A 144,179-nucleotide genomic window follows, 5' to 3' on the forward strand; every position below is an offset into this window, starting at 1 on the left:
TGTTCTCTCAAATTTTGCAGCATAAAGCAATGTGGTTGCTTTACCACATGCCAATGCTGCAATTTTGGGAATTGCTCCATCTAGTGACCAGCACTGGGAAATGTTATAAATTAGAATCCAATTTAGAATATTTCCTGACTCGTGAAAAAATTAGAACAATGTTTAATCATTTATACACTGTTTAACAAAAAAATAAAAAATAAAAAATAAATAAACATTTCTAGCGACACATTCCCTTTAATGCTTTACAATTTGTTGACTCAAGAATCAGCCGTGTTCCAAGGAGCACAGATGGGAGAAAATGCTGTGAGGTCTCCATTCTCCATTGAACCACTAGATCAACCAAGTCATGAGTGCATGGCAGTACCACCCCAGATTTTACATGTATTTTTTAAAAAGGCCAAGCACTTTATCAGTTGTAGTGATTGAGGTCTCACTGGTGAACAGGAGGCATGGAGCAACTAACAGCAATTAATTTGCCATGATGCAAAAATTTAGAGTGACAAGAGGAGCCTGCAAAAGTAGCGCGTGACAAAAAGTCAACTTCCCAACTTGCCTGAACCAAGAGTGCTAGTTCTATTTATTAAAAGGAAGCAAAAAATCTTGATCAGATCTGGTCTGAGCTCAAAGCAGCTTTTGCGCCTCCATGTTCAGGAGTCTGATCGAGATTTTTTGGGCAAAGCCTGGGCACCATCTGCTACAGCCACCTCTACCCAGAGAATTACAATCATTCCACTGAAGAGCGCCTATTAAAAAAAACACACAAGCTTTTTTAGAACAGTTTATTTTCCTGCCTGTTTTGTACATTTAGAAAAAGAATCCCAGGATTTTGCCTCCTGTGTGTTTTCGCCTCGCTTCCTCATGGTCCATGATGCCAGCTGAAGTAGTAAGCACAATATACCTGCAAAATGAAAGTCCAAGTTTATAAGAAATCCACCAATAAATGGCAAACATCTGCATTTACATCTAAGGCGGGATTCACACGACCGGGTCGCGTCCGAGCCCGAGTGCCGGCCGGTAAAATCGGCCATTCTGCCCGGCCGGTTTGCATAAAGTTATGCATCCGTGCCGGGCCGGGCAGATCCGGACAGTGACATCAGCAGCAACTCCTGAAGGGGATACCTCCCCGCTCTGCTATAGTGGCGTCGCTACAGTAGTAGCAGCCGCAGCAGCTGCGCCATCAAAGGTGTCGCCGGGCCAGGGCGCTTTTAACAAGCAGGGGAAGGGAGCCAGCGCAGCACTCCCTCCACCTGCTGTACACCCCGGCCCTGCCACACTGTGTACAGTGATGCCATTCGTCAGAATGGCATCAACTCCTCCTCCTCACATGCACTCTGCGCTGTGAGGAGGAGGAGATAGAGCGCAAGAGCCGGAAAACCCGGCCGTCACTCGGGACACATCCCGGTGATGGCCGTGTATTACCCGGCCCCATAGACTTCTATGGGAGCCGGGCGGCCGGGTACCCGGGCGAAAATAGAGCATGTCCTATTTTTTGACGGGCGGTTTTCCCGGCCGTCAAAAAATCGGCCGTGTGAATAGCCCCATTAGGAGTCTATTATTCCTAATGCAGCCGGGTGCCGGCCGATTTATGAACGGCCGGCACCCGGCCGGGAAACCCTGCTGTGTGAATGAGGCCTTAGAAGATCTGGTTACTGACGGACTAAGGTGCAAGTAGTAATAAACATGAGGCCTCTCACTTGGCAGTACTTTGGACAGTATTTTGCTTCCGTAGCCAAAACATCGAAATACCCGCTTTCCATTATACTTTTTGTAGTTTGTTTTGGCTTGTGCCTGGTTAACATTGCATTTTAGCCCTATATTTAGCATGTAAGTCAGGAAATATCCCAACATACGAACTAAACGAGCCCAAAAAAAACAAACTCATTAGCCCAACTCATGTCAACAGTGTGTGCTTGTGGCCCCGGTCAAGCTGATATACCTTTTCTTTGCAGTATGGATTATCTTATTGGACTATGCTATTCCATCCCGAGGGATCCCACAAAAAAAAAATAATAATAATAATAATAATAATAATTATGTATACCATGCGGTACACACTTTTTTTTTTTAGTTTTTTTTTTTTAGGGCCCATGTAGCATGTTGCATCCATCTGAGGAATATATTAAACATATCGCTCTGGGAGCTTCCCTAGGGCCAAAGTCCCTGGGAAGAGAATCAGGTAGTGCACAGCCTGGAGATTCTGGCCCTGGGGAAGCCCCTGTCCATGTATGGACAGTGATGTCAGGGGCTTTCAACTATGGAGCTCCTGGTTAGAGCATCACTAGCACTTCTGATGCTCTGGCCAGTGACTCCTTACTCTAGACCCCGACATCGCTGTGCCCAGGGAGTATGGGCGACATATCACACATGTCTATACAATGAAATACATCGCTTCCTCCTGACATACCTCTGACGGAGGAACATGATGTGAACAGTGTTACAAATATTAAAGCAAAGTACTGACCGAAATAGTGGCGGTGTGAAAGTGGCCTTGGGTTGGATTCACACCCTGCAGAAATTCCTGCAACTGATAATCAATTCAATTCATCTGAATGTGGTGGTTTCTGCAGCAAGTGTAGGATTTCTGCTAATTCAATTCAGATGAATGAACCGATTTTCAAACACAAAGGTCTGCAACAACAAAATCTCCTGCATGTGAATCCACCCTCGTTTTCAGTGCTTGTTTAGCTTTTACATGTCATAGCAATCTCAGTAAGGCTTCGTTCACATCTGTGTTGGGACTCTGTTCATTGGTTCCATCTGAGCCTTCCATCAGGGGAACCCACGAACGGAATCCGAACTGAAACCTAAGATTTCCGTTTCCATCACCATTGATTTGAATGGTGACCGATTCGGTGGAAATGGTTTTCCATTTGTCACTGTTGCTCAATGGCTCAGTCGTTTTGACAGAATGAATACTCAGGGTATGTTCACACGCAGTGACTAAAAAAAAGTCTGAAAATACAGAGCTGTTTTCAGGCGAAAACAGCTTCTGATTTTCAGACTTTTTTTTTTTTTTTTTTTTTAACAACTCCTGTTTTTCGCTGCGTTTTTTTATTGCCGTTTTTCAATGGAGTCAATGAAAACGGCTCCAAAAACATCCCAAGTGTCCTGTACTTCTTTTGACAAGCCGTCATTTTACATGCCGTATTTTGACAGCGACGCGTAAATTAAAGGCTCGTGGGAACAGAACACCGTAAAACCCATTGAAATCAATGGGCAGATGTTTGTAGGCGTATTAGGGGGGTTTTTTCAGGCGTAACGCGAGGTGTAAAACGCCCGAATTACGGCTGAAAACACTGCGTGTGAACATACCCTTAAACTGTGACAAACGAAGACCATTTTTCACCAGATCGGTCACCATTTAAAATCAATGGTGATGCAAACGGAAACCTATGGTTTCAGTTCAGATGCCGTTCATGGGTTCCCCTGACTGAAAGTTCCGACGGAACCCAAGAAATGGAGTCCTGACACAGATGTGAACGAAGCCTAAAGCAGGTTTCAGATGGCTGCGTAAAATAAAAAGCAGCCGCCAGACTTGGATCTGTTTCTATTAGCAAAACCAAGAGCATAAATTGTCAGCTCCAGTCATCCAAACATTAAGTAGAAAATCTATGTATGTCCTTAATGGGCAAAAAGGTATTCAGCAGCACCCGAGCACGGCACCCTACATCACATGAGTGGGTGAGTCTTGTGCAGTTTGCCTAATGGTCTATGACTGGAAGTCCACCTCAGAGGGAAAAACTATTTTTCTCCAACTTACCCAAACTGACGTGAAGGCAGGAGGTTGTTCTGCCACTTCTCCAGATCCTTCAGCTGCACATCAAATCTGGGGCTGATGACACCACACTGCAAAGACAAGCACCAGATACATTTTAAATGTAAAGCGTATTACGATCGGAAGTTGAACTGTATTTTCCTGAAACCCTAACAATCTAACAGAATTCTAACAATCCATATGCTTCCGAGCAAAGGCAGTTCTGTAATAATGACATTAGAAGCACTGGTGTATCAACATGGCGGGCACATGCCTTTTGGCACCTTGAATTTCACGGAACTAGGGAGTAAACACTACCAAGTGTGAAATATAAAAGTGGAGACCATAGTATAATCGCTTACTCTGATTAATGCTAAAAGATTAAGATTTACAACCATCATGTTCTAGCGATCTTAGGACAACACTTCAGGGTCTATTGTGCTGAATGCAAATCTCCACATCTTAAAATGCCTATTGGCAATAGTTTAAATATGCAAAGAGATAGACTAATCTTCAAATCCCTATGTCCCTCTAACCTTTAAAAGGTTGTTTTCAACTGGAGATTTATGGCATATCTACATAATGTGCCGTAAATGTCTGATCGATGCGGGTCGCCAGCCAGCAGCCACCGATTCCAGGTGGGTACTGGTGGCAGCACACGCACGCAGCTCTCTCCATTCTATGGATTTATGCAGACAGGCAAACAAAAGCTGCTCCTGCATCACTCAATAGTTGCCCCCCCCCCCTCTGCCAGTACCTTAAGCCACCAGCTGCCTTACCAGGCGATGCAGTGGTGGATTCACCCCGTTCTCAATATAGGTGAGGTCTCAGAGCTGGGACCTGCATCCAGACTTATGGCTTATCCCATGGATATGCCATAAATGTCTAAGTTGGGAATACCTCTAAGCTGCTGTGCACATTGCAGGCTCATGTAGACACAGGAGTCATTGGCACTGATAAGCTCGTACACTTTACATCATCCATGTACACTAAAGGGTTTTCTATCTTACATCAAGAAGTCCTCGTTAAAAAAATATATATAGTATGGCCCTGTGATGCGATTCAAGGGGCATCACCACCCCCCTTCTCATTTTACTCTTGAATGCTGCGGTCAGCTTTGATCGCAGCATTCAGGGGAATAGTGGCGGAGATAAGGTTTCTCCGCCGTTAGAGAGCAGGGCTGCGGCTGTGTAATAAGCCATTGCCCTGGTCCTGACAAGTGCGCGCGCGGTCAGCATGAGGTGATGCGACTGGCGCTGCACTAACGAGCGGCGGTTCAGGCACCGAAGATAGAACATGAGGGTGTTTTGCCGTGCGCCCGCCATGTTCGGGCTTTAGCGCCGCCACTTATTAGTATCATCGCATCATCCTGACGGCTCGCACCCGTCAGGACTCAGGAGCGCGGCAATGACTCACACAGCCACAGCCCCGCTCTCATACATTCATGTGTTACTATACTTAGCTGTGCGGCCGCACATCTTAGTATCGAAATACATTAAATAAAGGTATCGAACCGTTTCGGGGTGCACTGCATCGAAACCGTATCGAGGTTTCGATGCATCGTGCATCCCTAGTCATGAGGTGGGGGTTTTCCATGCACTGGGGATCTGTAGTATTTCTGCCTGGACATGGCTGAAGTCACAACAATTTAAGTTTTAAATATATGATCTAACGCCCCAGTATCAGCCAAGGCAGAATCAGATATCATGACCCAAATAGCAAACATTTCATAGAACGTTTGTAGATGTCAGTCAACAGTAGAACCTGCACTTTCAGGCAACACAGCCAGACCTACAGCAGCCGGGGGAGGTAGAGCAGAAATATAACAGGCAGCATCATTCACAAGAGCAAACATCCAGATGTGATCATCATACATGTCAGAGCTGGGGGAGGTGACACTGTAGTTTTGGTGAATGTTTATGCAGAACAAGGCCTCTCCCTGTGGGCTCTTCCTTGCAATACAGTAAAGCACTCAAGGTGCCAAACAGTTATTTAAGAGTGGATCCACTTTGGTACTAGAGATCTAAGAAGACAGTTACTCTAACCTGACTAATACACATCCATGAGCAACAATATAGAGTAAAGGAAACCACACATGCCAGCAGATTCACCAGTAAACCTGCAGATATCCCCGATGCTGCCAGCCTAAGGGAGTAGGTAAAGTAGCCGTCTGGTGTGTGCGACCGGTCAGCTGAACAACTCCGGACTAGAAGACTGAACCCAAACACGTGAAATTTCTGAGCATTTTTCGCAACGAATACAAAGTGCAGTACAATGCAAGAACATAACAAACCCCACTAACTTACAGCATAAAATAATCCACAGCAGATTCTAGACATTCTGCAGATGGTCCGTTCAGCTGAATGCCCTCATTGCAATGCGTGAAATATGCACCTAAAGTAATGCAACGACTTACAAATGGAACATTTTATGCCTGGATACAAGGTATATAGAAAGACATGCGAGTATCTAGGCTTTAGCCACAGTAGTGGAGACTTCATTTGCTTGTCTTCTCATAAGGATACAGTCTGTAGTACTCATATATAGGGTTGCACAATGCATCGAAATTTTGATACCATGTATCCCTCAAACGGTTAATGCATGTATTTCATTACTAAGCTGCGTGGCCGCACAGCTATGTATAGTAATACAGCCATTGCCCCGATCCTGAGTCCTGACAAGCGCGCACAGTCAGCATGATGCGATCAGCGCTGCACTAATTATTGCCGGCACTGAAGACAGAACATGGCGGGCACACGACATAACACCCCCATGTTCTGTCTTCAGTGCAGTTTTCATTGGTACCATTCTAGGGTACATGCGATTTTTTTTATTCAATTTTTTGGGCATGCGAGGTGACTAAACACTAGCAATTCTGAGAACGCTTATCCTTTTTTTACGCCGTTCACCATGCGCTATAAATGACATTCACTTTATTCTGCGGGTCGATAAGATTACGGCGATACCATATGTAGATCATTTTTTTACATATATTTTACAAGGTTTGCACAATAATCACTTTTTTTAAATATTTTTTTTTTGTACCACCATAAATTTATTTTTCCCATCAAAAGAGCTGTGTAAGGGCTTGTTTCTTGCATTACTGGCTGTAATTTATTAGTACAATTTTGTGGCACATGCAACACTTGGATCACTTTATTTTGTTTTGGGAGGGCTGGTGGACAAAAAAAAATTGCTTTGATTTTTTTTACGGTTTTCACCGTGCGAGTGGGTGTGGGATAACAGGATATTGTTATAGTTTGGATTGTTACGGACGCGGCGATATAAAATGTGAACTTCTTTTATTGTTTTTTCCTATAATAAGAAACTTTTTTTTATGGTAATAAGACAGTGCTTGTTTTTTTAACTTGAAATCTTTTAACTTTTTTATTAACTTCCTTTTGTCCCACTATGGGACTTGAAAGCATGAAGCCCTGATCGCTATTCTAATACACTGCATTACCTACATAGTGCAGTGTATTAGAGCAGTCAGTTATTCACTGACAGTAAGCCCATTAGGCTTCACCTGCGAGTGGGGCCTAATAGGCTTCCGTACTAGGCAGACTAAGCCTCCGGTTGCCATAGCAACCATAGTAAACATGGGGTGCTGATGTGATCTAACCATCTAGATGCAGCAATCGCTTGATCGCTGCATCTAAGGGTTTAATCGGCAGGATCAGAGCCTAGCTCCGGTCCTGACAGATACAGCGTGATGTCAGCTGGAATATACAGCCGACACCCACTGGTGATGGCACGGGCTCAGTCTGAGCCTGCTCCATCACGTACAGTTACGTGAGAAGGCACTAACATCAGCACTGACAACGTAACTGTACGGAATTGGGCAGGAAGGGGTTAATGTGAGGCACGAGGTATTATGAATCTCCATGTGCCACATTCTGGTATTGTGATAGATATATAGATATACACACATACATACATACATACATACATAGACACTGCTTATCACATCCCAAATCAGGAAGTGCCACCGATAAGGTCTAACATTACTGAGCGATTCTCAGGTTAAAGTTGCCCAAACACTAGAAAACTTGACCAAACCCAAAATCCTATGTCTTTGGGGGTTTGCCAACTGATGTCAGCAGAAAAAAAGGATTGGGCACATTGGATTTCCACACGCCTGATTCTTTGTGCCTGTGGGAGATAGTTTGGGTTGTTGCAGCAGCAACCGGGTGACTTAAGTCCAACAGCAGCCGGCTAAATGAGCAATTGTCTGACAGCTACAGGCTGTAAATAGCCAGCTATAATCCTCACCGTTTTGTTTCATTTGGGGATGAAACAAGGAAAACTGCAATATCACAAAAAAAAAAACGCCATGAATGCTACTTAAATTGAGACTTGCAGTAATGCGAACACTTCCAACAATGTCGAATTTGGCGCAATATTGCATGTCCGCATGGCATTACAATAATCACATGCTTTTTATCACTGGAGGACAAGTTCTAGGCTCAAAGCCCTACATCTGCATGATCTCCCGATGAATACCTCAGGCTGAAGGCTGCAACGTATGCCAATGTATAGACAAAGTGGTCTACGTCACTAATGGGCTCACAGTAAAATGTTCATGTCGATGCATACTGGACACTCGGCATGTGCTGGGTGATCGGGGTTCTAGGGATATGTTCAACAAACCGTTTTCCTGGTGTAAACGCTGGATGTAGAGCTGCAACATGTGAACACAGCCTAAGGCCCCATGCACACAAACGTAAAAACGCCTGTAATTACAGCACGTTTTTACGGGCCCATGGTCTTCTATTGGCCACAGGTACCTCCCCGTATGCTTTCGGAAAGGGCCGTTGAAAAATATAGAGCATGTCCTATTTTAGGCCGTAATTACGGCATGGGCAGGCCCATAGAAGGTCTATGGGGCTCCCGTAATAACGGGTGACTACGTGTGTGCACCCGTAATTACGGGAGCGTTGCTAGGCTACGTCAGTAAATAGTCACTGTCCAGGGTGCTGAAAGAGTTAAACGATCGGCAGTAACTCTTTCAGCACCCTGGACAGAAACTTCTGATCACAATATAGATCTTGTAAAAAATAAAAGTTCATACTTACCCAGAACTCCCTGCTTCTTCCTCCAGTCCGGCCTCCCGGGATGAAGTTTCAGCCCATGTGACCGCTGCAGCCAATCACAGGCTGGAGGTGTCACATGGACTGCGCGTCATCCAGGGAGGTCGGGCTGGATGTCGAAAGAGGGACGCGTCAACAAGACAACGGCCGGGTAAGTATGAATTTCTTTTACTTTTACCTTGGAAAGGGCTGTCCCTTCTCTATCCTGCACTGATAGAGAGAAGGGGCTGCCGATTACGGCAGTGCAATTTTGCATCGAAAACGTGCCCGTAAATACGGGTGCAATATGGGTCAAATATGTGTGACGAAGGACACGTATTTACGGGAGGGAAAAAATACATTCGTGTGCATGAGGCCTTACAGTAATTTGTGTCTCACATTGTTCCTCACATTTGTAAACAAGCAGTTTCAATTAATCTTGGGGTGAATGCCACTTTCTGATTGACGCTGCTGAAACGACTGGGAGAAATTGCAACCCGTCATGCTAATACATAGCTGGCCGAGTCCAGAGATACTCTTAACAGCCTCTCCACTTTGGCTAATCGAGGAGGGTCCTGAGCAAGGACTCCGGACGTCCATATGTGTAAACAACCTCCAAAACATATGGCCAAAGACTAACCCTTTAATCCTCAAGCATAACAGATGTGATCAGTTTGTGGGGCACTTCCTGTTTGCCCACCTGCCAATTTCCCTAGATGTACTAGCTGGCTTGTAACAGTACTTCCTATCCTAAGTCCTACAGCCCATGAGATGTGATGATCTTCTGAATTCATCCATCGGCAGGCCACAAGCAGCAGTATTGTAAACCAACAATAACTGTCCATGCATGAGAAAGACAACAAGACCGACAACCATCAAAACCCTATTACTCAGCTAAACGGCACCCTATACGTTTGTCCGTACAAGTACCAGAGCTGCACAGAAGTCTGCTCACCTTGTTAAGTCTGCCTGTGAGATTGACAACTATTTTTCCAGCCCTGTGATCATCAATAATTTCAAATTCTCCAATGTAACCTGCAAAAGAAAAACAAAAAACACGTCAGTCACGAGCCTCGACAAGGCCTGGGAATACTGAGGGCAGCGCTCTGGGGGTACTCACCGTGCTTCATCATCACTGTCAGGAATCGCACAATCACTTTAGAGCACGGTCTGATGAGAACCTGGCGCTTACCACGTTTCTCTGCATTGTTGATGCTTTTAAGGGCATCGGCGAGCACGTTCATGCGCACCATGGTGCCTGGAAGAGAAGACAAGGAGCGCCCATTAGACAGGAACGAATTTATCATTAACACAGTATAGAGGGGATACCTGGGGACCACCAGCCCTCAAAACTAGAAAGCTTCCTACCAATATTTACCACCCTGCTTGTGTAAATGAACACGGAGCATGCCAACTGGAAGTAACACCACTGCTCCATGGATGGTATAATGTGCCCATACCATAAAGTTCCTGAGCATCAAGGGTTAAACCATCTACAGGGCACAGTCACCCCACAATAAAAACCTTAAAGTGGACCTCTACTGCAGTGAGGCACAGCAACTGGCAGTGTTGGACCAGCTCCTTGGACACAGTTCACACTAGTGTAAAGACAGTTTTTAAAGGATTAACAATGGATATGAAGTATCAGTTTTAATACAGACAGCATAGACTGGATCCTTGCCAGGTGGATCACCACCACAGGCTGCACTATTCTGCCCATCATGGGGCAAAGGAAACAATGACATCAGTATGAACAGTCTTACTCTGGGCATAGTACATTAGAAGCCGCCATCTATACCAGATTATAACAAGAAGCTTACACTCCAGCCATAACAAGATATTCTAGGCTTCATTCAACAGAATAGTTGCGCTCAGCAACTTCTTGTATTGTGAAACTACAAATCCCAGCATGCCTTGAACACTGCATAACGTCAGGGTATGCCGGGGCTTGTAGTTTAAAGTCCATTTTACAGCCGGGACTCCACCTCGGGCATGAAAAAGTAGCAGCGTCCTGGCAGGAGGGATAATACGCTATGAAGACTGCGGAACAGACTACATAAAGCAATGACACGCCGGTGACCCCACAGCCCAGCTCCTGCCCGCATCAACCGGCGAGCGACGTGGTAAGCCAAGGTGCTGGTTCTGTCCGGTGCCGGCATGGAGCAGGAAGCCGGGGGGGGGTTCTCGTACACTGTCCACCACACTCCATGGCTCAGTACCGCGGCGGGAGGCAACAAGGAACAATCCTAGGGTTCACGTCCAAACCCAACACCACGAAAAGGCCAAACTGCTCCCATCCCGAGCTCCTCTGAAAGCGCCGCTTCTCTACTACACCATAGGCATGCCGGTGCGGGGGCCCGGGGACGGATGGCCGAGATATTAAACAGATTTCAGTCAGGCCCGGGATAGTGACTTACTCACCGGGTCTGCAGTATGGCGGAAAGAGGGAGGAGTAAGAACTCGCGGGGAGATATGGGAAATTTTCAGCTCTCGCGAGATTGTTTCTCAATGATCTCTGTTAAGTAGGCATTACTAATCTATTGCCGAACCGATACTTCTGTACGGACTGTTATATCGTTTATGTTGATTGATTACAATAGGCTTCTCAGCTCGCTTGATGGATGAGAACTGTAGAGAGGTGTAGCGCTGAGTATGAGGACGTGAGATTTAAAATACTATGCGATTTTATACTTGCGATATCTGTGATGCAATATTGCAACGTTCCTATCGCATGCAGTTCTATTGGACACACAGGTGCTGGAATCATTAGAAGACGGAACTCTAAAAGGCTATGTTCACACAGAGTTTTTTGCAGGAGGAAAATTCCTCCTGCAAAAACTGCTCCAGACGGTTTTTGCACAGTGGTTTGACAAAAACTCGTCAAAACACTCGTCGAGGCGTTTTTTTTCCTCTTTCTGACAGATTGAAGTGGGGTTTTGGAGGCGGAAACCGCCTCAAGAAGTGGGACATTACGCTTATTTTTACCGCGACGCGTTTGTTTTACTCGCGGTAAAAAAACTCGTCCAACTCCCATTGAAATCAATGGGAGGCATTTTCGGTCGGTTTTTGACGAGTTTTGCGGCGTGGTTTCCGAGTAAAAAAACTCATTAAAAAAACTCTGTGTGAACAGGGCCTAATACACATACTGTAACTAATGAGCCGCGCACCTGTGTGTCCATCACATGACCCTGTAACGATCCTTTCACCTGTGTGTCCACCACATGATCATGGACATAATTGTATCCATTGGAAGTAAATAATGAATGTTCCTACTGAATAACAGCAAGCAGAGATCTTGAAAACCATGAGGAATTAATACAGAAAGTATCATGGAAAATTGTATACAAAAAAAATCAAACAAATTTGCTGAAACCAGTTGACCCTCCACCAACCTTGGTCTGGCCCTCATTCATATGAATGTAATAAAATGCAGAGATAAATCTAGATATAGAATATGGATTATTTTTTTTTGTCCGCATTGATTTGGTTGTCCATACATGCCAACTCTCACACACAAATCTCTCGGGTGCCCCACATTCTGACAACATACTCACCTCCCCTCTTTCCTGCAGTTTTCTTCACTCCCGAGCACCACTGTAGACAACGGATGACACTGGTGCCGGAATTAGGATGTTGTCTGCTCGACACCCGGGAGTGAAGAGGATTGAGGAGAAGTATCTGCGCGTCTGGTCTGAGGTCAGTATAACTTTAGGGGTCTGATCTGTGCTTATTTAGGGGGTCTGATCTGAGGTCTGTATTTATTTAGGGAGTCTGATCTGCAGTCTGAATTAGTTTAGGGAGTCTGATCTGCAGTCTGAATTAGTTTAGGGGGTCTGATCGGAGGTGTATTTATTTAGGGGTCTGATCTGAGGTTTGTATTAGTTTAGAGGTTCCTTTGTTAGGCCCCCGGCTGCCATGGAAACCCAACGGCAAATGTTGCACATGTTGTTATAGTGCATTTCCTTCTGAAATACTGGGGGAAATAGGGTCGTTCCAGACATTTTTCTGATGAAAAACCTACTTTGATTTAAAAGTTGATTGGAGAGGGAAAAACATATAAAGAAGTGCAGCAGATTATAGGCTGCTCAGCTAAAATTATCCCAAATGCCTTGAAGTGGCAACCAAAACCTGAAAGACGCGGAATGAAGCGGGGAACTACTGTTCGAATGGATCGAAGAATAGCCAAAATGGCAAAGATTCAGCCAATGATCCCCTCCAGAAAGATCAAAGAAGATCTGAAGTTACCAGTGAGAACTGCCACAATCAGAAGACGATGAAGTGAAGCCAAGTTACCAGTAAGAAATCCCCGCAAAGTCCCATTGTTGAAAAAAGATATTTCCTGAATAGATTAAAATTTGCCAAGGAACACATTGACTGGCCCAAAGAGAAATGGCGCAACATTTTGTGGACTGATGAAAGCTAAATTGTTCTTTTTGGGTCAGACGACCCCAGGCACTGAATTCAAGCCACGGTACGCTGTGCAGACAGTAAAGCAAGGTGCTGCAAAAATCATGATATGGGGATGTTTCTCATATCTGGTGTTGGGCCTATTTCGCATATAAGGGATCATGGACCAGTTTGAATATATCAAAATACTTGAGCTCATGTTGTCCTATGGGTGTATCAACACACCAGTAAGCGAACATCTTGGTTACAGACAGGATTGAGGTAATGGAGTGGCCAGCCCAATCCCCTGACCTCAATCCCATAGAGAACTTGTGGGGTGACATAAAAAATGTGGTTTATGAGGCAAAACCCAAAAATGCAGAACTGTGGAATGTCGTCCAATCTTCCTGGACTCTTCCTGTTCAGAGGGGCCAGAAGTTGGTCGACTCCGTTCAACACAGATGTCAAGTCGTACTGAGGAACAATGGTTATGCCACTAAATATTAGTTCAGTAAAGTGAAATCTGAAACATTTTTTCAGTTTATACATTACATTTTTGAGTTTTTAAAGAAAAATGTCGGCACTGGTATATTTTTGAACAGCCTACATAGTTACATAGGTTGAAAAAAGACACAGGTCCAACCTTTCTCAATAAATGACCCATCATTCATTGCTTAATTCTAACCCTGAATACCATTCATCAATAAATAAGAATCCAACCTTTTTCTAAATGCTGACATAGTATCTGCCATCACTAACTCTTGGGCTAGGGCATTCCATAGCTGGACCACTCTAAAGAACCCTTTCCTATATTGATGTCTGAAACGTCTTTCTTCCACATGCAATGGGTGTCTCCTGGTCCTTTGTGGAGTCCTTGGAAGGAACAGATCATGTGCCAGTTCTCTGTATTGACCACACGTATACTTATAATTACAATACGGAGCCCAAAACAGAATTCTATATGTGGCCTTACAAGGGATTTATGGAGCGGTAATATTACATTTCAATCACCGGTTTTTATCTCATTTTATATTCCTTTTTCTTTACTTTCTGTAAAGAATTAACACAAACAGGATAAATGTTGTTGCGGTTTTGATTTGGAATTTAATGTGTATTATTTCCAGGGCATTTAGGCAAATAAAAAGTTTAGAATCATTTTGCGCTTTATTTGCTTTTTTAAACTCACTGCCATTTTTCTGAACACTACTGTACTTATTAACCTGCCTCTTCATTCAAAAGGTTTCAAGCAGTGATTTACAACCTGTGGCTCTCCATCTATTGTGAAACCACAAGTCCCAGCATGCCATGAAAGCTGCATACAGGTATTCTGGGGCTAAGATAAAGTTAAGTCACATGATTATGACCACCTCCTACTTTCGACGTCAGCAGCGCGTAGCCCATGAAGGAAGTGATGTGTCGTGGGCTGGCTTGGTGGGTATATAAAGTGTGCGATAGGCTGTCGGATTACATATCACTCGGGGTCATGGGTAAAATTTATCAGAATTGCAAAACGGGATGATTAGGGTCTTTCGAGCAATGGGTGGCAGTATTCGTCAAACAGCACAGTTTGAAAAGTGTATCGTGAGTGGACAAACGGCACCATTGGGAATTACAGACATGGAAATTGCACAGCATCACGTGCCATTGACGCGAGGTGTGAATGTCGGCTACGAAGGTGCGTGGGGGCCGAACGACATGCTAGAGTGTAGCAGTTCACTGTAAAAATCAGACAGGGGGCTACCAGACGTGTGTCAACAGTACAGCGAACCCTACTGCGTATGGTGCTCCGAAGCAGACTGATGGTCACTGCTCCTATGCTAACAAAGGCGCATTGGAAAAGGCTTCAATTTGCAGGGCATCAGAATTGGACCATAGGGTTGCCTTCTCCGATGAGTCACTTTTCTGCTTCATCGAATGGATGGACGTTGGGAGTGTCAGGTGAGAAACAGAACAAATACCCCGCAAGTATTGCTGGAAAAACAAGCTGGTGGCGGCAGCGTTATGGTCGGGGGAATTTTTTCATGGCATTCTCTGGCCCGCTCATACATGTGGAAACCACTCTGAATTAAGTTGAGTATGAATCAATCATTGCAGGTCACGTCTCCTCCCCCCCCCCCCCCCATACATGCTGGTTCTCTTCCCTGGGGCAGATGGAATCTTCCAGTAAGACAATGCGACATGTCACACGGCTAGAAAAGGTCCCACAGTGGTTGGTGGAGCACGACCAAGACTTCCAAGTACTTCCCTTGGCCCCTAATTTTCCAGACTCCAACCCAATTGAGCATCTGTGGGACCTCAATCGTTTTGTTCGCTCTATGAATCTTCCCCTTCGCACTGAACTGCAGTCAGCATAGCTCCAGATGCGAGACAACCGACCAGCACCTTATTGGGTCACTCCCAGCCATTCCCGCTGGGGGGGGGTCAGAGTAAAAAACAAAAAACACAAATCTGGCAATGTAGACAAAGAAAAAAAAAAAATAGTGACAACTATTTCCATTATACTTTGTATTTGTGCGTTTGGCTGGATTCAAACATGGTGTGACTTTATGCAAAGCAAAGGGTGAAATCCACTGCACGTTAACAAAGCCGCACGCAAGATATGCAGATTGTGGCTGATTTGATGCAGCCAAATCCACACGTGTAAATCCAGCCTTCGGGCCATGTCCTGATTTTGGAGGAAACAAAAATACTGACCAAATCTGCGCAGTGTCCTCCTCAGGGTTGTTTTTTTTTTTAACCCTTGAATTATTTGTCCCTCACTACACCCATCATCTTTAAAGGGAAGGTGTCACAAATTTTTTTTTTATGTTATTGCTTTTATTGTCATTAAAATAAATTTTTTGTGTTTTTGTGTTGTACTTTTTTTTTCTTTCTGCTCTCTTACTTCTCTATGGGGGCTGCCATTTTTTTTTAATCTCTATGTGTCGATTAACGACACATACAGAGATGTAACACAGCACATACATCCCCATAGAGAATGCGAACGGGAGCCGTTCCATTCACTATAGTGTACGCCGTCTGTGTGGGACCGGCGCATGCGCCGCTCCCACAGTCCAAAAGGAAGGTCTTCGGCAGCGCGACATCCAGCGCCATTTTCATGTGGACCGGAAGCCGAAGCTGGACAGTAAGATGACTACTTCCGGTCGCGGCTTCTGTCCATATGTTCAGAAGCAAGGACAGTGAGCGGAGCAGGTAAGTTATGTTTGTGTATGTGATGTGTGGATGTATGCATGTATGTTAGTGTTATACTGTGTGATTACCACTGTATCTAATCCTCCTACACTGTGCATTCGCGCAAAAAATATGGCGGCACAGTGTAGGAGGTTTGAACATTCAACCTCCCCTTTGAATGGCACTAGCCAGGAGAAAGGATTTGGGGGGGGGGGGGGGGAGAAATTGCTTGAGCACACTAGAGCGAGTGTCTTCTCCAATTTTGCAGCATAAAGCAATGAGGTTGCTTTACCACATGCCAATGCTGCAATTTTGGGAATTGCTCCCTCTAGTGACCAGCACATGGAAATGTTCTAATTTAGAATCTAATTTATAATGTTTCCTGACTTGTGAAAAAAAGATTAGAACTATGTGTAATCATTTATATACTGTTTCACTAAAAAAAAAAAAAATTTTTTCTAGCGACACATTCCCTTTAAAGCTGCACTTTAGTGCCAACTATCAACCACAAACTATGTAAGTGCTTATAGCCAAACTGGTGGAGGAGAAAAAAAAAAAAAAAAGTGTAGTTGCCCACCAGATCACCTGATTTTTCAGTGGCCATAAAAAGCAGCTATCTAGTTGGTTGCTATGGGCAGGTACTTTTCTTTTGCACCAATCCTGCTGCGTCACCACCATTGGACCCTGTAGTGATGTAACTGGCTAATGATTCTGCATTTATTTTCTCCACTTCAAGCGGTCATGGTATACCGTGCATATTAAGTGTCTAATTATGTAGAACAGCCGTACCAAACAAACTTTTTTTCCTGTCAATATTGAAAAAGACAATAGCCGCCTTGGTTATTCTACATTTTATTACATCCATTAACAGGAAGACAACATTTTTACTTTGCAATGTATAGAAATAAAAAAACAAACAAAAAATAAAAAACAAACAACCATCATAATCACACAAGACACATGAAAATATGGAATATTTACAAGAGTGGAAAACATTTAAAGTGGTAAAACACCAGGAGACGAGGACAGCACTCTGGGGTAAAGACTCTTCATACTTGAGAGGTTTGCGTTTCAGTGCAACACAGATACAGCATTGGTAGTTATGGGGGAACAGAATGGTAACGTTAAGGTCAGATGTCTTGTGGCCCCAAAAACAAACAATAAAATGCTCCCATACTGTAGAAGGTTTAGTTGTGTATCTCGCAGAACATTATTCATTCTTCTTCTCTTTTTGCTTGAGCAGTTTGTTTACTTCACGCTTTCCCATCCCAACAAACTTTGTGATGATCCCATGTTTGTTGAGGCCGGGAAGCAACACCACAAAACTCACTGAAATAAAAAAAAAACAAATGAATTAATAGAATTTATTACATCATAGAAAAACCACACACACTTTGTGATAGCTGGGTGACAATATGGCAAACATTAACCCCTTAATGACCGACCAAGCTATTTTTTGCGTTTTTCCCTCGTCGCATTCCAAGAGCTATAACTTATTTTTGCACTGACATAGCTATATAAGGTCTTGCTTTTTGTGGCACAAGTTGTATTTTTTTTTTAAACGCCTCCATTACGTCTGAAGAGAGGTCGTGTGCACATACCCTTAGATTTACTAAGTTTACGGTGTGGTATTAACATAACTTTATTCAGTGGATCATTACGATTGTGGCGATACCAAATTTATATAGCTTTTGTATGTTTTACTACTTTTACACAGTAAAAACACTTTCCCAAAATTTGTATTGGTTTTATTTTTATGCCGATGCAGCTGTACGAGGGCTTTTTTGCAGGACGACTTAGTTTTTATTGGTACCATTTTGGAGTACATGCGACTGACCACTTATCAAATTTTTTTGAAGTAAGGATGAACAGAAAACAGCGATTCTGGCATGGTTTTTATAGCGCTCACCGTGCGGTTTAAACAACGTAATCGCTTTATAGGTGGGGTCAATACGGACGCGGCAATACCAAATGTGCAATGTTTTCATATTAAGGTATTTTATAAGTTAAAAAGTGGGTTTCACATTTGGGATTTTTTATTTATTATTAACTTTGTTAAACTATGAGAACTATTTTTAGTCCCACTAGGGGACTTCACTATGCGATCTTTGGATTGCTTTTATAATACACTGCAATACTTCGGTATTGCAGCGTATTATTGCCGGTCAGTGTAAAACGGACAGGCACCTGCTAGGTCATGCCTCAGGCATGGTTTAGCAGGCATCCACTACAGGCAGACCTGGGGCCTTTGTTAGGCCCCCGGCTGCCATTGGCACCATGCGATTATAATTGGGGTGAGAGGGAGCACCTTCCCTCCAAAACCACTTGGATGCAGTGCTCGCTATTGAGCGCTGCATCTAAGGTGTTTAACAGGCGAGATAGATGTTGAAATCGATCCTGCCCGTTAGTGCAGGTGTCCGGCTGTTTTTAGACCGCCCGGCACAGGACACCCACGCCAGGCTTATGTCAAAGCGCCACGAAAAGGTGGCGTTTGGCATAATTACCCTTAATGGCCGCCGTGAAAAGGCATATTGGCGGTCGTTAAGGAGTTAAAGTTCAAAAACGCACAGGCAAATCTCAGGTGTCACAGCACTACTGAAGTAGGCAATGTATAAACGCATAGCTGAGTAGATATACTATACAGGAAGACGTAATGACAGCCATATTGTAACCCAGCTTTCTGAGAACATTAGAGGCTCTGGACTCCTTTGACAGGTCAGTGGTTACTTTATATGGAATATAGAATCACTTCCACATTACCATATTCCTTTATAGAGGTAAGGACAGACCCATAAAGATAACGATTAGGGGAGTCCAAGTTACTTGCAATGGCCACAAGCGTGTACGCGAACATGTGCTTCATTGGAGGCGACATGTAAAGAAACTCATTGCAGCCATATGAATAGATACATTTGTTATGTACCGTGCCAGACGGAGACCAGTGCTCTTTGTGAGGAGATCAAAACGCACATTGTCAGCTCTTAAATTGACAAATTGCCAATGGACAAAGAGGTAAAGCTACAGGGCGTAAGAAGGGAAGGAGGGAACGGGTTTCACCAGTAGAAATAGAGGTGTATATAGAGATATATATATATATATCTATAGGGTATGCGGTGAGTAGAATTTTCCATCTCTTTTGTCCTCCGGGACAGACTTGATTTAATAGGAACACTTACCAATAATGTATGTGAGGAAGAGGTTATGAACCTGTTGTCCAATCCAAGCAACCATAGCAAGTGCTGTTATCATCGACATGAAATACTAGACAAAGAAATAAGAAGGTCACTGACTGGAGGGGGTAGAGCTCACATACCGCAGAAAAGGACAAGTCACAGGACATATAAAGCTTTCATATAAGGGTATGTTCACACGGCGGGGGTCCGTAACGGCTGAAATTACGGGGATGTTTCAGCCTGAAAACATCCCCGTAATTTCAGCCGTACCGGCATGTGCAGGCGCTTGAACGCCGCGTCAATTACGGACGTAATTGGCGCTCCTATTCATTGGAGTCAATGAATAGCGGCTCCAATTACGGCCAAAGTAGTGACAGGTCACTTCTTTGACGCGGGCGTCTATTTACGCGCCGTCATTTGACAGCGGCGTGTAAATATACGCCTCGTGTGAACAGACAAACGTCTGCCCATTGCTTTCAATGGGCAGATGTTTGTCAGCGCTATTTTCGGGCGTAATTCGGGGCAAAAACGCCCGAATTACGTCCGTAAATAGGCCGTGTGAACATACCCTAAATGTTCTAAAGATAGATATCAACTAGGGATAATAGTCTGAAAATCATTCCTACCATCTTAGGCTTCTCCTCTTTTAAGACAAAAAGGCGTTTCCACCAGCCAATGATCCTCCTCCGGGTCTTTACAAGGTTGCTGCAGATCTCATGCAGCCTTTGCTGCTGCTCAGTGGTCCTGCACAGGGAAAAGCAAAGGATCAGTTTATTCAAACAAAAATCTCTAACAACTTTCCCAACAACCTGGAGCACTTTATCAGAAAACGGCACAGCCATCTGCACTGGAAAGCAGTGATCATTATACCAGCAGCAGAAAATACACAGCAACAGTAGAGCAAGCATGGTAACATGTCAGGAAGCAGCGCCAAATGGAGCATGTGGGGCACATTGGCAAGTTTGTTTTTGGTTTTAAGATTGCAGTTAAACAATTAGCAACTTGACTCACTGGAGCTCTGCGATCAAACATAGATAGCCCTGCCCTGAAGGTTTTTTGTGACTTGTAAGATACTATAGTGTCCATACACCAAACCAAAATATATGAAGACCCTACAGAGACCAGGTTAAAAGTAAACCAGTTTGGACATGAGCTTTTTTTTTAAAGGGATTCCCGACTGATCGAAGGGGCCCAAGTCCACCTGATATGGTCAAGGGAATCAGCTGTTGCGCCCTCATTTCACTGCATGGGAATTGAAGCAGTACAGAGCAAACTGAACTGAAGGGGCCAGGCCTTCCAGGATAGGTGTGCTTTGTAGTGCTGCTCAACACTTAGGCCCTGTTCACACTGAGTTTTTTGGGGCAGAAACCGCGCCAAAATACTCCTCAAAAACCGCCCGAAAATGCCTCTAATTGATTTCAATGGGAGGCAGACGAGTTTTTTTACGAGTAGAAAAAACGTGTCGTGGTAAAAAGGAGCAACATGACCCATCTTGGGGCGGTTTCCGCCTCCAAAACCCCATTTCAATTAGTCAGAAAGAGGAAAAAAAAAACCGACGAGTGTTTTGACGAGTTTTGTCAAACCACTGTGCAAAAACCTACTGGAGCAGTTTTTGCAGGAGGAATTTTCCTCCTGCAAAAAACTCCGTGTGAACACAGCTGACCTCATGCACACGAACATATTTTTTTCCTACTGTAAATATGGGTCCTTTGTCACACATATTCCACCCGTATTTACGGACCTGTTTTCTCTGCACTAAATCGGCAGCCCCTTCTCTCTATCAGTGATGGAAAGAGAAGGGGCAGACCTTCCCCAGCGATTGCAAGTAAAAGAAGTTCATACGTACCGTTGTCTTGGTGACGCGTCCCTCTTTTGCCATCCAGTCCGACCTCCCTGGAGGACGCGGCAGTCCATGTGACCACTGCAGCCTGTGTTTGGCTGCAGCGGTCAGATGGGATGAAACGTCATCCCGGGAGGCCAGACTGGAGGAAGATGCAGGTAAGTTAACTTTTAATACTATTAACTCCAGCGGTAGTCACTGCTGAAAGTGTTACTGCCGATCAACTCTTTCAGCACCCTGGACAGTGACTATCTCCTGATGTCGCCTAGCAACTCTCCCGTAATTATGGGTGCACACACGTAGCCACCCGTAATTACGGGAGCCCCATAGACTTCTATGGGCCTGCCTGTGCCGTTATTACGGCCTGAAATAGGACATGTTCCATATTTTTCAACGGCACGGGCACCTTCCCGTAAGCATACGGGAAGGTACCCGTGGGCAATAGAAGTCTATGGGCCCGTAATTATGGGCGTTTTTACGTTCGTGTGCATGAGGCCTTAGGCAATGACAGGGGTCTCAAAGTGAGAACCCCCTGCAGACACTCCAGGCATTACTTTTGTCAGTCATTCATTTCTAGGTTTAGGGTTTCATAAAAAAAAAAAAAAAAAAAAAAAAAAAATTATATATATATATATATATATATACCAATGGGTCTTCACATGAAACGGAGATTGCAATGCAACGTCCCATATACCAAATATCACCTGAAAAAAACAAAACAAAAAACCTACAATAGAACGGTACAAACCATGTGTTAGAGCCAAAAATTCTGGGAGCCAATGTTGGAACAAGATAGTCAGCCAGGCACAGACACATGATGAAACAGGAAACCCCAGAAAGGACTGATGGATCCAGGTAATAGATCATCCTGCAGAAGTAAATTTTAGTAGAATTAACTTTATATTTCTAAAGGAAAGATTATCGATTCCTGACCACTTAGTAAAAGGTCAAGATAAAAAAGGTCTAACCACTTTCTGTATATCTGCATTATTTCTGGCATACGTAAGTCCATACAACTCCCACACTGCTAGAGGGAGGGGGGGGGGGCAGGGTGACAAAGCTGGAAATTGTAATGTATACTTAAAAAAAAAATTCTATTGGAAATAAGAGGTCCTGAATTTGCCCATTAAGCTCAAGCTATAGATCCAATTCGTGAGGGTCACTTTCCTTTTCACTACAACAAACAGATACACAATGGGAAAGTTATAACCATTATGGTTGAACGCTTTATATAGTTACTTACAGAAACACAAAAGACACTGTCCCCATTATAGCGACTGGAAACCAAGGCTTCTCCCAGCGAAGGGTGCGGTCAGTAAGCAGGACCACCTCACCCCATCCTTGAAAATGCTCCTCGAGGCTCGCAGTTTCTGCAGCCTGAAATTGAGAAATCATTAAATATTTGCCCTGGAGAATAAAGATAATTCATCGTAACCATCACCGGAGTCATTCACTTTCATCCGTCAGATCATCTCTCAAGCCAATTGTGGAGAAGAATGAACCGTTCTTAAATTTGTATCTCCACATGTGATATATACAGCGAGCCCTCAGATTATACCCAAGGCATTCCTATGGGCTCCAAATGTAGTTCCACAACAAAGACCAGATACATGTTAAAGGAGTTTTCCAGCCACATTAAAAGTGATGGCATATCACTCCGACCATGAATTAACAGACTCCCTTACCATTCCCCTTGTCAAAGGGGCGTGTTCCTACACATTTTCACTGTCACTGATTGGATAGGGTCAGTGTGTCAGGACACGTCCCCAACTGTTAACACCCAGTTCCAGTTGTGAATTTATTAATGGACTTCTAGGAGGAACAACTTCGAGTTTTAACAAAAGATGCTTCAGAATGGTTTCATGGGCAATAGAATTTACTTAGACATGTCAGGAGAGGCGACCGGTCCTGTAATGTCAGCTTTAAGACTCTATCATCTCCATTAGTAATTCCCCCAACACAGCAAGCGATTCTGACAAAGTTATAAATCCCCAGAAGGTTATGAGATTTATAAAATTCCAGGAGCTCTTCCAGCAGAAATGTAGGCAGAATTTAGGCCACGATTTATAGCAGCCTGTATACATTCTGTCATTGGAGTCCAAATGGTCCTAAATATCAGCCATGACCCAGTGACATATCCTGCATTTTAATAATACATTCTTGTGGCTAGGGATGCACGATGCATCGAAACTTTGATACTGTTTCGATACTCTGCATCCCCAAATGGTTTGATACCGCTATTTCCTGTATTTCAATACTTAGCTGCGCAGCCGCACAGCTCAGTATAGTAACACATGAATGTATGAGAGCGGGGCTGTGGCTGTGTAATACAGTCATTGCCCCGCTCCTGAGTCCTGATAACAAGTGCGCGCGCGGTCAGGATGATGCGATGCGGCCAGCGCTGCACTAATGAGCGGCGGCACTGAAGACAGAACATGGCGGGCGCACTACAAAACACCCATGTTCTGTATTCAGTGCCTCATTAGTACAGCGCCGGTTGCATCTCCTCATGCTGATCGCGCGCGCACTTCATGTCAGGAGCGGGGCCATGGCTGTATTACACAACCGCAGCCCTGCTCTATAACTGCGGAGATCAGAGAAACCTCTCATCTCTGCCGCTATTCCCCTGAATGCTGCGATCAAAGCGGACTGCAGCATTCAGGGAAAATGAGAAGGGGGGGGGGATGCCCCTAGATCGCGTGTCAGGGAGTTCCTGTGACGCGATCGAGGGCCATACCATATATGGCCAGACCGCCCAGGGTCTATTGACAGACCCCAGGGCTGTCTTACCATATTTCTTGTTAGGGCATTCTTGGGTATGTCCTAACAACAGCATGTGTACTATCTGTCCACAGGCTAATGTACTGGCATATAAAACTGATATATGTCAGTACATTAAAGTTTAAAAATAAAGAACAAAGTAATGTTAAGTTTAAAAAAAAATACACATGCACCTTTTTTTACAATAAACATGAAAATAAGTCTCAATACATAATATACACATTCAGTAATGGCGCGCACAACAATGTTTTTGCGTCATTTATGATGTGTACGCTGTAACAAAATAAAACAAACACGGCTTTCTTTCACTTATTGTGAGGCGAGAGGTGCGATGAATTTAACCTCCATGTGCCTCACATTAATAGTAATTAACCCCATCATGTACCTCACACATTAACCCATTATGACTGAGAAACATGATGGGATTAATTACTATTAATGTGAGGCACATTCAAAATTCATCACACCACGCGCCTCACATCAGAAAACGGAAGAACTTTTTTTTTTTTTATTACTGTTGGCAAAGTATCGAAATCGCAATACTAAACGAAGTATCGGTATCGAAGTCCAAATTCTGGTATCGTGACATCCCTACTTGTGGCTAAAAGGTCTGATAACAGGGCTTAAAGAGGCTCTGTCACCAGATTTTGCAGCCCCTGCTATTGCAGCAGATAGGCGCTGCAATGTAGATTACAGTAACGTTTTTATTTTTAAAAAAACGAGCATTTTTGGCCAAGTTATGACCATTTTTGTAATTATGCAAATGAGGCTTGCAAAAGTCCAAGTGGGTGTGTTTAAAAGTAAAAGTCCAAGTGGGCGTGTATTAGGTGCGTACATCGGGGCGTTTTTAATACTTTCACTAGCTTGGCGCTGTGAAGAGAAGTAACATCCTCTTCTCTTCAGAACGCCCAGCTTCTGACAGTGCAGATCTGTGACGTCACTCACAGGTCCTGCATCGTGACGGCCACATCGGCACCAGAGGCTACAGTTGATTCTGCAGCAGCATCAGCGTTTGCAGGTAAGTTAGCCCAGCTAGTGAAAGTATTAAAAACGCCCCGATGTACGCACATAATACACACCCACTTGGACTTTTGCAAGCCTCATTTGCATAACTACAAAAATGGTCATAACTTGGCCAAAAATGCTCGTTTTTTTAAAATAAAAACGTTACTGTAATCTACATTGCAGCGCCTATCTGCTGCAATAGCAGATAGGGGTTGCAAAATCTGGTGACAGAGCCTCTTTAATGTAGGAAACAACCACTATAAACTAGAACAGACTAGAATTTCCGGTCTCTGGTTCTAGTCACTTAACCTTCAGGTCAGTAGCGGTCAATTGATTACTGGACTAAGTATTTTTCTGTAGAAGCAGAGCTGTGGAGTAGAAGTGTACCGACTCAAACTTCAAAATAAATATTGTATTAAATTAAGTGTTACATATTTACTCACAGGAGTTTAGAAAAGTTTTTGTAAACGTGTTATTAGTAAGTATAAAATTAGCCATTTATCAAGGCTGAAGCTAGGCCTCATGCACACTTACATCACCGTTTTCATGGCTGCTTTTGACGGGTCCGTGAACCTGTTTTAGCGGCAGTGTGAACTCAGTGTGCCGAGCATGGTACTGTCCAGAGTGCTGAGAGTTAATGGGCTGCACTGATCGGCGGTAACTCTTTCAGCACCCTGGACAGTACCATGCTCGGCGCGTGGAAAATACAGTTAATGTAATAAAAAAAAATAAAAAGCTCATACTTACATTCCTCCTGTCCGGCCTCCAGCGATGACGTTCAATCCATGTCGCCGCTGCAGCCAGTCACGCACGTTAGGATGACGTCAGAAGGCCGGCCTCCAGGGATGACGCTTCATCCCACGTGACCGCCTCTGCAGCCAATGGCAGGCAGCCGCGGCCTCTGCAGCCAATGACAGGCAGCCGCGTCACAAAAGGTCGGACAGGAGGAAGAAGAGGGACTCGTCACCAAGACAACGACCGGGTACGTATGAAATGTTTATTTTATTTTTAATCAGCAGCCTCCTTTCTCTATCAGTTATTGATAGACAAGTGGCTGCCGATTAGTGTAATATTTTGCTAACGTTTTTCTGCCCGCCCGGCGGTTGCTAGACAACGGCTCCGTCACACAGGGATGGCACACGGATGCCTTCAGGTTTTTTTGACAGCCCCATTGACTTGCATGGGCCTCACGGTCACGGAATCCCGGACCAAAGTAGGACACTTTGGATCGGAACGGAGCGTCAAAAAAAAAAAACTGTAGTGTGCATGGCCCCATTGAAATGAATGGGTTCAGGGTGCTATCAGTGACAAAAACGGATAGCACCCTGAAGGAAAAAAAACTGAAGTGTGCATGAGGCCTTAAACAGTGGAAAAATTTGAGAAGTTTGGCTTACTGACTCCATAGAAGAATACATCTCACTTATATACTGTGGTCCCTGAGGTTTCAATATTTTCAACTTACAAAGCCACAAGCAGCTCTTAAAGGAACAGTGTCACCAACATTTTTTTTTTTATATCAGTTTTATTAAAAACGTTTATATTTATTTGTGTGTTACTTTTTTCTATTTTTACACTTTCTACCCTATGGGGGCTGCCATTTTTTTTCCCATTTCTGTATGTGTCGATTAACGACACATACAGACATGGAATACGGCAGCTCCAGTCCCATAGGGACTGCGAACGGGGCCCGTTCCATCCACTATTGTGTACGCCGATTTGAAATGCGCGCCGTCCCGGTCCACAGGAAAATGGCGCCGAAGTCGCGGCCGGGCAGTAAGATTACTACTTCCGGTCGCGGCTTCCGGACTTGTGCACATGGAGCAGTGGCAGCAGACGGAGCGGACGGACCGGCGGCGACTGGAGCAGGTAAGTGATTTCTATGCATGTTCGTGTTTCAGTGTGTTTTACTAGTGTATGTAAACCTTCTACACTGTGTGTTAGCTCAAAAAATGGCGACACAGTGTAGGAGGTTAGACCGTTCAAACCCCTCGTTTCTCCCGGCACTAGCCAGGATAAAGGAGGGGGGATTCTGAGAGCTCACTAGAGCGAGGGATTTTTTTCCCAATTTTGCAGCTTAAAGCAATGTGGTTGCTTTACCACATGCAATGCTGCAATTTTGGGAATTGCTCCATCTAGTGACCAGTGCTGGGAAATATTATAAATTGAATCCAATTTATAATATTTCCTGACTCGTGAAAAAAAATAAAAAAAATTAGAACAATGTTTAATCACCTACACTAATTGTTTAACTAAAAAAAAAAAAAAAAAAATATGTTTTGCTGGCAACACATTCCCTTTAACTGTGGCACATGAAATGCTCTAGAAGACCCAGCCAATCAGCACTGCACACCGACTGGTCACAGTAAGCAGCCCCATGAAGCGCATGTGCCGATTGGCTGCTACCTGTACAGTACTAACGTCTGCTAAGCCAGGACCAGTTTTTCATATGGCACCAGGTGATGGCAAATTTTATTTTTACTGTACTGTTCAAGACCCTGTAGAAACTCGTCCTCGACAGAGATTCAGCAGCTTCCAGCAGATGGCCATGGCTCATTATGGGCTATGCATAGTATTCAGTAGACTGCTTAAACTGGATTTGTCACCAGTTTATTAATGCCCCATCTCCTAACTAAACTAATAGGCGCTATGATGCGAATAACCAGTGGTTTTTTTTTAGGAGCATTAAATTGCAAAGTTAAGAGCATTTTTCTAAATATGCTAATATGGCTCTGATTGCCAAATAGGTGACTTTCTTTTCACTCTGGGCGGTGTAATGTTTTCTGTATGACATTGTCCAATCAGCATACAGCTTCTCCCACATCCCTGCCCAGCAACACAGCCCGATCATATAGTACACTGCTTCCATTCAACTGGTGATACCGCCGGTTATTTTATAGCTAGATACTGGTGAATTATAATCTTTCATACGCAACCATAACCGCTGTTCCAGGTAGTCCACAGCCCGAGATACGGCTATTTGAAGTGGTCCCCTTCTCTCCAGCCTCAGACTGTGTGAAGCAGCTTCATGCTGATAGGACAGCATCAGAGGGTGTAGTACAGACATGGGCAAACTACGGCCCGCGGGCCACATACGGCCCGTTAGGCTTTTTAATCCGGCCCGCCGAACTTGTCCAAATTATAGTAAAAACCTCCTTTTTTTTTCCCCTTTCCCTGCAATGCCCACGTTTTCAATAGATGGCGCACTCAAAACACATTGACCGTTGTTAATGTGGCACGTATTTCTCTTTAATTTTCACTTCGTTTCACGTCACCATTAAGCCCTTCTGTGAAAATGAGCGGACCAAAGAGAAGGAAAGTGGACAGCGAATGCTGAGTGTTTAATAAGGAGTGGACAACAAAATACTTCACTGAAGTCCGATCAACGGCTGTATGTCGACCTACGTGTGTGAGCAGACGTTTAGCGTCATGAAAATCAACAAAGCCCATCACAGATCCAAGTTAACTGACCAACACCTCAGATCTGTCCTGAGAATTGCCACAACAAAACTAACTCCAGACTTTGATGCACTGGCAAAAAAGGGAGACCAACAACACTGTTCCCACTGAAATGGTGAGTTTTTCTGCTGTGTTATGAAAAAATGCATATGGAAAGTTTGGAAGTGCGTCTTTTAATTAAGAGCAATGCGCATTTACGCACAGCAGCGGTACAGTAGCTTAATTAACACGCCGCACATCGCTCTTAATTTAAATTTTCAGCTGCAGGTAGGATATTTAATACAGCCTATGTCTGTGTGCTTGGCAACGATACACGTGTACTGTTTGCGCGTGAAGGCGAGGGTGTCCGTGGCGAGTTTGTAGAGCGCGCGGTCAGGACAATCCATCCATGATTTTGCGGAGTTTAACACAAGTAGATATTATTGAGCTTGAGTATTTTGTTGTGTAATAATATGTTTTGAATGTTGAAAGTGATTCCATTTTTCAATAAATGTTGATTTCTTTAACTTTGCACCTTCGATTGAAACTTATTAAAAACAGACGCAATCTTGATAAATCACAGTGCGTATGTTATTTTAATCTATTTACATTTCCTCCTCCCAGTATCTGCGAAATAGTATGTAAATGCCATATCTTGCATATTCCTTGAGACAAATTTATTAACTGATAAGGGCTATTTTTCACATTTGAAAGACAGTTAATAAATTGGGTTGTAGTGTTCTTACTGTGCTATGAGGTTTGCACACACTACATTTAATGCTTTAGTATATCCGGCCCAAACACTCCCTCCAAATGCTCCTGGCCCGGCCCCTCTGTCAAATTTTAGAACCCATTGTGGCCCGCGAGTCAAAAAGTTTGCCCACCCCTGGTGTAGTAGCTTCACCTCAGGAGAGTCTCTGCCGTTTACGCCCACTTGTCTAGTATAGCCTCATTTACATATTTAGAAAAAAAGCTCATAACTCTTAAAATAAACGTTTTGGGACACAATTTTCACTATCATTATTAGTGTGACAGCGCCTATTAGATCAGCTAGAAGATTGGGCATTACTAAACTAGTGACAGATCTAATTGGTCATGGGTTCCCATCTTTTAAAGAGGAACATATGGATGTCAAACGCCAGCCCATCCACGCATTACATGGTTGGTTATTCATTTAAATGGCTGCCAGAGACAGAAATGCTACAATACCAGCCATGCAGAGGAGATTTGAACAATTCTTACCCACGTTGCTAAACATTTTCCAGACAGAAATCAAAAGCATGCTGCGTATAGTCAAGACCACAGCATGATTATTTTGTTCTGGATGCTCACCCTTTTAAATATAAGAGGGGTGAAATCTACGGCAAAATACACACATTTAATGTGTGTATTTTGCCACGGAAATTCTGCAGCATTTTAGTCCTGTGTGAATCCAGCCTAATACCACACTGCTCCTCCATGATGCCAGAAATACAACGAACGACCACTGAGCCCTCGGATTACATTGCATGTGACTGCTGCAGCCAAACAATCACCGGAAGTGCCGCCGAACCATCAGCGCTGGATTGCCACTGTAAAGGATCGGCAAGTACTACGGCTTGTTAATTTCCTTCATTTTCAGACATTAGGGGAAAAAAAATAAAAAAAAAAAAAAAAAAGTAAACCTTAGGCCTTATTCACAAGAACATGTTATACGTCCGTGATTTTTCACACGCGTTGCACAAACCTATTTTAATGAATGGGGCCGTTCAGACGGTCAGTGAATTTCACGCAGCATACGTGCGCTGCGTGAAACTCATGACATGTCCTATATTTGCCCGTGTTTCGCGCAGCACGCACCCATTGAAGTCAATGGGTGCGTGCAAATGGCGCTCGGCACACGGAAGTACTTCCGGGTGCCGCGCGCAACAGTAGTAAAAACAATGAATGAAACCAGAAAAGTACCTCGTGCTTTTCTGTTTGTAAAATAAAACCAGAGTGTCATGATGCCGGCTGCGCGAAAATCACACAGCCGCGCACCTTATGCTGATGACACACGGACCTTTTGCATGCGCAAAACGCAGCGTTTTTTACACGCGAAAACGGACACGTCCGTGTGAATAAGTCCTTATATGAAATCAGCGTATTCAGGTGCAAATTCAGCAGGACAAGGTCATATCAGTCAGCTGGGCTTCAATGGTTCTCTTCTCAGAAAACAGAGTTCTCGCACAATACGCCCATCCTATTATAGTATTCTGCTAATGGAGACTGGTCAGAGAAAATGTACTCTGCAGTGACAGCTTCACCATCAGACCATCCCTGGAGAAATGGAGGGACATTGATCTCATGGGCTGATTGATACATTGCCCTAATATAAGCGGATGACCGTGACCTCAAGAGGGACATTACATTTTCAGAAAATAAAGTTACACAATTTTTCCAATATACTTTCTGTATCAATCCCTCATGTTCTCGGCTTGCTGTCATTCAATAGCTCAAAATTCATGATTTACCTCCAGTGTCCTATGACAGCCACCGGTGCACAGCTCATTAGTTTGGCTACATTCACACCAACATGGCCAACCTCCGACGTGGAAAAACTACTGTTCAAGTCAGAGGTTCACCTGTGCAGGACACGTTATCACACATCCCCCATAAACTAGAGTCTACGGAGAGATGCGAAGCGCAAAAGAGTAGGACATGTCCTATTTTTTCACAGACCCTTCACACGCTCTGTTAAATTAACGGTCCGGTGACCGGCTCCATTGAAATACATGAGCCCATGTGACCGCCGTTGTTTTAATGGCGGTCACACAGACATAACAGATGCTCGTCTGAACGAGGACTTATTCACACAAACGCATGTATTTCAATGGGGTTGTTCACACGGCCGTTGTTTTAACTGTCTGTTGAAAAATAGGACATCTTATTTTCTTCCGTTTTAACAGATTCCTCACAGGTGCAACTCTGATGTGAAAAAAGGCATTTTTTCATATCCGAGTCTGCGTGTGAATCCAGCCTTAAAGTACAGCTAGAGCTGCCTTGTAACAAGCCATCCACACCACATGATTGTTGTTCCCACTGGAAGTAAACAGTGAAGGTTCCAAGGGTTCTATAAAATGACAGCAAGCAGATGTGTTAAACACTGAGAAAATTAGATACAGAAAATACATTATAAAGATTAACCTTTGAACTCAACCTAAGGGTGTTAAATTTTTCAGCCTGTAAAATGTAGTGAGGAAACGTAAGGCGTTTACTAGCGCATTTGCCAGTACAGCGCTCCTCAATTTTGTGTATGTTCATTACCCTGCACATAAACCAATCACATTCTCCGAATATTCACAGCGCAACCAGTCTGAAAGTTTACAGTGCTTGGGAAGAAGTGACTGGGGCAGAAGAGGATGGGGGCACAGCCTTATTTAGTGAATCGATCGGGTTCCCCAGCAGCATTTAAAAAAAAAAAAAAACAGGATCCCGACCTGTCCACAGAGTTTAAGGCAGCACAGAGTATTTCAGGAGCCGCGTTCTGCTCCCGTAGGTAAACGGGGTAGCAGCACTGCGAAGACCGCATGGAGAATTCACCGGCGGTCAGGATAGAACGTAGCAGCTAGATGAGGGGAACACACCCAGCTGCTAAGTGAGACACAGCAGGGCGCGCTTCCAACACAACCGTGCTGTTAGCTATACAGCTGACGGCTGTCAGCCGTGCAGTAGGATCTTGTGCGGGGTGGTGACTTGCCAATCATGTGAAGGTGTTATTGAGGACAGGAGTGGAGGAGAGGTAACAGACAGAGCTACGTAATGGTAAGAGCAGAGTTCACAGCAGCACAGAATATTTCAGGAGAGGAGCGTGCAGATGTTGAGTGTATGACACTGACTGGTCAGCGTCATACACATAAACACGCCCAGTTGGACATAACGAAAAAAAAAACGCCCAGTTGTCCATTTCAAAGCCCATTTGCGTATATATATATATATATATATATATATATATATATAATTGCTCATAACTTGGCCAAAAATGATCGTTTAAAAAAAAAAAAAACAAAAAAAAAAACTTTGCTGTTATCTACATTGCAGCGCCGATCACATGCAATAGGAGATAGGGATTTGAGAATCTGGAGCCTCTTTAAGTCTGATGGGGATGGGTGTTAGCAGCATGTGGACAGAAGGCACATTCATGACTGTAAGGCCTCATTCACACGAGCGTATCAGATTCACACGCGTGAAAAACGCACATTAATCTGGTTTGTGTGTGGAGTTATGCATCAGTGTGCGGTGCGTGATTTTCACACACCCATTGACTTCAGCCGGGTTATACTGCCACATGCACATACCAATTATATAAAATTCTCAGGAGGATACTGCAAAAAAAAAAATAATAATAATTTACAGTGAAACCTTTCTAGACTACATTATTCTCACATTGTCAATTCCCTTAAACCCATTTTATATTGAGCCTGCTTTATTAAAGGACCTAGAAGAACACATTTCACTTTAATCTTGATAGTCTCTAGTACCTTATTACAGAAACACCCTGTTGCCACCAGGCTCTTCTGGTCTATAGCTAGCCACAGAACATTACTGAATTTGAAGTCTACACCTCCAGAAATGAACCAATGGGCGGATGACAGGTTGATGACGTGGACTTGATACGAACTACTTTCCTGGCATTATGGTTTTTGTTTTATTGGGAGACTTAGTCACAAACCACTGCATCAGAGAGCTCAGAGTCAGGATTAAAGAGGATCTGTCACCAGTTTATCAATTACCCATCTCCTAACTAATCGAATAGGCGCTTTGCTGCTAATACAGTGAGTTGTTTAAAAAAAACAAAAAAACGTTTATTATTGGCAAAGCCAAATAGGAGAGGACTTTATTTTCAGTCCAGGCGGTCTAATATTTTCTGTAGGACGCTGTCCAATCAGCATACAGCTTCTCCTCCTTCACTGCCCAGCAACACAGTGTGATCATATAGTACACGGCTTCCATTCCCAACTGTATATTCCACTGGCGATACAGCTAGAACTGCAATCCTGGTGCCATATGAAAGATTAGAATCTGCTGTTCTGGTTGGTCCACAGCCGAGATATGGCTATTTGAAGTGGTCCCCCTTCTCTCCAGCCTTAGTCTCTCACACTGTGTGAAGCAGCTTCATGCTGATAGGACAGTGTCAGAGGCTGTGAAGAGGCTCCACCTCAGGAGAGTCGCTGCGGTTACCTCCCAGTTGTCTAATAAAGGCTCATTTACATATTTAGAAAAAAAAGCTCAGAGGTTTTAAAATAAACGTGACACAATTTTCACCATCATTATCAGTGTGACGGCGCCCATTAGATCAGCCAGGAGATTGGGCATTACTAAACTAGTGACATCCCCTAACAGTCCATATAACAGCCAGTCACAAAGTTTCCTTACAATAGTCCGTAACCATTTGTCTCATGAAATGACCGCACAAACCATTACATGGGCATAACTTCCTTGGGGTCTGCAGTCAGAAGATATCAGACACCTCCCTTCCTCTCGCCTGTCACTGGACGTATTGGTGGAAATTGACCACAGATACAGGACAGTATACAATTCCTCCCGGTTGTAAATACGAAGCCTGGTAACACAAACAAAGCAGCAGGTTCCTCCATTGTTGTAAGACGTTGGGATATTTACCAAAACAAACATTACAGATTCAGTCTCTTAAGTTTCTGTCAATACACTCCTGCCAAGACTTAGGCCTCATTCACATGGCAGGGTTTCCCGGCCGGGTGCCGGCCGTTCATAAATCGGCCGGCACCCGGCTGCATTAGGAATGATAGACCCCTAATGGGGCTATTCACACGAGCGATTTTTTGACGGCCGTCAAAAAATAGGACATGCTCTATCTTTGCCCGGGCACCGGCTCCCATAGAAGTCTATGGGGCCGGGTATTACACGGCCATCACCGGAATGTGTTCCGAGTGATGGCCGGGTTTCCCGGCGCTTGATCTCCTCCTCCTCACAGCGCAGAGTGCATGTGAGGAGGAGGAGTTGATGCCATCGCTGTACACTGTGTGGCAGGGCCGGGGTGTACAGCAGGTGGAGGGAGCGCTGCGCTGGCTCCCTTCCCCTGCTTGTTAAAAGCACCCTGGCTCGGCAACACCTTCGATGGCGCCGCTAGTAGCAGCAGCTGCTACTACTGCAGCGACGCCACTATAGCAGAGCAGGGAGGTATCTCCCCGCTCTGCTATGTGCTAGCCGCACTTTAGCTCCTTGAAGGAGCGGAATCCCCGTGTTTTCGGGGATTCCGCTCCTGGACAGAGCGCTTGATGTCTCTGTCCATATCTGGGCAGTGACATCAGGGGAAACTCCTGAAGCGGAATCCCCGAACGCATGGGGATTCCCCTTCAGGAGCTGCCGCTGATGTCACTGTCCGGCCCGGCACGGATGCATAACTTTATGCAAACCGGCCGGGCAAAATGGCCGATTTTACCGGCCGACACTCGGGCTCGGGAACGACCCGGTCATGTGAATCCCGCCTTACGTTTTAGAAGTGGTCAATGAAGTCTGATGTTGGATTTCTAGCATGAACGGCTGTACAGATCGGCCGAGTTGTGAGGGTATGTTCACCCGCAGTGGTTTCAGACTTAATTCGAGCGTCTTACGCCTGAAAAAACGCCCCTACTACGCCTACAAACATCTGCCCATTGCTTTCAATGGGAATTACGATGTTCTGTTCCCACGAGCCTTTATTTAACGCGTCGCTGTCAAAATACGGCGCATAAAACAGCTCGTCAAAAGAACTGCGGGACACTTCTTGGGACGTTTTGGGAGCGGTTTTTCACAGACTATTGAAAAAAGCTCCAAAAACTGCCGTAAAAAACGCTGCGAAAATCAGGAGATGTTTTCGCCTGAAAACAGCTCCGTATTTTCAGACGTTTTTGGTCACTACGTGTGAACATACCCTTACTGAATACTTTATACGAGCCACCGTGAATGTCCTTGTGTTTAGTAGTCTTGTCAGATTTCTAGGAATGGAAACATAAGCGGTCAGGAGGCTATAAACCCTTTATAGAGGGGTTTGTTCTGGGAATCAGTGGTGGTCCAAGATCATAGAGTAACCCTAATGAAGTATATCACGTGTATCCACATATAGATCAGTATATGACCAGTGGGGGTCCAATACCCGTACCACGCACCTATCAGCTGTTCTGGTTCCCAGAGGCAGCTTGTAGTCACGCAGTGGCCGGTATTGGAAGCAGAAGGCTCCGTGCACTGTACAGCGGCCGCCCGAAGCTCTCCTCCTATTCAGCAGAGCTGCAGTAATCCAGCACGGCCGTTATACAGTGACCGGAGCCATCTGCTTCTGGCATGGACGTCTGATGCCTAGAGGCAGCTGATCAGCGCAGGGTCTGGGTGGGAGTCCTACCGATCATATATTAACAACCGATCCTGTGGATAGGTCATCAGTATGAAAAACCACCCCTTACAACTATCATTTATAGGCTTATTAGATCTAGTTTGCGGTTCTACTACAGCAGACCCAAACAAGATGCATCAATCGCGTATTACAGCTACGCTTTGTACAGAGAAGCATGAGGCCCACGTAGACATTAGTCGGCAGCTCATCTAACCTGCATGGCCAGGGGGCTATCCGGGTTCCAAATTTTTTTTTTGCTAATGGCAGAAAATTAGATGAACGAAAGCAGCAGCACTTACCAATCCTTTTCGCCCGGCGATCCAGCGCTGACACCCTCGCGGCACTCCCAGGGATTGGTTACATGCACAGATAATGTGACCGTAGCAGCCAATCAGAGGGCTCATCAAGACTAATCGTATTTATGGCATAATGCCAGGAATACAACACATGACCGTTGACCCCTCTGGTGCCTGAGGGGGCCCAAAGGTCTGTCACATAAGGCGGCACCAGTGGACAAACATTTACACCTAAGGCCATCTGTACAACCCAAACACGATGGGAACAGACCAGTACACCGGGCTGAGGTGGCACAGACTGCCCGAGCACCGCAGGTTACTCCTACCTGTCTCACTGCTCCGCCTGAGGGACAGGAAAATGGCTACACGCCAGTCACTGAAGCCGCTGAGCTCCATGTTTACAGCAAGAAGCTACTAGAAGGACGCCATAACCGCCACCTCCTCACCAATAAGGGAGAGTCTATGGGCGTAATATAGAGCATATTATCCCTCGAGGTGAAACGCCGCTTCTAACAGATAAGGATGAGGGACACTGAGGCAGGAATAATAACCGCAGCCATTAGAGGCCGAGCCCAGGCACTGAGCCCTCCCTCACCGCTGTAGCCCGCCCGCCCGCACTCACCAGCTGGTTAACGCTTCTGTTGTCGCCCGGCTCCGCCATTATCTTCAGTACAGCCCTGCCCCAGTCACACTGAAATCACAATATGCGGCTCTTTCGCCCGTGCCGGACATAAATAGCAGCTTCCGCCAGGCAGCTCAGGCGCATGCGTGCTGTGATTGGCCGACTCAAGCATAAACGTCGCCCTAAACGCCAATCAGCGCGCTCCGTCCAATAACATGACGGTTCGAATTTGAATACGAGGCTTGTACGGTAATAATAATGTCATCAACGTCCAGTCTGAAATGTGGTCATCGATATAAACCGCATCACATCATCGTGGCCGCATAGTAATAATAAATAGGAAGATGAAACGGTCATACAGCATTGTTTAGGTGACCCCTAATTGACATGATTCTAGAATTTTAATAAACATTACGTTAGGGAGTTGAATAATATCAATTACTCCATACGGCGTGACAGTACACACACGGGGAGATAATACACATAACAATAATATGCAAGGCAGGATCATATATGCACATACTACTTTTTTACTTTAGTGCACAGCACTAATAATGCCCCACAGTGCCCCCTGCACAGTATAATGCCCCCATAGTGCCCCCTACACAGTATAATGCCCCCATAGTGCCCTCTACACTGTATAATGCCCCCATAGTGACCCCCACACAGTATAATGCCCCCATAGTGGCCCCCACACAGTATAATGCCCCCATAGTGCCCCCTACACAGTATAATGCCCCCATAGTGGCCCCCTACACAGTATAATGCCCCCATAGTGGCCCCCACACAGTATAATGCACCCATAGTGCCCCCTACACAGTATAATGCCCCCATAGTGCGCCCTACACAGTATAATGCCCCCATAGTGGTCCACACACAGTATAATGCACCCATAGTGCCCCCTACACAGTATAATGCCCCTATAGTGCGCCCTACACAGTATAATGCCCCCATGGTGTCCCCTACACAGTATAATGCCCCCATAGTGCACCCTACACAGTATAATGCCCCCATAGTGGCCCCTACACAGTATAATGCCCCCATAGTGGCCCCCACACAGTATAATGCACCCATAGTGCCCCCTACACAGTATAATGCCCCCATAGTGCCCCCTACACAGTATAGTGCCCCCCTACACAGTATAATGCCCCTATAGTGGCCCCCACAAAGTATAATGCCCTGATAGAGGTCCCCACTCATTATAATGCTATATATTGCCCCCACACAGTATAATGCTTCCCTAGTGCCTCCCCGCACAGGATAATGCTTCCCTAGTGCCTCCCCGCACAGTATAATGCTTCCCTAGTGCCTCCCCGCACAGTATAATGCTTCCCTAGTGCCTCCCCGCACAGTATAATGCTTCCCTAGTGCCTCCCCGCACAGTATAATGCTTCCCTAGTGCCTCCTCGCACAGTATAATGCTTCCCTAGTGCCTCCCCGCACAGTATAATGCTTCCCTAGTGCCTCCTCGCACAGTATAATGCTTCCCTAGTGCCTCCCCGCACAGTATAATGCTTCCCTAGTGCCTCCCAGCACAGTATAATGCTTCCCTAGTGCCTCCCCGCACAGTATAATGCTTCGCTAGTGCCTCCCCGCACAGTATAATGCTTCGCTAGTGCCTCCCCGCACAGTATAATGCTTCCCTAGTGCCTCCCCGCACAGTATAATGCCCCCATAGTGCCCCTCCACACATTATAATGCCCCCAAAGTGGCCCCCACACAGTATAATGCCCCCTACACCTAGTATAATACCTTCATAGTGCATGAAAAAATAATAAAATAAATACTCACCTAGCCCCGATATCACAATGAGTGGAGGAGACCCGAGGGGGCAGGTCTCCTCCGTCTATGCACGGCTTGGCGCGAACAGGCATGATGACGTCACTGCATTGCGCCGGTCTGTGCCAAGCCGTTTACAGCTGGCTTTACGTAGTGAATGGTGGAGCGGGGAGCTCACAGCATATACCCTGCCCATTTATATAGGTCACACCCCAGCCTAATACATTTGAATCACTAGTAGCGCATATGACTGACTTCATCACACAAATCAATACAAACACAAGACCCCCCTAAACAAATACAGATATAGACCAGACCCTCTGAATAAATACAGACCCCAAGCCAGATCCCCCAGACGCAAACTAGACCCCCTGGGCAAATATAGACAACAGACCAGACCCCCTAAACATATACAGATATCAGACCAGACTTCAAGAGGCTCTGTCACCAGATTTTGCAACCCCTATCTGCTATTGCAGCAGATAGGCGCTGCAATGTAGATTACAGTAACGTTTTTATTTTTAAAAAACGAGCATTTTTGGCCAAGTTATGACCATTTTCGTATTTATGCAAATGAGGCTTGCAAAAGTACAAAAGGGCGTGTTGAAAAGTAAAAGTACAACTGGGCGTGTATTATGTGCGTACATCGGGGCGTTTTTACTTCTTTTACTAGCTGGGCGTTGTGTATAGAAGTATCATCCACTTCTCTTCAGAACGCCCAGCTTCTGGCAGTGCACAGACACAGCCGTGTTCTCGAGAGATCACGCTGTGTCGTCACTCACAGGTCCTGCATCGTGTCAGACGAGCGAGGACACATCGGCACCAGAGGCTACAGATGATTCTGCAGCAGCATCGGCGTTTGCAGGTAAGTCGATGTAGCTACTTACCTGCAAACGCTGATGCTGCTGCAGAATCAACTGTAGCCTCTGGTGCCGACACGATGCAGGACCTGTGAGTGACGTCACAGATCTGCACTGCCAGAAGCTGGGCGTTCTGAAGAGAAGTGGATGATACTTCTATACACAACGCCCAGCTAGTAAAAGTAGTAAACACGCCCCGATGTACGCACATAATACACGCCCACTTGGACTTTTACTTTTAAACACACCCACTTGGACTTTTGCAAGCCTCATTTGCATAAATACGAAAATGGTCATAACTTGGCCAAAAATGCTCGTTTTTTAAAAAATAAAAACGTTACTGTAATCTACATTGCAGCGCCGATCTGCTGCAATAGCAGATAGGGGCTGGAAAATCTGGTGACAGAGCCTCTTTCATACTCCCCTCTCCTTATTTCTGCGGTTTGCATTCCTCTTTACTCCAAGGCCGGCGTCAGGACGTGAGCCTGGGAGTGAAGAAGACTGTATGTAGTCAAGACGCTGCACCCAGGAGATTTGCTCAGCCGGGAGTCCAGGAGGTCTCCCCTTTTTTATGTAAAAGCTGGCAAATATGATTATACTATGGCATCAAATATTAAAGAGGTTTTCCGAGTTAAATCTTTTATGTGTCAGTGCTTTTAAACTGGAAATGTACTTACAGTTTAAAAATTGGCCCCCTTTCCCGATGCTGCCGTGGGGCACATGACTGATGACGTCACTCTCTTTGCCCGCTGTGTTTATCAGCCGTATACCTGTTACGTGGTCAACCTGTTCAACGTTTCTTCCTGGTATACGACAAGTCACCCATGACGTGCCGTGTATGGGCAGTTCTGTTATACAGCCAGTAACGGGCATGCGCGGTCCCTGCTGTTCTCTCGTTTGTCCGCTTGTTATTATTGCAAATGGTTCCTTAGTTGTATCCTGTGTTCCCATATCCTGTATCCCGTATCCAGTAATTGTGTTTGTTCCTAAGCGAAGTCTAGTGTTGGAGTCAAGTTCTTCCTCTGTGCCAAGTGTCTGCCACGCCAAGTGTCATCAGTGCCAAGTGTCTGCTATGCCGAGTGTCTGCCAAATCATCTATCCAGGTACTCTTGTCCTAGAGACGGTTATTGATTATATTTTGGGCAGCTGCTACTCCGCTACGGCGGAGCGGCCTAGTAGGTCCACATACCCCATAGCCATGATAATACGCTCAGGTCATGGATTCCGCTGGTCAACCTAAAACTGTGATCCAGATGATACAAGCGGACATGCGTGACCTCCGGGCACACCAGGATCAACTCTTACAGGCTGTGAACTCCGTCATTAACTGTTTGGATCGTCCTTCCGTTCCTCCTCTGGCTGCTATAGCTGCTCCACCACCTGCTATCCCTCCTGCCTGTCCTTGGTCTGCAATCTTGTCGCCTCTACCTCCTCGCTATGGTGGGGATCCTAAGACCTGTAGAGGTTTCATTAACCAGTGTACGATCCACTTCAAGTTACGAGCCCATCTCTTCCCCTCTGATGAGGCCAAGGTCGCTTTTGTGACTTCTCTCCTCTCTGGCAAAGCTCTGGCATGGGCAAACCCCATCTTGGAACGTGAGAGTCCGGAATTCTCTGATCTGCCACTTTTTTGAGACTTTCCATACAGTATTCGAGGAACCAGGTCGAACATTTTCAGCTGCCTGACTGCTGACTCTCTATCAAGGGGAATCAACTGTAGTGGAGTATGTTTTCACTTCGGAGGGAGGTAAATTAGTGATGAAATCCATAGACAGATGTGACCAATGTTTCTGTGGAACAGGCAATGGCAGCAATTCACCCATAGGACGAGTTCGAGGAGTCTTAGAACTCACATCACGAGACAAGGACGGCCACCAATAGAGCACGCAAAACAGAATCATGTAACACATTGAGCAAACAAAATCTGAAATGAGGAGGTACAAACAACTTCCCTGCAGGAATAGTTTGTGGAGCAAGTAGTTGACATTCTTTAATTTCAGTTGCAGAATCCACTATCCCCTTGTATAAAATATGTTCAGGATGAATGTTGGGGACCTGTGCGGAACAAAAGCTTCGGCATAATGCGTCGGCCCTGACATTTTTAGACCGGGCCTGTAGGTTACAATGAAGTCAAATTTGGTAAAAGACAAGGCCCACCTAGCCTGTCTGGGATTGAGTCTATTGGCTGATTGTAAAAAAGTAAGGTTTTTATGGTCAGTCAGTACAGTAATTTGATGTCTAGAAAGTGGCGCCATTCTTCAAAAGCCCACGTAATAGCAAGAAGCTTACGATTACCTATATCGTAGTTCTTTTCAGTTGAAGAAAATGTACGAGAAAAAAAAAGCACAGGGGTGTAAGATGAGCCTGCATATAATATATAGTATGGGGGGCGGTCTCTAGCCAGCATATAATGTATAGTAAGGGGGAGGCGGTCTCTAGCCAGCATATAATGTATAGTAAGGGGGAGGCGGTCTCTAGCCAGCATATAATGTATAGTAAGGGGGAGGCGGTCTCTAGCCAGCATATAATGTATAGTAAGGGGGAGGCGGTCTCTAGCCAGCATATAATGTATAGTAAGGGGGAGGCGGTCTCTAGCCAGCATATAATATATAGTAAGGGGGAGGCGGTCTCCAGCCTTCATATAATGTATAGTAAGGGGGGGGGGGTGGTCTCTAGCCAGCATATAATATATAGTAAGGGGGAGGCGGTCTCTAGCCAGCATATAATATATAGTAAGGGGGAGGCGTTCTCTAGCCAGCATATAATATATAGTAAGGGGGAGGCGGTCTCTAGCCAGCATATAATATATAGTAAGGGGGAGGTGGTTTCTAGTCAGCATATAATATATAGTAAGGGGGAGGCGTTCTCTAGCCTGTATATAATGTATAGTAAGGGGGATGATCTCTAGCCATAATATAATATATAGTAAGGGGGAGGTGGTCTCCAGCCTTCATATAATGTATAGTAAGGGGGGGGTGGTCTCTAGCCAGCATATAATATATAGTAAGGGGGAGGCGGTCTCTAGCCAGCATATAATATATAGTAAGGGGGAGGTGGTTTCTAGCCAGCATATAATATATAGTAAGGGGGAGGCGTTCTCTAGCCTGTATATAATGTATAGTAAGGGGGAGGTGGTCTCTAGCCAGCATATAATATATAGTAAGGGGGAGGCGGTCTCTAGCCAGCATATAATATATAGTAAGGGGGAGGTGGTTTCTAGCCAGCATATAATATATAGTAAGGGGGAGGCGTTCTCTAGCCTGTATATAATGTATAGTAAGGGGGATGATCTCTAGCCTTAATATAATATATAGTAAGGGGGAGGAGGTCTCTAGCCTTCATATAATATATAGTAAGGGGGAGGAGTTCTCTAGCCTGTATATAATATATAGTAAGGGGGAGGCAGTCTCTAGCCTGCATATAATATATAGTAAGGGGGAGGCGTTCTCTAGCCTGCATATAATGTATAGTAAGGGGGAGGCAGTCTTTAGCCTTCATATAATATATAGTAAGGGGGAGGCGGTTTCTAGCCAGCATATAATATATAATATATAGTAAGGGGGAGGCGTTCTCTAACTTGCTTATAATGTATAGTAAGGGGGAGGTGGTCCATAGCCTTTATATAATATATAGTAAGGGGGAGGCGGTCTCTAGGCTTCATATAATGTATAGTAAGGGGAAGGCGGTCTCTAGCCTTTATATAATATATAGTAAGGGGGAGGCGGTCTCTAGGCTTCATATAATGTATAGTATGGGGAAGGCGGTCTCTAGCCTTTATATAATATATAGTAAGGGGGAGGCGGTCTCTAGCCTTCATATAATGTATAGTAAGGGGGAGGCGGTCTCTAGCCTTCATATAATATATAGTAAGGGGGATGATCTCTAGTTCCCCCAACACCTGCTCCTATTGCCTCTGCTGTTCCTCATACTACACCTCCTGGAGTTGCGGACCCGCCGACTACACCTCCTGGCAGTGCTGACCCCTCACTATTCACAGTTTGCAGATGTTTTCAGCAAGAAGGAGGTGGAGATGCTGCCCCCACACAAGGTGTATGACTGCCCTATTGAACTGGTTCCTGACGCATCCCATCCCCCTGGAAGGGTATACCCTCTCTCCTTGTCAGAGACTCAGTCTATGTCCGCCTATATTAAGGAGAATTTGGAGAGGGGCTTCATACGAAAGTCCTCTTCCCTGGCAGGTGCCAGGTTCTTCTTTTTCAAAAAGAAGGACAGATCTCTTCGACCCTGAATCGACTACTGGGTTCTCAACCAGATCACGGTCAAAAATAGATATCCGTTGCCACTGATTTCTGAACTTTTTAACCGAATACGAGGAGCCAAGATTTTTTCTAAGCTAGACCTGCGTGGGGCTTACAACCTAATCCGGATTCGCCGGGGTGACTAATGGAAAACGGCATTTAACACCCGAGATGGGCACTATGAATACCTGGTGATGCCCTTCGGTCTGTGTAACGCTCCCGTGGTCTTCCAAGAGTTCGTTAATAACATCTTCCGTGACCTCCTCTATGTCTGTGTTGTGGTCTATCTAGATGACATGTTAATTTTTTCTCCAAACCCGACGACTTATCAGAGACATGTCAGTCAAATTTTGCTGTGATTAAGGGAGAATCGCCTGTATGCTAAGTTGGAGAATTGCGTGTTTGAGAGAAATGCTCTAATCTTCCTAGGCTACATCATCTTGGATCAAGGCCTCAAGATGGATCCTGAGAAGGTAAAGGCCATCCTGGAATGGCCACGTCCTCAAGGCTAAAGGTCCATACAGCGTTTCCTGGGATTTGCCAATTTCTACCGGCAGTTCATCCCAAACTTCTCCATCCTCACCAAAAAGGGCATGAATGCCAAGGTGTGGACTCCAGAAGCGAAATCCGCATTTAATAGCCTGATGAGTGCCTTCACGTCAGCCTCTACCCTCCATCATCCTGATGTATCTCGACAGTTTTCGTTGGAGGTGGACGCTTGCTCTGTTGGTGTTGGCGCACTTCTGTTCCGGAGAGTTCCCAAGGGCAAGGCAGTGGTATGTGACTATCACTAAACTTTTCTCTTCCACAGAGCGCAACTACTCAATTGGGGATCGGGAGTTACAGGCCATCAAATTGGCCCTGGAGGAGTGGAGACATCTTCTAGAGGGCGCAGTTCATCCCATCTTGATATTTATTGACCACAAGAACCTCACCTATCTCCAGACGGCCCATCTACTGAACACCCTTCAAGCCAGGTGGTCGCTGTTCTTTGCCCGATTCCAGTTTGAGCTCCACTACTGCCCTGCCGACAAGAATGTGAGGGCCGATGCCTTGTCCAGGTCGTTCGAGACAGAGGACACCATGGAGTCTCCACAAAATATCATTGATCCATCCTGCATTATCTCTGTCAACCCTCGGCAAGTAAGAGGCATCCCTCCGGGGAGAACTTTTGTGCGCTTGGCAGACAGAAGGAGAATCCTACGCTGGGGACACAGCTCCAGACTGGCATGTCACTGGTAGGTGCCTGTAAGACCCAAGACCTGATTGCCCGTCATTTCTGGTGGCCTACGCTGCCCAAAGACATCATGGACTTTGTCTAGTCCTGCACGGTGTGCACGGCTAACAAGGTTGCTGACTCCAAGCCTGCTGGCCTGCTCCATCCGCTGCCTGTGCCCAATGCTCCCTGGCTGCATATAGCAATGGACTCTCTCATGGACCTGCCTCCCTCTGCTGGATGCAGTGCGGTCTGGGTGGTGGTGGACTGATTCTCGAAGATGGCTCATTTCGTTCCGCTGACCGGTCTACCTTCTCGACTGGCCGACCTCTCTTCCAACACATCTTCCGCCTGCATGGCTTACCTCTGCATATCGTGTCAGATTGGGGGGTTCAGTTCACCTCAAAATTTTGGAGAGCCCTCTGCAAACTCCTTGATGTAAAGTTGGACTTTTCCGCAGCCTACCATCCCCAGTCCAATGGCCAAGTCGAGAGGATCAACTAAATCATGGAGAACTATCTACGACACTTCATATCCAGCCAGCATGATGAGTGGGTGCAGCTTCTTCCTTGGGCCGAGTTCTCCTATAACAAGCACACAAGTGAGTCCACTGCTTCTACACCATTCTTTATTGTCTACGGCCAACATCCACGAATTCCTCTCCCTGTGTCCACTACTTCACAGGTGCCTGCAGCTGACTCTGCATTCAGGGACTTCCTACAGATCTGGCAGTAAAGCCGATCCTGCTGGTGGTTGACCACATGAAGCGAAAGGCAGACACAAGGAGAAGAGAACCTCCTCAGTTTCTTCTGGGTACCAAGGTCTGGCTGTCCTCAAGGAATATCCTGCTGAGGGTGCCAGGTTCCTCTGACTCTCTGAGATCCTCCAGCGGATCAACCCGGTCTCTTATAAGCTTCGGCTGCCCACTACCCTCAGAAACCCCAACTCCTTTCACGTGTCTCTTCTGTAGTTTGTGGTCCTGAACCGCTATTCTAATACTCTTAGCCCTGCAGTTGCCCCCAGCGGTTCTGCTGATGTATTCGAGGTCAATGAGATCTTGGACTTCAAAAGAATAAGAGGAAAAGCCTTTTACTTGGTGGATTGGAAGGGGTTTGGTCCAGAAGAGGGGTTCTGGGAGCCAGAGGAGAATGTCAAGGCTCCTTCCCTCATTAATAAGTTCCTGTCTCATTCTGGCCCCAAGAAGAGGAGGCATAAGAGGGGGGATACTGTGTTGAAGACTGCTATCATCCTGCAGACGACTTCCTCCCCAGAGCTGCCAGCACATGCGGCCGTCCTGTCCTGCAGTGACCACTAGGGTGCGTGCTCTAGCTCATTCCCGGCCTTACTGGGCCAGAGCACACACATGTTTTAGATTGACTGATGGCTCCCATGAACACCCTGGACTATAAGAAGGGCCCTGCCCCTTCCTTCATTGCCTGAGCTTTGTTGTGTTTACTTGTGTTAGTCTTTGCAAATGGTCCCTTAGTGTTTTCCAGTTCCTAGTGTACCCGTTCCTGCTACCTGTATCCTGCATCCCGTGCTACCTTGTTCCTGTGCCGTAGAGAGTTGGAGTCGTATTGTGTCGTATACTACACCTGTTGTATTTCACCACGTCTGGCATCTGCCTGCTGCCAAGGTCCCACCCGAGCCTGCCATCGCTACTATCTGTATTGCCACAGGTACCCTTGTTCGAACTATTGACTTTGCCTTGGTATCCTGTTTGGCCAGCTGCTGTCCCGCTACAGCGGTACGGCCCAGTGGGTCCACACAACCACCGTGACAAAAGCCTTGTGCATCAAATCTCCATTCTTCCACTCCTGAGGCCCCCAACCCCCGCCAGGAGCCCAAATCCAACTGTACCATATACAGCTTATATTGTAAAACATTCCGCACCTCCACTTGTATTAATCCAACTAATTAGCCTCCAAAGACCCTTTTGTCCCACCACAGATGAACGAGTGTGACTCCTTATACACGGGCATCCCCCCAAACATTCAATCCCAATGGCGTTGAGGTGCACACTATCACTCCGCAAGTAGCTGTCTGAAACACCTTCCAACTCACGATGCCGAACCACAATACCACCATTTCTCTTGACAAAACAGTCCACCTCATTATTGATCTTCACACGTGCCACATTCAATCGTGCTACAGACCGTGCATCCCTCCACACCCTGCGATTATTGCCCGCAGCGTGAATGACTAAAACGTTGGGGGGGTCTATCCAGATAAACTTGAAAATGCAGTTCTGGATTGACCCTCACACACCAATCCAACGTAACGTGGCCGTTTGCCTATCAAGGCCCAACTGGCGACCGTCACGCCTCACATCTGCTCTAAGTGCCCCCCCAATGCACATAGGAATGGCCAATGATCCACACCAAACAAGGCTCCTGATCTGCAAAACACAAATACATCAAGGTAACAAACAAGCAATCATAAACATGACAACCTCTACATCTGCAATAAATGTGGGCGAACATACAATCTATACTGCTCAAATTCCCAATGCCCAATTTTCTTAATCTACTCGGCCCCTACCCCCATCGAGCAGCCTCCGTTGCCACACCGATGCAAAAGGAGTGAGAACTATAATCCTGCGCGCACAAACCCCTATCAGCAACACATTTCCGAAATACCGTCACAATCTGATATTGAGACAAAGACAACGTATCAGCATGAACCAATAATGGCGCTGGACATACTGATAAAAATTCACACAAACACCGAATCAGACACATCACTGCCCCAGGCAATTTGTACAACTCAATCCACACAGCTACGTGCCGGCCACCATGCTCTAAGGGGGGCGTCAGCGCGTGAATATGCCCCGCGCTGCGGCTACTGCTCGGGGTGCCAGCGGGTCAGGTGTCACTCACTGACCTCAATACTGGCTATCCCGTGCTGCGACTACCGCTCACCCGCTCGCCCTCCTCGTCTTGCGTCCTGAGTGATGATCAGACGTGATGACGCAAGACAGGGAGGAGACTATCTTATCCAGCAGCATCAGTGGACACAGGGTACTGTAAGATGCCCAGCAGTGATGGGGGTCTAAAAATGGCAAATGGGCAGAGGATTCAGTGCCACCTTGGTGCCCATTTGCCACTTATTGCCCCTTTAGGGTTCTGTTAATGCCCCTTCAATGCCCATTTGCGATTTATTGCCCATTTATTGTTCTGTGACATAGGGTGCTAAAGGGGCAGTAAATGGCAAATATGCATCAAGGGGGCACTGAACATAAGGACACTAAAGGGCAAATAAGTAGAAAATGGGCACCAAGGTGGCACTGAACGACACTGTTAATAAATGGCAGATAGGCACATTGTTCAGTTGCTCAATAGGGCACATTTACCATTTGTTGCCTTTTTACACCCTGTACACATTACGTTAAAGGGATTAAAAAGAAATTCTGTAGAAGCAGTAGAGGAGAAGTTAAAATAAAATATAACTTATACTTACCTCTCTCTTCCCAGACGTACCTGCGCTAGGGGCTCCCATCACCTCTGTTCACTATTTATGACCTCAGTGGTGTTCAGCGGAGACCAGTAAGTAATAAGCTGCAGCGGTAATGTACTGTCGACGTGATGTCACCACTGCAGCCGTTCTGTATACAAACTGAGAACAGAGGTGACAGGAGCCCCCAACCCAGGAACGTCTGGGAAGAGAGAGGTAAGTATGGGCTGCTTTCTTATTTGAACCCTTTCAGGACTGAGAGCCATATTTTTTTTTTATTTTTCCATCAGTAGAGTGGTGTGAGGGCTTATTTTTTGCAGCATGAGTTGCACCATTTAAAGTACCATATAAGGTACTGGAAAACTGAAAAAAATTCTTTGTGGGCTGAAATTGAAAAAAAACTGTGATTCCTGCATAGTTTTTTGGGTTTCGATTTTACGGCTTTCATTGTGCGGTAAAAACGACAACTCAACTTTATTCTGCGGCTCAATATGATTACGGTGATACCAAGTTTATATAGGTTTTTTTCATATTTTACTACCTTTACAAAAAAAAATATAATAATTTTATTTCACCACATTCTGAGAGACAGAACTTTTTGTGTTGGTGTGAGGGCTTATTTTTTGGCGGGACAAGCTGCAGCTTTTATTGGTACAATATTTTGGTACATGCAACTTTTTGATAATTTTTTATAATTTTTTTTTTAGAGCTGATGTGAACAAAAAACAGCGATTTTGGCTATTTACTTTTTTTTTGTTTTACGGCCTTCACAGTGTGAGTTAATTAAGAAGTAATAAAAAGTACGAACATTACCCACGTGGATAGCAGTTTTAATATTTTTATAGTAAGGGCCAGTTCACACGTTGCGTAAATACTGCAGATTTTCTGCAACGGAATACGTTACAGAAAATCCGCAGCAAATACAGTAGCAGCAAAGTGGATGTGTTAAAACAATCTCATTCACACGCTGCGTAGAATATGGGCAGAAATTGACCTGCGGTGCAGTTTTATTCCGCAGCATGTCAATTGTATTTGTTGCGTGTTTTCCCCATTGTATTCAATTGGCAGGTAAATTCCGCAACAAATAGCAGTTCTTGGGTTTTTTGCGGCGGGTTCACAGCGATCCCGCCGCAAAAAAACGCAACTCAGAAAACAAACAATATATTATACATACCTAGAAATCTGTGTTATATCCTCCTAGGATGACGCTTCATCTCATGTGACCGCTGCAGCCAATCACAGGCTGCAGCGGCGGTCACATGGATGAAAAGTCATCCCAGGAGGCTGGCCTGGATGATGTCAGAGGGCCGGCCTCCTGGGATGACGCTTCATCCCATGTGACCGCCGCTGCAGCGGTCTCCTGGAATGAGGTCATCCCAGGAGGTCGGCCTGTAAGCAGGCTGGCTAAGTGCTGCAGTTTTTCGCAGCAGACATTACAGGCGAGAAACTGCCCCACAGTTTGGTGCAGTTTTTCGCCCGAAATTCCCTGCGATGCACAGGGCGTATACACTGCGTTCTTTTACACAGCGTATCCGCCCAGTGTGAACTCAGCCTAAAGGTAATTTCACATTACATCCTGCCCACTCGTATGCACCGGGAAAGCTCCCAGAACGTGTTGTAAACAGTCCCATACACCTGATGGAGGTTAAAAAAAAGCTTCAGTTCGGGGGGTACTGCGCTATTTTATGTAGTGGCGTCCAGTAAAAAAAAATTATACTGCACGTTTTTTGTGTCCATTTAATGTATGCGCCAGTAGCTTCTCCGCCACATATGATAAATGGACAGGCAGGACGTAATATGAAAACAGCCTTAACAAAACATAGGCCTTGTCCACACTGTGCTAAAAACAACAACAACAACAACGTGTAAACGTATTAAAAACACTAGTGTTTTTGTAAAGTTCTTTTCAGACTACAGCCGCTTTTGACACGTATCTATCAAGTTTTTTTGCCATTCAATCAGAACTCCCATTCACTATAGAAATTAGGCGCATTTTTGGCGCACTTTACGTGCTAAAGAATTGACCTGACGCTTCTTTTTTTACGCCACCCATTTTTAAACAAAACGCGTCGTATGCACTAACAGCGCGCTATGTCATTGATGTCAATGGGACGCTTAAACCAAGCATTTTATACGCGTTTTTCGGCATGACAAATGCACAAATAAAAGCACCAAATGCCCACAATACATAACAATAATAAATGGAGTGGGGGACACCAAAGGGCAATTCCACACAGGGCACCCTGTAGCCTAAGGCCGACCCTGCACACACCCCTACCAGATTGATCGGTCTTAGAGCGGCGCAGCCCACACTGAGCAGAACTTTCGAACAACTGAACATCACAACGCAAAAAAAACCTTATTGCCCTCCTATTCTTAGCCACTAATTCAGAAATCCTGAACGCACCAAAAAAGGCCAATGAAAAATCTAAACAACACACTCTCATACCCAGATGAACAGACCACAAGCACACGCTCCCCCAATAATGCAACAATTGCAACAAAACTGGACGCCGGGCATCCTTCCTAACAGCACCCCTCCTATAACCTCTAAGTGCCTGACGCACCACAAAATTCTTTGTGACATCCCCCACCCCTTTGAAACTAAACCAAAAAGCCAAAGCAGACATTTTAACAGACATTCACGACACAGAAACACCCTGCTCATAGGACATACCCACAAAATACAACAACACCGTCACCCAGTCATCATTCTCTACACAGGAACCCACTCGTTCAAGCAAAGATTCCCACTCTCGTCAAACCTTGGAATATGAGACCCGTGTACCAGTATTTAATGACCGCCCGATCAATCCAGCTGCTGTCCCCATACCACGCTCCACATCCACTCTGGACAAGGGATTCCGTATTACTCCGCCTCCGGTGCCAATACGTGAAACCTGTCCAACTGTAGGTGAGATAAAGAGTCAGCAACCACATTGTAAATCCCGGGAATATGAATAGCCGTAAACATAGTATTTAAATACAAGCCCCGAAGTAAAAGATGTCTCAGCAAACGCAACTCTGGCGGGGAATTAGCCGATTGATTGTTAATTGCCACAACAACCCCCATATTGTCACAACAAAAACTGACTCATTTGTTACGCAAGCGATCCCCCAAAATTTCCGTAGCCACAACAATAGGAAACAATTCAAGGAGGGCCAGATTACCCACTAATCCAACCTCCCGCCATGAGGCCGGCCACGATCCCGCTCACCATTGACCCTGGAAAAAGCACCATAGCCACAGGAACCCGACGCATCTGTAAAAAGTTCCAAGTCAACGCTTGAAATAACCGGGTCCATCCAAACCGACCGACCGTTGTAGGAATCAAAGAACGGCTCCCACGCTCCCCGATCGTTTCCGGACAACCGCACGTAATGATGAGGAAACGGCACCCCGGCCGTGGCCATAGCCAGACGCCTGAAAAAAACGCGTGACCCTGCAGGACCAATGAACAGAAAATCATCCAAGTAATGAAGCGCAGATGACCAGCCGACCTCCTGCTTCACCACCCACTCTAGGAAAGTACTAAAAGTTTCAAAATGCGTACAAGAAATGGGGCACCCCATTGGCAAGCAGCAATCCACAAAGTTTTGCTGTTGCCAATAGATACCCAACAGCCGGAAGCTCTCTGGATGTACAGGAAGAAGCCGGAAAGCTGCTTTAATATCCGTCTTAGCGAGCAAAGCCCCCTTACCAAGCTTATGAACCCATCTTACTGCCGAGTCAAACTAAGTATATGAAACCGAACAGAGACATGGGTCTATACCGTCATTGACCAACGAACCAGCCGGATAGAACAGATGATGAATCAAACTAAATTTGAAATGCTCCTTCTTAGATACAAGACAAGGCGGGGAAACTTTCAAATTTGCAATAAGGGGACTATCAAACGGGCCTACCATCCGGCCCAGTTGTTCTTTTTTTTTTTAGCAATTTTTTGGACACAATTGTGGGATGTGCATGTGTATATGCTGAGGCCAAATTGTGCCCACTACCCCCGATGCCAACGCACAACTCGGCATACAAAAACCCATATAAAAAACCTTCCCGCAACTATTCCGCTGCCGCCCTATCTGGGTACCTCTCTAGAAACAAGAGCATCTCGCCAACCCTCACCGGAGTCGCCCTCTTGTTAGCAGGCTTCACTGTCATGCCTTTCCCTTTTTTAAAACACTGGGATAGACTATGGAATCCCCCGCAGCCAGAGCACTCGTGTTTATATTTGCAATCCGTGGTGAATTTACAAAAACCTTCGGCTGACCAATGAAAAGGCTGCCCCCCACGCAGTGCCACCATCAGTCGCATCCACAAGCTAATATTCTTGTGGTCCCAACTAATCGAAGGCCGTATCGCCTTGCGCTGTCTAAAATGCTCATCATACCAGAGTTACACAGCCCCCGCCCCCCCCCCCGTACCCCCTGTTAGCTTCCCCTATCTAATCTAAATAGCCAATTAAAGGCGTACAATGCTCAGGCCCCTTTTCCATCAAGAACGCTGGTAAAAATTGAAAAAAACCTGAATTAGCAAAAGTGCGCACAATTAAACGATACCGGCTCTTCTCCTCCTCCTCCATTTTACTCTCCTCCAGGTTTTTTCCCATCCAAATTAAATTTTTCAAGGGGCAACAAAGAAAAAATCTCCACAACTAGTCCTTCCAGATTTTTTCCCTAATCTCCGGTTTTAAATGTGCACCTAGCTGGGCCTCAAAACAAATGTACACTTAGGCTACGGACACGCCACCTCACCCGGGGAGTAACTTCTGGGCTCAAGCGCTCCGGTGGATGGGAACGCCGAGCCCGCAGCCTAGCAGGGGCTGTGGGGAAAACAATCGCAATCGTTCTGGAGCGCCACCACACGAAACTGCTCCAACAGATCATCCATCACGCCAGCAATCAGGAGAAAGGCAAGTACACAATCTTTCCTGGCACCTATCTGCACACTGCTGCCCTAACACTCACTACACTGTTAGTATATCATATAACTCCTCCCCTGACATGTGACCAGACCTCTGCTTGACCCTTTGCTTTCATTACACTGACCTTTTTCTGACTCCTCTATTCTGCACACACTTAGGCCTCATTCACACGGCAGGGTTTCCCGGCCGGGTGCCGGCCGTTCATAAATCGGCTGGCACCCGGCTGCGTTAGGAATAATAGACCCCTAATGGGGCTATTCACACGACCTATTTTTTGACGGCTGGGAAATCCGGCCGTCAAAAAATAGGACATGCTCTATCTTCGCCCGGGTACCCGGCCGCCCGGCTCCCATAGAAGTCTATGGGGCCGGGTATTACACGGCCATCACCGGAATGTGTTCTGAGTGATGGCCGGGTTTCCCGGCGCTTGCGCTCTATCTCCTCCTCACAGCGCAGAGTGCATGTGAGGAGGAGGAGTTGATGCCATTCTGACGAATGGCATCGCTGCACACTGTGTGGCAGGGCCGGGGTGTACAGCAGGTGGAGGGAGCGCTGCGCTGGCTCCCTTCCCCTGCTTGTTAAAATCACCCTGGCCCGGCGACACCTTCGATGGCGCCGCTAGCAGCTGCAGCTGCTGCGGCTGCTACTACTGTAGCGACGCCACTATAGCAGAGCGGGGAGGTATCTCCCCGCTCTGCTATGTGCTAGCCGCACTTTAGCTCCTTGAAGGAGCGGAATCCCCGTGTTTTCGGGGATTCCGCTCCTGGACAGAGCGCTTGATGTCTCTGTCCATATCTGGGCAGTGACATCAGGGGAAACTCCTGAAGCGGAATCCCCGAATGCATGGGGATTCCCCTTCAGGAGTTGCTGCTGATGTCACTGTCCGGATCTGCCCGGCCCGGCACGGATGCAAAACATTATGCAAACCGGCCGGACAAAATGGCCGATTTTACCGGCCGGCACTCGGGCTCGGGAACGACCCGTTCGTGTGAATCCCGCCTAAGGCTGCATTCACATGACAGTGAAAAACGGCTGTGTGGCGGATGTTTTTTTAATGGCCGTTTTCAGAACAATGAAGATCTATGGGTGTATTAACATGGGCGTTTATTTAACGGCCTGTGAATATTGGCCGTCAACAAATAGGACATGTCTTATTTTTGGCCGTTTTCACGGCCACACGACTCCCATAGAAGTCAATGTATCAGTTTTTACCGGCCGTTTTCAGGAAACAATCCTTGTATAGGCCGGTAAAAACCGATCATGGCCGAGGACACCCCGCACACATCGGTACTTTGAGCGCTGAGCCCAGGGAAGCCCTTGACATTACTGTCCATATAAGGACAGTGAACTCAGGGCTTTCAACAATGAAGTTCCCGGCCTGAGCATCGCAGGAACTCTGGCAGGGGACTGCAGTCTTGTAGATAGCACCCCTCCATGTAGATAGCAACCCCCAGCCTGAAGATAGCAGACCCCCCCATGCCCTCATAGATAGCGCCACTGTAGCTCCCTGTAGGAGCAGAATCCCTGGTGGCCAGACCCCGTTTTGGCAGGGGATTCCGCTCCTGGAGAAGCCCCCGGTGTCACTATCCATATTTGGACAGTGATGTCAAGGGGTTACTCCTGGAGCGGAATCCCCGGCCCGCTCTGGCATGGGATTCCGCTCCTAGAGAAGCCCCCGGCGTCATTATCAGTATATGGACAGTGACGTCAAGGGGTTCCTCCTGGAGCGGAATCCATGACTCACTCTGGCAGGGGATTCCGCTCTCCTGACGTTACTGTCTATATATGGACAGAGACTTCAGGGGCTCCGTCTATGAGCGGAATCCCAGTCCAGGGGGATTCCGCTCCTACAGTGAGCTACAGTGGCACTATCTACAGGGGAGGGGGTGGTTTATACAAGGGGGGTTCCTAACTACAAGGGGGTGTGCTATTTGCAGGGGGGATACTATATGGGGTTGTGGCACTATCTACAAGGGACACTGTGGCACTATGTGGGCTCTTTGGCACTATGTGAGCACTGGCACTTTATATGGGCACTATGTCACTTTATTTGTGGGCACTGTGGCACTATATGTAATGGGCACTGTGGCACTATATGGGCACTGGCATGTTATATGTGGTCACTGGCACTATCTACATGGGCACTATGGTATTTTCAGGGGGTTGGGACGAAAAAAACAGGCGGACTGGAAATGGATAAAAATGTGGAGATACACTAATACAAAATGGGCATGAAAAACTGACAGTTGATCAGTTTTTAATGGCCATTTTTTTTCCACTACCTTGTGAATGTAGCCTACATACAGTCCGCATGCCAGCCGCATTTCCCAGACCGAACACAGTGCAGGGAGTCAGCCTCTCCGCGGAACTACTTTCCCGTACTGAAAACATGATTACAGTACTGGACAGTTTTCCCGCAGCGAGGCCGGGACTCCTAGCGTCATAGATAACTATGATGCTAGGAGCCCGGCTCCCTGCAGTGTGTTCGGTACGGGAAATACTACCGACATATAGTCCGTATATCAAGGACCGAACACACTCTTGTGAATCCGGCCTTAAACTGCACAGGCCGGCCCCAGTAATACACATATCATTTAAACCCCTTTCACTTACCGAAACCTTACAGGTCTTCTATGCTAATACCCCCGTCAAGCCGCCTATTACGCTATGCCTGCGTCTCCGCTGCATGGCTCTCATGAGAAGTGGACTGCACTCCGCTTCATGTCAAGAGTCCGCTTTATGAAGGTGACTAATTTCTTAAAGGGACAGAGCTTTTTTTCACTATATTACGGAGGAACATTTCTGATTTGCTCTCCTATTACTTCATGGGTTTGTAACGGCTTCCGCTAATAATCACTGACACCACTTGAAGTTGTTTCTAATGTGTTTACTTAGGTGATTATGGTACGACGAGTGTAATTTCAACTTTTCTACATCACTGGATATATACAACAAAGCCTCGATACTATGGTAGCAGACGAACTTCCGGCTTTGCGGTTGGGGGGATCTCTGTAGAGTCTTTCTCCTAGTGCTGCGCCTCAACACTCCCTATACACCTGGTACGGCAGGTTACAAGGCCACCTCTGCGGGTCACGGTGGGGCTACCCACTACCCTTCGCGGACTCCCCAAGACTGAAGACTATGCCCCGTCACCCTTGGCTGCGGCGTGCGGTTGATCTTTGGATACGTTCTGCGCCTTCGTGGGTCGACGTGGGAGCTACCCACAACCCTGCGAAATGACCACTATAAGGGGAATGCGGTACTCACTGTTGGTCCGTTGCTGGGGTCTGGGGATTCGTTCTTGCTTCCGGGGTCTGTCCTTGCTTCACGTGTCACTGTTCCCTGACACGCCACTTTCCTTTTGACACAGACTTCAATAGCAAATCACTGCTGATAATCTAACATATGCCACACTTGCAAGTGATCTTCTGGTGGGACAGCACGAGGTTAATACTACTTCCAGGCTGTTCCAAGCCCTAACTTCACTTCCCAGTGACAACTTATCTCCTGCTCTTTGCCTAACGCAGGCATCAGTCCAATCACAGCGCTCTCTTTGGCTTCAGATCCCACTAATCAAGGTTCATCAGCTAACACCGTCCTCTGCAGTAATTCTCAGCAGTATCAGATCCCACACAGACGCCATTAACAGTGTGAGCATTAGGTTACACAGGTCACTTAGGAGAAGGATGCACAGGGAAGACAGTACAATTTAAAAGGGCAATATCACCCCCTTGCACGTTTTGTTTTCTGTATAGAGATTAGTCCTCTTTAAGGAAATATGGGATTTACAGCTCAGAAACGGAGCTCCAAACTACTATAAAAATGTATTATTCAATATTGAAGAAAATGAAAAAACCCTGACTAGACCAGAGTGACAATGTATACTGTTATGTGGCTGCATCTTCCAGTGGAAAAACAAAACATAAACTATTGTAATTTGGGTTGTATGGGGACCATGAAGATTCTCAATTTGCTCCTGCAGTTACAGATTCTGAGCCTGGGGACATCCCAAAACAAAAAGACAGGAAGCAAATACTGAGCCGAGATATCTTTATATATGGATTCCATGACAAAAAATTATATTGAAATGTTAACTTACAATGATTTTTTTGAGGGACTGCACAGTCATATTATTGAGTCTGGGGGAGGGGGGTTAAAGGGGTCATGGGGGCAATTGTCCATCCCTAAACAAAATCTGCAATTTATTTTTTAAATTGTCCGTTATCTATTTGATTAAAGGGGTTTTCCCATCAGGGACATTTATGGCATATTCACAGGATATGCCATAAATGTCAGATAAATGCGGGTCCCACCTCTAGGACCCGCACCTATCTCTAGAACGGAGCCCCCTAAACCCAGTTCTATTGGGGTCTGGAGTCTGAAGTATTGTAGGGCTCTGGTCTGGAGTCTATCGAAATGTAATAGTCTGAGGTCTGAAGTAATTTAGGGGTCTGGCCTGGGGTCTGAAATAATGTAGGTGTCTGTTCTGAGGACTGAATTAATTTGGGCCTCTGGTCTGGAGTCTAAAGTAATTTAGGGGTCTGGGGTCTAAAGTAGTTATGGGGTTTGGGGTTCTAAATTAATTTATGAATTTGGTGTTTGAATGCGGCCATGGACAAGTAAGTGCCGGGCGGCATCTCCCTCCTGAGAGGCGCCAGCACTCACTTCCCCGTAGAGTGCCCGTGCCAGGCCTTAAAGAGCCAGTACACACACATGAGGAAAATCTGTAATTAGCCCATGATCACGCTGGACTATAAAAAGGGCTCTGCCCTTTCATTCATTGCCTGAGCGTTGTTGTGTTTACCCATGTTAGTCTTAGCAAATGGTCCCTTAGTGTTATCCTGTTCTCGTTGTTCCCATGCCCTGCTACCTGTATCCTATAACCCGTGCTATATCTATCCTGCGCCTTAACCTGTTGGAGTCGTGTTATGCCACCGGTCACGCCTGCTGATATACACCACGTCTACAAGTTCATCCGTGCCGAGCCTCCATTACTGTCTGGACTATTAAAGGTAATCTTGTACTAGAACTGTTGTTTGGCCAGCTGCAACTCCGTTACGTTTTGTTTGTGGAACAAACACATTTTTAGACAATTTCTGCATTTCAATCCTGACTCTTCCTTTTATAGGTCTCATAACTTTCAGAAGCATTTCCCTATAGACATCTAATAATCCAGAATGTGTAATAAACCAGCAAGTAAAGACAGTATACTATAATAATGTGCTACTTATATATGCTTTTATTAAAATAGCATGATTACATTTTTTCCATAAAGTTGGTACACTTGTAAGAGTATTAAAAGCAGTCATGAACATGATGGTCTTGAAATTCATCCTTTCATCTAAAGATGGTATATAACTGCAGTCTCTTTAGTTGGTATAATGAAGATGAAGGTTATTAAAGATTGGCAAGCGTTGTTTTGGATTTATGTTGGTAGTTGCCATTGGTGGTAGGTAAAACTCATCATAGCACTGTGACTCAGCCGAGCCACAGGCAGCAACATTTGTCATTTTTTGTAAGACTATTTGACAAAGACTCCGGGTCTCGTTTAGCGACATTTGTCATTTGTTGCGATGTTATTTGACAAAGACTCCGGGTCTCGTTTGGCACTGTGACTCAGCCGAGCCACAGGCACCATCATTTGTTGCAACATAAATGCTCTGTTTGGAATACAGTCCTGCAGTCCAAAGATTTTTCAAGTCCGAGTTGGCACTGTGACTCAGCCGAGCCACAGGCAGATACATTTGTTCTTCCTTGTGAGGTTATTTCACAAGGACTCCAGGGATTTGGATCTGTAGTCCAAATATTAGTGTCAAGTCCAGGTTGGCACTGTGACTCAGCTGAGCCACAGGCACAGAAAAAATGTCCTTTGAGGAAGACCTAAGTTTGCTGGTAGTCTTTTCTCCAAAGAGATTTGTACAAATTCCTTGGGATGCTTTTCTGGGGAAGAAGTCAGTGAAAGCTCCATATAAATGAGTCTGATGTTGGTCTCGTTTTCTTCCTCAATGCAATCTTAGGAATTGCAAACACTCTAGGTCCAGTTTCCTCAATTGTCGGTGTAGTATTTATAATGTTTCAACCACTGGAATCAGTAACAGGGTAGGCAATGGCAGCTTTGTAGTCATGACTACCACTGCCAACTTGCTTGGTATCCTGCCATTTGCATACATGTGGACTTTATGTTGTCTGGTGTCCTTGATTCTGCATGCGGAGAATCCATTTTTGGTTGTTTGGAAACATTATAGTTTTGTCTTGAGCAAAGCAGAGCCCTGCTGCTCATTATGGTGAAAGTCTTTAGAGCTCCAAAATATTGATGCTTTTCTTTAGTTCATATCTGTGTTTGTGTGGTGATTTAGGCAAGGGTCATTTGTTTCCTAGAACCAGTGCAGCCATGGACAATCCAAGATGTAATGTTCTGGTCTTGAGGCATGGTATAAATAAATGTCCGAATGCTTCATCCTGTTGTGGAGATAAAACAAAATAATAAGATTGATGAGGTAGGAATACATTATCAGATCATTCACATGTAATACTGTTCTACTTTACAACACTAGATGGTTAATAACAAGAGAAGTTACAGATTGTGAACTATCAACGTCACCTATGAGCCTCATTCATCAAAACTGTCTAAGATGAAGTCTGGCCTTATTGCCCATATTACCAATCAGTGCTCAGATTTGATATCTTTAAAGCTATGTAATTTATGTATTTTATTAAATAAAACATATTTGATAGATGGAAAAAAACTTCCATCAGTCAGTAAAGACATTTTCACCCACTAACAATCACCATAATGGCTTCGTGTTCAACTACTTCCACTAAAAAACGTATTAGATTAGGTTGAGGGATTTGCGATTATTGATTAGATTCAGTGTGTGTTCACACGTGGCTGTCAATTTGTGTATGTGCCGCAAATTTTGCAAAATCGTGAAAAAATGGCGTGTTTTTGCAGCAACTTCTTTAAAATGGGGGTAAAATTGGACACACCCTTAGAGTTTGTATAGGGGAAAGAAAAATGATGTACCTATATAATTTTGTACCTATATAATCCCTAAATTAATTTTCATGAAAAAATTGGTTGGCGCATTCCTGCTGTTTTGGCGTTTCTTTAACACACGCACCTGTGGACATAGACATGTGTGGTATGTTTGAACTCACATCTTACAGTTTTTGCAGAGTACAGTACAGTGCAAAGTTAAATTTTATTGCATGCTTATAATCACTCTTTGATGCAAAGTTGCATGAAGGTGATTGGTTGTATACATTATATTTTTGTTCATGGTATGCAATGCGCTTTCAATTTTTTTTTAGATTATGGTATCATATAAGTTGCTTGCTGTGTACGGTATACATTTATAACACATATGTGGATGACAGCCAAATATTGCATAACTTCTGTTTCAGCATTTTTTAGAGCACAACCTTTTTTGAAGATAGATATGGCTGTAGACAGCACGTCAAGACAATTGCCATAGTCAGGCTATCTGCTTTCAGGCAATGTATAGGGTTTGGGGTGCATTAACTTTTCAAGGTGTTACATCCCTGTAATTTATAGGTTGTTATTTTTTTTACATTTCCAGATGAAAACCATATTGTTGGTTTCTTCAGTTCTGGTGATTTTATTAAGATATGTCCAGCTAGACATAGGCCTAAATGCTATTTTTGAACTCTGCGCATCTTGAACTCTTATTTTTAAGACGTGTGGTGCATCTAATTTTCTGTTTGGGTCACACCTTTAGCTACAAATATAAATTTTATGCATTTTTGACACAAAATTTCACGACGGTGCCTGTGTGCATAAAGTTCAGGAAAGCAGTTTGACAATGTGCCAGGTGTCCTCTTTTACAAAATATATAGGCATCAGGGTTTAGTATGAGACTTTATTTTGCAAGTTAGGTTTTATTTATACATGTCAAAAGAGTGAAAATTTTAGATTACTAGAAGCAAAATGTCCAAAAACCCGGGCTGCAGAAGGGTTAATCTTCCTGCACCCTGGACCAATAGCAGATATTCACTTGTTAATAAGCATTAGGAACTCTAGTATTAACCCCTTCCCGACATTTGATTTATCCATACGCCAATATCGGGTAGGGGAAGTATGGAGCGGTTCCACGGAATGAACCCACTCCATACGATGCCGGTGTTGGCTGTATGTTACAGCCGACACTTCAGAGTAACGAGCTGCATCGCGCTCGAGCGCGGTCCCGTTCATTTAACGCGTTAAATGGTGCGGTCAATACCAACCGCAGCATTTGAATCGTTAGAAAGAGGGAGGCGACCGCCTCTAACAGCTCATCGCGCCCCCACCCCCGCAACGCAAATGCGTAGGGGCGATGGTTGCTATGGCTGCCTGGGGGCCTAATGAAGGCCACCAGGTCTGCCATCTTTGTGCTCCTATTAAGCGCCAGAATCTCTAGTTTTTGGTCACCTCATCTCCAACAAATAATAAAATAAAAAGTGATCTAAACGTCGCATGTACACAAAAATGACAGCTTGTCGCGCAAAAAATAAGCCCTCATACCACTTAATCGACGAAAAAATAAAAAAGTTATGGCTCTCGGAATTTGGCGACACAAAATACATTTTCTTTTTTACACTTAGGTTTTTACTTGTAAAAGCAGTAAAATATAAAAAAAACTATATATATTTGGTATCGCCGTGATTGTATTGACCCACAGAATAAACTTAATATGTTGTTTTAATTTCACAGTCAATTCCGTAAAAACGACGCGCAAAAAACAATGGAGGAATCGCTATTTTTTTCATTTTCTACCCCACAAATAATTTTTTTTCAATTTCTTAGTAGATTATATGGCACAATAAATGGTGCTACGAAAAACTACAACTCGTTCCACGAATATCAAGCCCGCATAGGACTATATCGACGGAAAAAGAAAGAAGTTATGGCTTTTGGAAGGTGGGGAAGAAAAAACTAAAATGAAAATCTGAAAAAGGGCTGCGGCGGGAAGGGGTTAATGAGCTGAGACGTCCCAGGTATTTACACAAGACTAAATTGTCAGACAAATTACAATCAATCAAAAATCCCATAAAGCAGAATATACAGATTTTGATATAGTCCATATTTTACATTTTCTGACCATACTGGTGGATCTCCACTTTAATTCTGCAGGGGGCATGAGTAAACATTGAACATACACATACAGACAGGGAACATACCTTGGGACTCTATGTCTGCCCTCTTTCGATCTCTCTCAAGAAAGAGGGCAGTTGCCAAGAAGAACCCTCCTCCAATAGCGGATACGAAAACGCAGACCATGAGGGCATATTGCAGGCTGTTAAACATCAATAGGTCAGATTCCGGCTTCCCTTTGCGGATGAGGTCAGATAACTGAGGATAAGAAGACGACACATTGTTATGTAAGATGAATTATGAGAAATAACACAATAAGTGTATATATTTTTCCCAGACAGTAGATGCTGGATACTATTCGGGAAATCTGGTGTCAGCACATGGTAGGAGGTGGCAAGAGGAAACTCCTCACCATAGTTAGCAGAGGAGTTTCCGACCTTCAGCCCATGAGGAGCACTGGTTAAAACTTTCCTAGCCCCAGTTTTACTTATTGGCAAGAGTTTTGCATGTTTTTTTCTTAGGAAGATTATCATGGCAGGGTAAGAATATTTTCTGGTGTATTTGTGCTGTATGTATGTGGTATGACTGCTCTATCTCATGTCTTCGTTCTGTCTATATGCTGAGTAGGTATACTATCGGTGCTGTATTGGCATTGTATGTGTACTATATGATTTTTGGGGGCTGATAATGTTGATAATGTCTGCTTGGTGTCTGCGTACTGTATTAGTGCTGTCTGCTTCATGTGTAATGTTTGCCTGTTGTGTGTTGTTCACACTGGGGGTCAGTCAGGCTAAGACTTTTCTCATATACCCATTAGGAAGATAATGTGACTAATACTTACCACTCCGATGAGATATGGGCTCCATGCATCACCCAGCAGGTGGGACACAATGATTTGTAAGGCCTCCGCTGTGGAGCGTCTTCTGGGGGTCACAACACTCTAAAACAAGAGGACATTCTGAGTAGACAGAAGGATGTTACTGACCCTAACTCAACAATGGCAGCCAGACAAAGGGACCAAATATCTGCATTATAATATCTGCAAACAGCGCAGTCCACACTTATAATGTTCTCCGTCTCTTGTCTGGCAGTTATTGTAGAGTCAGTGGCATTTCATGGACTACGCAGGAAAACAGAGAAAAGCCTAAATAAATGTCATTTCAGCTATGATCACTCACCAGGAGGATGTCGTCCACAATGGCAAAGTTCAGCGTCAGCAACAACGCCCCAATGAAGATGAGAATCTGTAGTGAAAAGAAAACATTCAGAAAAGACTGGATGGTGAAGGGGGAAGAGTACAAGTGTTTATCCATTACCCTGAACACAAGTGCTGCACAGGGGGGCAATAAACCTGCCTATAGACCTTACACTGGATAATAATGTACAGTATATATGTATTAATATGTGTGTGTGTTTGTGTTTGTAAAGCTGTGTATTTGGATGTGTATGGTATCCAGTGGTATATACTGTATGTCAGGGGAATAGCCAGGTGGGGCATGTACCTGTGCAATTAGGACAGAAGTTGGGGGGGGGGGGCGCCAATTTGGCTGAGCAGTAACAGTCTGATTGCTGTGTCGCCCCGTACACAGAGCGCCTCTGTCAGCAGCAATTATCTGTTTTCATCAACTGAGAGAGGTTTCTTTGTGGGGACGGGGTGTAGGGGGTTTAAAGGGACTTGGAGTCTAGTCCTTAAGGTAGAACTAAGGGGGGAATTATTTTTTATTTTTTGGTATGGGCACAATTCTAACTTTTGTTTTGAGGCCCCCTGATTTATATGTACGCCCCTGCTCCTCACTGTTCCTGGACCTGACATTGTGGACCCTTATCGTGTTAGTTGAACGCAGGGCAAAGATTCAGTTTGGCACCAGGTGACGCCTAATTCTTTTTGCCGTGCCCCTCCTTCCCAACTAATGTAATATAACGTTGTTTTTTTTTTTTTATTTAACTAGAGCAACAATAAAAATAGGTATGTATGTACATATGACACAATATACTAGTATACTTGTATAGCGTCTGGTGTGTACATACCTTTATTATTGTTGTGGAAGTTAAATAAAACAGTGTTAAAAAGTAAAGGTTACAATAATTGGTACGGGAAAGGGGCGAGTCAAACAGAGTTAATCTTTGGGGACTGGGGGGGCCAAACGATATCTTTGCCATGCAGGAAAACCTGGCTACACCTCGGTTGTTTGTATGTAAAGGTATATCTTTATGTACTTGTATCTACAAGTATGTGTATGTAAAGCTGTGTATTTGGATGTGTATTTGTATCCACAGGTATATACAGTTTTAAGTATAGGTATATGTATGTGTATATGTATCTACAGGTGGTACTATATGTTTGTGTATATGTATCCACAGGTGCTATATGTTTGTGTATATGTATCTACAGGTACTATATGTTTGTGTATGTGTATCTACAGGTACTATATGTTTGTGTATATGTATCTACAGGTGCTATATGTTTGTGTATATGTATCTACAGGTGCTATATGTTTGTGTATATGTATCTACAGGTACTATATGTTTGTGTATGTGTATCTACAGGTACTATATGTTTGTGTATATGTATCTACAGGTACTATACGTTTGTGTATATGTATCTACAGGTGCTATATGTTTGTGTATATGTATCTACAGGTATTATATGTTTGTGTATATGTATCTACAGGTACTATATGTTTGTGTATGTGTATCTACAGGTACTATATGTTTGTGTATATGTATCTACAGGTACTATATGTTTGTGTATATGTATCTACAGGTATTATACGTTTGTGTATATGTATCTACAGGTACTATACGTTTGTGTATATGTATCTACAGGTACTATACGTTTGTGTATATGTATCTACAAGTACTATATGTTTGTGTATATGTATCTACAGGTACTATACGTTTGTGTATGTGTATCTACAGGTACTATACGTTTGTGTATATGTATCTACAAGTACTATATGTTTGTGTATATGTATCTACAGGTACTATACGTTTGTGTATATGAATCCACAAGTACTATATGTTTGTGTATATGTATCTACAGGTACTATACGTTTGTTTATATGTATCTACAGGTACTATACGTTTGTGTATATGTATCTACAGGTACTATATGTTTGTGTATATGTATCTACAGGTACTATATGTTTGTGTATATGTATCTACAGGTACTATACGTTTGTGTATATGTATCTACAGGTACTATACGTTTGTGAATATGTATCTACAGGTACTATTTGTTTGTGTATATGTATCTACAGGTACTATATGTTTGTGTATATGTATCTACAGGTACTATATGTTTGTGCATATGTATCTACAGGTACTATATGTTTGTGTATGTGTATCTACAGGTACTATATGTCTGTGTATATGTATCTACAGATACTATATGTCTGTGTATATGTATCTACAGGTACTATATGTTTGTGTATATGTATCTACAGGTACTATACGTTTGTATATATGTATCTACAGGTACTATATGTTTGTGTATATGTATCTACAGGTACTATATGTCTGTGTATATGTATTTACAGGTACTATATGTCTGTGTATATGTATCTACAGGTACTATATGTTTGTGTATATGTATCTACAGGTACTATATGTTTGTGTATATGTATCTACAGGTACTATAAGTTTGTATATATGTATCTACAGGTACTATATGTTTGTGTATATGTATCTACAGGTACTATATGTCTGTGTATATGTATCTACAGGTACTATATGTCTGTGTATATGTATCTACAGGTACTATATGTCTGTGTATATGTATCTACAGGTACTATATGTTTGTGTATATGTATCTACAGGTACTATATATTTGTGTATATGTATCTACAGGTACTATATGTTTGTGTATATGTATCTACAGGTACTATACGTTTGTGTATATGTATCTACAGGTACTATACGTTTGTATATATGTATCTACAGGTACTATACGTTTGTGTATATGTATCTACAGGTACTATATGTCTGTGTATATGTATCTACAGGTACTATATGTCTGTGTATATGTATCTACAGGTACTATATGTCTGTGTATATGTATCTACAGGTACTATATGTTTGTGTATATGTATCTACAGGTACTATATGTTTGTGTATATGTATCTACAGTTACTATATGTTTGTGTATATGTATCTACAGGTACTATATGTTTGTGTATATGTATCTACAGGTACTCTACGTTTGTATATATGTATCTACAGGTGTCAGGGATCATTACTATGTATATTGTCTGAAAAATATTATCCTCACATATATGTATATACATTTCAGTTCTTTGTGTAATATACTGATATATATAACAAGTTCTTTGTTCATGTCGGACACACCTATGGAAGACACCGCCCCCTGGAATGCAAAGAGGAGTGTGCAGAAGAATGTATAGCAAAAGTTACAGCAGAAGAGCCAATGGAATTCAAGCAAGTCACACATCTATAGGGAGGGGCATGTGTCTTCTCTGTGTGTGTTTCTTTGTTCTGAATAAAGGGCAGTTCTTCCTGGCTGACATTGAAGCTGTACCTCAGACATTTGTGTGGTGTACTTCTTTCCAGGCATGCCTTCAGCTTTCAATTTACAGAGGTGGTTATTCGGTGTGAAATACGGACCTGACATTTGGTGCCGAAGCCGGGACCTCACTCGAGGAAAAATCAAAATCCGGACGGTCGACAATCACAGGGTGAAACAGAGGACTCAAAGTTGCCCACTGAAGGAATTTGATCACCTCCGCAATAACACGGTAAGCGAATTGATTTTATAAATCTTCGTCTTATCTGTGTTAGTGGGCAGTCTTGTAGCGATCTGTAGAACCCTTTTGTTGATTTCCTGGATTATCTCAGGCGACAGAGGTGATATTTTCCGCTGTGAGGTTGAAAACCTGTGAGACCCTAGTCGCGCCCGACTAACCATCCTCTGGGTAATTAGGGACTGGATAAAGTTATATAACACGACCAGAGAGCTGCAGACTGTGGAATTTTTAATATTTCCAGCGAGGCCAGAGAGTCTAAATAGATAAAGTTATATAACACGACCAGAGAGCTGCAGACTGTGGAATTTTTAATATTTCCAGCGAGGCCAGAGAGTCTAATTGAATATTTTTGAGAGTCTAATTAAAGATTTTTATAATTCTAGCGAGATGTAATAATAAATACATTGCAGACTAGAGATGATACTATTTCGGCGAGACTTAGCGTTGGAGACTGTGAAATTATATTATTTCCTGCCAGACCAAGAGTTGCAGATCGAAAATTGTTATATAAGTTACGTGTATAATATAGACTGTTAGAATGGATGGTTTACGGTCCATATTCAAATCTCCAGGATCGTGCGTAAAATGAAGAAATTGATGGAAGTGTGTGGGATCCATAGAGGAGGGCGGCTCCAAGCCGCAGATTGGGCAAAAGGTATTCTGGAGAACAAAGGGAAGTTGGAAGGTAGTAAGTTGATGGAAAGTGCTTTAGAGGGATTTGCAGAAGAGGAAGTTAGGAATAAGAAAGGTATTGTATGTTGTATGTATTAGAAAACAGGACCAGCCAACGCCCGGTAATGGCGTCCGTACCTCATGTTGAGTGTGTCCTCATTGTGGGTGGGAAACCACCCCCCCCCCTTCACAGCTGCGCACTGTGTTTCCAATGGGAGAGGCTGCCCCCCCCTGCCCCTGATGTGGCCACGCCCGGCCCAACCAAATCAGTATGAAATAATCACCTTGTTAATTTTGTCATTTGTAGTGTTTTTTTTCTATTTACAGAAGTTCCAGTCTAGTTCACTGATGAAGCAACACGTCATCATAATATAGAGATGGTGGCCGACAGATTGTATGGTTAAACATTAACGTAGATAATTCCTATACAATGGTGTGATGAATGATTGCAGATACGTATGTTGTTTTGCCGGCATTGAAAGTGTTAAGATTGTGAGAAGCTGTGAGAAGTTGTGAGAAGCTTTGAGTGTGTGACCCCCCTCCCTCCCCTCTAAAGTGTGCTGTGTTTGGGAGGAGGAGGAGGGGGGCTGACTGGGTGCAGTCTGCAGGGCTGATGAGACAAAGGGATTTCAATATGCACTGCTGATATATATATATATATATATATGTAATGTGTACAAACCGAAATACATTTCTTCTCTTTTGCGCATGCGCTGTTGGTTATAAAAGTTACGATATTTATGTGTTCTGATGTGATCAGATTTCATGTGTTTTGATAATTCAGATTTATTAAACTTTAGATACTGTGAGACACGGGGTTCTGGAAATGTATGTGCCCCCACCGTTCCCTATTTTTATATACAGTTTATTGGTTTGCAGTAATTAATGTTATCAGAGATAATATTTTTTGTTTTATTGAATAACTAACTACAATTGTTTTGTTTTTGATTTCACACATGAGTTATGTCATTGTAAAGATCAAATGTATTTTCGTCAGGAAAAAGTCATTTTTGTTTCAGGCTGTTGAACATTACAGGGGGTTAAACTAGTGCCGCACAGATAGAGTGCCAGACTTTGTTATGTTGAGATGTAGTTTTGAACTCTGCTACATTACTTTCGCAGAGTCCACAAAGGGGGGAAGGGTGAAGGAACTGATCAGGTACAATTTTGGTTTGATCAGGTACAATTTTGGTTTGTTTTGAGTTAATTAATTTGGTTTCAGAAGATCTAAAAATGTGTAAGAGACCCCAATGAGTAATCCAGATTAAATGTGTATGAGAGTAACCTACATTTTGAGGTTTGTGTAGATGGTTTTGTAAGAGACCATCCCCCTCCAGCAAATTTACACAGGAGGCAGAGGTGACGTCACTCACACGAGTCTTTATGGATTAAGATGAGGGGGAAGGCAAAACAAAAATTGTCTGGACATTGTTAATTTGATGTAAAGTTTTTAGGAATGTTTTCTTTTTATTTGTTTTTGTATTAATCAAGTATTTGCAGAACCTGATAAAAGTGAGATTCTCAAAGTGCTCGTGATTATCAGATGAGTGTGGAGAAGTGTATAACATTTGGTTTTATTTTAGAGGATGAAGACGCCACCCCTTTGAGATGTTCTATCTATATGTGACATGGGTTTTTAATGTAAATTTGTAATAAAGAGATATTTTATTATACAGTATGTACAAGCCGGGATACGAGGCACTAGGTAAATTACCCAGAAACCACTCTCACCTTCTTGTTCATCTCAAGGAGCGGAGCTGGAGGTGCTCGCTGAGGCTTGTAACCTGGCAGAAGGTAAGACGGCCGACATTTACACTGACTCTAGGTACGCTTTTGGCATCGCCCACAATTATGGGCCCATTGGTAGTAGGAACTTTATTGGATCATCGGGTAAGCCAATTGAGAGAGCGAGAGAAGACAGACCTGACAACAAGGGTATATGCAGCCAGGTGTCAGTAAATTGGCTTGTCCCTGGATACAATAATGCCACCACTAGGTTTGTAGCAGCCGGCATGATGTGCGCACGGCATGACATAGGTAAAACAGCAAAGGTACCTGTGAAAAGTGCAGCCCGGCCAGATTACCCGTCCCAGCGACTGCAGAACATACAACTACCCGAGGTAGAAGTGTATGACAAAGTGCTCATGTGTGTAGACCTGTTCTCTCGGGGGGCCTGAAGCCCGGCCTGTATTTTCCCCACTACAGACGTTGTGTGTAAGTGACAGGGGAACAATGTTATCCCAAGTATTGAACTGGTGTTTGTACAATGATAAGATGTCAGCAGTTCTCTAGACATTGTCCCAAGGTTAGTTTGTTTAATAACTGTATTTAAGAAGGGTTGTGGGAATATTAAATACTGAGGTTGTTTTATGTAAAGTTCTGGACCAGCCTTAGCATTGGACTATTAGAGTCATGCGTCAGATAAAAGGTACAGAAGTGGAATATTCCCATTAGAAAACATTTTTATTTGTTTATTTTTATTTTTGTTGTGAAAGGGAAATTTTAGAGCAGAGAATTCTGTGCAGTGTATATGTGTAAGTATAGATATGTATATAAAGAAGGAGAATCAGTTTGTAAGTTTTAGTTACTGACCAGTGTGAACGTTTGATGTAAAGATGCTATTTGTTGATGTTTTTCTTCAATTGAATTATCTGATTAAGATCAATTAATGTTTATGCAATGAAAAAGCTTGTTCTCCACAGGAAGAGTCCAACTGGGAGCGGAAGGCGTGAGAACCAGATTCTGACAGAATGTGGATGGATAAAGGAAGGTAAACCGGTACCCCCCAAGGCACTCTTGATGGCTTTTGCATTGATGGTGTATGACCTCACATATGCCCCAAGACTGCAAGGATCGATTTGGTAAGATCTAATTGGTATGTCCCAGGTTTTACAGCTGTCGCTGCTAAATTCTGTTAGAGCTGTTTGATTTGCCTACAGAACAGTCCTGGCAGACCGGTGCCAACCTTATCATACCCGCCTCCCACGAAGAGAACCGACCTTGAGAGGCCTTCCCAGGTAGAACGAACCAGATTAGAGTAAGAAAAATAGGTTTAAGACGCTTGTCAGATAAACATGTGGAATCTGTGTATCTTTCTGTGAGGTGGAGATGTTCCAGGCAATCAGCTGAGATCAAGGTACAAATCCTGCTGAAAGGGTATCACCAAGTGCAAATGAAATGTACCCAATAAGTTACACATATTCTAGGTGCCCTATCCATTGTAACAGAGAAGTTTTTTCCTTATATAAAGGTGTTTGATGTCATTTAGGGGCCTGACATTATTGTATGTACTTAGAACAACGTTTATAGTGTACGCGGATGATGTTATCACCAGGTTAGTATTTATTTTAACAATTGACAAGAGTTGGGGGTCCCCAGCAAGTGCCAGTAAACATGAACTAGAAGACTTTTAATATGATGAACTCCATCACTGAGATGCGGCAGGCACAGCCTGAGCCAGTACAACGCGTTTATCATGAACTGACGGCAGTGTCACAATTCTAAGCGGCCGCCCAGACAAGTAACTTGCCAGAGGAAGAGTACAGATGCGGAGGGTTTGATAGTCACAATACAACTCCACTAATCCGCCTACGTGGGATCTCACCCCAGGCTCACAACATGAGGTGCTATGTACAGCCTGATGACGTAAACTAAAGGAGACGGTGTCGGACAGATGAGAAGGACCAAACCAAGTCCTGATGACATCAGCAAAGTAAAGACCAAAGACCTGAGTGAATCCGTCAGCAGGATCGAGTGTTTTGATAAGTAAGTGACCAGGAGGGGGTAATAATAACTCCCCCACTGGACACCAACGTAGTCTGACTCCACAATTGTGTGGGTTACCCTGAGGGTGACAGTCAGTGAAGAGCAGAAGACAGGAAAAGAAGAAGACGATGGTGTACAGGACTGGCAATGAACTGATGGGACCCGAGACCTGAGGGTGATAGCATGAGATTGGTGATAGCATTATGTTATTAGCTGAGGCCCTATTGTTTATAATGTCTGAGGTTTATAATTATAATGTGTGTAAATATGCCACGGTGCTGCAAATTACAATCTGAGGAGTTTTATGTGAAGGTCACTGTGCTGCCCATGACCTGTCATATCTGCAGGGGTAAAAGTCCCATTAGGACAGTAAGTGACAGTGCGACAATTATTACTGTTAATAAAAATGTAGACCGGATTAATATATATATATATATATATTACAACCAGCAGTGGTTTGTAGATTATATCAAGACAACCATCCTGTATCCAGAGGAGAATAGGGAAAGTTAGGACCACTCCGACACCTTGGAAGTCCAGGTACAAAGGGGGGTTACTCATCAGGAGTAGCTCGTCTCAAGCTGGTGAAGAAATCCAAAACCCCTACCCGCCTGGTTCGAGTGGTCAGTGGTAGGTTGCTAGGCAAGACTCAGGGATAGAGTAATAATATTTTTAGGGGGGACTGTCAGGGATCATTACTATGTATATTGTCTGAAAAATATTATCCTCACATATATGTATATACATTTCAGTTCTTTGTGTAATATACTGATATATATAACAAGTTCTTTGTTCATGTCGGACACACCTATGGAAGACACCGCCCCCTGGAATGCAAAGAGGAGTGTGCAGAAGAATGTATAGCAAAAGTTACAGCAGAAGAGCCAATGGAATTCAAGCAAGTCACACATCTATAGGGAGGGGCATGTGTCTTCTCTGTGTGTGTTTCTTTGTTCTGAATAAAGGGCAGTTCTTCCTGGCTGACATTGAAGCTGTACCTCAGACATTTGTGTGGTGTACTTCTTTCCAGGCATGCCTTCAGCTTTCAATTTACAGAGGTGGTTATTCGGTGTGAAATACGGACCTGACATTGGTACTATACGTTTGTATATATGTATCTACAGGTACTATATGTTTGTTTATTTGCTTTCTTCACCCTTTTTAATATTATTAACAGAAAAACATCAATCACAACAAGCTGTTCATCAGCAACTTACATAGGAGGCCACAAGACTGAATCTTGCCAAGGTCAAGGCCAAGAGCAGGAAAGGGGCGGAGCCAAGCATTCCGCAAGCACAGACTAATGCGCCTGCTCGGGGGTTGACCTTCCTGAACCTTTTACTTATTTCCACGCCAGCTCCAACTCCCACGATTCCGGTGATGATAGTGATCATTCCAAAAATTTGACTGCAAAGAAAGGGGTTAAAGAGGTCAACAAATGGGTTATACAAAATTGGATATAAATGGTGATTAAAGAATCTGAGTATGACTACTACTCCAACTATCTTCATCTTTGTAAAGATTTAGTCCCTAAAGTTTATTCAATGGCAGATGTCTTTACATGCGCTCCCTGCAGGATTGATTAATCGTGACTAACCTGTATGTATGGAATATGTACATGCGCTCCCTGCAGGATTGATTAATCATGACTAACCTGTATGTATAGAATATGTACATGCGCTCCCTGCAGGATTGATTAATCATGACTAGCCTGTATGTATGGAATATGTACATGCGCTCCCTGCAGGATTGATTAATCATGACTAACCTGTATGTATAGAATATGTACATGCGCTCCCTGCAGGATTGATTAATCGTGACTAACCTGTATGTATGGAATATGTACATGCGCTCCCTGCAGGATTGATTAATCATGACTAACCTGTATGTATAGAATATGTACATGCGCTCCCTGCAGGATTGATTAATCATGACTAGCCTGTATGTATGGAATATGTACATGCGCTCCCTGCAGGATTGATTAATCATGACTAACCTGTATGTATAGAATATGTACATGCGCTCCCTGCAGGATTGATTAATCATGACTAGCCTGTATGTATGGAATATGTAGATGCGCTCCCTGCAGGATTGATTAATCATGACTACTAGCCTGTATGTATGGAATATGTACATGCGCTCCCTGCAGGATTGATTAATCATGACTAACCTGTATGTATGGAATATTTACATGCGCTCCCTGCAGGATTGATTAATCATGACTAAAATGTATGTATGGAATATTTACATGCGCTCCCTGCAGGATTGATTAATCATGTCTAACCTGTATGTATGGAATATGTACATGCGCTCCCTGCAGGATTGATTAATCATGTCTAACCTGTATATATGGAATATGTATATGCGCTCCCTGCAGGAACAATTAGTCATATGTATGTTGTACCAACAGGATACAGACAGGGCTCTCTATGGACCTATCCTAAATATCTTGCCAGTATAGAGCAGACAGTCATGTAGCAGTCTTATATACATTATAGGGGGAGATTTCAGATTTGTTGAAGATTTGGCAAATAAATATCCGCAACACTGTATGTACTGCAATCACATGTTGGGGAAATGTTGTGGATTTTCACTGTGGATTTCACACTTAGCAATGCAAATGTTGAAATCTGAAGCAAATCCTCAGTAAAATCTGCATGTAACGCACCACGTCTGAACCCACCCTATAATAAGACTTCTACCAGGAGCCCTGACCCTTCACCGTGTAGCCTTGCCCAAAAGTCAGGTTAAGAAGAGAAGAGTATGGACATAATGGCAGAGAGCCCCCCTCACAACCTCCTGGCACACCCAGTAAATAAGCGTTTACCTGTCATCAGATTGACATATTACAGTCTGACATGGATCACCTCTGTATAGGAGGACCCGGGCCCGCTTGTAGAATGATAGAGCCCAGTGGGAGAGGGAGCCGGAAATAAATGTCACTGTTGTGAATCCCAGCATGGAAAGCATAAAGCTCGGGCTACAGAGAGAGAGAGAGAAATGTAAGTGACACAAGAGACACGGGGTAAAGCCAGCGACAACCATCACTATACAGAAAACACTCACTTTTTCAGCAAAGCTTTCACATCTGTAATCCAAGAATTGTTGTTTGTGTGTTTCTGACCATTCTGTTCCGCGGCTCCTCTGGATGGTTCCTTCATAATTAAGAGAAGCAGTAGGACGGCTATAATCCCCAGACCCGGAATGACCTGTTCAGAAGAAGGAGACATTGTATATTATATATATAAATAGAAGTGACTGAAACCAGATTTAAGAAACGAAAAATAGGAAATGACTAAAAAAACAAACACTCATATGTCAGTGTTCATAAAGGACTGTCTATAGGTTCCTGAAGGACACTCAGAGAGCTGGAACTGCAACCAAGTGCCCTACTTATTGCTCATCGATGCAGCAGATAAGGAGAGCAATTCCAATAATAAGACTTTACAGGGAAATCGTTGTTTGCCTGCAGGAATCCCGCAATTCTCTCACTTACCCGCAAAGTCCAGTGCCAGTCACCACCAATAGCACTTGTCAATTTAGCGCCCATGATGTATCCAAGGCCACTTAATAGGCAAAAAAGAAGAAGTTTTAAAGTTAAGAATGGGCCATAATCTCCACACAAATATAACTATATACAGACATATTAACAGTATAAACATATGCACACATTATATATATTAGACACTTTTTTTTATCCTTGATCTTGGTGTGATCAGGAACAATGTGAAGTGATAGCAGGAAATCACAATAGTCTTTACAGTAAGATCAATTATGCTAGTCATAGGGTTATATGTAAACTGCAGATCATGCAATTCTCCAATATACAAACTCAGTTACATCTATACTAGAAGGTCCTTTTAAATATTCAGAGGACCTCTTGTCATAAGTACTGGATTCTATGTGTTTACACAGGAGACTTACCAGCCCACGGGGATAGCAGTCCAAAAGATGGACAACATGCGGCTGCGCTGGTCTGCTATAAATAGGTCGGCGATGATGGAGGGGGTGATGGTGGAGTAACTTGCAGCGCCAATGCCAACCAATCCTCGCATAAGCAGAAACAGCCAGTAATACTGGGGAAGAGGAAAAAAAATAATCATTCAGAAAATCTTCAGTAAATCTTTAACATTGGGACTCTTATTGATGGCCTAGTCTTAGGATAAACAATGAATGTTTGGTCAGTGAGGGTCTGAACTCCAGGACCACAGACAATCACAATGAAGGGCCGTGGCACTCTTGTGAGCGATGTGTCTCTTCCATTGTTTACACAGGCACAGCGGCCTGTCCGAAAGGGTGGCTGTACCTGGTATTACATCTCGTCACATAAACGTCATTGGAAGAAGGATAGGCCATCAATGTGATAATCCCGTAAAACCCCAGTAATAATGAACTCAGGATGTTACCTCATCAGGAATAAATGAGCTGCCAAGGATGACGGCTGACCAGAGGGTGATACCAATGCATAGTAGATATTTCCTATTCCAGTGATCACCCAAATATCCAAATACTGGAGCCAGCAACATGAAGCTGCAGAGGAAGACTGAAAGAGAAGGAACAGAGAAGACGTGAAAGGAAGAGTCCCGACATTTATACATTAGGTGCATTTTTCTCCAACCTTCTTTATATTAAGACTGGAGTATGAAAATCAAAATAAAATTAATTTTTAAATGGACAAATTATATTAAATCCTGCATTTAAACCTCACTCCCCATCCCCCACTTTAGTTATTCCCCTCCCCCTCTCATTCATTAATGTAAAGCTTCACTGTGCGACACCTTTTGCCCTATAGTGAAATTGATGTAGTATATCTGGTTTCCTATTTTGCGGTTCTCAGACCCCCAGCCCATTCACAGCAGGCACCATTATGTACGTCCATCAGCTGTCCATTCCCCTGACTGAATCTTATTTCTTCACTAGAGACTGATGACATCACAACCTTGTGTCAGTAAGATCATGAGACTCCAGTGAATAGATTGGTCACCTTCTCTAGAATATTGGTTTAGCGCCTAAAATGGCGGATTCCAGGTGACTTACAGAATAAGATTTTATGTTAATATCTACCTGCTTGCAGCAAGCCAGATCCACTGTCTTTCATATTAAATGATTTTTGTAAGTATGGCAGCGTCCCTGTCAGAAAAAAAGAGAGATGTCACTATAGACAATGCATGGATTCCCATTATACACATTTATGGCTTATCCACATTGTATGTAGATGTGTTACAATAGCTCTTCTGGCACTCTCACCTATCAGAAGAATAGGGGTTCTGCAATTCACAAAGGCAGTGCTCCCCATAGACTGTAATGAAGAGCTCCATTGAAGTTTATGAGGGTTAAGGAAAGAATCAAACAAGCAGCGCTCAGCTCTTTCTCTAACTTCCGTAGACATCTCCATTGCCGTTTATAGGAAGTGCTCCCTCTGAGAATTGTGAACCTGCACCAATCCCACATTTATGATATATCTTATGAATATGCCATAAATGTATATAATCTGAGCTGCACCATCCATTAGACGAGATAAGCACCTTCCCTAAGGCGGCGCTTTGCAAGGACTGCAGGAAACGGCAATTGAGCCTCCCCCAGCTCTGCACTCGTGCACAGCCGTGCACCTCACACATTCAGGTATTATTGCAAATCTCCTTTTTTCACATAAATTATGGCTAAAACAGCAACAAAACCGTGATATGCAATGAATCCTGAAGGCACAAATGTATGCAAGAACTTGCACAGATATGGACACATGATGGTACCTTCATGTATTTTTAAGTTCCCCAGTGATGCGGCAGCTTTCCCCAGACCTTGCTTCTTCCTACTGTAGTGCAGTGGCTGATGTGCAAGGAGCAGCTAAGAGGCATGCAGTTTGCAGTCGGGAGTGGTGCCATGGCAGCGCTGCCTTACACAAGGAAGTAGAGGGAAGTGCATCTGCAGGTGTGGGGTGGGTATTATGCTGGATGCAGGCGGCAATGCTCTGGCAGGGGATTCCGCTCCAGGAGTTGACCCTGACGCCACTGTCCATATATGGACAGTGACGTCAGGGGTTCCCTCTAGGTGCGGAATCCCCAGGCAGAATCTGGGACGGTTGGGAGGTATGCATATGAGTGTTAGTGACTGTACACCTGACCCTGACTGTCCATATGAGTGTTAGTGAATGTACACCTGTCCCTGACTGTCCCTATGAGTGTTAGTGACTGTACGCCTGTCCCTGACTGTCCCTATGAGTGTTAGTGACTGTACGCCTGTCCCTATGTAAAACAGCAATGCAAAATTCATGTAAGTTACTCTATGTTTTGTGCAGTTTCCTTTAAAATAGATTTCATGTATGATATGAAGAGATTCAGGGTGCTGTTATTTTAGGTACCTCCTCAGCTACAGCACTGATAAACCCCCTTGAAAACAATGTAAGTACCCCCCCCCCCCCACTTACCAGTGATAGTGAACCGATCCATGTAGGATATAAGATTTATATAGAAGAGAATCCCTACAATAATGATGGAGCGTGTGTAGGAGATTCCAGTTCGGTCATGCACGTCCTGTGCGCTGGGGCTTTCGCCATCGTCTTCGTTTATCTCACATGGAGGAGCCAATAGGCCTTTCTCCTCATCAATGTTCTCATGGCAAGACGCCATGTTCACAGACTCTGAGACTGTAAACTCTGGAGATGGGAAAGGGACATAATATTTAATAACTTTTTATTACCATCAGGGTATATTCACATGCAACAGATTTTTTGTAAGAATTTCTCTGGCTGCCAATTAGTTCCAATTATCTGATTGTTTCTGCAGCAAGAATATGGATTTCTGCAAGACCCATTTATATGAATGGGAGAGTTGCTAAAGTTTCTACAACAACTTTGCTGCATGTAAATTCCCCCTTATACCATTAGCGTCACATTATCCGAGAAATTCTGATAGATAATATGGAATCTCACAAAACCAAAAGATTGAACAGAGAACCAATGTTGAGATTTCTGATTAAATGGGTTGTAGGTGATTAGAAAAACATGGCAGCTTTCTAAAAAGAAACAGCGCTACTCATGTCCATGGTCTTTGTCTGCTATTGCAGCTCACCCCCATTTAAGTGAATGAGGCTTAGCTGCAATACCAGAAGCAGCCAATGGACAGGAGTGGCGCTGTTTCTGGAATAAAGCAGCCATATTATCTAATCACATTAAGGCTGGGTTCAGATGGAGTTTTTTCCATGTGGAAAATCTGCCTCAAAATTCCGTTTGGAAGTTTGAGGCAGATTTTCCTCTGCCTGCACGCCGATTTTCGCGCCGTTTTTCGCCCGCGGCCATTGTGCGTCGTGGGCATAAAACGCAGCGAAATAAGCTTTTTCTGCCTGCCATTGATGACAATGGGATGTCTGAGGCGTAAACGCGTGAAGATAGAGCATGTCCCTTCTTTTTCCCGCGAGCCGGTTTCTCTTCTCGCGGGAAAAAAAGCGCCTCCGCCTCCTATTGAAATCAATGGGAAGCATTTTCGACTGTTTTTTGGAGCATTTTCTGGCGCTTTTTCCGCGTCGAAAAACTCTGTGTGAACCCAGCCCAAGGCGTCATAAACACGACCGTGGATTATTTTTTTTAAATAAAAAATACAATAATAATAATAATAATAATAATATTGAACCAATACATCATTTTATACTGATGAGGAATACAGACAAATTGATCTCTGTGTTGGTCGCTGTACTGGTTCCATACTGATTCTGATTTGCTCCATACGCCGTCTGACAGAGAAAGGCACTATGGGGGAAACGGCTTTCATATGGGATCTGATGAATTATGCTGAATTTTGTTTTTACATAGATTGTACAAAGAAACCGCACCAGCGAAATACACGTCATTGTACATAAACTCATAGACTAACATTAGCTGCGTATTTGGGGTCTCACTGCGCTGTCTTCCTGAACATTATAAAGGGGCTGTCTCATCAAAACCACTTCTATCCATATGCCCTGAGGTTCCAGCGGCGAGACCCGTGGCGATCCGCTGATCATATGGGCGACTTTTTATCGGTAAGGTTTACTTGATAAAACAATCCTTTAACTATGACCGTTCCATAATCCAGAACGTCTGATAATCTGGCAGCTGTGAGATTTTGTTAGTATCCTATTGAATGATTTTTACTGTATGATTATTGTTCAAACGATAATTCCATATCCCACGCAGATAATGGTGGGATGCGTCACACAATACCTCCTCCCCTGAATTTACAGCACCCAGGTGTCACATTGATATATATGCCTCTATTCATATGATGCCCATGACCATGCAGCAGAGCTGTGCCAATCACCTGCTGTAGAATCAGATGTGCGGCTGGGGAGTAAGGTGCATAATAATCTGCAGGAAAAGTCTTATCAGCCTTGTTGAGTGTAATAAATGGAATAAACTGGGTACTCACCAATACTTTTCTCTCCACTAGACGGCGTTCACAATCTCTCTCTTTTCTCACTCTCACTCTCATTCTATTTCTTTGTGACATCATCGCTTTGTGACATCATCGCTTTGTGACATGGGAGTTGAGGCCACTGTGATGTAAGTGTTAATAAACAATGGGGCTCAGTTAAATGACTACTGTACAATAATGTGATCTGCCCTCTTATATAACCTGTGTCACTAGTAACAAACAGCCTCTATCTGTATCAATGCTTTCTGACCTGTGGCTATCCAGCTACTATGAAACTACAACTCCCAGCATGTACTGACAGTTTGCACCACATTCCTCCATGTATATGTATGTGCTGCGCCATGTGTCCTATCTTTGTACATATAATACTATATATTATTACACATTTGTCATTCTACACCATCTCTCCTCCTTCTAGTCCAGTTATTTATACCTATACAGTAGATAAACCCAAGGCATCCACCACCTGGGGGCCTCTACCGTCACCCCCTCACACATGACATTAACCCCTTCAGGACGCAGCCTGTTTTGGCCTTCAGGGCGCAGCCAATTTTTTCAAATCTGACATGTTTCACTTTATGTGGTAATAACTTCAGAATGCTTTTACCTATCCAAGCGATTCTGAGATTGTTTTCTCGTGACACATTGGACTTTATGTTACTGGCAAAATTTGCTCGATACATTCAGTATTTAATTGTGAAAAACACCAAAATTTAGCGAAAAATTAGCATTTTTCTAAATTTATATGTATCTTCTTGTAAGACACATAGTAATACCACACAAAATTGTTACTAATTAACATCACCCATATGTCTACTTTAGATTGCCATTGTTTTTTGAACATCGTTTTATTTTTCTATGACATCACAAGGCTTAGAACTTTAGCAGCAATTTCTTACATTTTCAAGAAACTTTCAAAAGGCTATTTTTACAGGGACCAGTTCAGTCATGAAGCGGATTTTAGGGCCTTATATATTAGAAACCCTCGATAAGTCACCCCATTTTAAAAACATTACCCCTCAAAGTATTCAAAATAGCATTTAGAAAGTTTCTTAACCCTTTAGATGTTTCACAGGAATTAAGGCAAAGTAGACGTGAAATTTTCAAATTTCTTTTTTTTTTTTGCAGAAATTCATTTTTCATCAATTTTTTTTATAACACAGAAAGTTTTACCAGACAAACGCAACTCAATATCTATTGCCCAGATTCTGCCGTTTTTAGAAATACCCCACATGTGGCCCTATTGTGGTTATTGACTGAAGCACAGGCCTCAGAAACAAAGGAACACCTAGAGGATTTTGGGGCCTCCTTTTTATTAGAAAATATTTTAGGCACCATGTCAGGTTTGAAAGGCTCTTGCTGTGCCAAAACAGTGGAAATCCCCCAAAAGTGACCCCATTTTGGAAACTATACCCCTTATCTAGGGGTATAGTGAGCATTTTGACCCCACAGGTTTGCAGAAATTATTGGAAGTAGGCCGTGAAAATGAAAATCTACATTCTTTCAAAGAAAATGTAGGTTTAGCTAATTTTTTCTAATTTCCACAAGGACTAAAAGGAGAAAATGCACCACTACATTTGTAAAGCAATTTCTCCCGAGTAAAACAATACCCCACATGTGGTAATAAACGGCTGTTTGGACAAACGGCACGGCTTAGAAGGGAAAGAGCGCCATTTGGCTTTTGGAGCTCAAATTTAGCAGCAACAATAAAGGAATAAAAGAACCCCAACATTCGTAAAGCAACTTCTCTGGGGTACGGCAATACCCCATTTGTGGTCATAAACTACTGTTTGGGCACACGGCAAGGATCAGAAGAGAAGGAGCGCCATTTGGCTTTTGGAACAAAGATTTTGCTGGATTGGTTTCTTGACACCATGTCACTTTTGCAAAGCTCCTAAGGTACCAGTACAGTGGAAACTCCCCAAAAGTGACTCGATTCACGAAACTACACCCCTTGAGGAATTCATCTAGGGGTGTAGTAAGCATTTTGACCCCACAGGTGTTTCATAGATTTTTTTTAGAATTGGGCAGTGAAAATAAAAAAAAGACGTAGTTTTAGCTGGAAATTTTTCATTTTCTCAACAAATAAATGAAAAAAAGCACCCCAACACTTGTAAAGCAACTTCTCCTGTGTACGGCAATACCACATATGTGATCATAAACTGCTGTTTGTGTAAAGGATTTGCCTGACACAGCTTCTGTGTCAACGCCCGTGGTTAATCAGCCTGCAGCTGTTTCTAGGTCTGCTAGAGTGACTCGATCTGCTACCACTCAGGCTGGTAGGCTGAGGAGTGGGAGAGCCTATCGCAGCCTGGCCAGATGGTTCTAGCTCCCACCCTTGGTCTACTTATACCTTCATTTGGTGCTTGTCCTTTGCCTGTGAATCCCTTGTCTCCTGGCTCTGCTGTTCCTGCTGTTACCATTGACCTCTGCTTCATTTTGACCCCGGCTTGACGGACTATTCTCCTGCTCTGCATTTGTTACCACATACACTCCTGGTTTGACTCGGCTCGTCCACTACTCTGTTGCTCACGGTGTTGCCGTGGGCAACTGCTCCACTTCTCCTTGCTTCTGTGTACCCTTGTCTTGTTTGTCTGTCGTGCACATATTGAGCGTAGGGACCGTCGCCCAGTTGTACGCCGTCGCCTAGGACGGGCTGTGCAAGTAGGCAGGGACTGAGTGGCGGGTAGATTAGGGCTCACCTGTCTGTCTCCCTATCCGGACATTACAGTTTGGGCACAGAGTAGGGCTCAGAAGGGAAGGAGCGCCATTTGGCTTTTGGAGTACAGATTTTGCTGGATTGGTTTCTGGGCGCTATGTGGCATTTGCAAAGTCCCTGTGGGACCAAAACAGTGGATCCCCCCAGAAGTGACCCCATTTTGGAAATTACACCCCTCAAGGTATTCACCTAGGGGTGTAGTGAGCATATTAACCCCACAGGTGATTGGCAGAAATTGGTGTGCACTATGTTGCAGAGTGAAAATTGGATTTTTTCCATAGATATGCCAATATGTGGTGCCCAGCTTGTGCCACCATAACAAGACAGCTCTCTAATTATTATGCTGTGTTTCCCAGTTTTAGAAACACCCTACGCGTTGCCCTAATCTGTTGCCTGGACATTCGACCAGGCTCAGGAGTGAAAGTATACCATGTAAAATTAAGGCCTAATTTGGCAATTTACAAAGTATTGGATCACAATTGCAGAGGCTCTGATGTGAAATAATAAAAGAAACTGCTGAGAAGTGACCCCATTTTGGAAACTGCACCCCTCAATGCATTTATTAAGGGGTGCAGTGAGCATTTTCACCCCACAGGCCTTTTCCATAAATGAATGCGCTGCAGAAGGTGCAAAGTAAAAATGTAAATTTTTCCCTAGATATGCCATTTTAGTGGGAAATATGTCGTGCCCAGCTTATGCCACTGGAGACACACACCCCAAAAATTGTTAAAAGGGTTCTCCCGGGTATGGCGATGCCATTTATGTGGAAGTAAACTGCTGTTTGGGCAGACTATAGGGTTCAGAAGGGAGGTAGCGCCATTTGGCTTTTGGAGCGTGGAGTTTGCTTGGTAGTAGTTTTGTTTAGAGTCTTACTGGTGTTTCTGTTTATAATGTGGGGGTACATGTAAGCCGGGCGGAGTATATAAGGGGCATAGTCAGGTGGTATAATAATGGGGTAAAAAATAAAAAAATCCATAGATGTGTGTTACGCTGTGACACAATCCTTTCTGCACAGGCCGGTGTCGCACTAATAAATGGTCCTTACTTATCCCCCTTTTGGTCCACAAACGGCATCTTTGCAGTTTGAGGAATTTTGCTGGGAAGTGTTGTCCTGGTATAATACGGGCACCCTCACTTCCAGTAGATATGATTGGGCCCTCCCCTTCCTGGTTCCCTAATTTTAGGGGCCTTGATAATTCACCACTTGAAACAGAAGAAATGTTCCCCTCGGGTCGGCACAACTGCATATTTTTTCTTTCCTGACTTATTGGAGCCTTAACTAATTTTATTTTTTCATAGATGTAGTGGTATGAGGGCTGTTTTTTTTTGCGGAATGAGCTGTAGTTTTTATTGATACCATTTTGGGGCACATACGACTTTTTGATCAATTGTTTTCCTTTTTTTTTTGGGAGGCAAGGTGACCAAAAAACAGCAATTCTGGCATATGTTTTTAGTTCTTTTTATACAGCGTTCACCACGCGTTATAAATGACATGTTACCTTTATTCTGCGGGTCAGTCCGATTCCGGTGATACCTAATTTATAGGACTTTCTTATGTTTTACAACTTTTTGCACAATAAAATAACTTTTGTAAAGAGGATGGATTTTTTCTGTCGCCAAGTTGTTAGAGCCATAATTTTTTCGTAGACGGAGCTGTATGAGGGCTTGTTTTTAGCGAGACGAGTTATAGTTTTTATAGGTTCCATTTTTGGGTACATGCGACTTTTTGATCACCTTTTATTTCAATTTTTGGAAGACAAAGTGACCAAAAAATAGCAATTATGTCAGTATTTTTTAGGGTTTTTTTTACGCCGTTTACTGTGCGGAATAAATAACTTAATATTTTTATAGTTAAATATGTATGGCTTTATTATTTTTTTCAATAATAAATGACTTATAAGTTAAAAAGGGCGATTTGTGTTTTATTTTATTACTTGAAACTTTTATCGTATTTTTTACAACTTTTATTTTTACACTTTTTTTTTACACTATGCTTTAGTCCCACTAGAGGACTTGAAGGTCCAACTGTTTGTTTGATGTTCTAATACATTGCACTACCTATGTAGTGCAATGTATTAGAACTGTCAGTTGTTCACTGACAGCAAGCCGATCAGGCTCCGCCTCCGGACGGGGCCAAATCAGCTTCCGTAATGGCAGATAGGAAGCCATTGTTAGGCCTCCTGTTGCCATGGGAGCAGTCTGCCGATTTCATACAAAGGGCTCTGGCTTTGGATAAGGTTGCGCCCCTTATCCTCTGGGTCACATCACCACGCTACTGAAACACGGGTAAGCACACTATGGAGGTTTTGTCGGGTCTTACATACATTTATTACATTGGTTATGCTTATTGGGTGTAAGCTCCTATTTTGAGCCCTTCACTTATCCTGACATATACCTATCCACATGGATAGATCCCATATCTGCAGAAAGGTAGAGTCAGCTGCAGGAACCTGGGACATAGTAGAGACAGGAAGAGGTATTCGAGGATGTTGGCCGTAGATGATGAAGAACGGACTGGAGGTGGTGGACTTACTAGTATGGTTATTATAGGAGAACTCAGCCCACGGGAGAAGCTGCACCCAGTCATCATGCCGTCTGGAGACAAAGTGACACAGATAGTTCTCCATAATCTGGTTAACCCTCTCGACTTGACCATTGGACTGGGGATGGTAGGCTGAGGAGAAGTCCAACTTTACACCGAGGAGACCGCAGAGTGCTCTCCAGAACGTCGAGGTGAACTGGACTCCTCAATCCGAGACAATATGCAGAGGCAAGCCGTGCAGACGGAAGATGTGTTGAACGAAGAGATCGGCCAGTCGAGCAGCAGAAGGCAGACCAGTCAGGGAAACAAAATGAGCCATTTTGGAAAATCGATCCACCACCACCCAAACCACACTGGATTCAGCAGAGAGAGGCATATCTGTGACAAAGTCCATTGCAATATGTTGAAAGAAGAGAGAAAAGAGAAAAGAGCGTGTACATTTATACTAATTACTAAAATGTTTAACAGTGCACACACAGGAATTCACTACCCGATTAAAAGTTTTTCAAATTGCAGCTCTAATAATGTGGTATATAAAATCACCTGCCCATGCCCCTTAGACTATATTGGAAAAACAACAACAGAATTCAGAAAGAGAATTTTAGAACATATAGGTGATGTGCGTCATAAAAGAGACAAACCTGTTTCCCGTCATGTACACTTGAAACATAAAGGAGATCCAAATTGTCTAAAATTTACAGTAATTGAACAACTGCGACCATCTATAAGGGGTGGAGATCTGGATAGAACTCTGCTACAAAGAGAATCCAAGTGGATCTTTAAATTGGGTACTATGGTACCAAATGGTCTAAATGAACAACTGGACTTTGGATGTTTCATCTAAATCCACTTTATATCTAATCTCCAATTATCAAATATTTCTTGATAGTATCTCTGAAAACATATTGAATTTTTTCAACCTCTGAAAATAGCTTTAAAAATATTAAGCTCAGTTTGCTATTTAAATATCCAAAGAATTTTAGCCACATGACTATTCATAAATGGATTGCCCTAAATTAAACTAAGCTTTTTTGATTATGTTCAGTTATAATGCTGTGTTCCTGGTTCATTGAGTGCTGACATGTTCATGTCGGCGCCACTGTCCCATGCACACGGCATTTGTTCCGTTCTGACACTTCCCTTCTCCTTATCCCCACCAATTACTCTCTGGCCACGCTCCTCATCTCTATGCATGGATATCTTCCATGTAACTTTCTCTAATACAGACCCGTGATGCCTGTACAGGCACACGGACCTGGTGTACGAGAAACACACTGAGGTACGTTACAGCCAATCATTGGCTGCCACGTCACTATAAGGGATGGACCCTTCAGCTTTCCCTGTCATACATCTCCTGCTTGCATTTGATCGCAACCAGGAGATGCAGTAGACGGAGGTATTTTGTGGCGGGTGTCCTCGGCGCGGCTGCTCGCACAGCCGTGGCATGATTTTCATGCCAGGCGTGCGTTCAGTCGCGGGGAGGATTGACCTGTCACATTAAATACACGCCTCCCTTGATACGTCACAAGGGGGTGTGTTAGGTTGGGCGGGTCAGGGGAAATAATCTAGTACAAAAAGCAGGGATTCCCTCAGTACACTGACGGCACACGCCAGGGACAGGCGTTCTTTGTTTACCTCCTACCAGGAAGGATATAATCGTTGCCACTGCAAGATTGTTCTAACTTAAGGATTCCTTTTGCCACTGCAAACTTGCTCCAACTGTTGAGCTTTCCCTCGTGCAAGAAATGACAGCTGAGCAGCATATTGAAAACAACTGCTTCTCTGTTTCAACATGCTCTAAATTATTGAGCACTCCTCTCCATAAAGATTGACAGCTACATTTCAAGCAGCAAGCCCTGACCTTGGACATCACTGCTTCATCGACCTATCTCCTCTGAGGAATTGCCTGGTCAGCAGGAAACGCGTAGGGAGAATTACCTGTCGTTTTCCACCATCCAAGAGAGGATATAATATATTTTGCTGGACACATTGACGTGGAGGACTACTAACCAAAAAATACGGGGTAGGCGGGCAATCGCCCCATTGTTGTTTTTTACATTTTTTCCACATGTGATCCAAAAATCAAGCACTATTCATATTAGGAAACCTTATAAAAGGCGGACTGATTCATTGCTGTCAACAGAAATCTTGACAATATTCTGAAATGATGGAAAATAACTAAATATCTGTATGCAGTATTGGCAGATAGGATCCTCATGTTATTTTACATGTTTATTCATTTATTTTTATCTATATCAGTAAAAGTTATATTTTAGTACTCCGGATCTATTCTTTCTTTATTCTGATACTACGGAGAAGTGAATTTATAATTATCCAGGTGGGGGATATACAATACCACGAAAATTTATTGAATTTATATAAGGATATGGCAAATTTCATTACGAATCCTATCAACACAGAGGCTTGGCTACACCAGGCCAAGGATGTTCTTTCAGAGAAAGAGTTCTCCCAGAAGAAGTTCACACCATCTTTGAAATCAGCATTTTCCGAATTATTAAAATGTTATAAAGAACAAGCTACCCTTGTTCCGAGGGGTCTGAGAATCTTACTTACACCTGCAGTTAGACTCCAGACTCTGGAATTAATGCACAAATGGGAAACTGAAGCAACCAACAGCTCCTTGAGACTAATTCAGATCCTATTGGATGAATAAAAACGTATCCTGGACATCACTACAAAAAATCTGAAAGAACAGATTGAAATTGTCCTTAAATTTAAATCTGAACCAGAATACACTGCGAAAGAATTGATCTTACAAAATACCTTTGAGAAATTTCAATTTAATCTTACAGAAAGAAAGCACAACCAGTTCGTTCGGGATCTGCAAGATTTCAAAGATAATAAAACATATACATTTGAAGTAAAAAAAAGAAGATCCAGAATCGAAACAGATCAATCTTCATCTGATATGGACCATACAGACCAAGAATCAAACTACCAGAGCTGGTCAAGAAATAATAGAGGAATAAATCCCAGTAGATTTGGAAGGGGCAGATATTCCCAAAGAGATAGAAACCCTCATAGACGATGGGACTTTGTACAAAATTCAGGTATCTCCAACTTTGTGGGAGCAAGTCAAAATCCTGGACCCAATGCAGAAATTTCTCCTTTTTTAGACAGGGAGGAAACGAGAACTCCCTACCAGCTACGAAACAAACTAAACAGCCGCAAATAAATAAAAAAGAGCTCACGGTTATTAATTTATCTAAAAGAGAACTTTCTGACATTGAGACCTCCATTCTCACTAGAGGCTTATCTTTTGTACCAACAACAGGATTCGACATATTTAATTGGGTGAAAGACATCAATCTGTTTACGAGAAAATTAAAATGGCACAAATTATTCAGTTTAAAAGATAAAAAAGAATGTTCCGAGTTGGGAATTACACTCGAAGAATTACCGCACGCAAGAGACCTAGCAAATTTATTGGCCTCAAATGACAAACAAAGAGGGACAGGTCCATTCACGAATTGCAAACTTAAAAGTCAGAAAATGCCCCCAATAGGAGAGACGTCAGTTATTGACGTATTCCAGGATCTGGTCATTAATGACCTAATGAAGATCAATATACATAAAAAGTTCACTAATCTAACCAGAAATGACAATAACGCATTGATTGCTCTAGCAAGGGATGATAATATAGTGATCAAGACATCAGACAAGGGGGGCAACGTGGTAATACTGGATAAAAATAAATATATCGAAATGTGCCATAGTATCTTGAATGATCCCATCAGTTACGAGATCTTAACAGAAGACCCCACATCCAAATTTAAAAGAGACCTTTTCAAAATATTAAATGAAGCAATGAAGAACAATCTCATCAGTGAGCATGAATTCAAATTCATGATGATTGAAAAACCCAGGACCCCCACATTCTATGCTCTCCCCAAGATACATAAGGGTACTAATCCCCTGAAGGGGCGCCCTATAGTCTCCGGTATCTTGGGTCTGACACAGAATGTGGGGGTCTATTTAGATAGGGTTCTAAGAGGATTTGTAGAAACACTACCCTCCTATACAAGGGATATAATGGATTTGCTCTCTAAAATTGATGGTTTACCAATTGAGTCTGGTACTGCTTTATGCAGTATAGATGTGGAAGCCCTATACTCATCCATTCCTCACGAAATGGGACTTAGGGCTGTACATCACTTTTTAGACACCAGAGGAATACACCATAGGGACCATAACGCGCTCACCTTGAAATTATTGGAGTTTGTTCTAACAAAAAATTATTTTTTATTTAATGGACGAATGTACCACCAACTCAGGGGCACTGCCATGGGCAATTCATGTGCTCCTACATATGCCAATTTGTTCCAGGGTTGGTGGGAAGAAACCATTATATTCACTGATGAACGTTGTTTACAGAATCTTCCAATTTCAATGTGGGCGCGTTACATAGACGACATTTTTGTCTTGTGGACCGGCCCCCTTGACATATTCAGAGAATTTGTTCAGTCCATAAATCAGAACAACATAGGAATTAAATTTACCTTTGAAACTGATCAGAATTCCTTACCCTTTTTGGATGTACATATTTTCATAGATGGCGGTGGCAAAATAAAAACTTCGATTTATAGGAAACCCACAGCCACTAATAGCCTCTTGCGGTGGGAGAGTTACCATCCCCTACCGCTTAAAAAAGGCATACCCAAGGGCCAATATCTTCGTCTTAGAAGAAATTGTTCTGACCCGCATGATTTTGAAGTAAAGGCTAGGGACCTAAAGGCTAGATTTATTGAGAGAGGCTACCCATCTAGAATTTTGAAAGAATCATTCAAACATGCATATTCATTAAAAAGGGAGGAATTACTTATACCTAAAAAGAAAGAAACTACACAACAACCTATACGATTAATAGGTACATTTCATATGGCAAATTACACGATCAGGAGTATATTAGATAAACATTGGAGAATTCTCCAGATGGATACAGATCTTAGGGGGATAGTAACACCTAGAGCACAAGTTACATACCGAAAAGGTAGAAGTATCGGGGACCAACTAATGCATAGCCATTTAGAAACCACAAAAAAAGAAGGATGCTGGCTAGATCGTAAAATAAATGGATCCTTTAGATGTGGGCACTGTAGAGCGTGTACATTTATACTAATTACTAAAATGTTTAACAGTGCACACACAGGAATTCACTACCCAATTAAAAGTTTTTCAAATTGCAGCTCTAATAATGTGGTATATAAAATCACCTGCCCATGCCCCTTAGACTATATTGGAGAAACAACAAGAGAATTCAGAAAGAGAATTTTAGAACATATAGGTGATGTGCGTCATAAAAGAGACAACCCTGTTTCCCGTCATGTACACTTGAAACATAAAGGAGATCCAAATTGTCTAAAATTTATAGTAATTGAACAACTGCGACCATCTATAAGGGGTGGAGATCTGGATAGAACTCTGCTACAAAGAGAATCCAAGTGGATCTTTAAATTGGGTACTATGGTACCAAATGGTCTAAATGAACAACTGGACTTTGGATGTTTCATCTAAATCCACTTTATATCTAATCTCCAATTATCAAATATTTCTTGATAGTATCTCTGAAAACATATTGAATTTTTTCAACCTCTGAAAATAGCTTTAAAAATATTAAGCTCAGTTTGCTATTTAAATATCCAAAGAATTTTAGCCACATGACTATTCATAAATGGATTGCCCTAAATTAAACTCAGCTTTTTTGATTATGTTCAGTTATAATGCTGTGTTCCTGGTTCATTGAGTGCTGACATGTTCATGTCGGCGCCACTGTCCCATGCACACGGCATTTGTTCCGTTCTGACACTTCCCTTCTCCTTATCCCCACCAATTACTCTCTGGCCACGCTCCTCATTTCTATGCATGGATATCTTCCATGTAACTTTCTCTAATACAGACCCGTGATGCCTGTACAGGCACACGGACCTGGTGTACGAGAAACACACTGAGGTACGTTACAGCCAATCATTGGCTGCCACGTCACTATAAGGGATGGACCCTTCAGCTTTCCCTGTCATACATCTCCTGCTTGCATTTGATCGCAACCAGGAGATGCAGTAACATCTCCAGTAAATTGACCTGGGTGAGTTAGCCGGAGGTATTTTGTGGCGGGTGTCCTCGGCGAGGCTGCTCGCACAGCCGTGGCATGATTTTCATGCCCGGCGTGCGTTCAGTCGCGGGGAGGTTTGACCTGTCACATTAAATACACGCCTCCCTTGATACGTCACAAGGGTGGTGTGTTAGGTTGGGCGGGTCAGGGGAAATAATCTAGTACAAAAAGCAGGGATTCCCTCAGTACACTGACGGCACACGCCACGGACAGGCGTTCTTTGTTTACCTCCTACCAGGAAGGATATAATCGTTGCCACTGCAAGATTGTTCTAACTTAAGGATTCCTTTTGCCACTGCAAACTTGCTCCAACTGTTGAGCTTTCCCTCGTGCAAGAAATGACATCTGAGCAGCATATTGAAAACAACTGCTTCTCTGTTTCAACATGCTCTAAATTATTGAGCACTCCTCTCCATAAAGATTGACAGCTACATTTCAAGCAGCAAGCCCTGACCTTGGACATCACTGCTTCATCGACCTATCTCCTCTGAGGAATTGCCTGGTCAGCAGGAAACGCGTAGGGAGAATTACCTGTCGTTTTCCACTATCCAAGAGAGGATATAATATATTTTGCTGGACACATTGACGTGGAGGACTGTCACTAACCAAAAAATACGGGGTAGGAGGGCAATCGCCCCATTGTTGTTTTTTACATTTTTTCCACATGTGATCCAAAAATCAAGCACTATTCATATTAGAAAACCTTATAAAAGGCGGACTGATTCATTGCTGTCAACAGAAATCTTGACAATATTCCGAAATGATGGAAAATAACTAAATATCTGTATGCAGTATTGGCAGATAGGATCCTCATGTTATTTTACATGTTTATTCATTTATTTTTATCTATATCAGTAAAAGTTATATTTTAGTACTCCGGATCTATTCTTTCTTTATTCTGATACTACGGAGAAGTGAATTTATAATTATCCAGGTGGGGGATATACAATACCACGAAAATTCATTGCAATATGTTGCCAGGGGGCATCAGGCACAGGCAGTGGTTGGAGCAGACCAGCTGGTCTGGAGTGAGCAACTTTATTTGCTGCGCATACAGTACAGGAGGAGACAAGTCCATGACGTCTTTGGGCAGTGTGGGCCACCAGAACTGATGGACAATTAGGTCTCGGATCTTACGGGCACCCGCGTGACCTGCCAGCTTGGCACTGTGACCCCAGTGAAGGATTCTTCCTCTGTCTGCCAGACGTACAAAAGTCCCTGCCGGCGGAATGTCTCTAACTTGCAGAGGGTTAATAGAGAAGATGCAGGAAGAGTCAATAATATTCTGTGGGGACTCCAGTGTCCTCTGTCTCAAACGACCTAGACAAGGCATCAGCCCTCACATTGTTGTCAGCAGGTCGGTACTGGAGTTCGAACTGGAACCGGGCAAAGAACAGCGACCACCTGGCTTGACGAGGATTCAGCCGTTGAGCTGTCTGAAGATAGGTAAGGTTCTTGTGGTCCGTGAAGACCAGGGTAGGATAAGCGGTGCCTTAGAGTAGGTGTTTCCACTCCTGCAGGGCCAGCTTGATGGCCAGTAACTCCCAATCCCCAATCGAGTAGTTGCGCTCTGCGGGAGAAAACAGCTTATAGTAGTAGCCACATACCACAGTTTTGCTTTTCGAACCTCTCTGGAACAAAAGTGCGCGAGCACCAATGGAGGAAACATCCACCTCTAACGAAAACTGTAGGGATACATCAGGATGATGAAGAATAGAGGCTGACGTGAAGGCCTTTTTTAAGGTTTGAATGCGGCTTCTGCTTCCGGAGTCCACACCTTGGCATTCATGCCCTTTTTGGTGAGGGTAAAGATGGGAGCGGTCAATGAAGAGAAGTTGGGAATGAACAGCCGGTAGAAGTTGGCGAATCCCAGGAAGCATTGTATGGCCCTTAAGCCTTGGGGGCGTGGCCATTCCAGGACAGCCTTTACCTTCTCAGGGTCCATTTTGAGGCCCTGATCAGAGATGATATAGCCCAGGAAGGGTAGAGACTTTCTTTCAAACACGCACCTCTCCAGTTTGGCATAAAGATGATTCTCCCTTAATCAAAGCAAAACCTGGCAGACATGACTCTGATGGGTTACAGGATCTTGGGAAAAAAATCAAAATGTCACTGAGATACACCACAATACAGACATAGAGGAGATCACGAAAAATGTAATTGACAAATTCTTGAAACACCGCGGGGGCGTTACATAGGCCGAAGGGCGTGACCAGGTATACGTAGTGCCCATCGCGTGTATTAAATGCAGTCTTCCACTCGTCACTCTGACGAATCAGAATTCGATTGTAGGCCCCCGCAGGTCTAGTTTAGAAAAAAAATGTGCCCCCCGTATGCGATCAAACAGTTCAGAAATCAAAGGCAATGGGTATCTGTTCTTCACCGTGATCTGGTTGAGACCCCGGTAGTCAATGCAGGGTCGGAGGGATCCATCTTTTTTCTTGACAAAGAAAAACCCGGCTCCGGCCGGGGATGAGGATTTACGTATGAAGCCCCTCTCCAGATTCTCCTTAATGTAGGCCGACATAGACTGGGTTTCAGGTAAGGAGAGAGGGTATACTCTACCGCGAGGAGGGGACGAATCAGGAACCAAGTCAATAGGACAATCATATGCTTGATGTGGTGGCAACATCTCTGCTTCCTTCTTGTCGAAGACATCTGAGAACAGAGAGTAACAAGGAGGCTACCCTGCCAATGACTGATGCGGAGGAGACTGAGGCGGATGGATATGCCCCAGGCAGCGGTTGAGACACTTGGGACCCTACTGGAGAACTTCTCCGGAGTTCCAATCCAGGACAGGGGCGTGTAGACGGAGCCAAGGCAAACCCAGCAGCACGGGGTTGACGGCCTTGGGCAGGACAAACAGGGAGATGAGCTCAGAGTGAAGGGCTCCCACTTGAAGCCTCAACGGCTTGGTCACAGACAAAATTGGGTCAGGCAGCGGCAGTCCATCTACCGAGGCAACAATCAATGGCCTTTCCAGCAGAACAGTGGGCAAATTAAGAAGATCCACAAGGTCTTGGCAGATGAAATTGGTTGCAGAGCCAGAGTCCAGGTAGGCAGAGACCGGATGGAGCCACTCGCCAGCAACGATGGTCACAGGAATGAACAGTTTGGAAGAGAGTTCTCTATTAAACGCTGTATCGCCCAGGGTTGTCTCTCCAACCAATACTAGGCGTTGTTTTTTTGGGCTTCTGGGGACACAGACGCACGACATGGCCAGCGAGGCCGCAATATAGACAGAGTCCCGAGGTGCGCCTGCGCTGTATCTCCTGAACTGACAGTTTAAGCCGATCCACCTGCATCAGGACCTTGGGTGGAGCAGTAGAAGAAGGCAAGAGGGGTTGCTGGAAGTTGGGCGCCAGTCTAGGAAGCCGTCTCTCTTGTCAAACTTCTTGAGATCTCTCTCTCAGCCTTATGTCCACTCGAGTAGCAAGTAGAATCAGGTTGTCCAAGGTAGATGGTAGATCCCGAGCAGCAAGTTTGTCCTTGATCTCGGATGATAGGCCATACCAGAAGGATGCGAAGGTTCAGCATAGCAGTGGCTGCCAACGAGATTCGTCCAGGCTCCTCTAACACCATACGGAATAACCGTACGAACCCCTGGAAGTCTTGTGTCTCGGGTCCCTGTCGTTCCCAGATTGGGTTCGCCCACGCCAGGGCCTTGCCGGCAAGTACTGAAATAATGAAGCCGATCCTGGCTCCGTCTGAAGGAAATGCTCTGGCGTGCAGGGTAAAGTGGATATGACACTGGTTAAGAAATCCCCTGCACGTACTTGCATCTCCATGGAATCAAGGCGGCAATGGCAGCGAGAACCGAGGATCAAAACCGGAGCTGCCAGGGGGTATAGCCGGAGGATCAATCGGAGGAGCTTGAACAGGAGCAGAGATGGAAGCAGCTAGCGCCCGTAGCTGTTGTGCCATGGAGTCTACTGCCATAAGAAGTTGATCCTGTCATATTTGCAGTTCCTGCAGGTCCGCCTGCATGGCTTGGGAGGGTGACAGGCCCATGAATTTACCAGCGGGATCCATGGCCTGAGCGTACTGTCACGACGCATGGTGTGGACCCACTGGGCCGTAGCGCGTAGCGGGATAGCAGCTGGCCAAACAGGTACAATACAAAGTCTATAGTCCGGAAAGGGTACCTTAGACAATGTAGACAGTGGCGGTGATTCAGACTAAAGAAGAGGCTCCGGCAGTAGACAGACACCCGGCGGGTGTGACACAATGGATGCAGCGGAAGACACAACTGGACTCCAACTCTGGACGGCACAGAGGCACGGTAAGGCTGGGTTCACACACCCTATTTACGTATGTAATTCGGCCGTTTTAACCTCTAATTACGTACGAAAATTCGGCTCCAAAGCGTCTGCAAACATCTGCCCATTCATTTGAATGGGTTTTACGATGTACTGTGCCGACGGTCATTTTTTTTACGCGCCGCTGTCAAAAGACGACGCGTAAAAAAGACACCCGCGTCAAAGAAGTGCATGTCACTTCTTGGGATGTAATTGGAGCCATTTTCCATTGACTCCATAGAAAAACAGCTCCAATCACGTCCGTAATGGACAATGCGAAAAACGCCTGCACATGCCATTACGTCTGAAATTCAGGAGCTGTTTTCTCCTGAAAACAGCTCCGTAATTTCAGGCGTATCGGACGTGCACGTGTGAACATACCCTAAGACAGGATACAGGATACAGGCAGCAGGAACAAGTAACACTGAAAATTGGAAAACACTAGGAGACCATTTGCAAGACAAACTTTAGGTACACAACAACGCTCAGGCAATGATCAAGAGGGCAGAGCCCTTTTTTATAGTCCAGCAGCATTCTGGGCTAATTGAAGATTTCCTGCAATTCTGCGTGCACTGGCCCTTTAAGGCCTGCGAGAGACAGTCTCCGAACCAGGAAGTGAGTGCCGATGTCTCTCTGGAGGGAGAACTCATGCGTCCATGGCCGCGGCCGTCAGAGGGTAAGTCAGAACGACGGGCCGCGACCATAGACATTAAAATCATCATCCCCTTTATAATTTAATTCTAGTGATTCCCATTAGGATATTTCCCCCTCAGTAACATACAGCAGGAAACAAACAAAATAAGACAAAAAAACACATACATCTCCCTCCCCCCCACCCCTCCACGAATGAATACATCCAACCTCCTATTGCAACCAGCTTCCCCACAACTCCTCAAACTCTACCTATGTTTGCAAGGTAGTAGATTTTTTTCGTATTGTAGCATCCTCCTCACATATTTCCTCCAGCAATTTCCCGTAGGTGGATCCTGCTTGATCCATTTAAACATAATGGTCTTTCGCGCCCAATATGGCAGTTTCAATAAGACTTATTTCTTAATATCCCCTGTACCCTTAAATCCATCATAACCGAATATGCAAATAACCGGATCCCAGGGGATTTTAACCCCATATCGCTCTACAATTTCTTTAAAGAGGCTCTGTCACCAGATTTTGCAACCCCTATCTCCTATTGCAGCAGATCGGCGCTGCAATGTAGATAAGAGTAACGTTTTTGTTTTTTTTTAAAAACTAGCATTTTTGGCCAAGTTATGACCATTTTTATATTTATGCAAATGAGGCTTTCTAAAGTACAACTGGGCGTGTTTAAAGTAAAAGTACAACTGGGCGTGTATTATGTGCGTACATCTGGGCGTTTTTACTTCTTTTACTAGCTGGGCGTTATGAATGGGAGTGTATGATGCTGACGAATCAGCATCATCCACTTCTCTTCGTTAACACTCAGCTTCTGGCAGTGCACAGACACAGCGTGTTCTCGAGAGATCACGCTGTGACGTCACTCACTTCCTGCCCCAGGTCCTGCATCGTGTCGGACGAGCGAGGACACATCGGCACCAGAGGCTACAGTTGATTCTGCAGCAGCATCAGCATTTGCAGGTAAGTAGCTACATCGACTTACCTGCAAACGCCGATGCTGCTGCAGAATCAAATGTAGCCTCTGGTGCCGATGTGTCCTCGCTCGTCCGACACGATGCAGGACCTGGGGCAGGAAGTTAGTGACGTCACAGCGTGATCTCTCGAGAACACGCTGTGTCTGTGCACTGCCAGAAGCTGGGTTTTAACGAAGAGAAGTGGATGATGCTGATTCGTCAGCATCATACACTCCCATTCATAACGCCCAGCTAGTAAAAGAAGTAAAAACGCCCAGATGTACGCACATAATACACGCCCAGTTGTACTTTTACTTTAAACACGCCCAGTTGTACTTTAGAAAGCCTCATTTGCATAAATATAAAAATGGTCATAACTTGGCCAAAAATACTCGTTTTTTAAAAAAAAAAACGTTACTCTTATCTACATTGCAGCGCCGATCTTCTGCAATAGGAGATAGGGGTTGCCAAATCTGGTGACAGAGCCTCTTTAAGGATATACTCCCAGAATCTCTTTATTTAGGGACATGACCACAACATATGGATTACGTCTGCCTCTTCCCCTGCACATTTAGGACAGTTTGCTTTCCAATCTTTAAACATTTTAGCCGACCTATATGGTGAATAATGCGCCCTATTAACAATGAGGAGTTGTGTGACCCTAAGCTGAGGTCCATGAGATCGTTGAGTAATATTTCCAAGTATTCTCTTCTATTGGAGCTCTTCTATCTCCCCCATGTCTTGTATCCATCTCACCTGAGCAGGGATTACAATAGTTCGACTCTTTTTATCACTTATTACTTTATATATGTTTGAGAGTCTCCCTTTCCTACCACATTACTCTATTCCCAACATCAAGGTTACTAATGGGTTCTCCTCCAACTCCTCGGTCATTTCCCTCCATTTATGACCAAGTGCAGGTCTGAGCTGTAGAAAACCATAATCTATCTTTCTCCTCGAGTCCATATTCCCTAGTTAGCTCATGGAACAATTTTAGTCCTCCTTTTTTTAAGGATCTGTCCTAATTTATATATCCCCTTCTGCTTCCAAAACGTATACTCATTAGAGCTTCCAGTCTCTTAGCTACCACTTTCCATACCATAGTGTACATGTACAAAGTGGGAAACTCAATCCTGTATCTTTTCCCCATTCAAGAATTTCAAGCGTGTTATAATTCTGCCAGAATGGGAATCTATATCCTAGGGCCCTAACCCAAATATTATACATTTTTGTATAAATAATCTTATTAACTTGCACAGAGAAAAACAGTCTCTCATTGCTGGAATTGCCAAACCACCCCTATCAACTGGTTTCCTCAGCTGTTCAAGTTTTATTCTAGGAGGTTTCCCCCTCCAAACCATCTCTGAGAACAAACTATCAAAAGGTTTGTAGTGCCCCACAGCCCACTGGTTGGTAGTGCCACACAGCCCCCTGGTTGGTAGTGCCACACAGCCCACAGCCCCCTTGTAGGTAGTGCAAGGACTACGAAATTACCCTGATAGCTGGTGGGCAATAGACATTTAAAAAAGGACAACTGTGCAGGAGCACCCAAAATACCCAGCTTTCCCGGCTATCAAGTAAATGTGTGGAAATAAACTAAGATATAACTTTTATTTAGTCTAGCTAAAGGATTAATCCTTTTTTGTAGGTAGTGCCACACAGCCCACAGCCCCCTTGTAGATAGCAACCCCCTCCTTCCAGTATAGATAGCGCCACTGTAGCTCCCGGAAGCAGCGGAATCCCCATGTGGCCGGGGATTCTGCTCCTGGAGCGCTGCTTGATGTCTCTGTCCATATGTGGTCAGTGACATCAGGGGAAACTCCTGAAGCGGAATCCCCGTGCACAGCGTTGCCGACGCTGTGACCAGGGATTCCACTCCAGGAGAAGCTCCTGTCGTCTGTGTCCATGACGTCATTGGCTTCTCCTGGAGTGGAATCCCCGGTCATAGCATCTGCAACTCTGTGACCGGGGATTCCGCTTCAGGAGTTTCCCCTGATGTCACTGTCCATATATGGACACAGACATCAAGCAGTGCTCTAGGAGCAGAATCCCCGGCCACATGGGGATTCCGCTCCATCAGGGAGCTACAGTGGTGCTAGTAGATATCAGAGCAGGGAGATACCTCCCTGCTCTGCTATAGTGCAGTCGCTACTACCGCTTTAGCAGCCGCAGCAGCTGCAGGCAGCGCCACCGCCCTCATGCCCGGTGTCGCCGCTAGCAGCCGCTATGGCTGCTACAGCGGTAGCGACGGCCACTAAGTGAAGAAGCGCCTGGGCGCAAAGGCGACTGCCTAAGGCCGGCCCTGGGTGCAGTTAGTGAGCGGCACCTGACCTGCTGGTAGTTGCAACGGCGCAGGGATACACACACCTGCTGGCGCCTCTCTTGCAGTGTGGCAGCTGGCGCCCTGTGCGACCGCACTGGTCGAACGTATCTAAGGCCGGCGATGCTCCTACACCACCCTAAGTACCAGACTTTACTGCCACTGCAGGGACCCAAGTACAGACAGCAGGGCTGTCAGAAATATAATTTTTCCAGCTGTTCTTTTCTGACAGCCTTGTTGAAATAATTGCTGAACAGACAAATCTTTGTGCTCGACAATTTATTGCTGCGAGCCCCAGTTCTTTTTATGCCAGGCCATACAGGTGGCATCCCACCAACACAGCAGAAATGCTGCAATACTGGGGATTGGTCCTGAATATTGGCCTAACTAAGAAAGCATCGGTGAGGGTCTATTGGTCCACTGATGTGCTTTACCGCTGCCTCTTATACCGCACCACAATGCCCAGGGCTCGTTTTGAGGCAATTCAAAAATGTATCCACTACAATGATGATTCCCAGTGCTCCCAATTTCAACCGACACTTTAAAATTAGACCCCTTATATCTTATTTGGCCCAAAAACGTTCCTCTTCATATATTCCTAGAAGATAAATTGCCATTTATGAGTCATTGGTGCATTTCAAGTGGGGGGTGAAACTGAGGCAGTATTTTCCCAAGCGTGCCAGGTATGGCATTAAAATCGGACTACATGCATACTTTTTAAATTTATGAGGGAAGGGACTGTCACGTTGAGCCCCCAAACTGTTACATTGGTTGAAAAAAGATACAGGTCCATCAAGTTCAACCTCTCTCAATAAATTACCCCTCATTCCTTCATTGATTAATTATAACCCTCAATACCATTTGTCAGTAAATAAGCATCCAGCCTTTTTCTAAATGCTGACATAGTATCTGCCATCACTACCGCTTGGGCTAGGGCATTCCATAGCTTCACCACTCTAAAGAACCCTCTCCTATATCGATGTCTGAAACGTCTGTCTTCCACATGCAATGGGTGTCCCCTGGTCCTTTGTAGAGTCCTTGGAAACAACAGATCATGTGGTAGTTCTCTGTATTGACCACATCTATATTTATACATGTTAATAAGCCCCTCTAAGCAATGTTCCCTCTTAGTCTTGGCAGCTCCTGAGCGGGGCAGTTAGGGAGCAGGGCAAGTCTCCAGCAATGGTGGGCGATCTGATGACCAAAAGTAATACCCCCAGTAAACGCTAACATAGTAACTAAATAAGAGAATAATAAAATGTATTTTAAATTGGTTTTAATTACTTTTTTAAATACTATAATATTACAAGCACACTTGTAAAATAGAGTTATAAACACCAATTATAGGCATCAATGAAAGAAATACCTCTATTACACCACTGTCCCTGTAGATAACACCACACAGACCCCCCTGTAGATAGTGCCATGCAGACCTCCTCCGTAGATACTGCCACACAGACCCTTCTGTAGATACTGCCACGAAGACACCCATTTAATGAAGGTTGGAGGCTGATTCGAACAAACCTGTCCGGAGGAATGGTAATTTAAAATCGATGGAGTAGCCGAATCGGATGATGTTCAACACCCAAGGGTCTGAGATGGAGGAAATCCAAGCCTCTTGGAAGTGCGACAGGCAACCCCCTACAGGAATGTTCTCTGACACTGGAGGAAGGAACAGAGAAACCCTGGCATGAGAAATTAGACCTTCTCTGTCTATTGGCCCCACTAGCATGCCTAGCCGCTCTCTGAAAACTAAAGAAGCAAAACATTTTTTATAACTCAATTCCACACAATAGGACTCAATGACCAGAGAAGAAGAACACCTCTGCACTGGCTTAGGCTTCGTTCACATCTGCGCCAGGGCTCTGTTGTGACGTTCCGTCTGAGCTTTCTGTCCCACCTCTAGGACCCACACCTATCCCTAGAACGGGGCCCCCTAAACCCAGTTCTATTGGGGTCTGGAGTCTGTAGTATTGTAGGGCTCTGGTCTGGAGTCTATCGAAATGTAATAGTCTGAGGTCTGAAGTAATTTAGGGGTCTGGCCTGGGGTCTGAAATCATGTAGGTGTCTGTTCTGAGGACTGAATTAATTTAGGCCTCTGGTCTGGAGTCTAAAGTAATTTGGGGGTCTGGGGTCTAAAGTAGTTATGGGGTTTGGGGTTCTAAATTAATTTATGAATTTGGTGTTTGATTTTATTTCTGTTCTGGGGTCTGAATTTGTGTTGCAACAGAGGTTGGGGATGCCCTATAGAAGCGAGGGTCTAAAGATCTCTGGGCAACAAATTCCTCAGATATCATAAGTCATTATAGTGGTCTTGGTCAGCCCGAGAATAAAAGGAAATTGAACAACTCCAGAGTCCCTATCCTGTGTAACGTCTACAGCCACAGACAGTCATGCTTACCTGCCCCCCCAACGGCCGCAGCCATGGACAAGTAAGTGTCGGGCGGCATCTCCCTCCTGAGAAACGCCAGCACTCACTTCCCCGTAGACTGCCCGTGCCAGGCCTTAAAGGGCCAGTGCACACACATGAGGAAAATCTGTAATTAGCCCATGATCACGCTGGACTATAAAAAGGGCTCTGCCCTTTCATTCATTGCCTGAGCGTTGTTGTGTTTACCCATGTTAGTCTTAGCAAATGGTCCCTTAGTGTTATCTTGTTCTCGTTGTTCCCATGCTCTGCTACCTGTATCCTATAACCCGTGCTATATCTATCCTGCGCCTTAACCTGTTGGAGTCATGTTGTGCCACCGGTCACGCCTGCTGATATACACCACGTCTGGTGTCTACAAGTTCATCCGTGCCGAGCCTCCATTACTGTCTGGACTATTAAAGGTAATCTTGTACTAGGACTGTTGTTTGGCCAGCTGCAACTCCGTTACGTTTTGTTTGTGGAACAAACACATTTTTAGACAATTCCTGCATTTCAATCCTGACTCTTCCTTTGATAGGTCTCATAACTTTCAGAAGCATTTCCCTATCTATGTAATAATCCAGAATGTGTAATAAACCAGCCAGTAGGGCCATTCTTCATCATTGGAAACCTCAAGGCCAGGGGAACTCTTTATGCACTGAAGCTGGCACGTTCCCTGAGTTTTTCCAGCAAGATGGTGCACCACCACATTATGGGTGTCAGGTCCGAGAATTCCTAGATGAACAGTTTCCTGGAAAGTGGATTGGTCGTCGTGGGCCAGTTGAATGGCCCCCTAGGTCTCCCGATCTGACCCCCTTAGACTTTTATCTTTGGGGTCATCTGAAGGCCATTGTCTATGCTGTGAAGATACGAGATGTGCAGACACTGAAACTACGGATACTGGAAGCCTGTGCTAGCATTTCTTCTGCAGTGTTGCTATCAGTGTGTGAAGAGTGGGAGAAGAGGGTTGCATTGACAATCCAACACAATGGGCAGCACTTTGAACACATTTTATAAGTGGTCAGAAACTTGTAAATAACTAATGAAAGAATAAAGTAACGTTAAAACCAAGCACACCATTGTTTTTCTTGTGAAATTCTCGATAAGTTTGATGTGTCACATGACCCTCTACCCATTGAAAAAACTAAAGTTGGATACAAAATGGCCGACTTCAAAATGGCCGCCATGGTCAACACCCAGCTTGAAAAGTTCCCCCCTCCCATATACTAATGTGCCACAAACAGGAAGTTAATATCACCAACCATTCCCATTTTATTTAGGTGTATCCATATAAATGGCCCACCCTGGTATGGTGGTGTGGCCTAGTGGGTCCACATACGCACGGATTGTGACATCCTGTGAATAGGAAATACGTTTTGTTTGTGGAACAAACACATTTTCAGACTATTCCTGCATTTCAATCCTGACTCTTCCTTTGATAGGTTTCATAACTTTCAGAAGCATTTCCCTATAGCCATCTAATAATCCAGAATGTGTAATAAACCAGCAAGTAAAGACAGTATACTATAATAATGTGCTACTTATATATGTTTTTATTAAAATAGCATGATAAAATTTTTTCCATAAAGTTGGTATACTTGTAAAAGTATTAAAAGCAGTCAAGAACATGATGGTCTTGAAATTCATCCTTTCATCTTAAGATGGTATATAACTGCAGTCTCTTTAGTTGGTATAATGAAGATGAAGGTTATTAAAGATTGGCAAGCGTTGTTTTGGATTTATGTTGGTAGTTGCTATTGGTGGTAGGTAAAACTCATCATAGCACTGTGACTCAGCCGAGCCACAGGCAGCAACATTTGTCATTTTTTGTAAGACTATTTGACAAAGACTCCGGGTCTCGTTTAGCGACATTTGTCATTTGTTGTGATGTTATTTGACAAAGACTCCGGGTCTCGTTTGGCACTGTGACTCAGCCGAGCCACAGGCACCATCAATTGTTGCAACATAAATGCTCTGTTTGGAATACCGTCCTGCAGTCCAAAGATTTTTCAAGTCCAAGTTGCCACTGTGACTCAGCCGAGCCACAGGCAGATACATTTGTCCTTCCTTGTGAGGTTATTTCACAAGGACTCCAGGGATTTGGATCTGTTGTCCAAATATTAGTGTCAAGTCCAGGTTGGCACTGTGACTCAGCCGAGCCACAGGCACAGAAAAAATGTCCTTTGAGGAAGACCTAAGTTTGCTGGTAGTCTTTTCTCCAAAGAGATTTGTGCAAATTCCTTGGGATGCTTTTCTGAGGAAGAAGTCAGTGAAAGCTCCATATAAATGAGTCTGAGGTTGGTCTCGTTTTCTTCCTCAATGCAATCTTAGGAATTGCAGACACTCTAGGTCCAGTTTCCTCAATGTCGGTGTAGTATCTATAATGTTTCAACCACTGGAATCAGTAACAGGGTAGGTAATGGCAGCTTTGTAATCTTGACTACCACTAGCAACTTGCTTGGTATCCTGCCATTTGCATACATGTGGACTTTATGTTGTCTGGTGTCCTTGATTCTGCATGCAGAGAATCCATTTTTGGTTGTTTGGAAACATTATAGTTTTGTCTTGAGCAAAGCAGAGCCCTGCTGCTCATTATGGTGAAAGTCTTTAGAGCTCCAAAATATTGATGCTTTTCTTTAGTTCATATCTGTGTTTGTGTGGTGATTTAGGCAAGGGTCATTTGTTTCCTAGAACCAGTGCAGCCATGGACAATCCAAGATGTAATGTTCTGGTCTTGAGGCATGGTATAAATAAATGTCCAAATGCTTCATCCTGTTGTTGAGATAAAACAAAGTAATAAGATTGATGAGGTAGGAATACATTATCAGATCATTCACACGTAATACTGTTCTGCTTTACAATGCTGGATGGTTAATAACAAGAGAAGTTACAGATTGTGAACTATCAACGTCACCTATGGGCCTCATTTATCAAAACTGTCTAAGATTAAGTCTGGCCTTATTGCCCAGATTACCAATCAGTGCTCAGATTTGATATCTTTAAAGCTATGTAATTTATGTATTTTATGAAATAAAACATATTTGATAGATGGAAAAAAACTTCCATCAGTCAGTAAAGACATTTTCACCCACTAACAATCACCATAATGGCTTCGTGTTCAACTACTTCCACTAAAAAACGTATTAGATTAGGTTGAGGGATTTGCGATTATTGATTAGATTCAGTGTGTGTTCACACGTTGCTGTCAATTTGTGTTTGTGCCGCAAATTTTGCAAAATCGTGAAAAAATGGCGTGTTTTTGCAGCAACTTCTTTAAAATGGGGGTAAAATTGGACACACCCTTAGAGTTTGTATAGGGGAAAGAAAAATGATGTACCTATATAATTTTGTACCTATATAATCCCTAAATTAACTTGCATGAAAAAATTGGTTGGCGCATTCCTGCTGTTTTGCCGTTTCTTTAACACACGCACCTGTGGACATAGACATGTGTGGTATGTTTGAACTCCTCACATCTTACAGTTTTTGCAGAGTACAGTACAGTGCAAAGTTACATTTTTTGCATGCTTATAATCACTCTTTGATGCAAAGTTGCATGAAGGTGATTGGTTGTATACATTATATTTTTGTTCATGGTATGCAATGCGCTTTCAAATTTTTTTTAGATTTTAGTATCATATAACTTGCTTGCTGTGTGCAGTATACATTTATAACACATATGTGGATGACAGCCAAATATTGCATGACTTCTGTTTCAGCATTTTTTAGAGCACAACCTTTTTTGAAGATAGATATGGCTGTAGACAGCACGTCAAGACAATTGCCATAGTCAGGCTATCTGCTTTCAGGCAATGTATAGGGTTTGGGGTGCATTAACCTTTCAAGGTGTGTAATCCCTGTAATTTATAGGTTGTTATTTTTTTTACATTTCCAGATTAAAACCATATTGTTGGTTTCTTCAGTTCTGGTGATTTTATTAAGATATGTCCAGCTAGACATAGGCCTAAATGCTATTTTTGAACTCTGCGCATCTTGAACTCTTATTTTTAAGATGTGTGGTGCATCTAATTTTCTGTTTGGGTCACACCTTTAGCTAAAAATATAAATTTTATGCATTTTTGACACAAAATTGCACGACGGTGCCTGTGTGCATAAAGTTCAGGAAAGCAGTTTGACAATGTGCCAGGTGTCCTCTTTTACAAAATATATAGGCATAAGGGTTTAGTATGAGACTTTATTTTGCAAGTTAGGTTTTATTTATACATGTCAAAAGTGTGAACATTTTAGATTACTAGAAGCAAAATGTCCAAAAACCCTGGCTGCAAAAGGGTTAATCTTCCTGCACCCTGGACCAATAGCAGATATTCACTTGTTAATAAGCATTAGGAACCAGGTCTGCCATCTTTGTGCTCCTATTAAGCGCCAGAATCTAGTTTTTGGTCACCTCATCTCCAACAAATTATAAAATAAAAAGTGATCAAAACGTCGCATGTACACAAAAATGGTATTTTTAAAAATGACAGCTTGTCGCGCAAAAAATAAGCCCTCATACCACTTAATCGACGAAAAAATAAAAAAGTTATGGCTCTCGGAATTTGGCGACACAAAATACATTTTCTTTTTTACACTTAGGTTTTTACTTGTAAAAGCAGTAAAATATAAAAAAAACGATATATATTTGGTATCGCCGTGATTGTATTGACCCACAGAATAAACTTAATATGTTGTTTTAATTTCACAGTCAATTCCGTAAAAACGACGCGCAAAAAACAATGGAGGAATCGCTATTTTTTTCATTTTCTACCCCACAAATAATTTTTTTTCAATTTCTTAGTAGATTATATGGCACAATAAATGGTGCTACGAAAAACTACAACTCGTTCCACGAATATCAAGCCCGCATAGGACTATATCGACGGAAAAATAAAGAAGTTATGGCTTTTGGAAGGTGGGGAAGAAAAAACTAAAATGAAAATCTGAAAAAGGGCTGCGGCGGGAAGGGGTTAATGAGCTGAGACGTCCCAGGTATTTACACAAGACTAAATTGCCAGAAAAATTACAATCAATCAAAAATCCCATAAAGCAGAATATACAGATTTTGATATAGTCCATATTTTACATTTTCTGACCATACTGGTGGATCTCCACTTTAATTCTGCAGGGGGCATGAGTAAACATTGAACATACACATACAGACAGGGAACATACCTTGGGACTCTATGTCTGCCCTCTTTCGATCTCTCTCAAGAAAGAGGGCAGTTGCCAAGAAGAACCCTCCTCCAATAGCGGATACGAAAACGCAGACCATGAGGGCATATTGCAGGCTGTTAAACATTAATAGGTCAGATTCCGGCTTCCCTTTGCGGATGAGGTCAGATAACTGAGGATAAGAAGACGACACATTGTTATGTAAGATGAATTATGAGAAATAACACAATAAGTGTATATATTATTTCCAGACAGTACATGCTGGATACTATTCGGGAAATCTGGTGACAGCACATGGTAGGAGGTGGCAAGAGGAAACTCCTCACCATAGTTAGCAGAGGAGCTTCCGACCTTCAGCCCATGAGGAGCACTGGTTAAAACTTTGCTAGCCCCAGTTTTACTTATTGGCAAGAGTTTTGCATGCTTTTTTCTTAGGAAGATTATCAATGGCAGGGTAAGAATATTTTCTGGTGTATTTGTGCTGTATGTATGTGGTATGACAGCTCTATGTCATGTCTTCGTTCTGTCTATATGCTGAGTAGGTATACTATCGGTGCTGTATTGGCATTGTATGTGTACTATATGATTTTTGGGAGCTGATAATGTTGATAATGTCTGCTTGGTGTCTGCGTACTGTATTAGTGCTGTCTCCTTCATGTGTAATGTTTGTCTGTTGTGTGTTGTTCACACTGGGGGTCAGTCAGGCTAAGACTTTTCTCATATACCCATTAGGAAGATAATGTGACTAATACTTACCACTCCGATGAGATATGGGCTCCATGCATCACCCAGCAGGTGGGACACAATGATTTGTAAGGCCTCCGCTGTGGAGCGTCTTCTGGGGGTCACCACACTCTAAAACAAGAGGACATTCTGAGTAGACAGGACGTTACTGACCCTAACTCAACAATGGCAGCCAGACAAAGTGACCAAATATCTGCATTATAATATCTGCAAACAGCGCAGTCCACACTTATAATGTTCTCCGTCTCTTGTCTGTCAGTTATTGTAGAGTCAGTGGCATTTCATGGACTACGCAGGAAAACAGAGAAAAGCCTAAATAAATGTCATTTCAGCTATGATCACTCACCAGGAGGATGTCGTCCACAATGGCAAAGTTCAGCGTCAGCAACAATGCCCCAATGAAGATGAGAATCTGTAGTGAAAAGAAAACATTCAGAAAAGACTGGATGGTGAAGGGGGAAGAGTACAAGTGTTTATCCATTACCCTGAACACAAGTGCTGCACAGGGGGGCAATAAACCTGCCTATAGACCTTACACTGGATAATAATGTACAGTATATGTGTATTAATATGTGTGTGTGTTTGTGTTTGTAAAGCTGTGTATTTGGATGTGTATGGTATCCAGTGATATATACTGTATGTCAGGGGAATAGCCAGGTGGGGCATGTACCTGTGCAATTAGGACAGAAGTTGGGGGGGGGGGGGTGCCAATTTGGCTGAGCAGTAACAGTCTGATTGCTGTGTCGCCCCGTACACAGAGCGCCTCTGTCAGCAGCAATTATCTGTTTTCATCAACTGAGAGAGGTTTCTTTGTGGGGACGGGGTGTAGGGGGGGTTAAAGGGACTTGGAGTCTAGTCCTTAAGGTAGAACTAAGGGGGGAATTATTTTTTATTTTTTGGTATGGGCACAATTCTAACTTTTGTTTTGAGGCCCCCTGATTTATATGTACGCCCCTGCTCCTCACTGTTCCTGGACCTGGCATTGTGGACCCTTATCGTGTTAGTTGCACGCAGGGCAAAGATTCAGTTTGGCACCAGGTGACGCCTAATTCTTTTTGCCGTGCCCCTCCTTCCCAACTAATGTATTATAACGTTGTTTTTTTTTTATTTAACTAGAGCAACAATAAAAATAGGTATGTACATATGACACAATATACTAGTATACTTGTATAGCGTCTGGTGTGTACATACCTTTATTATTGTTGTGGAAGTTAAATAAAACAGTGTTAAAAAGTAAAGGTTACAATAATTGGTACGGGAAAGGGGCGGGGCAAACAGAGTTAATCTTTGGGGACTGGGGGGGCCAAACGATATCTTTGCCATGCAGGAAAACCTGGCTACACCTCGGTTGTTTGTATGTAAAGGTATATCTTTATGTACTTGTATCTACAAGTATGTGTATGTAAAGCTGTGTATTTGGATGTGTATTTGTATCCACAGGTATATACAGTTTTACGTATAGGTATGTGTATATGTATCTACAGGTGGTACTATATGTTTGTGTATATGTATCCACAGGTGCTATATGTTTGTGTATATGTATCTACAGGTGCTATATGTTTGTGTATATGTATCTACAGGTGCTATATGTTTGTGTATATGTATCTACAGGTACTATACGTTTGTGTATTTGTATCTACAGGTACTATATGTTTGTGTATATGTATCTACAGGTACTATATGTTTGTGTATATGTATCTACAGGTACTATATGTTTGTGTATATGTATCTACAGGTGCTATACGTTTGTGTATATGTATCTACAGGTACTATACGTTTGTGTATATGTATCTACAGTTACTATATGTTTGTGTATATGTATCTACAAGTACTATATGTTTGTGTATATGTATCTGCAGGTACTATACGTTTGTGTATATGTATCTACAGGTACTATACGTTTGTGTATATGTATCTACAGGTACTATACGTTTGTGTATATGTATCTACAGGTACTATATGTTTGTGTATATGTATCTACAGGTACTATATGTTTGTGTATATGTATCTACAAGTACTATATGTTTGTGTATATGTATCTGCAGGTACTATACGTTTGTGTATATGTATCTACAGGTACTATACGTTTGTGTATATGTATCTACAGGTACTATACGTTTGTGTATATGTATCTACAGGTGCTATATGTTTGTGTATATGTATCTACAGGTACTATATGTTTGTGTATATGTATCTACAGGTACTATATGTTTGTGTATATGTATCTACAGGTACTATATGTTTGTGTATATGTATCTACAGGTACTATACGTTTGTTTGTTTGTTTGTTTGTTTGTTTGTATATATGTATCTACAGGTACTATATGTTTGTGTATTTGCTTTTTTCACCCTTTTTAATATTATTAACAGAAAAACATCAATCACAACAAGCTGTTCATCAGCAACTTACATAGGAGGCCACAAGACTGAATCTTGCCAAGGTCAAGGCCAAGAGCAGGAAAGGGGCGGAGCCAAGCATTCCGCAAGCACAGACTAATGCGTCTGCTCGGGGGTTGACCTTCCTGAACCTTTTACTTATTTCCACGCCAGCTCCAACTCCCACGATTCCGGTGATGATAGTGATCATCCCAAAAATTTGACTGCAAAGAAAGGGGTTAAAGAGGTCAACAAATGGGTTATACAAAATTGGATATAAATGGTGATTAAAGAATCTGAGTATGACTACTACTCCAACTATCTTCATCTTTGTAAAGATTTAGTCCCTAAAGTTCATTCAATGGCAGATGTCTTTACATGCGCTCCCTGCAGGATTGATTAATCGTGACTAACCTGTATGTATAGAATATGTACATGCGCTCCCTGCAGGATTGATTAATCATGACTAACCTGTATGTATGGAATATGTACATGCGCTCCCTGCAGGATTGATTAATCACGTCTAACCTGTATGTATGGAACATGTACATGCGCTCCCTGCAGAATTGATTAATCATGACTAGCCTGTATGTATGGAATATGTACATGCGCTCCCTGCAGGATTGATTAATCATGTCTAACCTGTATGTATGGAATATGTACATGCGCTCCCTGCAGGATTGATTAATCATGTCTAACCTGTATGTATGGAATATGTACATGCGCTCCCTGCAGGAACAGTTAGTCATATGTATGTTGTACCAACAGGATACAGACAGGGCTCTCTATGGACCTATCCTAAATATCTTGCCAGTATAGAGCAGACAGTCATGTAGCAGTCTATATACATTATATGGGGAGATTTCAGATTTGTTGAAGATTTGGCAAATAAATATCCCCAACACTGTATGTACTGCAATCACATGTTGGGGAAATGTTGTGGATTTTCACTGTGGATTTCACCCTTAGCAATGCAAATGTTGAAATCTGAAGCAAATCCTCAGAAAAATCTGCATGTAACGCACCACGTCTGAACCCACCCTATAATAAGACTTCTACCAGGAGCCCTGACCCTGCACCGAGTAGCCCTGCCCAAAAGTCAGGTCAAGTAGAGAAGAGTATGGACATAATGGCAGAGAGCCCCCCTCACAACCTCCTGGCACACCCAGTAAATAAGCATTTACCTGTCATCAGATTGACATATTACAGTCTGACATGGATCACCTCTGTATAGGAGGACCCGGGCCCGCTTGTAGAATGATAGAGCCCAGTGGGAGAGGGAGCCGGAAATAAATGTCACTGTTGTGAATCCCAGCATGGAAAGCATAAAGCTCGGGCTACAGAGAGAGAGAGAGAAATGTAAGTGACACAAGAGACACGGGGTAAAGCCAGCGACAACCATCACTATACAGAAAACACTCACTTTTTCAGCAAAGCTTTCACATCTGACATCCAAGAATTGTTGTTTGTGTGTTTCTGACCATTCTGTTCCGCGGCTCCTCTGGATGGTTCCTTCATAATTAAGAGAAGCAGTAGGACGGCTATAATCCCCAGACCTGGAATGACCTGTTCAGAAGAAGGAGACATTGTATATTATATATATAAATAGAAGTGACTGAAACCAGATTTAAGAAATTAAAAATAGGAAATGACTAAAAAAACAAACACCCATATGTCAGTGTTCATAAAGGACTGTCTATAGGTTCCTGAAGGACACTCAGAGAGCTGGAACTGCAACCAAGTGCCCTACTTGTTGCTCATCGATGCAGCAGATAAGGGGAGCAATTCCAATAATAAGACTTTACAGGGAAATCGTTGTTTGCCTGCAGGAATCCCGCAATTCTCTCACTTACCCGCAAAGTCCAGTGCCAGTCACCACCAATAGCACTTGTCAATTTAGCGCCCATGATGTATCCAAGGCCACTTAATAGGCAAAAAAGAAGAAGTTTTAAAGTTAAGAATGGGCCATAATCTCCACACAAATATAACTATATACAGACATATTAACAGTATAAACATATGCACACATTATATATATTAGACACTTTTTTTATCCTTGATCTTGGTGTGATCAGGAACAATGTGAAGTGATAGCAGGAAATCACAATAGTCTTTACAGTAAGATCAATTCTGCTAGTCATAGGGTTATATGTAAACTGCAGATCATGCAATTCTCCAATATACAAACTCAGTTACATCTATACTAGAAGGTCCTTTTAAATATTCAGAGGATCTCTTGTCATAAGTACTGGATTCTATGTGTTTACACAGGAGACTTACCAGCCCACGGGGATAGCAGTCCAAAAGATGGACAACATGCGGCTGCGCTGGTCTGCTATAAATAGGTCGGCGATGATGGAGGGGGCGATGGTGGAGTAACTTGCAGCGCCAATGCCAACCAATCCTCGCATAAGCAGAAACAGCCAGTAATACTGGGGAAGAGGAAAAAAAATAATCATTCAGAAAATCTTCAGTAAATCTTTAACATTGGGACTCTTATTGATGGCCTAGTCTTAGGATAGACAATGAATGTTTGGTCAGTGAGGGTCTGAACTCCAGGACCACAGACAATCACAATGAAGGGCCGTGGCACTCTTGTGAGCGATGTGTCTCTTCCATTGTTTACACAGACACAGCGGCCTGTCCGAAAGGGTGGCTGTACCTGGTATTACATCTCGTCACATAAACGTCATTGGAAGAAGGATAGGCCATCAATGTCATAATCCCGTAAAACCCCAGTAATAATGAACTCAGGATGTTACCTCATCAGGAATAAATGAGCTGCCAAGGATGACGGCTGACCAGAGGGTGATACCAATGCATAGCAGATATTTCCTATTCCAGTGATCACCCAAATATCCAAATACTGGAGCCACCAACATGAAGCTGCAGAGGAAGACTGAAAGAGAAGGAAGAGAGAAGACGTGAAAGGAAGAGTCCCGACATTTATACATTAGGTGCATTTTTCTCCAACCTTCTTTATATTAAGACTGGAGTATGAAAATCAAAATAAAATTAATTTTTTAAATGGACAAATTATATTAAATCCTGCATTTAAACCTCACTCCCCATCCCCCACTTTAGTTATTCCCCTCCCCCTCTCATTCATTAATGTAAAGCTTCACTGTGCGACACCTTTTGCCCTATAGTGAAATTGATGTAGTATATTTTGTTTCCTATTTTGCGGTTCTCAGACCCCCAGCCCATTCACAGCAGGCACCATTATGTACGTCCATCAGCTGTCCATTCCCCTGACTGAATCTTATTTCTTCACTAGAGACTGATGACATCACAACCTTGTGTCAGTAACATCATGAGACTCCAGTGAATAGATTGGTCACCTTCTCTAGAATATTGGTTTAGCGTCTAAAATGGCGGATTCCAGGTGACTTACAGAATAAGATTTTATGTTAATATCTACCTGCTTGCAGCAAGCCAGATCCACTGTCTTTCATATTAAATGATTTTTGCAGGTATGGCAGCGTCCCTGTCAGAAAAAAAGAGAGATGTCACTATAGACAATGCATGGATTCCCATTATACACATTTATGGCTTATCCACATTGTATGTAGATGTGTTACAATAGCTCTTCTGGCACCCTCACCTATCAGAAGAATAGGGGTTCTGCAATTCACAAAGGCAGTGCTCCCCATAGACTGTAATGAAGAGCTCCATTGAAGTTTATGAGGGTTAAGGAAAGAATCAAACAAGCAGCGCTCAGCTCTTTCTATAACTTCCGTAGACATCTCCATTGCCGTTTATAGGAAGTGCTCCCTCTGAGAATTGTGAACCTGCACCAATCCCACATTTATGATATATCTTATGAATATGACATAAATGTATATCATCTGAGCTGCACCATCCATTAGACGAGATAAGCACCTTCCCTAAGGCGGCGCTTTGCAAGGACTGCAGGAAACGGCAATTGAGCCTCCCCCAGCTCTGCACTCGTGCACAGCCGTGCACCTCACACATTCAGGTATTATTGCAAATCTCCTTTTTTCACATAAATTATGGCTAAAACAGCAACAAAACCGTGATATGCAAAGAATCCTGAAGGCACAAATGTATGCAAGAACTTGCACAGATATGGACACATGATGGTACCTTCATGTATTTTTAAGTTCCCCAGTGATGCGGCAGCTTTCCCCAGACCTTGCTTCTTCCTACTGTAGTGCAGTGGCTGATGTGCAAGGAGCAGCTAAGAGGCATGCAGTTTGCAGTCGGGAGTGGTGCCATGGCAGCGCTGCCTTACACAAGGAAGTAGAGGGAAGTGCATCTGCAGGTGTGGGGTGGGTATTATGGTGGATGCAGGCGGCAATGCTCTGGCAGGGGATTCCACTCCAGGAGTAGACCCTGACGCCACTGTCCATATATGGACAGTGACGTCAGGGGTTCCCTCTAGGTGCGGAATCCCCAGGCAGAATCTGGGGCGGTTGGGAGGTATGCATATGAGTGTTAGTGACTGTACACCTGACCCTGACTGTCCATATGAGTGTTAGTGAATGTACGCCTGTCCCTGACTGTCCCTATGAGTGTTAGTGACTGTACACCTGTCCCTGACTGTCCTTATGAGTGTTAGTGACTGTACGCCTGTCCCTATGTAAAACAGCAATGCAAAATTCATGTAAGTTACTCTATGTTTTGTGCAGTTTCCTTTTAAATAGATTTCATGTATGATATGAAGAGATTCAGGGTGCTGTTATTTTAGGTACCTCCACAGCTACAGCATTGATAAAGCCCCCCCCCCCCTCTGAAAACAATGTAAGTACCCCCCACTTACCAGTGATAGTGAACCGATCCATGTAGGATATAAGATTTATATAGAAGAGAATCCCTACAGTAATGATGGAGCGTGTGTAGGAGATTCCAGTTCGGTCATGCACGTCCTGTGCGCTGGGGCTTTCGCCATCGTCTTCGTTTATCTCACATGGAGGAGCCAATAGGCCTTTCTCCTCATCAATGTTCTCATGGCAAGACGCCATGTTCACAAATTCTGAGACTGTAAACTCTGGAGATGGAAAAGGGAGTTAATATTTAATAACTTTTTATTACCATCAGGGTATATTCACATGCGACAGATTTTTTGTAAAAATTTCTCTGGCTGACAATTAGTTCCAATTATCTGATTGTTTCTGCAGCAAGAATATGGATTTCTGCAAGACCCATTTATATGAATGGGAGAGTTGCTAAAATTTCTGCAACAACTTTCCCGTATGTGAATTCCCCCTTATACCATTAGCGTCGCATTATCCGAGAAATTCTGATAGATAATATGGAATCTCACAAAACCAGAAGATTGTACAGAGAACCAGTGTTGAGATTTCTGATTAAATGGGTTGTAGGTGATTAGAAAAACATGGCAGCTTTCTAAAAAGAAACAGCGCTACTCATGTCCATGGTCTTTGTCTGCTATTGCAACTCATCCCCATTTAAATGAATGAGGCTTAGCTGCAATACCAAAAACAGCCAATGTACAGGAGTGGCGCTGTTTCTGGAATAAAGTAGCCATATTATCTAATCACATTAAGGCTGGGTTCAGATGGAGTTTTTTCCATGCGGAAAATCTGCCTCAAAATTCCGTTTGGAAGTTTGAGGCAGATTTTCCTCTGCCTGCACGCCGATTTTCGCGCCGTTTTTCGCCCGCAGCCATTGTGCGTCGTGGGCATAAAACGCAACGAAATAAGCTTTTTCTGCCTGCCATTGATGACAATGGGATGTCTGAGGCGTAAACGCGCGAAGATAGAGCATGTCCCTTCTTTTTCCCGCGAGCCGGTTTTTCTTCTCGCGGGAAAAAAAGCGCCTCCGCCTCCCATTTCAATGGGAGGCATTTTCGACCGTTTTTTGGAGCATTTTCTGGCGCGGTTTCCGCGTCGAAAAACTCTGTGTGAACCCAGCCCAAGGCGTCTTAAACACGACCGTGGATTATTTTTTTTAATAACAGTAACAATAATAATAATAATAATAATAATAATAATATTGAACCAATACATCATTTTATACTGATGAGGAATACAGACAAATTGATCTCTGTGTTGGTCGCTGCACTGGTCCCATACTGATTCTGATTTGCTCCATACGCCGTCTGACAGTGAAAGGCACTATGGGGGAAACTTGGCTTTCATATGGGATCTGATGAATTGTGCTGAATTTTGTTTTTACATAGATTGTACAAAGAAACCGCACCAGCGAAATACACGTCATTGTACATAAACTCATAGACTAACATTAGCTGCGTATTTGGGGTCTCACTGCGCTGTCTTGCTGAACATTATAAAGGGGCTGTCTCATCAAAACCACTTCTATCCATATGCCCTGAGGTTCCAGCGGCGAGACCCGTGGCGATCCGCTGATCATATGGGCGACTTTTTATCGGTAAGGTTTACTTGATAAAACAATCCTTTAACTACGACCGTTCCATAATCCAGAACGTCTGATAATCTGGCAGCTGTGAGATTTTGTTAGTATCCTATTGAATGATCTTTACTGTATGATTATTGTTCAAACGATAATTCCATATCCCACTCAGATAATGGTGGGATGCGTCACACAATACCTCCTCCCCTGAATTTACAGCACCCAGGTGTCACATTGATATATATGCCTCTATTCATATGATGCCCATGACCATGCAGCAGAGCTGTGCCAATCAGCTGCTGTAGAATTAGATGTGCGGCTGGGGAGTAAGGTGCATAATAATCTGCAGGAAAAGTCTTATCAGCCTTGTTGAGTGTAATAAATGGAATAAACTGGGTACTCACCAATACTTTTCTCTCCACTAGACGGCGCTCACAATCTCTCTCTTTTCTCACTCTCACTCTCATTCTATTTCTTTGTGACATCATCGCTTTGTGACATCATCGCTTTGTGACATAGGAGTTGAGGCCACTGTGATGTAAGTGTTAATAAACAATGGGGCTCAGTTAAATGACTACTGTACAATAATGTGATCTGCCCTCTTATATAACCTGTGTCACTAGTAACAAACAGCCTCTCTCTGTATCAATGCTTTCTGACCTGTGGCTATCCAGCTACTATGAAACTACAACTCCCAGCATGTACTGACAGTTTGCACCACATTCCTCCATGTATATGTATGTGCTGCGCCATGTGTCCTATCTTTGTACATATAATACTATATATTATTACACATTTGTCATTCTACACCATCTCTCCTCCTTCTAGTCCAGTTATTTATACCTATACAGTAGATAAACCCAAGGCATCCACCACCTGGGGGCCTCTACCGTCACCCCCTCACACATGACATTAACCCCTTCAGGACGCAGCCTGTTTTGGCCTTCAGGGCGCAGCCAATTTTTTCAAATCAAATAACTTCAGAATGCTTTTACCTATCCAAGCGATTCTGAGATTGTTTTCTCGTGACACATTGGACTTTATGTTACTGGCAAAATTTGCTCGATACATTCAGTATTTAATTGTGAAAAACACCAAAATGTAGCGAAAAATTAGCATTTTTCTAAATTTATATGTATCTTCTTGTAAGACACATAGTAATACCACACAAAATTGTTACTAATTAACATCACCCATATGTCTAATTTAGATTGCCATTGTTTTTTGAACATCGTTTTATTTTTCTATGACATCACAAGGCTTAGAACTTTAGCAGCAATTTCTCACATTTTCAAGAAACTTTCAAAAGGCTATTTTTACAGGGACCAGTACAATCATGAAGCGGATTTTAGGGCCTTATATATTAGAAACCCTCGATAAGTCACCCCATTTTAAAAACTTTACCCCTCAAAGTATTCAAAATAGCATTTAGAAAGTTTCTTAACCCTTTAGATGTTTCACAGGAATTAAGGCAAAGTAGACGTGAAATTTTCAAATTTCTTTTTTTTTTGTTGCAGAAATTCATTTTTCATCAATTTTTTTTGTAACACAGAAAGTTTTACCAGACAAACGCAACTCAATATCTATTGCCCAGATTCTGCCGTTTTTAGAAATACCCCACATGTGGCCCTATTGTGGTTATTGACTGAAGCACAGGCCTCAGAAACAAAGGAACACCTAGAGGATTTTGGGGCCTCCTTTTTATTAGAAAATATTTTAGGCACCATGTCAGGTTTGAAAGGCTCTTGCTGTGCCAAAACAGTGGAAATCCCCCAAAAGTGACCCCATTTTGGAAACTATACCCCTTATATAGGGGTATAGTGAGCATTTTGACCCCACAGGTTTGCAGAAATTATTGGAAGTAGGCCGTGAAAATGAAAATCTACATTCTTTCAAAGAAAATGTAGGTTTAGCTAATTTTTTCTAATTTCCACAAGGACTAAAAGGAGAAAATGCACCACTACATTTGTAAAGAAATTTCTCCCGAGTAAAACAATACCCCACATGTGGTAATAAACGGCTGTTTGGACAAACGGCACGGCTTAGAAGGGAAAGAGCGCCATTTGGCTTTTGGAGCTCAAATTTAGCAGCAACAAATAAAGGAATAAAAGAACCCCAACATTTGTAAAGTAACTTCTCTGGGGTACGGCAATACCCCATTTGTGGTCATAAACTGCTGTTTGGGCACACGGCAAGGATCAGAAGAGAAGGAGCGCCATTTGGCTTTTGGAACAAAGATTTTGCTGGATTGGTTTCTTGACACCATGTCACTTTTGCAAAGCTCCTAAGGTACCAGTACAGTGGAAACTCCCCAAAAGTGACTCGATTCACTAAACTACACCCCTTGAGGAATTCATCTAGGGGTGTAGTAAGCATTTTGACCCCACAGGTGTTTCATAGATTTTTTTTAGAATTGGGCAGTGAAAATAAAAAAAAGACGTAGTTTTAGCTGGAAATTTTTCATTTTCTCAACAAATAAATGAAAAAAAGCACCCCAACACTTGTAAAGCAACTTCTCCTGTGTACGGCAATACCACATATGTGATCATAAACTGCTGTTTGTGTAAAGAATTTGCCTGACACAGCTTCTGTGTCAACGCCCGTGGTTAATCAGCCTGCAGCTGTTTCTAGGTCTGCTAGAGTGACTCGATCTGCTACCACTCAGGCTGGTAGGCTGAGGAGTGGGAGAGCCTATCGCAGCCTGGCCAGACGGTTCTAGCTCCCGCCCTTGGTCTACTTATACCTTCATTTGGTGCTTGTCCTTTGCCTGTGAATCCCTTGTCTCCTGGCTCTACTGTTCCTGCTGTTACCATTGACCTCTGCTTCATTTTGACCCTGGCTTGACGGACTATTCTCCTGCTCTGCATTTGTTACCACATACACTCCTGGTTTGAATCAGCTCGTCCACTACTCTGTTGCTCACGGTGTTGCCGGGGGCAACTGCTCCACTTCTCCTTGCTTCTGTGTACCCTTGTCTTGTTTGTCTGTCGTGCACATATTGAGCGTAGGGACCGTCGCCCAGTTGTACGCCGTCGCCTAGGACGGGCTGTGCAAGTAGGCAGGGACTGAGTGGCGGGTAGATTAGGGTTCACCTGTCTGTCTCCCTATCCGGACATTACAGTTTGGGCACAGAGTAGGGCTCAGAAGGGAAGGAGCGCCATTTGGCTTTTGGAGTACAGATTTTGCTGGATTGGTTTCTGGGCGCTATGTGGCATTTGCAAAGTCCCTGTGGGACTAAAACAGTGGATCCCCCCAGAAGTGACCCCATTTTAGAAACTACACCCCTCAAGGTATTCACCTAGGGGTGTAGTGAGCATATTAACCCCACAGGTGATTGGCAGAAATTGGTGTGCACTCGATGTTGCAGAGTGAAAATTGGATTATTTCCATAGCTATGCCAATATGTGGTTCCCAGCTTGTGCCACCATAACAAGGCAGCTCTCTAATTATTATGCTGTGTTTCCCAGTTTTAGAAACACCCTACGCGTTGCCCTAATCTGTTGCCTGGACATTCGACCAGGCTCAGGAGTGAAAGTGTACCATGTAAAATTAAGGCCTAATTTGGCAATTTACAAAGTATTGGATCACAATTGCAGAGGCTCTGATGTGAAATAATAAAAGAAACTGCTGAGAAGTGACCCCATTTTGGAAACTGCACCCCTCAATGCATTTATTAAGGGGTGCAGTGAGCATTTTCACCCCACAGGCCTTTTCCATAAATGAATGCGCTGCAGAAGGTGCAAAGTAAAAATGTACATTTTTCCCTAGATATGACTGTGACACAATCCTTTCTGCACAGGCCGGTGTCGCACTAATAAATGGTCCTTACTTATCCCCTTTTTGGTCCACACTCGGCATCTTTGCAGTTTGAGGAATTTTGCTGGGAAGTGTTGTCCTGGTATAATACGGGCACCCTCACTTCCAGCAGATATGATTGTGCCCTCCCCCTCCTGGTTCCCTAATTTTAGGGGCCTTGATAATTCACCACTTGAAACAGAAGAAATGTTCCCCTCGGGTCGGCACAACTGCATATTTTTTCTTTCCTGACTTATTGGAGCCTTAACTAATTTTATTTTTTCATAGACGTAGTGGTATGAGGGCTGTTTTTTTTTGCGGAATGAGCTGTCGTTTTTATTGATACCATTTTGGGGCACATACGACTTTTTGATCAATTGTTATCCTTTTTTTTTTGGGAGGCAAGGTGACCAAAAAACAGCAATTCTGGCATATGTTTTTAGTTCTTTTTATACAGCGTTCACCACGCGTTATAAATGACATGTTACCTTTATTCTGCGGGTCAGTCCGATTCCGGTGATACCTAATTTATAGGACTTTCTTATGTTTTACAACTTTTTGCACAATAAAATAACTTTTGTAAAGAGGATGGAATTTTTCTGTCGCCAAGTTGTTAGAGCCATAATTTTTTCGTAGACGGAGCTGTATGAGGGCTTGTTTTTAGCGAGACGAGTTATAGTTTTTATAGGTTCCATTTTTGGGTACATGCGACTTTTTGATCACCTTTTATTTCAATTTTTGGAAGACAAAGTGACCAAAAAATAGCAATTATGTCAGTATTTTTTAGGGATTTTTTTACGCCGTTTACTGTGCGGAATAAATAACATAATATTTTTATAGTTAAATATGTATGGCTTTATTATTTTTTTCAATAATAAATGACTTATAAGTTAAAAAGGGCGTTTTGTGTTTTGTTTTATTTTATTACTTGAAACTTTTATCGTATTTTTTACAACTTTTATTTTTACGCTTTTTTTTTACACTATGCTTTAGTCCCACTAGAGGACTTGAAGGTCCAACTGTTTGTTTGATGTTCTAATACATTGCACTACCTATGTAGTGCAATGTATTAGAACTGTCAGTTGTTCACTGACAGCAAGCCGATCAGGCTCCGCCTCCGGACGGGGCCAAATCAGCTTCCGTAATGGCAGATAGGAAGCCATTGTTAGGCCTCCTGTTGCCATGGGAGCAGTCTGCCGATTTCATACAAAGGGCTCTGGCTTTGGATAAGGTTGCGCCCCTTATCCTCTGGGTCACATCACCACGCTACTGAAACACGGGTAAGCACACTATGGAGGTTTTGTCGGGTCTTACATACATTTATTACATTGGTTATGCTTATTGTGTGTAAGCTCCCAATGCAGAAATTTCTCCTTTTTTAGACAGGGAGGAAACGAGAACTCCCTACCAACTACGAAACAAACTAAACAGCCGCAAATAAATAAAAAAGAGCTCACGGTTATTAATTTATCTAAAAGAGAACTTTCTGACATTGAGACCTCCATTCTCACTAGAGGCTTATCTTTTGTACCAACAACAGGATTCGACATATTTAATTGGGTGAAAGACATCAATCTGTTTACAAGAAAATTAAAATGGCACAAATTATTCAGTTTAAAAGATAAAAAAGAATGTTCCGAGTTGGGAATTACACTCGAAGAATTACCGCACGCAAGAGACCTAGCAAATTTATTGGCCTCAAATGACAAACAAAGAGGGACAGGTCCATTCACGAATTGCAAACTTAAAAGTCAGAAAATGCCCCCAATAGGAGAGACGTCAGTTATTGACGTATTCCAGGATCTGGTCATTAATGACCTAATGAAGATCAATATACATAAAAAGTTCACTAATCTAACCAGAAATGACAATAACGCATTGATTGCTCTAGCAAGGGATGATAATATAGTGATCAAGTCATCAGACAAGGGGGGCAACGTGGTAATACTGGATAAAAATAAATGTATCGAAATGTGCCATAGTATCTTGAATGATCCCATCAGTTACGAGATCTTAACAGAAGACCCCACATCCAAATTTAAAAGAGACCTTTTCAAAATATTAAACGAAGCAATGAAGAACAATCTCATCAGTGAGCATGAATTCAAATTCATGATGATTGAAAAACCCAGGACCCCCACATTCTATGCTCTCCCCAAGATACATAAGGGTACTAATCCCCTGAAGGGGCGCCCTATAGTCTCCGGTATCTTGGGTCTGACACAGAATGTGGGGGTCTATTTAGATAGGGTTCTAAGAGGATTTGTAGAAACACTACCCTCCTATACAAGGGATACAATGGATTTGCTCTCTAAAATTGATGGTTTACCAATTGAGTCTGGTACTGCTTTATGCAGTATAGATGTGGAAGCCCTATACTCATCCATTCCTCACGAAATGGGACTTAGGGCTGTACATCACTTTTTAGACACCAGAGGAATACACCATAGGGACTATAACGCGCTCACCTTGAAATTATTGGAGTTTGTTCTAACAAAAAATTATTTTTTATTTAATGGACGAATGTACCACCAACTCAGGGGCACTGCCATGGGCAATTCATGTGCTCCTACATATGCCAATTTGTTCCTGGGTTGGTGGGAAGAAACCATTATATTCACTGATGAACGTTGTTTACAGAATCTTCCAATTTCAATGTGGGCGCGTTACATAGACGACATTTTTGTCTTGTTGACCGGCCCCCTTGACATATTCAGAGAATTTGTTCAGTCCATAAATCAGAACAACATAGGAATGAAATTTACTTTTGAAACTGATCAGAATTCCTTACCCTTTTTGGATGTACATATTTTCATAGATGGCGGTGGCAAAATAAAAACTTCGATTTATAGGAAACCCACAGCCACTAATAGCCTCTTGCGGTGGGAGAGTTACCATCCCCTACCGCTTAAAAAAGGCATACCCAAGGGCCAATATCTTCGTCTTAGAAGAAATTGTTCTGACCCGCATGATTTTGAAGTAAAGGCTAGGGACCTAAAGGCTAGATTTATTGAGAGAGGCTACCCATCTAGAATTTTGAAAGAATCATTCCAACATGCATATTCATTAAAAAGGGAGGAATTACTTATACCTAAAAAGAAAGAAACTACACAACAACCTATACGATTAATAGGTACATTTGATATGGCAAATTACACGATCAGGAGTATATTAGATAAACATTGGAGAATTCTCCAGATGGATACAGATCTTAGGGGGATAGTAACACCTAGAGCACAAGTTACATACCGAAAAGGTAGAAGTATCGGGGACCAACTAATGCATAGCCATTTAGAAACCACAAAAAAAGAAGGATGCTGGCTAGATCGTAAAATAAATGGATCCTTTAGATGTGGGCACTGTAGAGCGTGTACATTTATACTAATTACTAAAATGTTTAACAGTGCACACACAGGAATTCACTACCCGATTAAAAGTTTTTCAAATTGCAGCTCTAATAATGTGGTATATAAAATCACCTGCCCATGCCCCTTAGACTATATTGGAGAAACAACAAGAGAATTCAGAAAGAGAATTTTAGAACATATAGGTGATGTGCGTCATAAAAGAGACAAACCTGTTTCCCGTCATGTACACTTGAAACATAAAGGAGATCCAAATTGTCTAAAATTTACAGTAATTGAACAACTGCGACCATCTATAAGGGGTGGAGATCTGGATAGAACTCTGCTACAAAGAGAATCCAAGTGGATCTTTAAATTGGGTACTATGGTACCAAATGGTCTAAATGAACAACTGGACTTTGGATGTTTCATCTAAATCCACTTTATATCTAATCTCCAATTATCAAATATTTCTTGATAGTATCTCTGAAAACATATTGAATTTTTTCGAAACTCTGAAAATAGCTTTAAAAATATTAAGCTCAGTTTGCTATTTAAATATCAAAAGAATTTTAGCCACATGACTATTCATAAATGGATTGCCCTAAATTAAACTAAGCTTTTTTAATTATGTTCAGTTATAATGCTGTGTTCCTGGTTCATTGAGTGCTGACATGTTCATGTCGACGCCACTGTCCCATGCACACGGCATTTGTTCCGTTCTGACACTTCCCTTCTCCTTATCCCCACCAATTACTCTCTGGCCACGCTCCTCATCTCTATGCATGGATATCTTCCATGTAACTTTCTCTAATACAGACCCGTGATGCCTGTACAGGCACACGGACCTGGTGTACGAGAAACACACTGAGGTACGTTACAGCCAATCATTGGCTGCCACGTCACTATAAGGGATGGACCCTTCAGCTTTCCCTGTCATACATCTCCTGCTTGCATTTGATCGCAACCAGGAGATGCAGTAACATCTCCAGTAAATTGACCTGGGTGAGTTAGCCGGAGGTATTTTGTGGCGGGTGTCCTTTGCGCGCACAGCCGTGGCATGATTTTCATGCCCGGCGTGCGTTCAGTCGCGGGGAGGATTGACCTGTCACATTAAATACACACCTCCCTTGATACGTCACAAGGGGGTGTGTTAGGTTGGGCGGGTCAGGGGAAATAATCTAGTACAAAAAGCAGGGATTCCCTCAGTACACTGACGGCACACGCCAGGGACAGGCGTTCTTTGTTTACCTCTTACCAGGAAGGATATAATCGTTGCCACTGCAAGATTGTTCTAAATTAAGGATTCCTTTGCCACTGCAAACTTGCTCCAACTGTTGAGCTTTCCCTCGTGCAAGAAATGACAGCTGAGCAGCATATTGAAAACAACTGCTTCTCTGTTTCAACATGCTCTAAATTATTGAGCACTCCTCTCCATAAAGATTGACAGCTACATTTCAAGCAGCAAGCCCTGACCTTGGACATCACTGCTTCATCGACCTATCTCCTCTGAGGAATTGCCTGGTCAGCAGGAAACGCGTAGGGAGAATTACCTGTCGTTTTCCACCATCCAAGAGAGGATATAATATATTTTGCTGGACACATTGACGTGGAGGACTACTAACCAAAAAATACGGGGTAGGAGGGCAATCGCCCCATTGTTGTTTTTTACATTTTTTCCACATGTGATCCAAAAATCAAGCACTATTCATATTAGAAAACCTTATAAAAGGCGGACTGATTCATTGCTGTCAACAGAAATCTTGACAATATTCCGAAATGATGGAAAATAACTAAATATCTGTATGCAGTATTGGCAGATAGGATCCTCATGTTATTTTACATGTTTATTCATTTATTTTTATCTATATCAGTAAAAGTTATATTTTAGTACTCCGGATCTATTCTTTCTTTATTCTGATACTACGGAGAAGTGAATTTATAATTATCCAGGTGGGGGATATACAATACCACGAAAATTCATTGCAATATGTTGCCAGGGGGCATCAGGCACAGGCAGTGGTTGGAGCAGACCAGCTGGTCTGGAGTGAGCAACTTTATTTGCTGCGCATACAGTACAGGAGGAGACAAAGTCCATGACGTCTTTGGGCAGCGTGGGCCACCAGAACTGACGGACAATTAGGTCTCGGATCTTACGGGCACCCGCGTGACCTGCCAGCTTGGCACTGTGACCCCAGTGAAGGATTCTTCCTCTGTCTGCCAGACGTACAAAAGTCCCTCCCGGCGGAATGTCTCTAACTTGCAGAGGGTTAACAGAGAAGATGCAGGAAGAGTCAATAATATTCTGTGGGGACTCCAGTGTCCTCTGTCTCAAACGACCTAGACAAGGCATCAGCCCTCACATTGTTGTCAGCAGGTCGGTAGTGGAGTTCGAACTGGAACCGGACAAAGAACAGCGACCACCTGGCTTGACGAGGATTCAGCCGTTGAGCTGTCTGAAGATAGGTCAGGTTCTTGTGGTCCGTGAAGACCAGGGTAGGATAAGCGGTGCCTTATAGTAGGTGTTTCCACTCCTGCAGGGCCAGCTTGATGGCCAGTAACTCCCAATCCCCAATCGAGTAGTTGCGCTCTGCGGTAGAAAACAGCTTATAGTAGTAGCCACATACCACAGTTTTGCTTTTCAAACCTCTCTGGAACAAAAGTGCGCGAGCACCAATGGAGGAAACATCCACCTCTAACGAAAACTGTAGGGATACATCAGGATGATGAAGAATAGAGGCTGACGTGAAGGCCTTTTTTAAGGTTTGAATGCGGCTTCTGCTTCCGGAGTCCACACCTTGGCATTCATGCCCTTTTTGGTGAGGGTAAAGATGGGAGCGGTCAATGAAGAGAAGTTGGGAATGAACAGCCGGTAGAAGTTGGCGAATCCCAGGAAGCATTGTATGGCCCTTAAGCCTTGGGGGCGTGGCCATTCCAGGACAGCCTTTACCTTCTCAGGGTCCATTTTGAGGCCCTGATCAGAGATGATATAGCCCAGGAAGGGTAGAGACTTTCTTTCAAACACGCACTTCTCCAGTTTGGCATAAAGATGATTCTCCCTTAATCAAAGCAAAACCTGGCAGACATGACTCTGATGAGTTAGAGGATCTTGGGAAAAAAATCAAAATGTCACTGAGATACACCACAATACAGACATAGAGGAGATCACGGAAATTGTAATTGACAAATTCTTGAAATTCTGTCACTCTGACGAATCCGAATTCGATTGTAGGCCCCCCGCAGGTCTAGTTTAGAAAAAAAATGTGCCCCCCGTATGCGATCAAACAGTTCAGAAATCAAAGGCAATGGGTATCTGTTCTTCACCGTGATCTGGTTGAGACCCCGGTAGTCAATGCAGGGTCGGAGGGATCCATCTTTTTTCTTGACAAAGAAAAACCCGGCTCCGGCCGGGGATGAGGATTTACGTATGAAGCCCCTCTCCAGATTCTCCTTAATGTAGGCCGACATAGACTGGGTTTCAGGTAAGGAGAGAGGGTATACTCTACCGCGAGGAGGGGACGAATCAGGAACCAAGTCAATAGGACAATCATATGCTTGATGTGGTGGCAACATCTCTGCTTCCTTCTTGTCGAAGACATCTGAGAACAGAGAGTAACAAGGAGGCTACCCTGCCAATGACTGATGCGGAGGAGACTGAGGCGGATGGATATGCCCCAGGCAGCGGTTGAGACACTTGGGACCCCACTGGAGAACTTCTCCGGAGTTCCAATCCAGGACAGGGGCGTGTAGACGGAGCCAAGGCAAACCCAGCAGCACGGGGTTGACGGCCTTGGGCAGGACAAACAGGGAGATGAGCTCAGAGTGAAGGGCTCCCACTTGAAGCCTCAACGGCTTGGTCACAGACAAAATTGGGTCAGGCAGCGGTAGTCCATCTACCGAGGCAACAATCAATGGCCTTTCCAGCAGAACAGTGGGCAAATTAAGAAGATCCACAAGGTCTTGGCAGATGAAATTGGTTGCAGAGCCAGAGTCCAGGTAGGCAGAGACCGGATGGAGCCACTCGCCAGCAACGATGGTCACAGGAATGAACAGCTTGGAAGAGAGTTCTCTATTAAACGCTGTATCGCCCAGGGTTGTCTCTCCAACCAATACTAGGCGTTGTTTTTTTTGGCTTCTGGGGACACAGACGCACGACATGGCCAGCGAGGCCGCAATATAGACAGAGTCCCGAGGTGCGCCTGCGCTGTATCTCCTGAACTGACAGTTTAAGCCGATCCACCTGCATCGGGACCTTGGGTGGAGCAGTAGAAGAAGGCAAGAGGGGTTGCTGGAAGTTGGGCGCCAGTCTAGGAAGCCGTCTCTCTTGTCAAACTTCTTGAGATCTCTCTCTCAGCCTTATGTCCACTCGAGTAGCAAGTAGAATCAGGTTTTGTCCAAGGTAGATGGTAGATCCCGAGCAGCAAGTTTGCAAACTAAAATAGGAAATAAAAGGAGACACGGCGCCACATAGTGCAAAGTAAAAGCAGGATGGGGCAGAGGAGCAATCTTGTTTAAGAAAACGCTCACCTGGCCCAAGGACACAAAGGTAGTGGTAGTAATGAAGCTGCTGCTGCCAAGTCCAAATCACAACAAATGAGGTTTGTTGTCCCGAGAATATTTGTAAAAAAATATAAAAATAGGACCATCGGCGCTGCACGAAGAGACAGACAATTGGACGACTTAGATGAACATCATGGCAATATTTAATGGAAGGACTACGCGTTTCGACACCGAACTGGTGTCTTCATCAGGCCAGTACAGACTGTGCAGAAACATCATACATTTATATACATACTGGGAAGGAGAAAAGAACCGCCAAAAACACAGCAGGTCAAAGGTCAAGGGTCAGACACAATACAAAATTACCACATAACAAAAAAGGACAATAATGATAACTAAAAGTATGGTGTAATAACACCACATCAGACATAAAGATACATATGTTAATAAATAAAAACTAGAACAATAATGACATTGGCCGGAAAGCACAGTACGGCTCACCTTGCCGACTTTGTATGCGGCAAAACATTAGTGAAACATTACCTAAGTGGTCCCAGTGGTAACCACAGCGGTAAGTAGTTGATACTTAGCCAAATTGAGCATGGGTTATTGATAAAAGATGCACTAAAATCGCTAGATTTCAGTGCCGCTGAAGTGGCGTCCCCGGTTGCCTAGCAACCCAGACAGCACTAGAGCCGGAAGTACGTACCAAGAAGCGAGCTGAACCGCATACAGACTTAGAGGCAAATAACTGAATAGCGACGATCGAATGTGTAGGGAATCCATTACAACAGGTAAGCGGATTCACAGTGGGTTATAATAAAACATATTAAAATAAGGACATACACATACGTGTCCCTGGTTGCCAAGCAACCCGGCCGACGCAGAGAATCCTGACATAGCAAAAGGAGCACAGCTTGGTGCCGCATGTGACCCAGGGGAGATAAAGAACAAAATTCCTTATATATTGCTGACTATACTTCATAAAATGATGTAGTATATATGCACAAGCAATTAATAATAAAACGTATATACAAAATACATAAAAATACATAAGAAATATATATATAATATATAAAATACTCATGTTCATAAATTTAATTCCGTATATGTTATAATTACATGAGAGGTATAAAAATTGTATAAAAATTACATAAAAGCAGACCATGGTCTTGATGAAACTTGTGTCATACTTAAACATACATAAAGTTGATCATAATGTTTTTACCAACAGAAAACGGGAAAATAGTTGATCGTGGCCAGACCGCCACGATAATGGCCCGGAAAAACACAGTTCAGGAAACTACACTGAAAATGTCACATTCAAAAAAAAAGTAAGTAAATAACGATCCATGCTAAAAATATCAAATGGTTGTTGTTGTAATAAGGAGAAAAAAGCTGATATATTTACGATCCATGCTTAAAGTATCCAATAGGAAAAAGTGATAACTACTATATTTACATGGTAGAGCTGCTTATAGTAATACTGACCGGCAGCAATGGAAAAGAGTCTATATCAGTATGAGAGGAAGGATTCAATTTATTCCAGAGATGATTCGGTGAGATCATTTAACCCATTAGGATATAAAGTACCCAAATTTCTGGATATATAAATTGGGTACTTTATATCCTAATGGGTTAAATGATCTCACCGAATCATCTCTGGAATAAATTGAATCCTTCCTCTCATACTGATATAGACTCTTTTCCATTGCTGCCGGTCAGTATTACTATAAGCAGCTCTACCATGTAAATATAGTAGTTATCACTTTTTCCTATTGGATACTTTAAAGAGGCTCTGTCACCAGATTTTGCAACCCCTATCTGCTATTGCAGCAGATCGGCGCTGCAATGTAGATTACAGTAACGTTTTTATTTTTAAAAAACGAGCATTTTTGGCCAAGTTATGACCATTTTCGTATTTATGCAAATGAGGCTTGCAAAAGTACAAAAGGGCGTGTTGAAAAGTAAAAGTACAACTGGGCGTGTATTATGTGCGTACATCGGGGCGTTTTTACTTCTTTTACTAGCTGGGCGTTGTGTATAGAAGTATCATCCACTTCTCTCCAGAACGCCCAGCTTCTGGCAGTGCAGACACAGCCGTGTTCTCCAGAGATCACGCTGTGTCGTCACTCACAGGTCCTGCATCGTGTCAGACGAGCGAGGACACATCGACACCAGAGGCTACAGATGATTCTGCAGCAGAATCAGCGTTTGCAGGTAAGTCGATGTAGCTACTTACCTGCAAATGCTGATGCTGCTGCAGAATCAACTGTAGCCTCTGGTGCCGACACGATGCAGGACCTGTGAGTGACGTCACAGATCTGCACTGCCAGAAGCTGGGCGTTCTGAAGAGAAGTGGATGATACTTCTATACACAACGCCCAGCTAGTAAAAGTAGTAAACACGCCCCGATGTACGCACATAATACACGCCCAGTTGTACTTTTACTTTTCAACACGCCCAGTTGTACTTTTGCAAGCCTCATTTGCATAAATACGAAAATGATCATAACTTGGCCAAAAATGCTCGTTTTTTAAAAATAAAAACATTACTGTAATCTACATTGCAGCGCCTATCTGCTGCAATAGCAGATAGGGGTTGCACAATCTGGTGACAGAGCCTCTTTAAGCATGGATCGTAAATATATCAGCTTTTTCTCCTTATTACAACAACAACCATTTGATATTTTTAGCATGGATCGTTATTTACTTACTTTTTTTTTGAATGTGACATTTTCAGTGTAGTTTCCTGAACTGTGTTTTTCCGGGCCATTATCGTGGCGGTCTGGCCACGATCAACTATTTTCCCGTTTTCTGTTGGTAAAAACATTATGATCAACTTTATGTATGTTTAAGTATGACACAAGTTTCATCAAGACCATGGTCTGCTTTTATGTAATTTTTATACAATTTTTATACCTCTCATGTAATTATAACATATACGGAATTTAATTTATGAACATGTGTATTTTATATATTATATATATATTTCTTATGTATTTTTATGTATTTTGTATATACGTTTTATTATTAATTGCTTGTGCATATATACCACATCATTTTATGAAGTATAGTCAGCAATATATAAGGAATTTTGTTCTTTATCTCCCCTGGGTCACATGCGGCACCAAGCTGTGCTCCTTTTGCTATGTCAGGATTCTCTGCGTCGGCCGGGTTGCTTGGCAACCAGGGACGCGTATGTGTATGTCCTTATTTTAATATGTTTTATTATAACCCACTGTGAATCCCCTTACCTGTTGTAATGGATTCCCTACACATTCGATCGTCGCTATTCAGTTATTTGCCTCTAAGTCTGTATGCGGTTCAGCTCGCTTCTTGGTACGTACTTCCGGCTCTAGTGCTGTCTGGGTTGCTAGGCAACCGGGGACGCCACTTCAGCGGCACTGAAATCTAGCGATTTTAGTGCATCTTTTATCAATAACCCATGCTCAATTTGGCTAAGTATCAACTACTTACCGCTGTGGTTACCACTGGGACCACTTAGGTAATGTTTCACTAATGTTTCGCCGCATACAAAGTCGGCAAGGTGAGCCGTACTGTGCTTTCCGGCCAATGTCATTATTGTTCTAGTTTTTATTTATTAACATATGTATCTTTATGTCTGATGTGGTGTTATTACACCATACTTTTAGTTATCATTATTGTCCTTTTTTGTTATGTGGTAATTTTGTATTGTGTCTGACCCTTGACCTTTGACCTGCTGTGTTTTTGGCGGTTCTTTTCTCCTTCCCAGTATGTATATAAATGTATGATGTTTCTGCACAGTCTGTACTGGCCTGATGAAGACACCAGTTCGGTGTCGAAACGCGTAGTCCTTCCATTAAATATTGCCATGATGGTCATCTAAGTCGTCCAATTGTCTGTCTCTTCGTGCAGCGCCGATGGTCCTATTTTTATATTTTTTTACAAATGAGCAGCAAGTTTGTCCTTGATCTCGGATGATAGGCCATACCAGAAGGATGCGAAGGTTCAGCATAGCAGTGGCTGCCAACGAGATTCGTCCAGGCTCCTCGAACACCATACGGAATAACCGTACGAACCCCTGGAAGTCTTGTGTCTCGGGTCCCTGTCGTTCCCAGATTGGGTTCGCCCACGCCAGGGCCTTGCCGGCAAGTAATGAAATAATGAAGCCGATCCTGGCTCCGTCTGAAGGAAATGCTCTGGCATGCAGGATAAAGTGGATATGACACTGGTTAAGAAATCCCCTGCACGTACTTGCATCTCCATGGAATCGAGGCGGCAATGGCAGCGAGAACCGAGGATCAGAACCGGAGCTGCCAGGGGGTATAGCCGAAGGATCAATCGGAGGAGCTTGAACAGGAGCAGAGAAGGAAGCAGCTAGCGCCCGTAGCTGTTGTGCCATGGAGTCTACTGCCATAAGAAGTTGATCCTGTCATATTTGCAGTTCCTGCAGGTCCGCCTGCATGGCTTGGGAGGGTGACAGGCCCATGAATTTACCAGCGGGATCCATGGCCTGAGCGTACTGTCACGGCGCATGGTGTGGACCCACTGGGCCGTAGCGCGTAGCGGGATAGCAGCTGGCCAAACAGGTACAATACAAAGTCTATAGTCCGGAAAGGGTACCTTAGGCAATGTAGACAGTGGCGGTGATTCAGACTAAAGAAGAGGCTCCGGCAGTAGACAGACACCCGGCGGGTGTGACACAATGGATGCAGCGGAAGACACAACTGGACTCCAACTCTGGACGGCACAGAGGCACGGTAAGACTGGGTTCACACACCCTATTTACGGATGTAATTCGGCCGTTTTAACCTCGAATTACGTCCGAAAATTCGGCTCCAAAGCGTCGGCAAACATCTGCCCATTCATTTGAATGGGTTTTACGATGTACTGTGCCGACGGTCATTTTTTTTACGCGCCGCTGTCAAAAGACTACGCGTAAAAAAGACACCCGTGTCAAAGAAGTGCATGTCACTTCTTGGGATGTAATTGGAGCCATTTTCCATTGACTCCATAGCAAAAAAACAGCTCCAATGACGTCCGTAATGGACAATGCGAAAAACGCCTGCACATGCCATTACGTCTGAAATTCAGGAGCTGTTTTCTCCTGAAAACAGCTCCGTAATTTCAGGCGTATCGGACGTGCACGTGTGAACATACCCTAAGACAGGATACAGGATACAGGCAGCAGGAACAAGTAACACTGAAAATTGGAAAACACTAGGAGACCATTTGCAAGACAAACTTTAGGTACACAACAACGCTCAGGCAATGATCAAGAGGGCAGAGCCCTTTTTTATAGTCCAGCAGCATTCTGGGCTAATTGAAGATTTCCAGCAATTCTGCGTGCACTGGCCCTTTAAGGCCGTGCACGCGTGGGTGCCCTGCGAGAGACAGTCTCCGAACCAGGAAGTGAGTGCCGATGTCTCTCTGGAGGGAGAACTCATGCGTCCATGGCCGCGGCCGTCAGAGGGTAAGTCAGAACGACGGGCCGCGACCATAGACATTAAAATCATCATCCCCTTTATAATTTAATTCTAGTGATTCCCATTAGGATATTTCCCCCACAGTAACATACAGCAGGAAACAAACAAAATAAGACAAAAAAACAAAAAACACATACATCTCCCTCCCCCCCACACCCCTCCACGAATGAATACATCCAACCTCCTATTGCAACCAGCTTCCCCACAACTCTTCAAACTCTACCTATGTTTGCAAGGTAGTAGATTTTTTTCGTATTGTAGCATCCTCCTCACATATTTCCTCCAGCAATTTCCCGTAGGTGGATCCTGCTTGATCCATTTAAACATAATGGTCTTTCGCGCCCAATATGGCAGTTTCAATAAGACTTATTTCTTAATATCCCCTGTACCCTTAAATCCATCATAACCGAATATGCAAATAACCGGATCCCAGGGGATTTTAACCCCATATCGCTCTACAATTTCTTTAAAGAGGCTCTGTCACCAGATTTTGCAACCCCTATCTCCTATTGCAGCAGATCGGCGCTGCAATGTAGATAAGAGTAACGTTTTAAAAAAAAAAAAAACTAGCATTTTTGGCCAAGTTATGACCATTTTTATATTTATGCAAATGAGGCTTTCTAAAGTACAACTGGGCGTGTTTAAAGTAAAAGTACAACTGGGCGTGTATTATGTGCGTACATCTGGGCGTTTTTACTTCTTTTACTAGCTGGGCGTTATGAATGGGAGTGTATGATGCTGACGAATCAGCATCATCCACTTCTCTTCGTTAACACCCAGCTTCTGGCAGTGCACAGACACAGCATGTTCTCGAGAGATCACGCTGTGACGTCACTCACTTCCTGCCCCAGGTCCTGCATCGTGTCGGACGAGTGAGGACACATCGGCACCAGAGGCTACAGTTGATTCTGCAGCAGCATCAGCGTTTGCAGGTAAGTAGCTACATCGACTTACCTGCAAACGCCGATGCTGCTGCAGAATCAAATGTAGCCTCTGGTGCCGATGTGTCCTCGCTCGTCCGACACGATGCAGGACCTGGGGCAGGAAGTGAGTGACGTCACAGCGTGATCTCTCGAGAACACGCTGTGTCTGTGCACTGCCAAAAGCTGAGTGTTAACGAAGAGAAGTGGATGATGCTGATTCGTCAGCATCATACACTCCCATTCACAGCGCCCAGCTAGTAAAAGAAGTAAAAACGCCCAGATGTACGCACATAATACACGCCCAGTTGTACTTTTACTTTAAACACGCCCAGTTGTACTTTAGAAAGCCTCATTTGCATAAATATAAAAATGGTCATAACTTGGCCAAAAATACTCGTTTTTTTAAAAAAAAAAACGTTACTCTTATCTACATTGCAGCGCCGATCTGCTGCAATAGGAGATAGGGGTTGCAAAATCTGGTGACAGAGCCTCTTTAAGGATATACTCCAAGAATCTCTTTATTTAGAGACATGACCACAACATATGGATTACGTCTGCCTCTTCCCCTGCACATTTAGGACAGTTTGCTTTCCGATCTTTAAACATTTTAGCCGACCTATATGGTGAATAATGCGCCCTATTAACAATGAGGAGTTGTGTGACCCTAAGCTGAGGTCCATGAGATCGTTGAGTAATATTTCCAAGTATTCTCTTCTATTGGAGCTCTTCTATCTCCCCCATGTCTTGTATCCATCTCACCTGAGCAGGGATTACAGTAGTTCGACTCTTTTTATCACTTATTACTTTATATATGTTTGAGAGTCTCCCTTTCCTACCACATTACTCTATTCCCAACATCAAGGTTACTAATGGGTTCTCCTCCAACTCCTCGGTCATTTCCCTCCATTTATGACCAAGTGCAGGTCTGAGCTGTAGAAAACCATAATCTATCTTTCTCCTCGAGTCCATATTCCCTAGTTAGCTCATGGAACAATTTTAGTCCTCCTTTTTTTAAGGATCTGTCCTAATTTATATATCCCCTTCTGCTTCCAAAACGTATACTCATTAGAGCTTCCAGTCTCTTAGCTACCACTTTCCATACCATAGTGTACATGTACAAAGTGGGAAACTCAACCCTGTATCTTTTCCCCATTCCAGAATTTCAAGCGTGTTATAATTCTGCCAGTATGGGAATCTATATCCTAGGGCCCTAACCCAAACATTATACATTTTTGTATAAATAATCTTATTAACTTGCACAGAGAAAAACAGTCTCTCATTGCTGGAATTGCCAAACCACCCCTATCAACTGGTTTCCTCAGCTGTTCAAGTTTTATTCTAGGACGTTTCCCCCTCCAAACCATCTCTGAGAACAAACTATCAAAAGGTTTGTAGTGCCCCACAGCCCACTGGTTGGTAGTGCCACACAGCCCTCTGGTTGGTAGTGCCACACAGCCCACAGCCCCCTTGTAGGTAGTGCAAGGACTACGAAATTACCCTGATAGCTGGCGGGCAATAGACATTTAAAAAAGGACAACTGTGCAGGAGCACCCAAAATACCCAGCTTTCCCGGCTATCAAGTAAATGTGTGGAAATAAACTAAGATATAACTTTTATTTAGTCTAGCTAAAGGATTAATCCTTTTTTGTAGGTAGTGCCACACAGCCCACAGCCCCCTTGTAGATAGCAACCCCCTCCTTCCAGTATAGATAGCGCCACTGTAGCTCCCGGAAGCAGCGGAATCCCCATGTGGCCGGGGATTCTGCTCCTGGAGCGCTGCTTGATGTCTCTGTCCATATGTGGTCAGTGACATCAGGGGAAACTCCTGAAGCGGAATCCCCGTCCACAGATTTGCCGACGCTGTGACCAGGGATTCCACTCCAGGAGAAGCTCCTGTCGTCTGTGTCCATGACGTCATTGGCTTCTCCTGGAGTGGAATCCCCGGTCATAGCATCTGCAACTCTGTGACCGGGGATTCCGCTTCAGGAGTTTCCCCTGATGTCACTGTCCATATATGGACACAGACATCAAGCAGTGCTCTAGGAGCAGAATCCCCGGCCACGTGGGGATTCCGCTCCATCAGGGAGCTACAGTGGTGCTAGTAGATATCAGAGCAGGGAGATACCTCCCTGCTCTGCTATAGTGCAGTCGCTGCTACCGCTTTAGCAGCCGCAGCAGCTGCTAGCAGCGCCACCGCCCTCATGCCCGGTGTCGCCGCTAGCAGCCGCTATGGCTGCTACAGCGGTAGCGACGGCCACTAAGTGAAGAAGCGCCTGGGCGCAAAGGCGACTGCCTAAGGCCGGCCCTGGGTGCAGTTAGTGAGCGGCACCTGACCTGCTGGTAGTTGCAACGGCGCGGGGATACACACACCTGCTGGCGCCTCTCTTGCAGTGTGGCAGCTGGTGCCCTGTGCGACCGCACTGGTCGAACGTATCTAAGGCCGGCCATGCTCCTACACCACCCCAAGTACCAGACTTTACTGCCACTGCAGGGACCCAAGTACAGACAGCAGGGCTGTCAGAAATATAATTTTTCCAGCTGTTCTTTTCTGACAGCCTTGTTGAAATAATTGCTGAACAGACAAATCTTTGTGCTCGACAATTTATTGCTGCGAGCCCCAGTTCTTTTTATGCCAGGCCATACAGGTGGCATCCCACCAACACAGCAGAAATGCTGCAATACTGGGGATTGGTCCTGAATATAGGCCTAACTAAGAAAGCATCGGTGAGGGTCTATTGGTCCACTGATATGCTTTACCACTGCCTCTTATACCGCACCACAATGCCCAGGGCTCGTTTTGAGGCAATTCAAAAATGTATACACTACAATGATGATTCCCAGTGCTCCCAATTTCAACCGACACTTTAAAATTAGACCCCTTATATCTTATTTGGCCCAAAAATGTTCCTCTTCATATACTCCTAGAAGATAAATTGCCATTTATGAGTCCTTGGTGCATTTCAAGTGGGGGGTGAAACTGAGGCAGTATTTGCCCAAGCGTGCCAGGTATGGCATTAAAATCGGACTACATGCATACTTTTAAAATTTATGAGGGAAGGGACTGTCACGTTGAGCCCCCAAACTGTTACATTGGTTGAAAAAAGATACAGGTCCATCAAGTTCAACCACTCTCAATAAATTACCCCTCATTCCTTCATTGATTAATTATAACCCTCAATACCATTTGTCAGTAAATAAGCATCCAGCCTTTTTCTAAATGCTGACATAGTATCTGCCATCACTACCGCTTGGGCTAGAGCATTCCATAGCTTCACCACTCTAAAGAACCCTCTCCTATATCGATGTCTGAAACGTCTGTCTTCCACATGCAATGGGTGTCCCCTGGTCCTTTGTAGAGTCCTTGGAAACAACAGATCATGTGGTAGTTCTCTGTATTGACCAAATCTATATTTATACATGTTAATAAGCCCCTCTAAGCAATGTTCCCTCTTAGTCTTGGCAGCTCCTGAGCGGGGCAGTTAGGGAGCAGGGCAAGTCTCCAGCAATGGTGGGCGATCTGATGACCAAAAGTAATACCCCCAGTAAACGCTAACATAGCAACTAAATAAGAGAATAATAAAATGTATTTTAAATTCGTTTTAATTACTTTTTTAAATACTATAATATTACAAGCACACTTGTAAAATAGAGTTATAAACACCAATTATAGGCATCAATGAAAGAAATACCTCTATTACACTACTGTCCCTGTAGATAGCACCACACAGACCTCCCTGTAGATAGTGCCACGCAGACCTCCTCCGTAGATACTGCCACACAGACCCTTCTGTAGATACTGCCACGCAGATGCCCATTTAATGAAGGTTGGAGGCTGATTCGAACAAACCTGTCCGGAGGAATGGTAATTTAAAATCCATGGAGTAGCTGAATCGGATGATGTTCAACACCCAAGGGTCTGAGATGGAGGAAATCCAAGCCTCTTGGAAGTGCGACAGGCAACCCCCTACAGGAATGTTCTCTGACACTGGAGGAAGGAACAGAGAAAGCCTGGCATGAGAAATTAGACCTTCTCTGTCTATTGGCCCCACTAGCATGCCTAGCCGCTCTCTGAAAACTAAAGAAGCAAAACATTTTTTATAACTCAATTCCACACAATAGGACTCAATGACCAGAGAAGAAGAACACCTCTGCACTGGCTTAGGCTTCGTTCACATCTGCGCCAGGGCTCTGTTGTGACGTTCCGTCTGAGCTTTCTGTCCCACCTCTAGGACCCGCACCTATCTCTAGAACGGGGCCCCCTAAACCCAGTTCTATTGGGGTCTGGAGTCTGTAGTATTGTAGGGCTCTGGTCTGGAGTCTATCGAAATGTAATAGTCTGAGGTCTGAAGTAATTTAGGGGTCTGGCCTGGGGTCTGAAATAATGTAGGTGTCTGTTCTGAGGACTGAATTAATTTAGGCCTCTGGTCTGGAGTCTAAAGTAATTTGGGGGTCTGGGGTCTAAAGTAGTTATGGGGTTTGGGGTTCTAAATTAATTTATGAATTTGGTGTTTGAATTTATTTCTGTTCTGGGGTCTGAATTTGTGTTGCAACAGAGGTTGGGGATGTACTATAGAAGCGAGGGTCTAAAGATCTTTGGGCAACAAATTCCTCAGATATCATAAGTCATTATAGTGGTCTTGGTCAGCCCGAGAATAAAAGGAAATTGAACAACTCCAGAGTCCCTATCCTGTGTAACGTCTACAGCCACAGACCGTCATGCTTACCTGCCCCCCCAACGGCCGCGGCCATGGACAAGTAAGTGTCGGGCGGCATCTCCCTCCTGAGAAACGCCAGCACTCACTTCCCCGTAGAGTGCCCGTGCCAGGCCTTAAAGGGCCAGTGCACACACATGAGGAAAATCTGTAATTAGCCCATGATCACGCTGGACTATAAAAAGGGCTCTGCCCTTTCATTCATTGCCTGAGCGTTGTTGTGTTTACCCATGTTAGTCTTAGCAAATGGTCCCTTAGTGTTATCCTGTTCTCGTTGTTCCCATGCCCTGCTACCTGTATCCTATAACCCGTGCTATATCTATCCTGCGACTTAACCTGTTGGAGTCGTGTTGTGCCACCGGTCACGCCTGCTGATATACACCACGTCTGGTGTCTACAAGTTCATCCATGCCAAGCCTCCATTACTGTCTGGACTATTAAAGGTAATCTTGTACTAGGACTGTTGTTTGGCCAGCTGCAAATCCGTTACGTTTTGTTTGTGGAACAAACACATTTTTAGACAATTCCTGCATTTCAATCCTGACTCTTCCTTTGATAGGTCTCATAACTTTCAGAAGCATTTCCCTATATCTATGTAATAATCCAGAATGTGTAATAAACCAGCAAGTAGGGCCATTCTTCATCAATGGAAACCTCAAGGCCAGGGGATATCTGAAATTGCTACATGATGATGTGTTTCCCTCTTTATGCACTGAAGCTGGCACGTTCCCTGAGTTTTTCCAGCAAGATGGTGCACCACCACATTATGGGTGTCAGGTCCGAGAATTCCTAGATGAACAGTTTCCTGGAAAGTGGATTGGTCGTCGTGGGCCAGTTGAATGGCCCCCTAGGTCTCCCGATCTGACCCCCTTAGACTTTTATCTTTGGTGTCATCTGAAGGCCATTGTCTATGCTGTGAAGATACGAGATGTGCAGCAACTGAAACTACGGATACTGGAAGCCTGTGCTAGCATTTCTTCTGCAGTGTTGCTATCAGTGTGTGAAGAGTGGGAGAAGAGGGTTGCATTGACAATCCAACACAATGGGCAGCACTTTGAACACATTTTATAAGTGGTCAGAAACTTGTAAATAACTAATGAAAGAATAAAGTAACGTTAAAACCAAGCACACCATTGTTTTTCTTGTGAAATTCTCGATAAGTTTGATGTGTCACATGACCCTCTTCCCATTGAAAAAACTAAAGTTGGATACAAAATGGCCGACTTCAAAATGGCCGCCATGGTCAACACCCAGCTTGAAAAGTTCCCCCCTCCCATATACTAATGTGCCACAAACAGGAAGTTAATATCACCAACCATTCCCATTTTATTTAGGTGTATCCATATAAATGGCCCACCCTGGTATGGTGGTGTGGCCTAGTGGGTCCACATACGCACGGATTGTGACATCCTGTGAATAGGAAATACGTTTTGTTTGTGGAACAAACACATTTTCAGACTATTCCTGCATTTCAATCCTGACTCTTCCTTTGATAGGTTTCATAACTTTCAGAAGCATTTCCCTATAGCCATCTAATAATCCAGAATGTGTAATAAACCAGCAAGTAAAGACAGTATAATATAATAATGTGCTACTTATATATGTTTTTATTAAAATAGCATGATTACATTTTTTCCATAAAGTTGGCATACTTGTAAAAGTATTAAAAGCAGTCAAGAACATGATGGTCTTGAAATTCATCCTTTCATCTTAAGATGGTATATAACTGCAGTCTCTTTAGTTGGTATAATGAAGATGAAGGTTATTAAAGATTGGCAAGCGTTGTTTTGGATTTATGTTGGTAGTTGCTATTGGTGGTAGGTAAAACTCATCATAGCACTGTGACTCAGCCGAGCCACAGGCAGCAACATTTGTCATTTTTTGTAAGACTATTTGACAAAGACTCCGGGTCTCGTTTAGCGACATTTGTCATTTGTTGTGATGTTATTTGACAAAGACTCCGGGTCTCGTTTGGCACTGTGACTCAGCCGAGCCACAGGCACCATTATTTGTTGCAACATAAATGCTCTGTTTGGAATACAGTCCTGCAGTCCAAAGATTTTTCAAGTCCAAGTTGGCACTGTGACTCAGCCGAGCCACAGGCAGATACATTTGTCCTACCTTGTGAGGTTATTTCACAAGGACTCCAGGGATTTGGATCTGTTGTCCAAATATTAGTGTCAAGTCCAGGTTGGCACTGTGACTCAGCCGAGCCACAGGCACAGAAAAAATGTCCTTTGAGGAAGACCTAAGTTTGCTGGTAGTCTTTTCTCCAAAGAGATTTGTGCAAATTCCTTGGGATGCTTTTCTGAGGAAGAAGTCAGTGAAAGCTCCATATAAATGAGTCTGAGTTTGGTCTCGTTTTCTTCCTCAATGCAATCTTAGGAATTGCAGACACTCTAGGTCCAGTTTCCTCAATGTCGGTGTAGTATCTATAATGTTTCAACCACTGGAATCAGTAACAGGGTAGGTAATGGCAGCTTTGTAATCTTGACTACCACTAGCAACTTGCTTGGTATCCTGCCATTTGCATACATGTGGACTTTATGTTGTCTGGTGTCCTTGATTCTGCATGCGGAGAATCCATTTTTGGTTGTTTGGAAACATTATAGTTTTGTCTTGAGCAAAGCAGAGCCCTGCTGCTCATTATGGTGAAAGTCTTTAGAGCTCCAAAATATTGATGCTTTTCTTTAGTTCATATCTGTGTTTGTGTGGTGATTTAGGCAAGGGTCATTTGTTTCCTAGAACCAGTGCAGCCATGGACAATCCAAGATGTAATGTTCTGGTCTTGAGGCATGGTATAAATAAATGTCCAAATGCTTCATCCTGTTGTTGAGATAAAACAAAGTAATAAGATTGATGAGGTAGGAATACATTATCAGATCATTCACACGTAATACTGTTCTGCTTTACAATACTAGATGGTTAATTACAAGAGAAGTTACAGATTGTGAACTATCAACGTCACCTATGAGCCTCATTCATCAAAACTGTCTAAGATGTAGTCTGGCCTTATTGCCCAGATTACCAATCAGTGCTCAGATTTGATATCTTTAAATCTATGCAATTTATGTATTTTATTAAATAAAACATATTTGATAGATGGAAAAAAAACTTCCATCAGTCAGTAAAGACATTTTCACCCACTAACAATCACCGTCTTTGTGTTCAACTACTTCCACTAAAAAACGTATTAGATTAGGTTGAGGGATTTGCGATTATTGATTAGGTTCAGTGTGTGTTCACACGTGGCTGTCAATTTGTGTTTGTGCCGCAAATTTTGCAAAATTATGAAAAAATAACGTGTTTTTGCAGCAACTTCTTTAAAATGGGGGTAAAATTGGACACACCCTTAGAGTTTGTATAGGGGAAAGAAAAATGATGTACCTATATAATTTTGTACCTATATAATCCCTAAATTAACTTGCATGAAAAAATTGGTTGGCGCATTCCTGCTGTTTTGGCGTTTTTTTAACACACGCACCTGTGGACATAGACATGTGTGGTATGTTTGAACTCCTCACATCTTACAGTTTTTGCAGAGTACAGTACAGTGCAAAGTTAAATTTTATTGCATGCTTATAATCACTCTGATGCAAAGTTGCATGAAGGTGATTGGTTGTATACATTATATTTTTGTTCATGGTATGCAATGCGCTTTCAAAAATTTTTTAGATTTTGGTATCATATAAGTTGCTTGCTGTGTACGGTATACATTTATAACACATATGTGGATGACAGCCAAATATTGCATGACTTCTGTTTCAGCATTTTTTAGAGCACAACCTTTTTTGAAGATTAAGGGTATGTTCACACGGCCAAATTTCAGACGTATACGAGGCGTATTTTGCCTCGTTTTACGTCTGGAAATACGTCTCAAATACGTCGTCAAACATCTGCCCATTACTTTCTATGGGTATAACGCTGTATTGTCCACACGACGCGTAATTTTACACGTCGTACGGCAATTACGACGAGTAAAATTACGCCTCGTAAAAAGAAGTGCAGGACACTTCTTTGGACGTTTTTGGAGCTGTTTTCTCATAGACTCCAATGAAAACAGCTCCAAAAACGGACGTAAAAAACGCTGTGAAAACGGGGTGAAAACGCCGCGAAAAATGCGAGTTGGTCAAAAAACGTCTGAAAAGCAGGGTCTGTTTTCCCTTGAAAACAGCTCTGGATTTTCAGACGTTTTTGTTGACTACGTGTGAACATACCCAGATATGGCTGTAGACAGCACGTCAAGACAATTGCCATAGTCAGGCTATCTGCTTTCAGGCAATGTATAGGGTTTGGGGTGTATTAACTTTTCAAGGTGTTACATCCCTGTAATTTATAGGTTGTTGTTTTTTTTTACATTTCCAGATGAAAACCATATTGTTGGTTTCTTCAGTTCTGGTGATTTTATTAAGATATGTCCAGGTAGACATAGGCCTAAATGCTATTTTTGAACTCTGCGCATCTTGAACTCTTATTTTTAAGACGTGTGGTGCATCTAATTTTCTGTTTGGGTCACACCTTTAGCTACAAATATAAATTTTATGCATTTTTGACACAAAATTTCACGACGGTGCCTGTGTGCATAAAGTTCAGGAAAGCAGTTTGACAATGTGCCAGGTGTCCTCTTTTACAAAATATATAGGCCTAAGGGTTTAGTATGAGACTTTATTTTGCAAG

The 144,179-nt window shown here is 43.5% G+C and overlaps 5 protein-coding genes across 7 annotated transcripts in view; all 5 read right to left on the bottom strand.

The window, feature by feature from the left end:
• Positions 1-755: 755 nt before the first annotated feature.
• RPS15A (ribosomal protein S15a) lies at positions 756-11,340 on the bottom strand. Its single transcript, XM_075830170.1, has 5 exons — positions 11,248-11,340; positions 9,947-10,084; positions 9,782-9,861; positions 3,764-3,849; positions 756-901 (listed from the first exon to the last, which is right to left on the bottom strand). The coding sequence occupies exons 2-5, from the start codon at positions 10,077-10,079 to the stop codon at positions 808-810; spliced, it is 393 nt and encodes a 130-aa protein (XP_075686285.1). The 5' UTR covers positions 10,080-10,084; positions 11,248-11,340; the 3' UTR covers positions 756-807.
• A 5,879-nt stretch (positions 11,341-17,219) lies between these two features.
• On the bottom strand, positions 17,220-37,063 carry ARL6IP1 (ARL6 interacting reticulophagy regulator 1). 3 transcript variants are annotated; one of them, XM_075830172.1, is made up of 7 exons: positions 36,902-37,063; positions 34,054-34,198; positions 22,640-22,773; positions 22,145-22,264; positions 20,183-20,300; positions 19,560-19,644; positions 17,220-17,712 (listed from the first exon to the last, which is right to left on the bottom strand). In XM_075830172.1, the coding sequence occupies exons 2-7, from the start codon at positions 34,054-34,056 to the stop codon at positions 17,594-17,596; spliced, it is 579 nt and encodes a 192-aa protein (XP_075686287.1). In that variant the 5' UTR covers positions 34,057-34,198; positions 36,902-37,063; the 3' UTR covers positions 17,220-17,593. The 3 variants fall into 3 exon arrangements, with proteins under 3 accessions (XP_075686287.1, XP_075686288.1, XP_075686286.1); XM_075830173.1 differs by lacking the exon at positions 36,902-37,063 and adding an exon at positions 36,283-36,369; XM_075830171.1 differs by lacking the exon at positions 34,054-34,198 and having other exon boundaries at positions 36,902-37,061.
• Positions 37,064-58,606: 21,543 nt separating this feature from the next.
• LOC142655698 (protein spinster homolog 1-like) lies at positions 58,607-78,328 on the bottom strand. The gene is made up of 12 exons (XM_075830174.1): positions 78,106-78,328; positions 76,746-76,811; positions 76,088-76,224; positions 75,606-75,757; positions 75,178-75,247; positions 74,748-74,890; positions 74,509-74,661; positions 72,899-73,088; positions 63,660-63,725; positions 63,323-63,421; positions 62,568-62,739; positions 58,607-59,849 (listed from the first exon to the last, which is right to left on the bottom strand). The coding sequence occupies exons 1-12, from the start codon at positions 78,305-78,307 to the stop codon at positions 59,845-59,847; spliced, it is 1,455 nt and encodes a 484-aa protein (XP_075686289.1). The 5' UTR covers positions 78,308-78,328; the 3' UTR covers positions 58,607-59,844.
• Positions 78,329-103,682: 25,354 nt separating this feature from the next.
• Positions 103,683-113,355, bottom strand: LOC142656632 (protein spinster homolog 1-like). Its single transcript, XM_075831557.1, has 10 exons — positions 113,164-113,355; positions 112,682-112,833; positions 112,255-112,324; positions 111,825-111,967; positions 111,586-111,738; positions 110,436-110,625; positions 108,372-108,437; positions 108,038-108,136; positions 107,282-107,453; positions 103,683-104,884 (listed from the first exon to the last, which is right to left on the bottom strand). Exons 1-10 carry the CDS (start codon positions 113,353-113,355, stop codon positions 104,880-104,882), a joined length of 1,242 nt encoding a protein of 413 aa, XP_075687672.1. The 3' UTR covers positions 103,683-104,879.
• A 27,736-nt stretch (positions 113,356-141,091) lies between these two features.
• LOC142656422 (protein spinster homolog 1-like) overlaps positions 141,092-144,179 on the bottom strand; it is a 10,785-nt gene continuing 7,697 nt past the window's right edge. The window contains exon 11 of the mRNA XM_075831352.1: positions 141,092-142,328. Within this exon, the coding sequence (XP_075687467.1) occupies positions 142,324-142,328 (5 nt within the window). The 3' untranslated portion in view covers positions 141,092-142,323. The remainder of the gene's footprint in view (positions 142,329-144,179) is intronic.

Source organism: Rhinoderma darwinii, chromosome 6, assembly GCF_050947455.1.
Source record: "Rhinoderma darwinii isolate aRhiDar2 chromosome 6, aRhiDar2.hap1, whole genome shotgun sequence".
Lineage (NCBI taxonomy): Eukaryota > Metazoa > Chordata > Amphibia > Anura > Rhinodermatidae > Rhinoderma > Rhinoderma darwinii.

Coding starts and splice junctions, on each gene's coding strand:
- RPS15A (XM_075830170.1), bottom strand. CDS start 10,079: ATGGTGCGCATGAACGTGCTCGCCGATGCCCTTAAAAGCATCAACAAT. Junction 3,850..9,781: donor TCACAGGCAGACTTAACAAG/GTGAGCAGACTT, acceptor TTGTCTTTGCAG/TGTGGTGTCATCAGCCCCAG. Junction 902..3,763: donor CTGCCTTCACGTCAGTTTGG/GTAAGTTGGAGA, acceptor TTCATTTTGCAG/GTATATTGTGCTTACTACTT.
- ARL6IP1 (XM_075830171.1), bottom strand. CDS start 36,940: ATGGCGGAGCCGGGCGACAACAGAAGCGTTAACCAGCTG. Junction 22,774..36,901: donor ACAGAAGCGTTAACCAGCTG/GTGAGTGCGGGC, acceptor TCTCAATTTCAG/GCTGCAGAAACTGCGAGCCT. Junction 20,301..22,144: donor ATTTTTGGCTCTAACACATG/GTTTGTACCGTT, acceptor TTCCCTGTGCAG/GACCACTGAGCAGCAGCAAA.
- LOC142655698 (XM_075830174.1), bottom strand. CDS start 78,307: ATGGCGTCTTGCCATGAGAACATTGATGAGGAGAAAGGCCTATTGGCT. Junction 76,225..76,745: donor ATCTGGCTTGCTGCAAGCAG/GTAGATATTAAC, acceptor CTTCTCTTTCAG/TCTTCCTCTGCAGCTTCATG. Junction 74,891..75,177: donor ACTGGCACTGGACTTTGCGG/GTAAGTGAGAGA, acceptor TCTTCTGAACAG/GTCATTCCGGGTCTGGGGAT.
- LOC142656632 (XM_075831557.1), bottom strand. CDS start 113,355: ATGTATAAATGTCGGGACTCTTCCTTTCACGTCTTCTCTCTTCCTTCT. Junction 112,834..113,163: donor GCTCATTTATTCCTGATGAG/GTAACATCCTGA, acceptor CCTCTTCCCCAG/TATTACTGGCTGTTTCTGCT. Junction 108,137..108,371: donor TTGTGGACGACATCCTCCTG/GTGAGTGATCAT, acceptor CTCTTGTTTTAG/AGTGTGGTGACCCCCAGAAG.